Source organism: Phalangium opilio, unplaced genomic scaffold, assembly GCF_054372755.1.
Source record: "Phalangium opilio isolate 3A_F unplaced genomic scaffold, DU_Popi_V2 ptg000041l_1, whole genome shotgun sequence".
Classification (NCBI taxonomy): Eukaryota; Metazoa; Arthropoda; class Arachnida; order Opiliones; family Phalangiidae; genus Phalangium; species Phalangium opilio.
This window is the reverse complement of record NW_028324165.1, coordinates 1,454,404-1,595,846: the sequence shown is the minus strand read 5'-3', so window position 1 is coordinate 1,595,846 and position 141,443 is coordinate 1,454,404. Positions and strand designations below refer to the sequence as shown.

Sequence of the window (141,443 nt, the reverse complement as noted above, 5' to 3'; positions counted from 1 at the left end):
ATTATAATGGAAACGAATCGTATATATACCCCAAATTTGAAAAAAGCGGGCAAGAGGGGTACCCTTCACTTTAAACGTCAATATTAGCAAAGTTTGAGAAGATAATAGGTATAACTTTATTTTAAACGATTTAACTATTATTAATGTTAATTATTGAAGATTAAAATAATTAAAAATAATTATATTTATTTAAATATTAAAGATAAACCTCTCGTGCAAAGAGAGAGATTATCATTGCCTCCTTTATCTACCAAGGCCCATGCATGCGATATATTTCCTTCATTGCCTCCTATATCTATCAAGGCCCGTGCATTGTGATATATTTCATTCATTGCCTCCTATATCTATCAAGGCCCGTGCATTGTGATATATTTCATTCATTGCCTCCTATATCTATCAAGGCCCGTGCATTGCGATATATTTTTCAAAACAACAACAAAAATGGGAAACCCCAACTCAGAAACATAATAACGTTTTCATTGGATACTTAAGTTTATAGAATCTTCTTGACACGGAGAGGTAATATTTTGGTTTTCCCAACTTGTATTGATAGGTGGTGATCGAATTTGACGCGCGCGCGATGTTTAAAAACTAGGCTTAGCTCTCGTAATGAAATCTGTCTCGAAATCTGTCTCGCGCTGGTCAACCTCTTACGACGTCACCAGGGGTACATTTATAGTTTATTCCGTCTTAATGAGGTATGTGAAATGTCAATTTTCTTTTTCATATTACAAAATGAATAAATTTCTATAAGACTTTTTACTTTGGATCTACTGTTATTATAACTAAATTGATGTTTTAAAACGAAAATTAGCCACTTTTCAAAAAACGTGGCACTAACACTTTAAGTTGCGACGCTGTACAATAATATTTTACAGCGTCTATTCTGACTAGCTAACTCTTTGTTAAAACACCATAAGAGTAGAAGACAGCAACCTGAACCCTCATTGAACGCAACCTAACGATTCGGTGCCAAAGCGCCGAGGATGTTTACTGCGACGACGTCTTTTCCGCTAATGGGGTACAGATGCTACGTTGTTTCGCTTTCATAGCTTTATTCTCTTAATCCGTTACTTTTAATTTTGGGAGAGCTCAAATTTGTATAAGTGTTCCGACCGACTGAAAAATCGAAACCATAAGTCCCCGTTCGTCGCGTAACTTATAAGAATCACTCCAATCAATAACAAAGTCACTCAGTTTTTTGCTTTAGACGAATTCAACGCTTTATTCAATTTCAATCAACTCAAATTCTTTTATTTCAAACTGTTCCTTTACTTTAACTTTTCTTTTGCATTATTTTTTCCGTGGTATCTAAACCTTTTCCATTTCTTTTAATTCCGTGGTATCTAAACCTTTTCCATTATTCCATTATTTCCTAGGTATCTAAACCTTTTCCATTATTCCATTATTTTCGTGATACCTTTCAATTTTCTAAGTTCCATTTTTTAATTATTATGTTCGAAGCTCCTTGCCTGAGCTTCATTTCTTTTATTTCTTATGTCCGACTAAGGGCGTCTAGCTTCTTCGCAAGCCCATTCCCAAGTGATTATTCTTTTACGTCCAAGTGAGGACTCCTAGCTAGGTTTCAAAGTTCCATTTCTATTTTCGACCCCCATATTCAAAGTTCAGTTTATGTTTTTACCAATTTTCAATTTTGGCCAGAGCATCGGCCTTTACCCTTATTATTCTATCCCCTCATTTTCTCTTTTATTTATCTCAACTTTAACTTTTTACTAATGCACGTGCATGTCACATAACACCCTGAATCTTTAATCTGTCCTATCCAAGCTAACAAGTTTTATTACTTTGTTTTTCAAGCGAACCGATCCCTTCGGTCAAAGATTCAGTTTAAAGCAGTTATACTTATTTTTCATACACAAATATCCGACTAAAGCTTTCTATGCTGTTTTACAAGGAACGATAATAGTCCAAAGTTTACAAAAATATAAAACCCAAATGAATACAAACACAAAAAACATGAATATTTTTGCTCGCTCGGGAATTAGGCCTAATTCTTTAAAAACATTCAAAAAATGCACATCAATTCAAAATTCATACACTTATTTTCAACATACGTTACAGTTATAAAGATTTCTACTCCATCCTTCTCTTACTTTCAAGCCTTAAAAATAGGGATTTAACTTAAATCCATTGATGGGGGTCAATGTTCATGTTTTCAATTCCTATTCTCTTCCTAAAATCAGCAGAATATTCTAAAATGTAAATTAGCTTGTGTGGATGACAATGATAAAACGCGATATTTTTTACTACGTTACGGACATCTTGGTGAAAACTTACAATGATAGCATCTTTGCAAAAATAGAAAAAAAACCATACACCACAGTGTTAGGAACAGAAATATACTGCCTTCGTAAATCTATCATTACAATCTATAAAATGTGTTAAAAGAGTTTTGAACAAACGCCAAACATTCTTCTGTTGTAATTTTTTCACCACAATTTTCGTAACCGTTCTTTTTTAATATTAATACAAAACATAGTTGATTAATTTTTAAAACTTTACAAGCGATAACCTTTTGGGTTTTGAAAACTTTAAAACACGTGAACAACCTATAGCACGAAAGCTTTCCAACGACACGTCATTTATACAAATTATAGGTAACTCTGAAGAAAAATTCCTATAAATATTCAGTCACGTACGATCTGAAGGAAAAATTTAGAAGATGATATACACGATAATTCTGATAAATCTGTCATATGTAAAAGGGGGTGTTCTTGGGGTCAAACTGAAAGGGAAAGTTTCAAAAAATATGGCGTCTGCAATAATTAGCACCGAAGTCAGTGATGTGCAAGACTTTCAAGGTTATGAAACAGTCACGAACATGCCAGGATTCTTCCAACATATCCAAGAATCTTTCGAAAGAAGTGCCCGTGTTTGTATTAATGCCGAAGGTGGTCATTTTAACAGTATCTGTAAGTTCATGTTAACATATGTTAAGAATAAAGATAATATCAATGGAACCCATTGAACTGGATGACGAAAGGTACCATAACATTTCAATTAGCTTTACTTTACCAGCATTGGCATACTGCTTGTACCCATTAAATTAACTTCTGCCTGGGAAAGGTCCAATAGCGTTGTTCGATTGAATTCGATTGAAACTTTCTAATAATTTTAAACAAGTTGATGAGGCTGAATACCTTTTCCTCTACATTTATGACCATTTCCTTGTTTTAGGGGCCAATATTTCGGGGCCTTTTCTTTGTTGCAAATTGTTGCAGACCGACCACATGTTCTTTGACACTTTCCACTTAGTTTGACCCCAAGAACAAGCCCATTAATTTAAGAAAGACTTATCAGAAACACCCTGATCAGATAACTTTAAAGGAAAATATATATATTGAGAGAAATGGGCTTTGGGAAATTTATCCTTGGATGAACATGTCCTTTATTCACAAATAGATGGAAGTTAATAGAAAAAAGATAACTTCCGAAATAAAAGCGACGGACGAAACGACAAGACCGAGGAACCAAATCCAAAAGGGAAAGTGAAATTTAGCAATGGTTATGTCATTGAATGCAACCAATGGCTTCTGAAATTTGAGGTAATCGAAGTAATATCTCTCGAAATTCATCTGGCGACGCGTTCCTTCCATTTCGAACACGAACGACAAACTGAAAAGCAAACGCATTAGCCATAAAGGTAAGGTGTACATTCTGCTTGATTATTATCATAAGTTTATAAGATATGTTGCATAAGTTTGACACTTCCTATACTTCGTAATTTTAAAGACTTACTGAGAGCTAGTTTGAGACAGAGACGTGCACGGACCGAGTTTTTCAGGCCCGATCGAAGCCTCGCCCAGGATTTAGCATTTTGAAAAAGTCCGAAGCCCGGCCCGAGTCCTAGTATATAGTTGGTTTTCTGGTCCGGCATGCATTGACGTTTCACCTACGTCACTCTCAGTAACCAGTGACAAACTTATGGAACATATCTTATTAACTTATGATTCCATCAATGGCCAGGTTATAAAACCAGGGACAGATGTAATTTTAGAAACAGGAATGGAGAACGGCTAGTGACGTTCGCGGATCCCATTGCCCTCTACATTATGGAAGCTAGCGTCCGAAACTCCTTTGTCATCTGCTCCTGGTCCGATTCATAGTCCAGTATAGAGCCCCTCCCTCCAACACGTAACAAAAATTTTAAACTATCTTATTGGCTCACTTAAACTACGTTTTGATGACGTTACTGACGGGGACGGCGAATATAATTCCTTTTAACCGCTGTCGCTATGTCCCGCCTCTTCTTTCATACCCCCGTCGCGGGCAATGGGGTTCGGGACTTGACGCGCGCCCAGACTACTCTGTTCTCCATTCCTGCTTCTAAAATTAAATCTCTCCCTGATTATACCAAAATAATTTGTATTTAATTAAGTGAACAAAAACGTGGCACGAAATATGACCTTACCTTTGCTGAAGCGCTTCGTAGATTCGGTTATTGCGTTTCCTCAAACTTCGTGATACCGGGTAATAGACGAGATCGACGCGTGATAAGCTGCCAATGTGAACCTTCCCTCTGACTTCATGCTTTATATCGGCATGCTTTCCAAATATTTCCTCGATAATATAGACGAAATTGCTGGTTGTAGTGTAAATAGCCATTTTCATGCTCGAAGTTTTCAACCTCCCGAGAATAACCGTCGGAAAGTTGTCCATTGACACGGCGTAAATCTGCATTTTAGGATTCCGGCAATATTTAGAGTACTGCAGCTGGATTACACGAAAAAGAAAAAATAGTTTGAATTGCCCGACGGTTATTTGCAGAGTGTCTAGTGCATTCTGGGTAGAGGAATTTGGCTTGACATTACGGTCGTAGGCATACACATTTTATACCCATCTGCTGAGTAAAGGTATAAAAGTTTTTAGATGGAAGGCTATTGTAAAAGAAGCTGGTTACTCGGATTAAAGTCGTACTCTACATTGTTGGATATTTCCTGGTTTTAGGAGCCAGTGTTTGGGTAGCCATATCTCCGTAACCAAATGTTGTACACCCCATGTTCTTTGATACTGTCCCAATAATCACGCTCCTTCATTATTGATGGACTTTTCATAAACACCCTGTATAATCCTGCCATTTGATAAATCCGGTCCTATAAAATCCTACAATTTTGTGAATGGAATCCCATTTTCCGTATTAAAAAATTCTATAAAAGAGTTGATGCCCTGCTATAGGCTAAAATATCATTTCATTCTCCGTTTAACGAATTGAAATTTTGGTCCAATTTAAATTTAACAAATTAAAGTGCGTAACAACTAGGGATTTTCTTCATGTTGACATTTTATGAAAATTTAAAATTAATTAAAATAACGCACCCACTCTCCGAGTTCTTTGTATTCGTAAGAAAATCTCCGCACAAAGAGTGTATAATTGAAAAATCCTGTTCTGTTGCAAATGTCGCTGTAATGTTCAATCTTGTCGTATTTTGTGGAGGAAAACTCCCCCTTCATTTCACATCCCAAATACAGTGACAGTACTGTCACGGAGATGAGCCACAATCCCAAAACGTTTTTACTGAAGGCATTCAATCGAGCAAACGACAAGAATGCTAAACAACAAATATTACCAAATATTTAAGGCAGATAAAAATTAAATGTATTATTATAATATTATAATCCTGTGGCTTTCTACAACCAGACAAAATAAAAGCCACTTTACTGATATTCAGTAAATAACATTATAAAGTTGGTTTCTTCGCTAAAATATTTAAAGTAAAGCTCAGGTAACATAACATTGTACCAAAAGTAATATATATATTTATAAATATAAATAAATGATCTCTTATTACAATAATTAGCATTTAATTAGTCTTTAAAACGAGGACTACTGCGCCGCCATTAGTTTAGTGGCGTCCACTAAACCGAACCTCTTACCCTTAACATACCGTCACTTCTCTCAGCCTGTTAGAATTCAACCAATCCCGTAGGGGGAAGTGGTTCGATTAACCAATGGCGGCACATTAGTCCTCGTTTTTAAGACTTAATTAAATGCTAATTATTGTAATAAGAGATCATTTATTTATATATATATTTTTTGTAACAAGAGATCATTTATTTATTTTTTATATTTTTCTTTTTATATTTCGAAAAAAGACCGATATTTTAAGTGGCCAAATAACATAGATCGAAGACATTTTTCCTTCTGCATCTATGACCGCGTATCCAGTGGAAAATTGTATAATATCAAATAATAAAACTTGAATTCAATTGAATTTAAACATGAAACCAAGATATATTTCGTCATTATTTTTATATGCAAATGCTACATATGTTTAGTTCATGAAAAGCACAATAATTTCATGTTAATCAGAAAAGAAAATTTATGTTTCGAATCGAAGGGATGATATTTTGTACGCCAGTTGCTTTATTTTGGCAATTGGCCTTATTCCAATTCAGCACCACCGGAACAGGGTTTAGCAAATACTCCCATAGACACTGGGTAACTTGCAAAGGTTAGCAGAATCAAAGCCAGGTGGCTCGAGCTCCGCGCCATCTGACGGTGATTCTGCGAACCTTCGTAAGTTACACAGTCTCTATGGGAGTAGTTTCCAGTCCATCCGCCAGTGGCGCTGAATAGGAATAACGCCAATTAATGGTATTACCTTCGTTTAAGAACAGAATAAGTAGGCTCCATAGCTTATGGAGCGCATTTTGAACATAATCAAAAACGCCTCTCAATATGTGTCTGGACGCAATCGTCAAAATGACCGAAATGAAAACGGCGCTTAATCCAATCAGTATCAAAACCTGAAATTAATATCAATACAAGCTTTGAGCGGCCTATAGTTCAGTTCTACAATTCAGTAATAGCACATTTCTCTATTTCAATTTTTGTAGTTTGAAAGTCACACTCTGTAAATGCAGCGTGGCAAAACATAGTTCCAACGTGCATAAGTTCATAAGATATGTTCCCTAAGTTTGTCACTGGTTACTAAGAGCTTGCCATGAAGTGATGTAGATGAATCGTCAGATTCTCGTAAAGCGACACCTGGTTGGGCGCTGTCATAGGCTAAATAAAGACCAAATGTGAAGATTTAGGCAAAACTGAGTGTAGTAAATTCTCGCGTCGTTTTCGAAATAGCTATCAGCAAATCTCTAGTATTACGAAGTATAGGTAGTGTCATACTTATGGAACATATCTTATAAACTGATTCTACGAGTCATAGCTTTGTATGTAGCAGAACAATCAGGAAATTTACTATTTTTAAACACAGAGTAGGACGCCTTTTTACCTCTCCGTGTGACGTAGTCCTGGAGAGGTTTTGTAACGGCCGTGTCTGTGTGTGTGTCTCTGTCTGTGTGTCTGTCTGTCCGTTGTTACACCCACGTGACCGCGTTCGCAGTTTGCGTATCGGAGCAAACGTATTCCCAATTTCCGGACCGCATTGACAGTTCACATAAATTTGGAAAATTGTATTTTCTCCGTTGGCTACTTTATACTTGAGTTCTCACACCACCATATTTGGTCTTCGTCCATCCCACATGAACACCAGTCTGGTACTTTTCTGGCTTCCGACACCACCATCTTCTGATCTTTGTCAATCCCACATTGACACCAGTCTGCACTTACACTGGCTTCTAACACCACCATCCACTGGTCGTCCGTCTATTCCACATAGAGACCAATCTGTATCATTTGCTTCTACTCCATTATCATCGTTGGGTTTTAGGATATTCGCGGCGATCAGTTAGGATTACGATAAACGTCTAGCATCCCTAGGGTAGGATCGGCCACCAAAGGTTTTCGCAATTGCGCTTTTCCTTACTACTATAAGGGAAACGATTTCCATATATATACCAAAATTTTAAAAGAATCGGGTTAGAGGGGTACGCTTCAATTTAAACGTCAATATTAGCAAAGTTTGAGAAGATAATTGGTATAACTTTATTTTAAACGATTTAACTATTATTAATGTTAATTATTGATGATTAAAATAGTTAAAAAAAATTATATTTATTTAAATGTTAAAGATAAACCTCTCGTGCAAAGAGAGAGATTATCATTGCCTCCTATATCTACCAAGGCCCGTGCATGCGATATATTTCCTTCATTGCCTCCTATATCTATCAAGGCCCGTGCATTGTGATATATTTCATTCATTGCCTCCTATATCTATCAAGGCCCGTGCATTGAGATATATTTCATTCATTAACTCCTATATCTATCAAGGCCCGTGCATTGCGATATATTTTTCAAAACAACAACAAAAATGGGAAGCTCCTCTCAGAAACATAATAATTTATATTCTCTGTATAAGAAATGAAAATATGGATAATATTGCGCTCCTTCTATAATGGTATGAATCCTTGCCTGTCTATTAATATTTTTACGTAGGAGTAATACGTTTTTAGCGAAGTCTAGAGAGGATAAACATAAGTAGTGGTCGGCGTTTGGACAAGATAATCCACAGAATTTTGGTTAATCAGTTATCCATGGATAATAATCAGATAATTATTCGTGATTACATTGCATTAAGCATAGACTTCCCGTGGATAATTTCAAATTATGGATAAAGATAAAACAAACAGATATTATCCTATCCAAATGCCGACCACTAAACATAAGCCAGATTGTTTCGGAAAAAATACTGCTTCCACTAATGGGTTTATACTCCTTGTTACTGTTGTATAGAGTAATCATGATAAAAGCTTAAAAAATACGAGAGGACAGACCTTTTTTATCCTCTTGTTTTATTCTTAATAAGAATATAAAACATTTATTTTGTATCAAAAAATAATTTTTGGTGCTAAGATTGCTTTAGAAAAATCCAAACGGTTAGGCATTGGTAAAAAAGACATGTGTAAGCTATTTGCAGAGATGATAATTGTTTTACATGTTTTAAATAAGACTGAAGCTTCCATTATTGTGTTTATGCTCCTTGTTTGTTTGACTGAAAACCATCTAGGTGTAGATAAGAGTCAAACCAAAAATTTCAAAAATATATATTTTAAATCCAATCAGATACGCCCACCTAGTTGAAAATAGACCTTTTAAATTTGCGGGAGCCATTCTTGAGAATTTTTCTTTGCTTGTAGGTTGTCAATTTATCTACCAGTAAATATTTGTGTTTGGAAGTTGGATATTAAGTGGTTGTAAAGAGCCAGCAGGTTTTTGCCGCTTCTTCTTGTGAGTATTTGATTTTTGTATGTAAAATGGAGGAAGATAATGTTGAGAGTAAGGATGAAATGCGGAAGCGCAAAGCGCGGGAATGGATGAGGGCAAAAAGGTCGACGTTTTCATTGTATACTTCAGGTTATATAATCTTCTCGACACGGAGAGGTAATATTTTGGTTTTCCCAACTTGTTGATTTATTATATAATTAATACTTCCGTTTTCGTAATCTCAACATAATTTTTTGGAAGAGATAAGGCCTAAGTTTGCTCGGTATACCGATGTCAGGTGTGTGAAATGGGGGAAAATACTTTCCCCTTTTGTATAAGGAAAGATAACCTTTTTTTCCTCTCCGAGTGGCGTATGTACTGAAACGTTCTAATTTCGACGTTCTGTCTGTGTGTTTGTTTGTTTGTCTGTCTGTGGTTGTGGAATAGTTCTGGGAGAGCTAGGGTTTTATATCTCACGGACTACTTACGAACCGACTGAAAAATCCGTAAATAGTGATCTTAAGGTTGTTTTGAAAGGATTTCACGAGAATTAATATTAACAAGAAATTTTACTATTTAATAGCACAATTTAACGACGACAATTTACAGTTTAAAATCTTTCTCTTTTGGAGCGTCCGCGACAATTCAACAAATTATTCTTAAGTTTAAAATTGACCTTTTGGGTCTGAGCTCTAGTTGAAAAAGTGATTTGATTTTAGTTTACTAGTCTGGTTGTAAGGTGTTTTGTTGAGTTTTTTAAGATAAAATTTATAGATAAGGAGCCGCGGTTTACAGTTAGACGAAATGACGTAATCTATAGTCTAAAAAACTAATGTTAAAGGTATTTTCTTTCATACTATTCTTAACTGATTGCAATAAAAAAAATATAAGTTTTACAGATTATCGGATTGGTTTTTTATAAAATTTGGTTAAAGTCTAAAAATATTCAACACTCCCCCAAAAATAATTAGAATGATTATTTTTATAAGAATATTTTCATCTAAGTGATCTAATTAATTTCCATAGCGTATAGGAGGGATGTGGGTCGTCTTATTATGTTTCCGTTAGGAGTGCGTACCAAATAGGAGCGAATATTCCCGTCGCGACCTTTAATTGCTTCTGTTACAACGGCTAGCTTCCACATTTGTTTGGAAACCTTTTCTTCGTGGATAAGCACGACATCTCCAACCTCCATGTCTCTTAGCTTCCCTTTAGCTAGAACGTGATGCGCATTGCGTAACTCCATCAAATACTCTTTTTTCCAACGTTTCCATAAGCGTTGTTCTAACGCGACACGTGACTTTAAATTTCTGGACATTTGTTTTTGTGAAGTTGGAATGTCCGCTTCTTTTGGTCGTTGAGGTGGCAGGGAAGTAAGTCGTTGGCCCATCAAAAAATGCGAAGACGTGAGAGGTGTTGGTTCGGTGGCTTCATTGTAGACATATGTCATAGGACGAGAGTTGATAATGGATTCAGTTTCGACCAGGACGGTTTCCATTTCTTGATATGATAAGGTAGCGCGGCCTAGGACTTTCTTTAGGATGGTCTTTACCGACCGTACTAGCCTTTCCCAGAAGCCGCCCCACCAGGCGGCTCTGTCCGCAATAAATTTCCAGGTGATGGATTTTGTTCCGAAGAAATTTTGGGTAGCTTGAACGCCCGAATGGTAGCATTCCCAGTGGCTTCTTATCATGAGAAGTTTCGTTAGGTGCTGTTTTTTACTAAGGATGATCGGGTGCTTTTCGGTTTCTGTCAATCTTGAGTTATGCAATCGCCCACCTACGCACAGAAGTCCATTCTCGTTTAGCGTGGGTTTTAGACTGGCGATTTTCGAGTCTTTCTTAATGATGCTTCCCGTAGTTAGGGCTTCAATTTCTGTCTGGTAGTCTAGCTTTTGAACGCAGTTACAGCTCCACGTTCTATCCTTTGCTTTCTGCTGGCGTTTATGAATCGGTGGACGTAGGCCGTGATTCGTAAAACCTTATTGATGGAATAATACTTCTGGAGGTCCATTAGGTTGGATATACCTCTCCCGAATTCGTCTGGGCTACTCTGAATGGTTAGATCTGTTTTTCTGGTTTCCGCTTGCAGGTCCGTGTCCTTGACTTCTATTTTTTCTGAGGGCCATTCTGATCTGTTCTTCTTAAGCCAGTGAGGGCCCTGCCACAAAAGGTTATTGTTCAGGATGTCTTCGGCCTTGGCACCTCTACTGGGAATGTCAGCAGGGTTTTCGGTTCCTGGGCAGTGATACCAGTCCTTTGTTTTGGTTAATTCCTGGATCTCCTTGACTCGATTATGGACAAAAGGCTTCCAAGTTTTTGCCTTCGACTTGATCCAATAGAGGGCAACCATAGAGTCACTCCATAGGTATTCTTCCATCTCCGTTTGAAATACTGATTTTACGTTTCTAAGCAGACGAGCAGCGAGGAGGCAAGCCATAAGTTCCAGGCGGGGTGGGAAAAGATCTTCGATTGGTGCAACTCTTGTCTTGCTAGCTACGAATGAGACTTCTTGTTTTCCAGATTCGGTGACGCAACGTAGATAGATGATAACAGCATAGGCTTTCGTGCTGGCGTCACAGAAGGCATGAAGTTCTTGATGGACTATTTTTTCCGAAGTGTGGTAGCATCTCTTAAGTTTAATCTTGCGGATCAGGGGCATTTCTAGACTCCATTTTTCAAATTCGTCTTTGATTCCAGCTGGCAAAACTTCATCCCATTTGACCTTCTCTTTCCAAAGTTGCTGAAACAGCATTTTCGCTCTAATGACGTAAGGAGCAAGTATTCCGATCGGATCGTATATTTGAGATACGGCGCTTAACAAGTGTCTCTTGGTTAATTTTCCTTCTTGGAGTACTTTTAACAACTTAGTTAGGTCAAAGGAGAATTCATCTGTGTCTGAATTCCATAGAATCCCCAAGATCTTTTTGTTGTGATCTTCTTCCAAAACAGAGGTTCCGATTTCCCTTTTCCATTTTTCTAGAAGCTCCGGAGAATTAGTTCTAAACTTCCTCAAAGTCATGTTAGCTTTGCTAAGTATGCTGGAGGCCGAGATGGATAGATTGTATGCCGATTCAACGTCTTTTCCTCCGCTACACAGATCGTCCACGTATAAATCGTCCCGTAGGGCCTCGACAACTTGCTGATCCTCTTCCAGTTTGTTTTTAAGGTGTAGCTTGATTGTAGCCGCGAGTAAAAATGGGCTCGACGTTACACCAAATGGTACGCGAGTCATTCTTAGTTCTTGGAATTGGTTTTCTACGAGTCGACCTTTATTTTCTGTCACCCACAAGAACCTGACCGAGTCTCTTTCTTCCTTGTTAAGAGACACCTGAAGGAAGGCTTTGGCAATATCCGCAGTTACAGCTATGCGATGGCTTCGGAATCTTAGTAGTAGCTGGAGAAGGTCCGGGTTTAAGTTGGGTCCGGCAGATAGACAATCATTTAGGCTGGGCTGGTCTTTAGCGTGGGCGGAGCCATCCATTACTACTCTTAGACTGGTAGTTGAGCTTTCGTCTCTACGCACCCCTTGGTGGGGCAAATAATAGGTTCCTACTGGTCGGATTTCTGGATTCTCCACTGGTTCAACTATCCCTAATTTTACTTGTTCTTCAATAATGGTTTTGTACTCGTGGTATAGGATGGGATCTCTCTTGAATTTCTGTACTAAGCTTCTAGCTCTCTGCGTTGCTAATGGTAGGTTATTTGGCAAGTCTTCTTTAGGTAATTTCCAAGGGAATTTGACTTGGTATCTGCCGTCTTCAAAGGTGGTTTCTGTTTCGAATTTCTCTAAGACTTCTGTACCATTAGGATCTTCGTCTGGCTTGTCATGAATCCCTAGAGATTCAAGATCCCAGAATTTGCACATGGTCTCTGACAGCTTTGCTTCTGATACGCTTATGTGCATAGCCACTATTTGGGTATTGTTGACTGAAAGAGTGTAGGTTACGGGTCCTTGTATAACCCATCCGATCTTGGTTTCAGTTGCTGCTAGTTTTCCGTCTATCATCTCGATTCTTCCTGAAGCCAAGTCGTAATACTGGTCGGCTCCTATCAATAGCTCAATACTGCTGGCTGTGGGCGTATCTTCTGTGGGTTCATCGGCTAAGATTAGGTTACGCGATCTGGCAAATTCTTGAACTTTGGTACAGTTTACGAGGGTTAGGGCGTTGCAAAGGAACGGTACTTCTATGGCGGTGATTTCAATCACTTCATTGGCTTCTCTCGCGTTTTTCAGGGCTACTCGTACGACTCTTCTGGTACACTTGCGGGGAGCAGCGTTCATAAATTCAGCTATCTCCAATGATTGCTGTCCGACTACTGGTAGATTTAGTTTTCTCGATATGTCTTCCTTTATGAATGTGGCTTGGCTTCCGTTATCTAATAGGCATCTAATCTTCTGTTGGCTTCCGCTTTCTTCTGGTGAACTAACTAGGGCCATGGCAGTTTGTAAGACAACCATGTTTCGGCATCCTGCGACAGTGGTTACGCTGATTCTTTTGGGTACGGTTTCTGGGTTGGCTTCTGTAACTCTATTTTCTTTAGGGGGTTGAGATCTTTCGTTTTTATCGCTCTTGTGAAACTTATTGTCTTCGCAAATTACGCAATTATGGCGTCGACGGCAAATCTTGCAGCTTTGAAAGCGAGAACTGCATTGACGTGCGGTGTGACCGATTCGGGTGCATATAAAACATCGTCCTTGGCTTTTAATAATTTCTTTCTTATCTTCTAGGGTATAGTTCGCGCATTCGATGGTAGGGTGAGCGGAAACTTTGCAGAATATGCAGTAGATTCGCGGTCCGGCGTAACGCTTACGTTTAATGCAGTGGCGCTGGGATAATTAGGCTTAGGTCGTTCGCGATGCTCGTATTTTGGTGCAGATGTCTGGTATTTTTCCGATTTTGACACGCGTTTGTCACACTTGATATTTTTTAACCTGGCGCTAGTCTCTCTACCCTGAACTTCACTTTTTATGAACTTTATTAAATGCTCTACATCCCAGTCCTCAATGTCCTTTCTTTGCATGCTATATTTTAACCTAATATCATCAGGTAGACAACCTACTATAGCTGGGAACAGTGTGGGACCATTAGCCTTTAAATCTAAGCCTTTTTCAACAGGCTCTAATTTCACGCATTCAATGTTGGCTCTTTCATGTTTTCCACTTTCCTCCTACGTTATAAACAATTAACAATAATTGAACTAATACTTTTAACCTGATTCTCTTTCACATCGACTACGAAAATGAAGAATGTTACAAACCATCAGATCCTTGATTTCACTTTCCAACTCCTTAATGACCCCATTGAGCCTTTCTTTCAATCTCGTCCAGTTTCTTATTTATCATAAATAAAATTGTCATTCTCACTTCTTTCATGTTTGATATTAAACCATTACACTGAAAAAAATAGACTGCATTACAAAATGGGACTTTCTTATATGCAGAATGTCTTAAAGTGTCCAGAAAGAAAACAGAGAAATCAATGACTTGAATAAAGGGGGAAACAGAAGGAGTTTTTTCGTCAAGGGCGCCACCAGAGGCTTGGGGGCGCGATAGCTTTGCAAGAACTATAAGCAAGGCTGCAGTTTGTGTGTGTGGGCATTATTATTATTATTATTATTATTGAGGAGGGTACGCGCCCTAGCACCGATGCCAAAGGCATATTGTGCATCCTCGTATTCAGGCCTTGAATAGGCCCGTAGCTGCAGCGTAGCGAAGAATTCGCTCCACCGCAATAGAGGAGACCCTTGAGGGCTCCACAGTGTGTGAATCAAAATGTTCTAGTCTAAGCGAGGCGAAGCAGTCGCACTCGCAGAGTACGTGAGCGGATGTTTCATCCTTCTCCCGGCACGACCTGCAGAGAGGGTCGTCAGCAAAACCCATCAGATGGAGGTGTCTATTAAGCCGACAGTGTCCGGTCAGAAGACCGGTGGCCAGCCTAATATCCCATCTGCTGAGCGAAATTAGGTCTCTAGCGCGAGACCTACAGGGACCATTGACTAACTGTTTTGTCTGTCTCTGGCCCTCCATGTTATGCCAGAGCTGGTTTTGTATGACAGTCAACCTGTCATGCAGACTCCGTTTGACGTGCCCGTAGGGGATGGGGACGGCCGGCTCCGGCCCCAAGAGCTTGGCCTCCGAGCCTCTTTTCGCAAAACTATCGGCTTGCTCATTGCCATAATACCCGCTATGCCCTGGCACCCAATACAACAGAACCCTGTTGCAGGACGCCAGTCGCGCTAGCAGATCAAGGCAGCTGCGCACCAGTTGAGAGGTAATCTCACATTGGTTCAGCGCATTCAAGGCGGCCTGACTGTCAGAGTAAATTCTCACAGTCCGTCCGGTATACCTTTTGTTAATACAGTAATCTGCACAATAACAGATCGCGGCAATTTCCGCCTGGAACACACTAGCAAAGGTGCCCAGGCAAGCAGAAAAACCGACCCTTGTGGTTTGGCAGTAATAGCCGGTGTGTGGGCATACAGCTCCCACAAGGCATTTGTGTTGCCCTTTAATAACGCTATAAATGGTCGAGGGATGTGTTTCCATAAGCCTAAGGTTTTTCTATTGCGATTTATACTTTAAAGCAAATATCAGCTACTGTGGCGCCCGTAACACACTGATTAACCTAATACACACCAATTTTATGTAGCCAAAGGCAGGAACCAATCAGAAATCGTCCTCAAGTGCGGAGCTAGACCTAGCCTTTGATAAGCTTATAGGGACTTGGCAGTACTACGTCATGCAACGTCAGGCTACCTTCCACTAGTGCTAAAAAACATACCAGGAGGAGGGGCTTATATAGCTTTCATTCTGTTAAAAAAACATACCATAATGGCGCTGGGGGCGGAGTTAAGCCCGAATTGCCAAGTCCCTGTTGGGTCAGTCAACTCCACCCCTCGACTATGGGAGCATCTAGTGCCGTTTTTTTACCCTAAACCACAGTCACAGCTGAGACTCGCTTTAAAGGGATACTAGTCTTACTAGATTGGATGGCTCATGTTGTACTGGTCAAAACGCTATAGGCTTTGAAACTCACCTTGGCTTTTAGCTGCTTTATTTGATCATCTTTGCTTAAATGATCACAGTTACAATCATTCTCCTCCATTTCCTATAAACAAAGTCCAGTTTTTTGAAATTTAAAATTCCTGTGCAAACCACGGATAATTTCTCAAGTACCTCTTTAAAGGGTCTCTAAAGAGGTCGGCGGAGCGTTGGAATTTTTTTTTTTAAAACGTTGTTATTGACGTCACAATCCCCGGGGGGGTGAGCAAAACGAAAGTCTTTCCTTCTAGCAAACGCAGCGGGGGTCTCGGACTATCGCGGGTCAGAGCTGGGGAAACGCCGAAGCAGAGCGGCACTCAACCAATCACAAGAGAGGGGAGGATGGGTGGGGTGAGTTTCTTTTAAATAAATATTCAACGGTCCGCCGACCTCTTTACAGTCCCTTTAAGCGCCACACTTTGAAGACTTATTAAACTCATTTCGGAAATGTCTGACTCTAAAGACATAACTTTTCAAACTAGAGCTATTTTATCAAAAACAAACAACAAATCCTTTACGAAAATCATTCCCCCAATGTTGCCAAATAAACTGAAAGAGAAGATACAAAGGCTACAAGTTACAGAATAATAAAATTTAAAGCGAAAATTCAAAACCCATTCAGGTTGGGGCCAATTTCGGTTCAAATTGTGTAGCAGTCATAGTAGCAGACGATGGTATAAGAGCGGCACAAGAATTCCCTAATTTCCCCTTTTAACTTTTCAATAAAGTGCTTCAAAGGGAGAATTATTCAATTCTAAATCTGAACTTCTCAAGGCGAATGAGCGCTATCAAGGAACAATAAAAATTTCAGGCCTTGATTCTGCAGAAACGGTCATTAACGATGACATCAAATACCTCTCCCATTTTCATTGCTCCATGGAAGCTCAATGAGTTAACTTGGAGGAGATGGTGGGCTGGAGTAAAATGTTGGTGGAACATGTGCGGCAATGAGTCTCCAGGAGTACCTTGCGGACGCCACTACCCTTCCATAGTTGATTATTAAGTTCTGCCGCGTAGCACCATTGTAATTGTATGAGAGTAGTTTCTATTTTTAAGACATAATGGGCATCTTTGACGTTTTCGTACCGTATTACCCCATACCGAAACAGCGAGGATGCTCGGAGAACGTAGTTGCCATAGATGTGTTTATAGAGGCTACTTTATAGGTAAAGAGATGAAGTCTCCATCCCACTCTCTTCTCCAAGTAGGAAAGTCATAGCCCACTCGATCATACGCCCACGGACGATTCTATTGATTCGAATGACCAGAAATTTCATTGAGACATGTGTTGCAATACATTCTATTTTGCCATAGCAGGGATAGATGTAATTTTAGAAGTAGGAATGGAGAACAGAGTAATGTGGGCGCGCGTCAAAGCCCCGGACCCCCTTCCCCGGGATGGGGGGTATGAAAGAAAAGTCGGGTCATAGAGATAGAGGCAAAAAGGAATTACGTATTTTTTGACGCCCCCATCAGCAACGTCATCCAAACGTAGATTAAGTGAACCAATAGAATAATTGAAATTTTCGTTACGTGTTGGAGGGAGGGGTCTATACTGGGCTATTAGTCGGACTGAAGGAAATACTAACCGTTCTCCATTCCTGCTTCTAAAATTGAATTTATCCCTGGCCATAGATTATACCAAAAGGTTTCGAAGTCTTAAAGTTGATAAATAAAAATTAATTTGCAATAACAAAACTGTAAACTCAATAGATAGTTACACCATAAGTGGATCACGCACAATATCTTCGTTAACACTGGTCTGATTTCTTGTGTGTTAAAATAACATAAAGATTATTATTATAGTGCACCTACAGTCTAAAAATATTCAAACATAAGAATTTTATTTGTCAAAATTACTTGCTAAACGAAGCGTAAATGTTACGGGTGTATAAGGCTTAATTGACTGTACATAAATAACAAGCATACATGTAACGTAACATCAGAAGAAGTTCATTAATTTTATTACGAAATTTAATTTTTGGGTTATTAAGGTGTTTAACTCAATTTATTATTTTACTAATTCTGATTAAATACACTAGTCGAACGCGTAAATATTCGTATAATTCAAAATACTCCACGTCATTAAACTGACTCCAAAATCACTTGATACAAAACATCCTTTTGAACTTTAAATTCTTCTTCATATTCAATAATTTCCGTGGGAAAATTTACAGGTAAATAATCATCTTCCATACAGTAATAAACCACATCATCAGATTCAAAATCATCCTCTTTGGTCATTGGTTGAAATTTCATCATGACGTAATCACGACCGCGAGTGAAGTAAAACACCGCACTTATAACGACGAACAATATAAACAATCCAAGTTTCTTTTTCGTAACCCTAATTATCATTTTAAACATAATTTCTGTCTCAATCAATGATTATAATTAAAACACGTGATTAACGAATCGACTAGTGACGTATTTCCGTCAGCCATGCTGAGTGGTTCGAGGCCATGGTGGGAAATAAGGATTTTTTAAAACTGGACATTGCTAAACTAAAGAAGTGGGTAATTGAAATAGTTGAGAGATAATGGTAGGACTCTGGCTACCCTTGAATTTTCTTAGTGGTCCCGTGGACCACTGACCCCCCTCCGATTTAATTTTTAAACTGGTCATTTGCCCTGTGCCACCGGCGCCCACCGCCTTATTTCCCACGCTGTTCGAGGCTGAATGTGGGCCTAATCAAATATAAATAGTTTTTCACCACTTTGAATCCGTTGATGTCTGAACAAATCACTATTCCGTGTGTAAGAATAATCACACTGATCGCATTTAAAGGGTTTTTCACCAGTGTGAATGCATTGATGTCTGGTCAAATCATCCTTCCGCGCACCTGCATAGTCACACTGATCACATTTGAAGGGTTTGTCACCACTGTGAATGAGTTGATGTGTGATCAAATTAATTTTCTGCGTGAAGGCATAATCACACTGATCACATTTGAAGGGTCTTTCGCCGCTGTGAATGCGTTTGTGTTGGATCAAATTACTCTTGTTCTTGCTACCATAGTCACACTGTTCACACTTGAAGGGTGTTTCACCACTTAATATTTTATCTTTACTCTATGTTTTCCACTATCTATCTCTTTTACCTTTCTGATTTTCCGTTGTAACGGGCACCCTATATGAAGCATACTTTACTTTGCCCCTCGCCCTTTTTGAAACGGGTCTATTACTGACAATTCGTTCAAATCGTATATGAAAGGTTTTTAAAACGCTGACAATACGATTACATTAATATCTTAAATGACCACAGGCTTCAATAATTAGAAACAGATTAACTTACCTGAACTTGAGTTTTTTAAATAAATTAGTAACTTTTCAAATAGATTGTAAAATATTATTAGAAAAAAAAATAATTTTCAATTATCGCGCAAAATTCTCCGTGACTACAAAACATTTTACATAGGCAACTGGAACAAATTCATATTAAATCCCATAAAAAGACTGCAAAACTAGGGGTCGGCGTTTGGACAAGATAATCCACAGAATTTTGATTAATCAGTTATTCATAAATAATAATCAGATAATTATTCGTGATTACATTGCATTTATCATAGACTTCCCGTGGATAATTTCAAATAATGAATAAAGATAAAACAAACAGATATTTTCCTATCCAAATGCCGACCCCTATGCAAAACAAGGCACGTTACTGAAAATAGACTTGATCGAAAAGAAAAAGACACGCTTTACATGTAGGTACTTTAAAATTGTTAATACAAATACCAGTAATGATCTATTTTCGTGAATTAACTTTTCATTTGCACAAAATATATGACTATTTTTAAACTCAGATTTTGTCTTAAATCTAAATAACGCTAAATTAACAAAAATTGTATTTTAAAAAATTGTGTGTGTATATATCTCCCTTTAACGTTAATCTTGTTTAATTATGAAAAGTAACATTACTGTTATGTTGTTTTGTAGGATTTGAAAATGAAACTCAGTTCAATTCAAATTAGTTCTGAAAATGGCGACAGAGTTTTGGCCCATTCATTTACAAAGAGGATGAAATACGGTTTTTGTCCAACACATTTAAAATATAAATCCATCTATTCATGCATGTGTCTTCTACGTTAATGTACGTTCAGCTTACTCTTCTGCGTAACTTTATAGTCGCACTGATCACATTTGAAGGGTTTTTCACCACTGTGAATGCGTTTGTGTAGGATCAAATTACTCTTCTGAGTGCATCCATAGTCACACTGATCACATTTGAAGGGTTTTTCACCACTGTGAGTGTGATAATGCGCGATTAAAAGATTCTTACGATTACTAGCATAGTCACACTGATCACATTTGAAGGGTTTTTCTCCACTGTGAATGCGTTGATGTATGATTAAACCACTCTTGTTAGTGCTGGCATAGTCACACTGATCACATTTGAAGGGTCTTTCACCGCTATGAATGCGTTGATGGATGATCAAATTATGCTTCATTGTGCTAGCATAATCACACCGATCACATTTGAAGGGTTTTTCACCACTATGAACGCGTTGATGGATGATCAAATTATACTTCATTGTGCTGGCATAGTCACACTGATCACATTTGAAGGGTTTTTCACCGCTATGCATGCGTTGATGAATGTTCAAAGAACTCTTCTGCGAGCATCCATAGTTACACTGTTCACATTTGAAGCGTTTTTCTTCTTTACCCTTTCTAATGCGACATTGCAGACCCGTTTTATATTCAGTTGAATATTTGATCCCCGTTATACGTTTCTTCTCGAATTTACCTACAGAAAATATAAAAACCACAAATTTAGTATCAAAAATACAATTCCATTCAAGCGAATTTCATAAAAAAGGTAATGCGCACGAAAACGCAGAAAAAAGGCGAGTTGATCAATTGAGGCGTTAGCCTAGAGTAAACAAGCATATTAACAGAAAGGGGATGAAGATTAACTTAAATAAATGCAAATCCGAAAGGTTGTACTTTTAACTTTTCTTTGCTCGCAAATAAATTTTCGTTAAATCGTTTTAAGATAGGTTCATTAGAACTTACTGCGCGATGAAACTAATTCTAAAGTATGTAGGACTGATTTAATTACGAAAATAGGAGGTTCATAATTGTTATGAATCATTAAAGAGCAGGATAAGAATAGATGCGCCAACATTTGTCGTAAGTCTAGCCATGTGGAGGTTAGACAGTTCCTGTAATCTTACCCCTAACGATTATAATTATATAAAACATAAAAACGACATATATCATATATCATTTATTTAGTATCGAAAATACACTAATACAGTAACATTCAAGGGAACTTCATTAAAATGTAATGCTGAGGCGACCGAAAAAAGTGTGTTTATGAAAAGAAGCGTTGTTGATCAAAGCCGTTAGCTGATGAACAAACGAGCATATCAATTAGAAGGGGATGAACATCAACTTAGATGGAGAAGAAACCTTGGCTCGAAAATCGAACGGCCGTATTTTAAAATTTTCTCTTTGCTCTCACCATTAACGACGGATTTTCAGTGAATCGCCGCGTAAAGACAAGTTACCAATTTATTTATTGCGTTCTGGCACCCCCTCTCTGTCAAAATATTTTTGGTCGAAATAATTGGCAGCGATTATAAGAAATGAGTAAAGACCCTTGGGAAAGAGGGCATTTTATTATTTTCATTATTCAAGGTAGTAAGTGCTACAGTTCAAATGTACGTTATGCATAAAATAACATAAAAAAAAGTGTGAACGTTTTGTCCAACGCATTTAAACATGTTACGGGTCCAGAATAGTACGTTCTTAACAGGCTTAATGTCTAGGGGTTCGTCGCATTACCAGTCTAGAGAAGAACTCAATCAAACCAGTTTTAAAACTTCCCCATAGTGTTACCGATATAAAGGCAGCTTGGTCATACTCGGAAAGGAGAAAAATTCACACAAACAACTTTCGAAAATATATATGTAGATTAAAATTTTATAACTGAGACAATATACAGAGTGCAAAGTTACATGAACTCCTGCTTATACTAATGAACGCATGATGAAATATACGTTACAATATGATTGAACAGTAAAATTCAGCCAATGAAACCTCTATACGTCATATACCTACTAAGTACTGGAAAAACAACAAGTTTGAATTCGACCGTTTTCCTATCTCTGTTGTTTAAAGCCGATGACGAAGTTAAAGTAATGAAAGACGCAAATGAAGATCCAGGACTAGGGTAAGAAAATTACGGTAATTTAGGAAAATGCGGTGTTACAATATAGTGCCCCAAGAGTATTTTCTCCGAAAATGAGCGGCGCTTCCGTTAATACAATTTAGAATGGAGAAATTTAATGGATTGTTACATACACAGTTTCGGCCCATTCAGAGGATCAAATGTGGTTATTATCCAACATACTTAAAATGTAAATCCATCTATTCATACAAGTGTCTTTTACGTTTATGTAAGGTCAAAGGATACTTCCGCGCGCACGCATAGTCACACTGATCACATTTGAAGGGTTTTTCACCGCTATGCCTTCGTTGATGTATGATTAAACTATTCTTGTTAGTGCTGGCATATTTACACTGATCACACTTGTGGGGTTTTACCCCACTGTGAATGCGTTGATGAGCGTACAAAGCATTCTTCCACGTACTTGCATAGCCACACTGATCACATTTGAACGGTTTTTCACTACTGTGAAGGCGTCGATGTTGTTCCAAATTACTCTTCCGACTGCATCTATATTCACACTGATCACATTTGAAGGGTTTTTCACCACTGTGAATGCGTTGATGTTTGATCAAAGTACTCTTGTCCGAGCTGGCATAGTCACACTGATCACATTTGAAGGGTTTATCACGACTGTGAATACGTCTGTGTTTGATCAAAGCACCCTTGTCCGAGCTGGCATATTCGCACTGTTCGCATTTAAAGGGTTTTTCACCACTGTGAATACGTTTATGAATGTCAAATGAACTCTTCTGTGTGAATCCATGGTCACACCGATCACATTTGAAGGGTTTTTCACCACTGTGAATACGTTTATGAATGTCCAATGAACTCTTCTGTGTGAATCCATGGTCACACTGATCACATTTGAAGGGTTTTTCACCACTGTGAATGCGTTCGTGTCTGATCAAATTACTCTTCCGCGTACTTGCGAAGTCACACTGATGACATTTGAAGCTTTTTCCTTCTTTACCCTTTCTAATGCGACGTTGTAGGCCCTTTTTATATTCAGTTGAATATTTGAACCCGGTTGCATGTTTCTTCTTCAATTTCCCTACAGAAAATATAAAATCACAAACATCATTTATAATTTAGTACCAAAAATACAATAAAATTCATGCGAAGGTAGTGCGTACGAAAACGCAGTGTTACAGAATAAAAAAGGTGTGTTGATCAAAGGCGTTAGTGGATGAATAAACGAGCATATCAACAAAAAGAGGATGAAGATCAACTTAAATGGAGGAGAAATCTTGGCTCGAAAACAGAAAGGTTGTACTTTCAACTTTTCTTTGCTCTCAAATTAATTTTCATTCAATCGTTTTAAGACAGGTTCATTAGAACTTATTGCAAGATGAAACTGTATGTGTAAGTATATAAGACTGATTTAATAACAAAAATCCGAGGGTCATAATCAGTCTGGGAAATAGCACACTTCCTCTGGTCCAAAACCAGTTTATTAATTGCTTGGACTAGTTTTTTAATTCAAGAAGTGGGGGTTACTGGTCTCGAAACCCCCTTTGATACGTACTTCCCCCTATTTACTTCTGATAATGATGAATAGCGAAATTCCGTGAACATTTTGCGTAAGCCCCGCCCCTTGGAGGCTAGACGTTCCTAGTACCCCTAATGATGGTGAAGTAGAAGCTTATCTCAAATATACGAATTAGATCGACGCCAGAAGGTGGTGGATTCAGAAGCCAATGCAACAGATTCGGTTTATGTGGAATGGACGAGAGACTAGGCAGATGAAGGAATAGTGTGGATTGGTACTCAAGTAGAAAAATTAACATGGTGAAATACAATTTTTATCGACCATCGGAAAACGTGAACACTTCTACTTCCATATGCAATCTGTGAACGGGCTCTAGTGTAATAAAAGACAGACAGACAGACACAGAAACGTTCCAAACAGTACCCCCTGCAATGACATATGTCACTTGGAGAGGTAAATAGTAGCGTTGATTAATAATGTTTACCGAGGTAAAAAGTTAATAAACACCCATAGTCACACTGATCATATTTGAACGGTTTTTCAGCACTATGAACGTGTTTATGTGTGATTAAATGACACTTGCGCCTGAATCTATATTCGCACTGATCATATTCTTCGTTACCCTTTGAAATATGACGTTGTAGACCCCTTTTATAACCAGTTTAATATTTGCACTTTAGAACCCCGTTGTACGTTTCTTCTTGACTTTCCCCACAGAAAATATATAAAAAACGACGTATATTGACGAAGGGTCGTATTTAGGGGTCGGCATTTGGATAGGAAAATATCTGTTTGTTTTATCTTTATTCATTATTTGAAATTATCCACGGGAAGTCTATGATAAATGCAATGTAATCACGAATAATTATCTGATTATTATTTATGAATAACTGATTAATCAAAATTCTGTGGATTATCTTGTCCAAACGCCGACCCCTAGTCGTATTTCAAACTTTTCTTTGCTCTCGAAACATTTAACGGTTTTTTAGGGAATCAAATGCTAGGTGACGCTGCATGATGACAAGTTACCCCTTCAATCCGTCCTAGCACCCCCTTTCTATTGTCAAAGTATTTTGGTCGAAATAAGTACCAGCGATGATAAGAAAAGAGTGAAGACCCTTGGGAAAGTTTCATTGTTCAATTCAATAAATGTTATGCAGAATTTTAAAAATAACATAAAAGTGTGAACGCTTTGTCCAACACATTTAAATATGTTCCATATAGGATATAAATGACATTTTACTAGGCTCTGTAGCCTTCAAATCCATTGTATTCGCATATGCTTTTTCCAAGTCTAGAGCGTTCTTCCTAAGGCACATTGATCACGAACAAGGGTTTTGTTGTTTGACCAAATTAATTTTCAGTGTGCTTGCAAAGAAACACTAATAACAGTTGAAGATTTTTTTCCTGGTTCGCGTTTTAATGTGACGTTTTAGATTTTGAATTAATATAACCCAAGATTAGTTTTCATCCAAGTTTAAAGCGGAATTAGATCCTAAAACTGAACACTGATTTTCCGGCAGGGAGTTCGTGTCTCCCACATTCGCGATTTTTGAAAGATGATAAAAAAAAATACATTCGGATTTTATTAAGCAAATCGAGAACGATCTCAGAGCAATCAAATGGAATACGCTATTAGACTTTATACCCAGAATTCGGAAATAGTTGCTTAGAAATATGACTTCTCAATCTAGGTACTCAAGACTATTAAAGAATGGAATGACTTACCTGCAATTTCCGAACGAGGCGATGAGGTTTTACCTTCTGGAATCTTTGGAGCGACATCTTCAAATGTCTCCGAGTTGGACACCGAACTACTATGTTGAACTGCTATTGGAACTTCAGGGAAATCGCTTTCCACAGAGACGGGGTTCAATTCTGATACTTCAATTGGGTTATGTTCTAGTTTAGGAACACACACTGGCACAGTCAATGAGCTCGGATCGACAAACAGTTCCACACTTTGATTTTGTCTATCCCTTTTTTTTGAATCCCTCACAGTGGTTTCTGATTGTTTATCATCAATATCGTTTTCTACGTCTAATTCTAGTGAATCGCTTTCAACATTTGTGTCAAGAGAAAGATCCAATTGTTTTTCAACTTCAACATTCAATTCAGGAACACGAAATTTCTTCGATGGAGATGAATTATCCTCAGTGTCCCCCTCTGTCGAGACACTTTGCGATTTAAGAAGAGAGTCGTTACTGTTCATATTGTTCTCAAGAGGTTCTCGTGGAGAATCGCTTTCCGTGTTCGTGTCAGGAGTCATTTCAAATTGGTTTTCGACCTTAATTTTTGGTGAAGGCGGACATAGAGGCAAACTGTCACTGTATTTCGGTTTAGGGACACAAGGATTCGTATTTCGCGTTATAAACCCCATATATTCATATTTTTTTGAGGTAATTTCAATTTCTGCGTTTGTATTATAAACCTCCGCAACATATTGAGGTTCAAAAACAGGTGATTCTTGAATAATATCTTCTTTATCCAGAATGCCTTGGACACTGTGCACCACAATTGGAAGAGATAACTCTTGTGCATTTATTGCAGAATCAATTTCAACAGGTTCAGTTTTCACGTATTCATTATTATCTAATTGATGTATTCCACTTTTCTCCTATTTTTTAAACAATTAACAATAACTCTCATTCTTAAAGTAATTCTCTTTCCAATCGACTATGAAAGTGAAGGATGTTGCATACCATCAGATCTTTGATTCTCCTTTCCAACCCTTTAATGACCCTATTGAGTCTTTCAATTTCGTCTATTTGCTTATTTATCGTTAAAGTTGTTTTCACTCTCTCTTTGTCCATTTTTGAATTTAAGACATCACACTAAACAAAATGAGATTCAATTACAATTGTTAACTTTCTTTGGCTGAACGTATTTTGAAGGGGCAAGCAAGAAAAGGGGGAAACCAATGACACACAGGAAGGGGGATCAGTAACAAAGGTCCTCGTCGGGTTTCTTGGTTAATAACGACGGTTATGTTACCAATCCCCTTAGATTAAAGCCTTTAATTAAGAGACAACAGATTCGACAACTCATCCTGTGCATATAAAATTGGCTATGATCGAAAAAGGGTCTCATATTTTTGTGCTCCCCCTATGCTTTGAAAAATACCTCGGCTTCCAGTTTCCTAATTCGATCATCTCTAGCTTTTACTTCATTGATTAGATCATCTTTGCTCAAGTGATCATAGTTACAATCTTCTTCGTAGTCCATTTCCTAAAAACAGAGTTTCAATAACCTAACTCAGTTTGCCTAAAACAAGGAATATTGCAATAATTTCGCAAATACCTCTTTAATGGCCACCCTTTGAAGATTTACTAAACTCATTTCGGAATTTTGTAAAGAGTGTTTGTGAAATTGTAAATCTTCCCTAAAATAAAAGAATTTTTCAAAATGAAGGTAAATTAAAAACGGACAAATAAGAAGGGTTTCCCCATACAATGTAGCTTTCGTTATAAAAAGCTAAGAAAAACATGGCAAGCTTAACTAGTTCCAAAGATTGTGATAATTATCGCTGCAATTTAAGAGCTATCTCACAAACCTAATTGTGTGACGTCACCCATAAAATCTAAGAAGTACCAAACATGGCCGCCCACTCCCAAAGTCAATGTGTGACGCTTAACCAAGGCACTGACGTCACAATTGAGATAGCTCTATTCCTCGAATCCTCAACCCCATTTTATGAATACAGCAAAACGCTTCATTCCTAGACCAGGCTAAATGTGCTCCTTTTTTTGGGGTAGAATGAAACTAATTTAACAATATTGTTTATTGTTAATTTGTTGAAAAGGCGGCAATAAACATGCTAATTAGCAATAATTTAGAAAAGGTAGCAATATTTAGGGGTTAAAACATATCCACTTAAGTAATATTTTGGAAAAGGCGGGAATTTATTCTATAGGTTAAAGGGGCTGACCGACCCCCTTTCCTTTTCTACCCACCCGCTATGCTAAGCTCTATGTGGAAGATCGTCGTTTGTCCCGTGGTCTGAACAGCCCCTTAAAGCATGGATAAAGAATGCGCGTGCGGAAATTTGTTTTCACGCTATAGGATCGGCAACTCCCTATCTCGATCGACAGCTTATTCTGTATATACTCTGTTACAACATCGGTTGTCAGCACGTGCAAAGCTAAGTCTCTATGTAATCTAGCCTTGCGCGTGCTGACAAGAGACAAAAAACTTCAGGATCATCAGGATTTAAAATCGCTTAAAAAATATCCTGAAGTTTTTGGTCTCTTGTCAGCACGCGCAAGGCTAGGTTACATAGAGACTTAGCTTTGTGCGTGCTGACAACCGATATTGTACCAGAGTATATACAGAATAAGCTGTCGCTCGAGATAGGGAGTTGCCGATCCTGTAGAGTGAAAACAAATTTCCTCACGCGCATTCTTTATCCATGGGTTAAGGTTTGGAATGCGTTGCCAGATAAAAATTACCAAACTATCTTACCAAAGCCAAAAAATTATCGATTTTCAACCAAAATTATCGTACGCTCTGAGCGCCTCCAAAATACCGGTAAAACCAATAGGGGTGTACGGATTCACCTTGTATTTACACTAAAATCAGTACAAGGGTACGGACTCTACGGAGGGAGATAGATAAATAAGGTCTCCAAGCGTTTCTCACATCCAACCTTTGGCCTTAAGTGTATTATTACTATGGGATGAACAAGATTCGCTGCCTCCTATTTCGCCTTTTTCTACCCCTAGCGAGACTTTTCTGCCCAGATTAGTTCAATTTCCCGCTAAATTTCGAAATTATCGTACAATTATCGTACGCCTAAGCCGAATTATCGAATTTAGCGTACTATATAGTACAGCCTCAAAATTATCGTACGCTTCGAAAAAACTCATAAAATTATCGCATTGTACTATAATTATCGTACGTCTGGCAACGCTGGTTTGGATCCTTACATGCCTTGTTGTCTTTGTTGACATCCAAGTTTCATTATATTCATCACTTACCAGCTTAAACGTTCGACCATAACACGACATTCTTTAACAAATTCCATCACTCTTTGTACAGTTTTCCTGTTAAGATAACATACGAAACCTTTTAAAAATAATAAAAAAATTTCCATAAAGAAAGACTTAAGTGTCACTAATACACATTCTTACCTACCAGTCAGGGTTGATCTGAAGTTATATGAACATTTGCCGGGAAACACTATTTTAACCTACATTTGTTTTTGCCCAACTTTTACTGAATTACCCCAAATTCTAAAATAGTAGAAATACTCCTATGCGTCGTCTGCTAAAACATTATAACGACTTTTGGCTTCGGCTCTTCAGGGTAAAATAAAATTTAAAGCCGGGAGTGTGGCGCACTCCTGCACTGCCTTCTCTCATAGCGTTTTCCTTTGGGTCCTCGCGGAGCGCTCCCATGGAGGAATAAAACTAGGAGATCCTATTCTTCAAAAACAGTCTTTAACGAAGCTGGAAACTACTACTACCATTTTTATTGCTCCCTGGGAGCGCTCCGCGAGGACCCAAAGGAAAACGCTATAATACTAGGCCTTGCGATAGGAATAAAAAGGGGGTGGCAGTTAGGATTTGACAATTAAATGGCACTAGATGTCGCTTTTCTGAGGTTTTAAACTGGCGGTAAATTCAAAACTATGGGAAATTGTTAGCTAAAGGCCCGTTCAGACGGCACTCTTTTTCTCGCTACGCTCGTTGTGCTGAGCTCATCAAATTTTCTGGCTTCACCAGCCTCTAGAAAATGCACTGTTCACACGGCCAAAATTTTCTCATTCTTGATCTCGGGAAAGCGAGAAAAAAAGTTGAAAAAATTCAACTTTTTTTCTCTCTTTGCTCGGCACAGCCAATAGAGTGCTTCCGAAAATGACGTCACTCTTTGTTGTATAGTCTGCTACTCTATGGAAATGTGTTTTCACGGGATTCACTAGTTCGAATCTCTTGAAATTTTAGTGATAAATATATTGAAGGGTTTTAAAATATCGTGCAAAGTTTTAAAACGATTAGTTAGTTTCCAAAAAATTCATTTAAGTTTTGTTTATGCATAATCAAAACCTATTTATTAACCTAGAAAATTTTTAAGAAAAGAACTATTCGTTTTAAAACTTTGCGCGATAATTTAAAACCCTTCAATATACTTATCACTAAAATTTCATTATTCGAACTAATGAAACCCGTGAAAACACATTTCCACAGAGTAGCAGACTACACAACAAAGAGTGACGTCATTTTCGGAAGCACTCTATTGGCTGTGCCGAGCAAAGAGAGAAAAAAAGTTGAATTTTTTCAACTTTTTTTCTCGCTTTCCCGAGATCAAGAATGAGAAAATTTTGGCCGTGTGAACAGTGCATTTTCTAGAGGCTGGTGAAGCCAGAAAATTTGATGAGCTCAGCACAACGAGCGTAGCGAGAAAAAGAGTGCCGTCTGAACGGGCCTTTAAGTTCGTCTCGAAAAAGAAAGCAAAAAACCGGTCAATAAACCGGTTCATGATCTGAACGGTTTCAGAGTTCGAAAAATACTAGTTTAAATTTGGTGTATGTTTTGACATGTGTCAATGGCGTCTGCGTGAAAATTTCAACCCATCACAGCCCTTAAGTTTTTCCCAAATACTGCCACTGCCAATGAAATACCTTAAGTTTGATTTGGATTGCCCAATGAGCGAGCTTAGGAGAGGTAGGAGGAGATTTCTTTGGCAGCTGAATTCGGACACAGACAATATCTGCAATATTTTAATTATCCACTTCTCAAGTTTAGCAGACGATGTGTCCTGGTCAATGGTCATGGACCAGGTTATTTAGTCCAGTTTAAAAAATCCTTATTTCCCTTCCTGGGGTGCGTTCAGTAACGCTCAACGGAGACCAAACGCGTTGAGCTCCGTTGATCAACGTGATGTCATGTGACGTATTAGGCTACTGAACGGTTTTTTGCAAACTTTGCGTTGTATCGTCTGCTTACAGTTCATGGAAATGGATATGCGAGGACCTGCTAGCCGAAATAAGAGCAAACGCTGACCCGTAACTTAGCCAAGGCTTAAGCTTTAAAACCCAATAACTAAGGTTTCCCACAGTTCAGTTCAAACAGTTCAGTTTTCGGTTCAGTTCAGTTATTTTCGGTTTCAGTTTAGGGACTAAACTGATTTGATTGCTTCAGTTCAGTTTCAGTTTGCATATCTCCAAACTGATCAGTTTTCAGTTCGGTTCGGTTTATTTCTTAAACTGAACTGATAAAAACTGAACTGAAAGGATAGTTAAGTAGTCTTTCGATCTATCGCGAGAAACGATATGAATGCGTTCCCGCAAACATTAACAGAACAATTGAAAACTGGCATCGTTTTGTACTGCATGCTGTATGATATTTTTGGGCATGTGTCGCGTAAAGTTACCTTATTAGTGTCGTATACATTTCATCACTAGCTGTTACCCGCGGCGCCGCTCGCGTGAAATAAGAACTTCCACCAAAATGATATTAAGAATGGGTAAATTTTACTGATGACTAATATTTTTATAGCACCCTAGGAGCGAAGGCACTCGGCGTTGCCCATCAGCCCGTCGGGACATTTTTTATTACTTTTCACGCGGACATTATTCCATAAAAAAGGGTTTTTAAGTTCTGGGCCGCCATTTAAAAAGATGGCCTAAAATCGAACCTAAAAGACCATTCAGCCCATCCATACGTTAAAGAAAATCAGTGTATTAAATATTTTTGAAATCGGTTGAAAAGCGCGGACTTTGTTGCATTGAGAAAATTTTTTTACATTTCTGGGTGCCATTTTTTAATATGGCGGCGGATTGGAAAAATCTTTCTTAGTACGCGCCTACTACTTATGAGTAACGTTCCTGCAAATTTCAGCCTTCTAGGGCAGGCGGTTTGGGCTGGGCGTTGATTATCAGTCAGTCTGTCAGGACTTTGATTTATATAGATATAGATTTATGACGCGTATATTTAATTATGCGTAGAAATAAGCTATTAATTTAAGTCCCGTGATTAGCTGGGACCCTCTGCAGAGAGACACAGGCTAAAAGAATACCAATAATTAGTAACTAAAAAGGGTATCATAATTAGTTAATTAGTCAAAGTTAAATTGTTCAATGTTAATAATTAGTAGTTAGTGAAACAAACATGACTCTTAAGGTATGGCACTTGACGATTCCAAAATACTTAGTAGTAGTAGAAAATGTTAGCGGTTAATAGTTACAATCTGGGGTTTTCGGTTCAGTTCAGTTAAAACTGAAAACTGAACTGATCAGTTCGGTTTCCTGGCTGAACCGAACTGATAATTTCAGTTCAGTTTCAGTTCTTGAAAATCTTAACTGAAAAGTTTCAGTTCAGTTTCAGTTTTAGTCCAAAACCGATTTGAACCGAACTGTGGGAAACCTTACCAATAACTTTTTAAGCTTCATAGATATAATCGAAAAAATTTCATAAAATAATTAACAGACACCATTCATTCGCATTCAGTCGCTGCTACACCGATTATATAAATAGTTCCGAAATTATACATCAAATTAACTTCTCGAAATCGTTCAGGGAGATAAGTTTCCCCCATTGCTGCTACGTCACAAATGCGTTGCTCAACGAAGTAATCGGCTCTTACAGCCGATGACTTCGATGCCTCTTCGCTTACAATCGTGACGTCAAACCGGAAGCTCCGAAAATCGTTCAGTGGCGAGTGCGCATTCAACGGAGCCTCCGTTGAGCGTTACTGAACGCAGCCTAAGCAAACCTTTAATGATAGCCTTTCGGGCAATGTATTTCAAGAAAAATATTTCGCAAACACTAATTAAAGTCATTAACAAAAGGTAAGATTTAAGAATTCAATTTTAAGTCAAATCAGAGGTCAAATGTTATTAGGGTAAGCCTACATACGAGCGCTTCCCACAAGAGCGGACCTCTTAATAGTGGTTCTCACAGTTGTATTGTCTAAATAGCGGTTTCAGAAAAAAAGGCTGTTTACTATAGTTACGGCAACTATACCCAAGTAACGGTAACGTAAACGCACCGTTACAGCAGTATCCTAAAGAGCAGTACATCTGTGGTGTGCAAAGCGCTAGTCGTTTATGATGGTCTAAGTAGGGCTATTTGAACTCAAGTGGCACTAGGTTACGTAAAGTTAAAATGGATTATTAGATCCCTATTTTTTCAGGTTTTTTAAGGTTGAATTTGGTTATTGGAACCCTATCTTTTCAGTTTGTGTAGGGTTAATTTGGTTTTTGGAATCCAATTTTTCTCAGGTTGTGTAGGGTTAATTTTAGATATTGGAACCCTATTTTTTCAGGTTGTGAAGGGTTAATTTTGGTTATTGGAACCCTATTTTTCAGGTTGTGTAGGGTTAATTTTGGTTATTGGAACCCTATTTTCCAGGTTGTGTAGGGTTAATTTTGGTTATTGGAACCCTTTTTTCAGGTTGCGTAGGGTTCATTTTTGGTTATTGGAACCCTATTTTTTCAGGTTGTGTAGGGTTCATTTTTGGTTATTTCAACCCTAATATTTTAAGGGGGGGTTCCCATTCAACCGAATCTCAATGGACAGAATCGCATTCGACAGAAAATGTTTGGCTAGAATTTCATAATCTAGCCCAATGGCTATATTCCCGATGGACCGAAATCTCAATCGTCCAAATATGCCCTAAAAAATACATCAATATAACTTGAAACACGATAGCCGTCAGCGATTCGTTGGTGTAGTTTTAAAATATATAAATTAAATGTTTCGTAATACTAATTAAAACGCTCACTTTCATTCCTTTCAAGGCAAGAGATATTTAGAATAAATAAACAAATTGTGCTTAAAATGAAGTATAATCTTAATGGTAGTTCCATCAATTTTTAAGTTTTAAATTAAAATTTTAATATTTTGGTTTCGGTTAGGATAGGTTAGGTTCGGTTCGGTTATTTTCCTATTAATTAGCTACCACATTTTCAAAACATTCTCCTACTAATTAGCTACCACCTTTTCCAAAATATTCTCCTAATAGTTAGCTGCGACCTTTTCCAAAACAATGGTTCCAATAATTCGTTGCCAAATTTTCCAAAATATTTTCCTATTAATTAGCTGCCACCTTTTCCAAAATATTCTCCTACTAATTAGCTGCCACCTTTTCCAAAATATTCTCCTACTAATTAGCTGCCACCTTTTCCAAAATATTCTCCTACTAATTAGCTGCCACCTTTTCCAAAATATTCTCCTACTAATTAGCTGCCACCTTTTCCAAAATATTCTCCTACTAATTAGCTGCCACCTTTTCCAAAATATTCTCCTACTAATTAGCTGCCACCTTTTCCAAAATATTCTCCTACTAATTAGCTGCCACCTTTTCCAAAATATTCTCCTACTAATTAGCTACCACCTTTTCCAAAATATTTTCCTATTAATTAGCTGCCACCTTTTCCAAAATATTCTCCTACTAATTAGCTGCCACCTTTTCCAAAATATTCTCCTACTAATTAGCTGCCACCTTTTCCAAAATATTCTCCTACTACTTAGCTACCACCTTTTCCAAAATATTTTCCTATTAATTAGCTGCCACCTTTTCCAAAATATTCTGCTATTAATTAGCTGCCACCTTTTCCAAAATATTCTGCTATTAATTAGTTGCCACCTTTTCCAAAATATTCTGCTATTAATTAGTTGCCACCTTTTCCTAAATATTTTCCTATTAATTAGCTGCCACCTTTTCCAAAATATTCTGCTATTAATTAGCTGCCACCTTTTCCAAAATATTCTCCTATTAATTAGCTGCCACCTTTTCCAAAATATTCTCCTACTAATTAGCTGCCACCTTTTCCAAAATATTCTCCTATTAATTAGCTGCCACCTTTTCCAAAATATTCTCCTACTAATTAGCTGCCACTTTTTCCAAAATATTCTCCTACTAATTAGCTGCCACTTTTTCCAAAATATTCTCCTAATAGTTAGCTGCCACCTTTTCCAAAATATTCTCCTATTAATTAGCTGCCACCTTTTCCAAAATATTCTCCTATTAATTAGCTGATAACGTGATAAATATGACTTTAAATAATAAAAAAAAACCTACAATTCCCTTTAAAAAGTAAATTTTCGGGGATCTGAAAGTATTTGGTTCTTCTAAACTAAAATAGGTGTTTAATATTTTACAGAATGTTCGCGTATGGTGCTCAATTTCTTTGGCCATTATTTTATTATAAGTCAAAGAAATTGTTTGCTTGCAAAGATGCAATCTTTGCGCTCCCGGGAATTAAATTCATTCATATCCGCATGCATTCTTGTCCCAATGGACCGAATCCGAAACCCGGAGAAGTGCGGGTTTTCGCTCCAATGGGACTGTCCCATTGGACCGAATCCGCCAAAAGTGCGGGTTTTTCGGTTGATTGGGACTGGTTTCGGCCGAATGCGATTCGGTCCAATGGGGCAGAGCCATTTTAAGGTCTGGTAAGGTTTCGTTGTTTTATGCCCATTAATAATAGGCCAAGTAAGGGGAGGTTATGATGGTCTACTTGTACTTAATATTTAAAGTAAGGATAACTGTAGTATCAAGAATTGTTCAAACCCCTAGTTAAACAATGGTATTTTCCCTAAGAGAAGTTGATATATCTAAAAGAGTAGTTTTGATTTACACCGCTCTGTTATTTAGAACCGCGGTTGCTTTTTCGAGAACTGCTATTACAAAGTACACCCATCATAGAAGAAATCTAAAAATGTTTTTGAAAAACCCTTTTTTCCTAAAAGAGTTAGTATTATGTTTTGTTGTGTAGAGAACAAATTTATTTATGAAATTCACTCCTACTATTACAATCGAGAACGTATTTCTTGATTTCTAGGTTACGCCAATTGACAGAGGGTGATTGCTTGGAAGATCTGAACCCGTCTTGGAAACTGGAATTGCATCCCTGTCAAAGATCCGAAACACCGGAAGCATTCGTCGTTATCAACGTCTTGGCATTTATCGTCATTTTTCGCGTTTGTCTCTTTGGCTTTTCGGCCTCTTTCATAACTCTTATAATCCAAATTTTGGTTAAAAAAAAGTACCGAAATAACACCTAGTCCACGTAATACCGCGTAGTCAAATTTTTTCAACACGCAAAGATCGATTTCCAACCTTATATCTGTTATCTTTATAATTTTACAGATATTTGTGTTTGAACTTTATACACTGATTATATATACAAACATTCTAGTATACATGAAAAACCTTGTCACAGTGACTAGTCACTGTGTTTTGATAAATCATAGGCACCCTTGCGCATAATAAGTTTTTTCTACGCGTTCAACAATCTTTATTAAGTCGGAGGAACGAATTACAATCGCAAACAGTGTCGTGATTTTGACTAAATTGGTGCCACAAAAATAATTTCCTGCTTCTAGAAACAACTATTACCTCGTACTAGTCGTGCCAAGTCAATTGTTTGGGAAAATTATTCTCCACTCTTTCCCTCGACATACAACCACAAACTAATATACAATTTTTCTGAATGTTTTTTTTTTTAAGTATAATCGTTTTGAATACATTTCAAGCGTTTAAATTCTTAAAAGGTTTTAATCCGAAACTATAGTCCGAGGCCGCAGATATCTGTTTCAAATGTCTACAACATCGTTTTTATCTAAAAAATGATATGATCCGAATGTGTATCTGATAAAGGCATCTGATCTGAACAGAAAATAGCTCTCAACTGTTAAACCGATAGCCGAAGTCAAGCAATCATATTTCATCTGTTTGGATCACAAATCAGATATCTGTATACGGGATTTACTAGAGGTATTTCTGTGGGCGCTGCCATAACCTGTCGGCGGCCTTTAGTCAGTGGCTGACATTCCCTGTCAAGGCGCTCCGTAGCCTTGACAGGCCAACTCCCCGAAAAGGGGGCGGTAACCTCGTAAGTCCCGTATTCGGTTGAAAAGCACTACGTAATAGTTACTTGTATCAGTGGTGAAACTCTAAAAAAAAATACCATTTCAGCATACTGTAAAACCTCCAGATTTTGATGTATTTTGGATTTGATATAACTAAAAAGTCTCTGTCCCTACATTCCAACCGACGCCCACACTCCCTTGTTCATATAACGGAGAGGTACTAATTACTATTTCAAGCTCATAGTTTCTTCGTTTGGTGGTGTTTTTTTAACATATTATTCATATAAACAAAGATGTATATTGAAAGAGTCAGAAAATATCGGAAAATATTGGTTATTAACTATGAAATGTACTTTATTTACTTCGGTAGTTATATTAAAACAAGACCCTCTCGTTATACTTCGCTCGCCAATATAATTGTTAACGTTTGTCCATATTTACGCTGAATTACCCCTTTCGACCCCCAGACGGAGAATATGCAGAAAAGATTGTACGCTATATCCTAAAATAAGGATGTAGCATCAGTTATGACACATTTCTTTTAAACTACTACTGCTATTAGCTTTAATATGCATTTAACTTTCGGTTCACTCTAGACCATTACGTCATCAAGAATCCACACTATTTCTGTTGAAAGGACGGCAGAGTCATCTTGTTTTAAAAATAGAACTAAAGAGCACTTTTTTTAAATTTCACGATGTTCTAATTTTTCTGTGCTTTATAAAATAAATAAAAACTAAATCATAAAATTTAAGTTTCTATCTCCCCTAGAAGTACCTTAGAATTTTGACCATCGGTGAGTGAGTGAGTGACAAAATAAGGTAAATTTCACCTGCGATATGTCGAAAACTATTAAGGATAGGAACTTGAAATTTGGAAACTATACCTAGGTTGAACAGTCCTCGCGGCAACCGAAATTTCAGACTTTTACTTATATACTCATCACGAAGTTACAGTGGACTTAAAAGTGCCGTGAGTTGCTTCGAGAAACGGATGTCAGTGCTCGACTTGGCGGGGAGCACTGTCGTGCTCCCAGATTTTAGAGATCATTTCTTATTCCAAACAGTATATTATAATCCCTTTGTTTATACCAGCTATACTTCGAACCTTTTGACAAAGTATATTTTTACGTTTGGAGAAAGTTGCCAACAGTTTTATGGAAAATATGGATCTAAAGTAAGTTTTCGTTTTAAAAACATAAACAGAACTTAAATAACCATATAATTCTTTACATACATATATATGTGGAAAGACAATTGGTGAATAATTGGTTGTGGCTTTATCAGCTTGTTCAAATGTATACCTATAATGTACCTTCACACTTTACGTGGTAGAGTCGCACCGACATGATTCGTTAGAGGGACGTCACGTGATGCTAAATATCACAAATGACGCGTCTGATACATTTTTCCTAGAAGCACCCCCCATTTTATACAACACTTATTTCGCACGAGCACACTTCCTTTATAAAAGCAGAGAAAGAGTCTCCAGTTGCTTGATTTGTCAGAAACCCTATAGTCTAAGAAAAGGAAGTGTTAAAAACGTGTTAAAAGGGTGTAATTTAAGAAAACACCTTTTTTACACCGTAAAAACACCCAAAAGAGAGTTTTATTACCTTGAATTTTTGCGGCCAATTTAACAAAAAATTCGTAATCAGGGGGTATTATAAAACACTGCTAAACGTGTTAGGTGACACTCTTGAAAGCGTTATGCGACACTTTTGCAATGGCGTCGCTAGGCCTTTTTAGGGGGCTATAGCGCCCCCAATTTCAAAGTTAGCCCCCTCAAAATAATCCGTAAACTCCATCTAAAATTGCTCGTAGCCCCCTAAAATTCTGCAGCAATTTAGTGTATAATAATTATTATGATAAGTTCGTTAAGTTTCATCTTCGTAGAGATGAATTTCAATATCAAACAGTAGTGGGGGCTAAAAGCAAACGAAAACTAAACTTCAAGACGAGTGAAATTCTTTAATCCACAATTGTCTCATAGTCAATAACTCGGTTCCGTACTGTTTATCAATAAAAGTTTGTATATCTTTAATATACGAATAATAAGATTAAGCCCCCCAAATTTCAAACTCTAGCAACGCTACTGCACTCTTGAAAGTGTTACGCGATACTCTTAAAAGTATTGTGCGACATTAAAAAACGAGACTATAGGTTAGGTACTGGCCTCACAGTAGGGCGACTATAGAAGCCAGCTTTTGAGACATGTCTTATCTTTATTTTGAGAAGCATTAGAGTAGAAAATAATTTTTTTTTTTTTTAATTTTGTAGAGAAGATTAGGTCAAACGCGTTTCTGGTGCTCGAAAAACTCTTAGTGAAAAGAGATTATTAAAATTAAGGAGTACGTCTGTATCTACTGCTGGGATATTATGGCCTCCAAAACCAATTTAATACCCGATGAATTTTTACTAATTAAAAGTTTCTGCCTTTTTCAGAAGTTATTAAGTCGGTAAAAATGACCAACTTTTCATGCAGTTTCACGCTGAATTTAAAGTCGATCAAGTTTCACACTGCATGTGAGAACTAGCATTGCTTAAAGTGGTATAGTTCTGCATGTAAGAACATCTATCAATGTGAAACCTTGCTATGAATGTAGCACTAAATTGGTAATATATCGCACACTCTTAAAGGTGTTGTGTTATGCGACACTCTCAAAGGTGTTATGCGACACTCTCAAAGGCGAGGGGTCGGACGTTTGTCAAAATCACGTACAGTTCGTTTGAAATCTATTATAATCTCTCTCGAAAATCTCGAAATCCCGAAATCTTACCCTTAAAATCTCAAAATCCCGAAATCTCACTTCAAAATCTAAAAACCCAAAATCTCACGTCAAAATCTCAAAATCCCTACCTTAAAATCTGAAAATCCCGAAATCTTCACCTAAAACCCCGAAATCTCACATTAAAATCTAGAAATCCCGAAATTACAACGTAAAATCCCGAAATCTCACCCTAAAATATCAAAATCTGAAAATCCCCACGCTTACAATATACGTTTTGCATCAATTTAAGAGGGGAAGACACGGGGGTAAAACTCTGCCTTCCATCTCGATTTTTGGCGCTTGCGCTGTATAAGAGTACTGTATTACAAATTAGACTATTTTTGTCGATTTTTCTCCGGTATTCATTACGGTAAATTAAAACAAATTTATAGTCTATATTTCAAAATCTCGAAATATCCTGTGAACACCGGAAGTTAGTAGTAAATCTTGATATCTCCGGCAAATACCCAAAATTTCATCAAAAATCCGAAAATCTCATCGAAATCTGAAAATCTCCTCGAAATCTGAAAATCTCCTTCAAAATCTGAAAATATCCTTCAAAATCTGAAAATCTCCTTCAAAATCCCGAAATCTCCTTCAAAATCTGAAAATCCTGAACAAAATCCCGAAATCTCCTTCGAAATCTGGAAATCTCGTTCAAAATCGGAAAATCTCATTGAAAATCCCGAAATCTTAAAATCTTTGACTAGATTTCAAGATTTCTAAAATCTCAGTCAGAATCTCAAAATCTGGGGAAAATCTCACAATCTTGGTCGAAATCTTGAAATCTCAAAATCCCGTACACTAAAATGCCGAACGTCCGACCCCTCGCTCAAAGGTGTTATTCGACACTCTGAAAGGTGTTATGCGCTACTCGCAAAGGTGCTATGCTGCGCCCTTTAAGGAATTGCACAACATTCATATGAGAGTAAAAATTAACTTTTAGTTCGATAAGAGTTAAAAAGGTGTTGAACAACACCTCTGTTGCACCATTTTATTCTTATCTTTGACACCAATTTCTCAAATAAGCGTTATTAAACCCTTTCAGGGGTGTAAATAAACACCTGTAACGGTGTCAAATTTGGACCAAAGAAAATATACGCTCCAGGAATGGAAGGTATGTCTGGGGGTTGGGTTGACCAAGGAACTTCCGGTCTATGCAATTTCAATGTAGCCGGAAATACCTCGGTCAACCGAGCCTGCCTTTGGTTCGTACTAGGAGGGGCCAGACAAAAATTTACACTAGAGGAAGCCACACTTTCCATTCCTGGGGCGTGTATCTTCTTTGTTTGGACCCATATAAACTACTTTTAAAGGTGTTAAAGCACACCCCATATTCTTAGAGTGACAGTTGTAGTTCAAAACTTCTCATATATATATATGTACAGACTGTTAAAAAAGTCTTTGCGCGTTGCGTTTTTCGCACATATTTTACTATATTTCAAAAACTATTCAAGCTAGCGCTCTGGAATAAAGTGCGTTATAAAAGTTTTGCATTTTTCTTTCATATTTTACCCGTTCCAAAGTTGTCCTTTGCATACTTATACCGGAAACCGGAAATGTCAAAATTATCAACTTTGAAAATATTGGATTCTCGAGGATATAAATGCGATTTTCGGAATCCTTGGGGTCGATTCATATTTGAAAAGTGTTCACCAAATTCAATTCGGATGAATAGGTCACGAGTAATCAGCCTTTATTCAAAATCTGGCAAACTTTTTTAGATTGGCGATAATTCATAATCGAGTATCGAATCTTTGTCGTAATAATGCTCGTTAGATGCTATGACACTTTATGCATATATATATGATTGGTCTTTTGGCGCAATACTTTGAAACAAATCAGACGTTCATTAAAGGGATGGTGAAGTGGAAAATAAAGTAATTTTTTATTAATTCTTCTATAAGACCAATCTGCATCGTGAAACATCCAGGAAATAAAACCGAACGATTTTTAAACGACAATTAGTTTGAAATTTCATAGATAATTTTAAATAGGGATCTCCGACCAATCGCGTAGCGCCCCGCCTTTTTATCAACAATTTTCTCTTGGCACGCTCCGTGTTGAATAAATTTATCGCGAGACTTGAAAAATTTGCACGATGTGACAATTGTGGCGCGAGACATGGAGTGTGCCACGAAAATTTTGTTAACGAAAAGGCACGGCGTTACGGGATTGGTCGGAGTTCCTTTTTCGAAATTATTCTTAAAATCTTAACCTAATTTGAATATTAAAATCAATGGGAGGTATTTCCTGAATTTTTCATTATGCATACTGGTAGAAGAATCAATAAAAAAATCACTTTATTTTCCACTTCCCACTCCCTTTAAGAGAAAACTCGCGTCTTTTGAAGAGGAGAAGCGGTTTGAAAATTTTGTTATTTGGGCCATGATATCATAATATTTAGAACTCATATTAATTACGTCTAGGTCTTCAGCCCGATTCATTGCAGCCTAGAGAAAATCTCATTCATGATGGCGTATGCGCTTCACGAGATCCCTACAAATATTCGACTATTCCAAATAAGAAACAACTTGAGAGGAGAGGGCTTCTATGCTAGGAATGTTCGCTACGCGATTGAGCTTCGCTAAACGGAGCCTGAGGTTGACTATAGCCTCCCCCGTTTAGCGCAAATGTGAGGCCAGGGATAGATTTAATTTTAGAAGTGGGAATAGAGAATAGAGTAATCTAGGAACGCGTCAAATTCCCGGACCCCCTTCCACGGAAAGGAGGGGTATGAAAGAAGAGGCGTGTCAAAGCGACAAAGGTTAAAAGGAATAACGTATTTTTTGCCGATCCCGTCAGTAACGTCAGCAAAACGTAGTTTAATTGAGCAATACGAAAATTTAAACTTTTCATCACGCGTTAGAGGGAGGGCTCTATACTGGGCTATGAGTCGGACTGAATTAAACGCTAACCGTTCTCGAATCCTGCTTCTAAAATTAAATCTATCTCTATTGAGGCTTAATAATAAAGCCGACCACAACCAAAGCATAGGCAAAGGCGTATTTCACAACTGACGTTCAAAACTACCGATGGAAAAACCTAAAAATTAAATGAAAAAAAAATGAATGCCGGTAAGAATGATCACAACTGAAAATAACAGCTTACAGCTAAAACGAACCCGAACGGTAAACACTTGAAGTTGGCCTCGATCTCTGCGCTGCTGGTCTGCTACTCCTTTCGTTTATTTTCTATGGCAAAAAATACTAACTTTGGGAGGTATTGGGATATTAGGTCATTTGTGTTTTAACTTTTTAAGACTTTTATTGTGTAGGAAAGAAAAAACGACCCTGTTTAAAGAAACTTTGGATAAATTTTAATATTTAGTTAAAAGTTGAAATTTTTTTATAAAATTTGGACGAAAATATTTAAATAACAAGACTTCCTTTGAGTTTCAAATTGAAGAATGTTCGTGTGCTTTATTGAACTATTTTTTTTACAAAAAAGACAGTCACTTTCAGTTTCAATTGTTGCTTTTATTGGACATCCCCTAGTCGTTAAAGGAAGGATGAAGAGGAAAAATAAAGTGATTTTTTGATCGATTGTTCTTATTATAAGACCATTATATGCACAGTGAAACATCCAGGAAATACAGTCTCCGAATGATTTTAAAATTCAAATTAGGTTCAGATTTTAAAGATAATTTGAAGTAAGCACCACCGACTAATAGCTTAACGCCCTGCCTTCCTGTTAACAAAATTTCCGTTGCACGCTCTATATCTCGCGCCACGATAGTCACATCGCAAGCAACTTTTATTAAATCTCGCGATAAATTTCATTCGGCATGGAGCGTGCCACGAGAATTTTGTCAATAGGAAGGCAGGGCGTTACGCGATGGGTCGGAGGTCATTATTTCAAATTTTCTGTAAAATCTGAACCTAATTGGAGTTTCAAAACCATTGGGAAATATTTTCTGGATGTTTCACTATGCAGAATGGTGTTATAATTAGTAGAAGAATCGATAAAAAATTATTTGATTTTTCATTTCACCCTCCCATTAAACACATTCTTAATCGTATTCTAAAAGACAGACATAAACTCTAATGAAATTAGGAGGTAAAGCATTGTAATATTAAAAATAGAGATGCGCCCTGTTCGCTGGTATTTTTTTCTCCCTATGAGTAACCAGCCCAAGTCGTGACCGGTATTAATATTAATAACCTGATAGTTATTCTTGACTAACTTAAAACATTGTTTTAGTGTATGGTTTCAGGCTCAGCAGGACAATTGTCCAACCCATACGTCCCGACTCGTTGCAAGATTTTTGGACAACGAAGGAATTAACGCTTTGGATTGGCCCGACTTGAACCCGATTTAGCGTTTATGTCTGTCATTTAATAAAAGATTAAAAATGTGTTTAAGGGCTACGGGAGGTTAAGTAAAATATTAAGCTACAATTGAACTGTTTGTAATAGATAGTTCAAGAACGCAGACGGTATTTCCTGGATGTTTCACTATGCAAAATGGTCTTATAATTAGAAGAAGAATCGATAAAAAAAATCACTTTATTGTCCTCTTCATCCTCCCTTTAAGGGCTAGGGGATGTCCAATAAAATATCAAGCAACAATTCAAGCTGAAAGTGACTGTCTTGTTTGTATAAAATAGTTCAATAAAGCACACGAGCATTCTTCAATTTGAAACTCGAAGGAAGTCTTGTTATTTGAAAATTTTCGTCCAAATTTTATAAATATTTTTCAACTTTTAACTAGTTATCAATAATGATATTAATAGTTATCCAAAATTTCTTTAAAAAGGCTAGTTATCTTTCCTACACAATAAAAGTCTTAAAACACAAAATGGCCTAATATCCCAATACCTCCCAAAGTTAGTATTTTTGCCATAGAAAATAAACGAAAGGAGTAGCAGACCAGCAGCGCAGAGAGACCAACTTCAAGTGTTTACCGTTCGGGTTCGTTTTAGCTGTAAGCTGTTATTTTCAGTTGTGATCATTCTTACCGGCATTCATTTTTTTTCATTTCATTTTTAGGTTTTTCCATCGGTAGCTTTGAACGTCAGTTGTGAAATACGCCTTTGCCCATGCTTTGGTTGTGGTCGGCTTTATCATTAAGCCTCAATAGAGATAGATTTCATTTTAGAAGCAGGATTCGAGAAGGGTTAGTGTTTAATTCAGTCCGACTCATTGCCCAGTATAGAGCCCTCCCTCTAACGCGTGATGAAAAGTTTAAATTTTCGTATTGCTCAATTAAACTACGTTTTGCTGACGTTACTGACGGGATCGGCAAAAAATACGTTATTCCTTTTAACCTTTGTCGCTTTGACACGCCTCTTCTTTCATACCCCTCCTTTCCGTGGAAGGGGGTCCGGGAATTTGACGCGTTCCTAGATTACTCTATTCTCTATTCCCACTTCTAAAATTAAATCTATCCCTGGCCTCACATTTGCGCTAAACGGGGGAGGCTATAGTCAACCTCAGGCTCCGTTTAGCGAAGCTCAATCGCGTAGCGAACATTCCTAGCATAGAAGCCCTCTCCTCTCAAGTTGTTTCTTATTTGGAGTAGTCGAATATGTCTATTTGAAGGGATCTCGTGAAGCGCATACGCCATCATGAATGAGATTTTTTCTAGGCTGCAATGAATCGGGCTGAAGACCTAGACGTAATTAATATGAGTTCTAAATATTATGATATCATGGCCCAAATAAAAAAAATTTCAAACCGCTTCTCCTCTTCAAAAGATGCGAGGTTTCTCTTAAAGGGAGTGGGAAGTGGAAAATAAAGTGATTTTTTTTATTGATTCTTCTACCAGTATGCATAATGAAAAATTCAGGAAATACCTCCCATTGATTTTAATATTCAAATTAGGTTAAGATTTTAAGAATAATTTCAAAAAAGGAACTCCGACCAATCCCGTAACGCCGTGCCTTTTCGTTAACAAAATTTTCGTGGCACACTCCATGTCTCGCGCCACAATTGTCACATCGTGCAAATTTTTTCAAGTCTCGCGATAAATTTATTCAACACGGAGCGTGCCAAGAGAAAATTGTTGATAAAAAGGCGGGGCGCTACGCGATTGGTCGGAGATCCCTATTTAAAATTATCCAATAAACTAATTGTCGTTTAAAAATCGTTCGGTGTTATTTCCTGGATGTTTCACGATGCAGATTGGTCTTATAGAAGAATTAATAAAAAATTACTTTATTTTCCACTTCACCATCCCTTTAATGAACGTCTGATTTGTTTCAAAGTATTGCGCCAAAAGACCAATCATATATATATGCATAAAGTGTCATAACATCTAAGGAGCATTATTACGACAAAGATTCGATACTCGATTATGAATTATCGCCAATCTAACCAAGTTTGCCAGATTTTGAATAAAGGCTGATTACTCGTGACCTATTCATCCGAATTGAATTTGGTGAACACTTTTCAAATATGAATCGACCCCAAGGATTCCGAAAATCGCATTTATATCCTCGAGAATCCAATATTTTCAAAGTTGATAATTTTGACATTTCCGGTTTCCGGTATAAGTATGCAAAGGACAACTTTGGAACGGGTAAAATATGAAAGAAAAATGCAAAACTTTTATAACGCACTTTATTCCAGAGCGCTAGCTTGAATAGTTTTTGAAATATAGTAAAATATGTGCGAAAAACGCAACGCGCGAAGACTTTTTTAACAGTCTGTACAACTGCTATAGGCCCTTTCTACGTAAAAAAAGAGATGTCAATCCTCAGTATCGGGACATACAGGGGGTTGACCCCTCGCCGTCTCTGCTCCATTTATGATCTTTCCATCGAGCGAGATGGAAGGCAAAGTTTTACCCCCGTGTCTTTCCCTCTAAGATATGTCAAAGTGATCTATTACACAATTCAGTTTAACCAAGAGTAAAAATCATAACGTCCCTATTGAATGTGCTGCCATTGTTGAAATTTGCACTAAAATTAACAAAAGGTTTCACTATGGAGCGTACAGGGCATGAACGGGAGGATATGTTAGCAACTTATTAACGACACAATGTCATACACGTACTCTCTTAAAAGTGATAATAAATGTAGTTATAAAATGTTTTCGGGGAATAGAATTGTGCTCGAAAACCCGAGATAAGTAAATTTTTCAAATTATTGAGAGGGAAAAAATTTACTACCAGTAAAAAAAGTTTATTCAATGGAATAGGGTGATGGAACATTACTTTCTTAAACATGTAAGTTTTATTAAAAAAAGTTTCAATATCTGCGCATTCAGTCAAGTGATTAACCTTGTTCTTATCGATACTTTTTAGGTCTTGGTTAAATCCAAGACGCGTTTTGATTAATTTTATTAGATATGATAAATAAGAAAGTACAAAATAGATAATAATAATAATAAATGGCTTTTTATTGGAGCAATCATTAAGATAAGATCTTATTTGCAATGATGTCCAGTCCGTTTTAAATTAAAGTAAATAAAATTCTATTATGGTAGATAAAATTCAAGTAGGCCTATAATTAATATTGATATATTTTTGAACTTCTAGTTTGTATTTCTGGAGGGTTTTTTGGGTTTTGAGTTGATGGGGTTGATTGTTCCAGAGCTTGATGCCTCGAAATTTAACGATTTTGTCTCTGACGTTGGAGTCAAAAGCTTCATTTGTAAAATTGGTAGTGTTTCCTCTTGTTCTTTCTATATTGTTGTTCTCAGTGAACCTCCACTACACAACTAAACCTCCTCAAGTCAACTAAACGTCCTCAAAACAGCTCGTCCAAAAACAACAACGAAACGCAGGGAAAAACACAGCTGGAGAAATCTGAAATGAAATAAGTTGAAAAATATAAATTAGTTCGACAGTACAAACTTAACAGACTGTAATTATACTAATGAAAACAACCAATTATTACTAAAACTAAATGAAATTGAGAATGGTATTTTCCAACGTATTAAAAGCTAACTAGTCTATTTGGGAATGATTTGGGTAAATCATGCTAGCAAGAAAAAACCACGTGGACCTAAGCCTTTGCGGCTTGGTCCATGATGATCCTTTCTTTAAAGGATTTAACAATAAATTGATAAAATAATATAGGGTTGGTACTGGTAATTGTGAACACTTTTTACAAATCTTTGAATAACTTCCGTGGCGCTAACGTTAGACACCTGAAACTTTCAGGACATGAAATATGATTCTTTAGACACAACCCTAGTGGAAAAAATGATTGGAAACCAATCGGTGACAAATTCGATCCTATTGGTGTTTGAAGATTTCTATTGGCGACCTATAGGAAATGATCTGCCAATAGAAGTCCATTTCATTCCGATAACCATCCGATTGGAAATTCTATTGGGAATGAATTGGGGTTTCTTGCCATTTCAAGACCATTACATATCCAATAGGTTTCCAATAGGGAACTCTATTGGACATGTATTGGTCATTTTTGCAAATTAAGGTCCTTTTAATTCCCAATAGGTTTCCAATAGGGAACTCTATTGGACATGTATTGGTCATTTTTGCAAATTAAGGTCCTTTTAATTCCCAATAGGTTTCCAATAGGGAACTCTATTGGACATGTATTGGTCATGTTTTCAAATTAAGTTCCTTTTAATTCCCAATAGGTTTCCAATAGGGAACTCTATTGGACATGTATTGGGCATGTTTTCAAATTAAGTTCCTTTTAAATCCCAATAGGTTTCCAATAGGGAACTCTATTGGACATGTATTGGTCATGTTTTCAAATTAAAGTCCTTTTCATTTCCAATTGGTTTCCAACAGGGAACTCTATTGGACTCTATAGGAGAGGCCAACTAGTAGGCGCGCGAGAAGCCAAAAAGGGTCACGGTGGCGCCGCCAGACGGCGAGTAAAGTAACTAAAGTTCAAACTAATTATGGCTCTATAACGTGTGAAAAAACAGGTATTTTTGGGAAATCGGAAAAAAGACAAATCTCTAGCATTTCCTTTATTATTTTTGGAGTTAGGAGCGATGCAATCAATTATTAACCACATGTTTCGATTTGTTGTTCTTGACATGGTTTTGAATTTTTATTAAAACTTTAGTTACTTTACTCGCCGTCTGGCGGCGCCACCGTGACCCTTTTTGGCTTCTCGCGCGCCTATTAGTTGGCCCCTCCAGGCTCTCCTATAGAGCCCATAGCTCGTATCCTTCCTCCATGGCCATGCTCGTTTCTCTGGTCAAGGTTTAGCCCGCTACAACGCTCGATAAACTCAACTCGACTCAATTTCAGCGTTATTATTGGAATTAATTCATGAAATCCGATTAAATCTTGCTCCAAATAGGTTTCTAAAGGATATTCAGCAATTTTCTAATGGTAAGAACAACTTTATCACGTTTTTGAAGCTTCTAAAGTACTGCTACTCGCTAAGCCTTGGCCCTTGTTTTCAGAGTTTGAATTTTTAGAATCTCTAAAACGACATAAAAGTAGTTTTTACATTTAGAAAAGTGGTGGATATCCTTTAGAAACGTATTCATTATAAATGAACGAGACATTTTTGATAAGTTATATTGACGATGATTAGTGATGAACGTAAAACGATGATTAGTGATAATGAACCTCAAGAGATAGTCAAAGGCATAAGAGATCATGAGCCCCAAGGGATGATGAGAGATGGTGGGTTAGTGAGAGTAAATTACGGTAAGTTTCTTCTAACACACAAGAGTAGACTTCCCTATATAGTCTCAATTTCTAATAAATTAACTCTTAAATTGTTACCAGATGATATGTCTAGTGATGACGAGGAGATGCGCAGTAAAAGTATGATATTTTTTCTCTTAAATTCTTAAAAGCGAATAGGTCTTTGGAAAAATTATGAGTTCCACATCATAATTATCATGGATCTGTTTAGATCAAATTACTTGTTTTTTAAATCCATATACAAGTCAAAAATAGTAAGCTTCTCTCTGAATTTTATCTTCCATCAAAATGCAAGAGAGAAGCTTATTAAAGGCTCCACCCCTACATAACGCGCTTACCCTCCCTTTAACATATAGTTTTTCAAAAACTCTGTAGATTAAAAAAGTGGATTGAAACCATTTTGCTTGTGCCATATTTTTAATGTTAATGTTTCAAGTGTGGGTGTGGGTGTGTGTGTGCTTTTTTTGGGAGGCTTTTGTGTCATTCTCAGTTTCTCACAAATTCATATTGAAATGTCAGAATGTACAAAGTGTTATAAGGTGTAAATGAATTGAACTCTTTTGCACAATCCTAAGTGTTCCAAATAAATCTAACGGGGAGTTTCATTATAGAAGCTTGACAGGAACATCGTCAAATAGGTTCAAAAAAAACTAAGGCGTTAGAAGCGAGGCCATCTCTTACTCCACAAAAGGTTTCGGCTATTAAGAGTAAGTTTAAAAAAATGAAAGCTTAAAAATTTGTATCAATCATACAATAGTAACTGTTATTATTGCAGGTAGTGTTCGCTACTACGCCAAGAAAAAGGGGAAAGATCAGTCTGCCCAGGAGATGGCGGCTAAGGCAGTGAACCACGCCCTGACCCAAAAAAAATTCCGATTTGCGAAAAAAAATTATTGCCGCGCCAAATTGAAAAAACCAAAAAAAAAAAATTCCTTTTTAAAATAAAATATTTCAATTGTGAAGGTTTTATTAGTATTGTGGAGCCTGTGGTAATTAGTTTGTTCGCCATATTATTAATTAATTTTCATATGTTCTGTGTGAGCCTATGGGTCGGTAATTGGTCAGTCTTATGGGTCGGTAATTGGTCAGTCTTATGGGTCGGTAATTGGTCAGTCTTATGGGTCAGTAATTGGTCAGTCTTATGGGTCGGTAATTGGTCAGTCTTATGGGTCGGTAATTGGTCAGTCTTATGGGTCGGTAATTGGTCAGTCTTATGGGTCGGTAATTGGTCAGTCTTATGGGTCGGTAATTGGTCAGTCTTATGGGTCGGTAATTGGTCAGTCTTATGGGTCGGTAATTGGTCAGTCTTATGGGTCGGTAATTGGTCAGTCTTATGGGTCGGTAATTGGTCAGTCTTATGGGTCGGTAATTGGTCAGTCTTATGGGTCGGTAATTGGTCATTCTAATGGGTCGGTAATTGGTCAGTCTTATGGGTCGGTAATTGGTCAGTCTTATGGGTCGGTAATTGGTCAGTCTTATGGGTCGGTAATTGGTCAGTCTTATGGGTCGGTAATTGGTCAGTCTTATGGGTCGGTAATTGGTCAGTCTTATGGGTCAGTAATTGGTCAGTCTTATGGGTCGGTAATTGGTCAGTCTTATGGGTCAGTAATTGGTCAGTCTTATGGGTCGGTAATTGGTCAGTCTTATGGGTCGGTAATTGGTCAGTCTTATGGGTCGGTAATTGGTCAGTCTTATGGGTCGGTAATTGGTCATTCTAATGGGTCGGTAATTGGTCAGTCTTATGGGTCGGTAATTGGTCAGTCTTATGGGTCGGTAATTGGTCAGTCTTATGGGTCAGTAATTGGTCAGTCTTATGGGTCGGTAATTGGTCAGTCTTATGGGTCAGTAATTGGTCAGTCTTATGGGTCGGTAATTGGTCAGTCTTATGGGTCGGTAATTGGTCAGTCTTATGGGTCGGTAATTGGTCAGTCTTATGGGTCGGTAATTGGTCATTCTAATGGGTCGGTAATTGGTCAATCTTATCGGTCGGTAATTGGTCAATCTTATCGGTCAGTAATTGGTATATCCTATCGGAAATGTGACGAAAACACTATTGGTTTCCTATTGGTTCCCAATTTGGTTTCTGAACTGCGTTTTCCCAATTGGTTTCCAATCATTTTTTCCAGCTTTTTAACTCTTTTAAATTTTGCACAATATCCTATTTCCAAAACCCCTTTGAGGACCCCAAATGTGAACAATCGCTGGTAAATGTAAACACCCTGACCCTAAATAGTGAACGCGGGACCCAAATGTGAACACCAACGCTAATCAAATGGGAGGAATAAAAAAGGCCCTTGGAAAAAAGCTACCAATACGTAGGGCCTAAATTCATGCACCTGGATTAAAGTTTACGCAGATTTGATAAGTGATAATTGGATAATATAATTAAAAACAATACCTGAGTCAAAATGCTCAATAATTTGTTGAGAAGTCACATTTTATTCAGCTCCTAGCATAATAGCTGACTCGCGATCCCGCTTTCCCGCCCAATAATTAGTGGTAGCTACGGCCCTCTTACGGCTAAATTGAAAAATTTACTAAAGGCGCGAAATTTCAGTCTTTTCTTTGGGTCAATGATGTACTTTAAAGTTAATATTATCTGAAAGTAGCTTGTTTACACCACTGTTACCTTTAATCTTTTAGTAACATAGCTTAAAGAGGATTCGAATTAACCTTGAAACGCCGTGTTCACATTTGCAATTTTTACTTGGTTTTTTCCAACTCTATTTTTGAATCGAATTCCGAACCGAAACCAGAGATTTTAATATCAATTTTATAGCAAAAAACGTGATCTATCTATTGGTTAAAGGTTTGTTATCGTGGGATTATTGTAACTCCTGCTAAAGCTTATTCCCCGATGGTATTGTATTAAGAAACACCTAAAATTGGCATCAACTTAAGTTGATCAGCCCGAGTTGGTGCGTATATTGGCCCGTATCTTTCATCCACGTATTCCTACAATATTCTAACCATTTTTATCGTAATCCTCGATATTCAATCTACAAATTGAGCCCTTTTAAAAGGAATTTGAGCCGCCCAAAAATTAGTTACAATATGTTAAAGAAAAAGTGTTCACATTTAGAATTGTTCACAATTACCGGTACCAACCCTAAATATAACATATTAAATACACTAAAATATATAAAGATTATTAGTAATAAGTAATATGGACTAATATAAATTATTACTTTCAAGACTATATAAATAAAACACAAAACATTTAGGGAAGAACAAAATAAAAACCGTTCGCTTACCTCTCAACCAAGGAATGACCAAAATAATCTCGGCCGCATGGCGTTACGCGGGAGGTCACGTGGTAGGGGGGGTGAGAATATGGTATAAGCTATTTTCACCCGGGAGGGGGGGTGAGAATAGCGTATAAGCTATTTTCACCCGGGGGGGGGTGAGAATAGCGCGTAGGCTATTTCCACCCGAGGGTGAGAATAGGGTATAAGCTATTTTCACCCGGGAGGGGGGTGAGAATAGCGTATAAGCTATTTTCACCCCGGGGGGTGAGAATAGAGACTATTAACTTTGGTATCGATTGGTAAAACAATTACACTGAATACTCTTATGTCTGTCAAAGGAGGATGGAACAGTTTCACGTGACTTCCTTGATAACGAACCCACGCAAGATATAGACAATCAAGTGGTTGATCAGGCTGAAGTTACGGAGGTAATAACGCGTGGTGTTCGTTAATCCAATAATGCAAGTCATGGATAATCGTGAACAAATATTAGACAGATTCAGAAGAAGCTTGAAAAGTTCAAATGTTTCGAAATACGCATTAATGCAGGGTTGTTGATGAGAATTATGATTGTAGTTACTTAGTTCTTAAAGTAACAGGCGGCTCTATTATCACCCCTAGCATGCTGGCTAATCTTCTGGACAATAATTTTACCTTGCCAAAGGCAGGAACCAATCAGACCTAATGCACTAGGTCCCATTGGTTTCTGCCTTTGGTGTAACTAGCCTTTTTCCAAGCTTAGCCAGCGTCCCCAGTAGCACTGCCGACGTAGGGCCTACATGGTCGGCTTTGTGTGTTATCGACGAGTTGGTAAAAAGTCACTAATAAGTCGGGAGAGTAATGGTTTGAAAGTCGAAATGTCCGCCTGGAGGGACGATGGCCCGCCGGTTTTCCTACTGTTTTGAGGCTACTATAAAACGACTGTTGGCCGACTATATGTCGGCGTCATTATGCCTACCTAAAGCCGCGCTCAATCCGACGATTTCGCGGCTTTTTAGTATAGGAACGGTAAATCGTCGGTAAAGGGCTGGTAGAGTTAGGGTTTGAGAGTCGAAATGTCCGCCCGGCGGGACGACGGCCCGCCGGTTTTCAGACTGTTATGAGGCGACTATAAAACGACTGTTGGCCGACTATAGGTCGGCGTCATTATGCCTACCTAAAGCCGCGCTCAATACGACGATTTCGCGGCTTTTTAGTATAGGAACAGTAAATCGTCGGTAAAGGGCTGGTAGAGTAAGGGTTTGAGAGTCGAAATGTCCGCCCGGCGGGACGACGGCCCGTCGGTTTTCAGACTGTTATGAGGCGACTATAAAACGACTGTTGGTCGACTATAGGTCGGCGTCATTATGCCTACCTAAAGCCGCGCTCAATCCGTCGATTTCGCGGCTTTTTAGTATAGGAACGGTAAATCGTCGGTAAAGGGCTGGTAGAGTAAGGGTTTGAGAATCGAAATGTCCGCCCGGTGGGACGACGGCCCACTGGTTTACCGACTGTTACGACACGAATGAAATAGGACCCTCATCCAACACGTTTGAGAGTCGACTTAACCGCCTGTCAGTAAGAGGTCCGACGCTTTTGCGACGATCAAGTCTAACTCGAGGCTTCATTCGCTTATAGTAAAGGATACTGATACCTAGTATTGAAATTTCTTTATAACATTTTCAATGAAAATCGCTTTAGAATTTGTACTTTGAATATTTCAAGTAACATACAGGTTGAGCATCAATTATAACAATTTTAAATATTAAACAATGTATTCGATATTACACGACTAGTCGAATGGAAATATTAGCTGCCTAGCTAATTGGTTTTAACAAAAAGTAAAATTTTTCAGGGCGAGTATAATATTTATATCAATTAAAGCATTTATTATTATTCATTGTTAATATCTTCGATGTGGCCAGTCACTATCTCTTAAATTACAAAAAACTTTATGAAAAATATACACTTACAGATTTTTTAAGGAAAAAGAAAAATTTTAATTCTAAAGGGTATTACTTGACACATTTTTCTCTTAAAATGTTTGAAACCGCATAAAAATTCTCAAATTAAAACAAATTGAAATCTATCTTGGAATTCAGTATTATTTTCACAACCAAAAATCTTTAAAATACTTAATATATAAGGTTTTTGAACTCCAAGCGCCCCAAAACACTTGCTTTTGTTATATTAAAACAAAGAAACTCAAGGTATACGAAAACGTTTAAGTTTTGGTTTCACTTTATAGGGGTGTGGTTCCCAGCAGATGAGAAGCTAGGTAAAAGCATAGGCTTATGCATAAAACTGAATCTAAGAGGTAGATAAATTGATAATTCAATAACAAAATTCACACCTTACGTGACAAACGAAGACGTTTCTAAATTATATAGTGTGACAAAGAACCTTAGCGATGAAATTAAAAGTTAGCAAGCCTAGAACTAATCATTTTCAACCACAAAAATCTCGCTTTTACATTCTAACGACCCAGCCGTGTCAGAGATACTGGAAAGGCTGACTTGCTTTCGCACTAGCAGCGCCCTTTTCGATGATGACGTGCATGGCGTTACCTTAGTTACGCCAATAGAACAGAGGCGTGTCACCTGACCCAAGAAATTACAGGTTGGAAAATTCAAACTAGAAAATCAGATGTGTTTTCTTGCTTTGCAGTTTTTTTGTAACGTTATGTTTCTAGTGTTTCCAAAAATATAGTATTATCAACTTCTGTTTGTGGGTCGAAATATAGTATAAGTTAAATATATAACAAAAAAAATTTGGTGGCATATGCGGAATAGTAAAAGTCAAAAAAACCGTCCCACGGAAAAAGAAGGCCTCTACAACAACTTCTTTTTTCATTTAACTCTTTTAAAACGTGACCATACCGATTAGCGGGATGGAGTTGGTAATCAATTGGCTAAAATGGGTTACATGTTTAGGACGGTAGGCAAGCCTACTTCAAACCACCACAGTTCCAACTGTCGGATAAATGTCGGTTACTAAACGGCCTAAGCATAACTTTGCTATTAATTTTACTCTTCTTAAACGTCACAATACCGACTAGCGCGAGAGAGTCGGTAATCAATTGGCAAAAAATAAGTTGGAATTTTCTAGACGGTAGGCAAGCCTACTTTAAACCATCTCTGTTCCAACTGTCAGATAGATGTCGGCATTGCCAACTAAAAGAAGTAGTCGGCTTCATGAGTCGGAAAAGTGTCGGAATAAGCATGGTACAGCTGACTGGACCGTAAACCGACTATTCGACCTTTAACCGACTGTTATGCGGAAGGCTTGTGCTACTGGGGGTTTAGTAGAAAGGGCATCTTTCAGGGGCATCAACGGAGCCGCCCTTTGCTTTAATAAAACCCCAAGTTGTTTGTTCCGTTTGTGTAAGATAAATCCAATATTTGAGGTCAAACTAGATGTGCTAGTATATTTGATTAGATAAGCTTGCTATTTGGTATTCTGATAAATATTACATAATTTCGGTGAACCTATAACATTTTTGACCTTCGTAGATTCCTGTTCACTTCTGGTGATATTCCGGATAAAGAGTTGATTGATCTTGATAAAGGAAAGAAAGGGTACCGAAATAGTTTCACCAATAGGGACTTGGCAGTACTACGTCATGTAACGTCAGGCTACCTTCCACTAGTGCTAAAAAACATACCAGGAGGAGGGGCTTATGTAGCTTTCATTCTGTTAAAAAAACATACCATAATGGCGCTGGGGGCGGAGTTAAGCCCGTATTGCCAAGTCCCTATTCGCTACATTCCACAGAATGCGAATTTATTTCCGGAGCTAAACTCGGTGCCAAAACTGTAGCAGATTGAGGCCTAGCTCGGTATAGGGGCGCTAACTAAAGGTGTAACATGACTCGCCACCTACCTTACTCAAGATCAACTTATCTATTATGAGGCTAGAATAGGTTTAAGATAGGAGCCTGATGTATGTATGTTTGTTTTCGAAGACTCAGTAGTGCATCCGATATAATGTGATGGAGCATAAATTTTAAAGATGAGGATAGAGAGTTTATGTAAATTAAAAAATGCCCGAAACCACGCTTTAGGGATGAAAAACATCTAAATGTTTGATATAATAATATATGACCATAATTCATATATGAAAGGCTGGGAATTATTTAAATTTTATTAAATTTGGTTAAGAAACGATATCTAATTTACTAGGGAGAAGGTATAAATTCGCGCCACGTTTCTAGCTTTATCTCTAGTCCGAACGTAGGTCCGGAGTTAATCCCCACCTCTAAATTACAAACCAGCATCTCATTGGTTCTTGAAAACCCACGTCAGCGCGACGCGAATGAAGAAAATTACTGACGACTGAGGAGAGGCGAAATAGCCCGGCCTCCTTTTACGTCCCCCCCCCTTGTATTTTGATAAGGGGGACTGGGACTATGGGGTGCGAATACTTAGGCATCTTATACCTTCTCCCTAGATATCCCTTCTTGATTTGGTTAAGCAAAATCATTACCAGAATGTCAACACCAAACGTAATTCATAAGATATCTTTTCTTCCTATTAATCGAAATGGGATGGAAACATTACTTTAAAATTTCGGATATAATCTTGATAAAAAAAATTGAAATTATAGACAGTTTTCACTGTTCGGGACTAGAGAAAATTGCTCCCCCTTTAAGCTTTTTTTCCCCATTTAATGTGTGTATTTTAATTTTTAGTGTGACGTTTCAATGTCTAACATGAAGAAAGAGAGAATCAAAATTGTGTTAAGAATAAATGAGCAACAAGAGGAAATTGGGAGGCTTGATGAGGAAATTGAAAGGCTCAAGGGAATCATTGGAAACTTGAAAAATGAAGTTGAAGATCTTACGGTTTGTAGCGTTCTGCCTTTTCATAGTCGAGAAAAACATCGAAAATCAGGTTAATTTAGTAGTTAATTATTTGAATAATTAGGAAAAGAATGGATTGAATCGAAACTATGATTATGCCATAGCGGGTCCAGTTAAATATGAACCTGAATCATATGGACTAGTATTGTCTCTTCCATTTTCCATACAGCAACAACCTCAAGAACAAATTGAAAGGTATTTAAATACAATCTCACTGGCTGAAATAGACAAACCATTCATGGATTAAAGTGGTTAAACCTACACTTACCACTATCGTGACCCTTACTAAAATATTGCATGATAAATAGGTAGATATTACATGAATTTCACGTGATTGTTACCAAGTACAAGTGAATATTACGTGACACAACGTGTCAATGATTATCACCTGTGTTTGAGAAGTATTTCATTAGTGAATACCAGCTCTTTAAAGTGTCACGTTAGATGGCTTTTCATACTCAAGGTGATTCATGGGTGACACTCGCATCACTTATATATACCCATGGATATCGGTCACGTTCAAGGCAAAGCCTTTATGAAATGAGGGTTCCTGATAGCAATATCAGGTGAATAACATCCAAAAATCACTTTGTTTGTTAAGAACTCAGTGAGCGCATGTCGGATGAATATCTGAGAACAAGTAACACTTCACTGGGTTCATGTACACCTTGTTGAATATTGGACATTCAATATTCACCCGAATTACACCAGCCCCGCACATCACAAACATTCGTGAATTAATGTACAGTCCGCCATTCATCCAAGAACCACCATCAGTAACTTATATGAAACGTAGCGAATATTGAAGATTCGATATTCACCCGAAATTCACCAACTGCATATACGTGAATTAAAGGTTTATCATTTATGTCTGGTGTATCTCAGATCAACAAAGAGTGATTAATTATCACTTGTATCTCATATTAATAGAAAGTGATACATTTTCATTTTTGTCAATTGCATCTCAGATAAATAATGGGTGACAAATTATCATTTATGCCAGGTTTATCTCAGATCAATAATGGGTGACAAATGTCAGGTGTATCTCAGATCAATAATGGGTGACAAATTATCATTCATGCCAGGTGTATCTCAGATCAATAATGGGTGACAAATTATCATTCATGCCAGGTGTATTTCAGATCAATAGCGCCTGATAAATTACCATTTATGTACTGAGGTTGGTGAATATTACACATTCAATTTTCACCAGAGATATACCAACTGCGCTCGTCAGAAACATTCAAGAATTAATGTGAGGTCCGCGATTCATCCAAGAATCACCAACATATATAAACCATAGTGAATATTGGGGATTCGATATTCACCCGAAATTCAGTAACTGATATATGTCACACACTTAAACGAATTAATGTTTTAACATTTATGTTTGGTGTAACCTTTGGTGTTACTCTGTTGAATAGCGAGTGATAAATTATCTCTTATGTCAGATATATCTCAGATCAATAAGGAGTGAAACATCAGTTTTGACAGGTGTATCACAGATCAGTAGCGAGTGACAAAGTGTCATTTATGTCTTGTGTATCTCGGATCACTAACGAGTGATACATTATCATTTATGTCTAGTGCATCTCAGATAAATAATGGGTGACAAATTATCATTTATGTCTAGTGTATATCACATCACTAACGAGTGACAAATTTTCATTTATGTCGGGTGTATCTCAGGTAAATATCGAGTGATATTACTTAGATCAGAAGTAACTTCTGCTTAGATCAATAGCGATCATTTATCTCAGGTTTATCTCAGATCAATAACAGGTGATATCATTTGTGTCATTTATTCGGCCCTATCTTGGTATGATAGTGCTTCCTTTAATTCGTATTATAATAAAGATTTTGAATAAAAATGAAAGATAAGATCAGAAGTCTTTTTCATTAAGTTTGTTAGCTGAGAAATAAATATATTTTTTTCGTTTTAATTATCATTTAAGCATAATAACAGATGACCAATTTCGTAGTATGCCTTATTTTACATTAGCCATAATGATAGATAAGCCTGTATCTCGTAATTGAATGAATCGATCATTGCGTCCTCGGATTTCTAAATCAATCGTGGATATCGAAGCAATGTTCAATTATCGTTAAGTGCAGCCACTTGACACCGTCCATATTTTTCGAAAACCGCCCAACATGCGGGGTTTCGTTTGAATGGGACATTTGAATTTTGGGTACAGCCGAATGGGGGAGAACCTTCGCGTGTCACTTATATTAGGTGTATTTCAGATAAATTAGTGATATAATATCAACTATTTAAGGTGTATCTCAGGTCTATCGCAAGCCAAAATTTGTCACTTTTATCAGGTGTATCCCAGGTCTGTTGCAAGAGATAAATTGTCACGTACGTCGGGTCAATAACGGGCGATTATTTGTCATTCATGTCGGGTGTCTTTCGGGTCCATGGCAAGTGATTATTTGTCACTCATCTCGGGTGGCTTTTGGGTCAATAACGGGTGATTATTTGTGATCTCGGGTCAATAACGGGTGATTATTTGTCATCTCGGGTCAATAACGGGTGATTATTTGTCATCTCGGGTCAATAACGGGTGATTATTTGTCATCTCGGGTCAATAACGGGTGATTATTTGTCATCTCGGGTCAATAACGGGTGATTATTTGTCATCTCGGGTCAATAACGGGTGATTAATTGGCACCTCGAGTCGGGTGGCTTTTGGGTCAATAACGGGTGATTAATTATCTGTCATCTAGGGTCAATAACGGGTGATTAATTATCTGTCATCTAGGGTCAAAAACGGGTGATTAATTATCTGTAATCTCGGGTGATTATTTTACATCTCGGGTCAATACGTACGTTTGTTATATAAAAATAATCCGGGTCTCGAGTACCATAATTCATATTTAAAAGCCTGCAGGGAATTATTCAAATTGTATTACAATTGGTTAAGCAAAATAATTGCCAAGAGTGTCAACACCAAACGTAATTCATAAGATATCTTCCTATTTACGAAAGGAATAAATCGAAATGGGATGGAAGCATTACACTTTAAAATTACGGACATAATCTTGATTAAAAAAATAAATTTAAATTATTCACTGTTCGGGACTAGAGAAAATTACTCCCCCTTTAAGCTTTGGTTTGCCCATTTAATGTGTGTATTTTAATTTTTAGTGTGACGTTTCAATGTCAAGCATGAAGAAAGAGAGAATCAAAATTGTGTTAAGAATAAATGAGCAACAAGAGGAAATTGGGAGGCTTGATGAGGAAATTGAAAGGCTCAAGGGAATCATTGGAAACTTGAAAAATGAAGTTGAAGATCTTACGGTTTGTAACGTTCTTTCTTTTATAGTCGATTAAATAACGAAAATCAGCTTAATTTAGCAATTAAATGATTGAAAATTAGGAAAAAAATGGATTGAATCGAAACTATGATTATGCCATAGCAGGACCAGTTGAATATGATCCTGAATCATATGGACTAGTATTGTCTCTTCCATTTTCCATACAGCAACAGCCTCAAGAACAAATTGAAAGGTATTTAAATAGAATCTCACCTGCTAAATTACAACCAGCATCTCATTGGTTCTTGAAAATTCACGTCAGCGCGGCGGCGCGAATGACGTAAATTACAGTCATATTTTCCGACAGAGGAGAGGCGAAATAGCCCGGCCTCCTTTTACGTCCCCCTTGTATTTTGAAAGGGGGACTGGGACTATGGCGCGCGAATACTTAGGCATCTTAGACCTTCTCCCTAATAAACTAGATATCCCTTCTTGATTAATACTTGTGCTTTATAATTATTTATTTATTTATAGTTTGCAAAGTATTCCCACTGAGTTAATCAGCAACATTTCCCAAAGTCTACTCGAAAACGAAGCCGTGAATCACAATCAACTTGGTATAAATTTTTTTTTTACAAATATTATAACGTTTCCCTGACCTAAACCTAAAATAAAAGTCGTTGGTGCAATCAGCACAACATAGAGAAAAACAAATCGGAGAGAAATTGGTTTTCAACTTAGGCTCCGGCTCGAGGCTTAGTTCCGCTGTGGTTGTTAGTGCATGCTTACATTACAATGATTGCAGCGACTCGGTATCGTGACGTCTGGCTCCTCGGCTGTGCGCCAAGGTAAGTGAGCGCATGCGTTTAAGATACAGAAACGACTGTGCCTTTCAAGTTACCAACCCTCTTTGACTCTACTTCCTACATGTTGGAACTTAGAAATTGTGTGATCCTGAACTGAGTTCTATATTATATTTAGACGCAGCTTGAAAGCATGATATGTAGAGAAAACGATTTCAGTAGAAACCAGTAGTATACTTCTGCGACATACTTTACTGTGTTCACTTCTCTTGTGGAAATAATGAACGTTGTCTCGGTCGGAAGCCTCTAAAAGTCCAGATCAAAATATAATTGATATTATAGGGAAATAAGAGACATATTAACATTTAATGTAAAATTTCATTAGAAAAAAGTGAGGGTTCTACTAAATAAATCTAGAGTAGCATGTATGGGATTTCCAAGAGTTGCTGCCATAACCTATCGGTGAGTGGTGCTTGCCTTTTGTAGTAGCTGACGAGTGACGTTCCCTGTTGGTGGTCCCGCTTATTAGCCGTACTCATGGAGGAAATAAAGATAAGAGAGTCAAAGGGGGAAGGGGGACGGTAAATTGAACGGCAACAGTCGTTTCTGTATCTCGTGAGCTTGAAAACTCACGTCAGCGCGACGCGAATGACGAAAATTTATGAAGACTGAGGAGAGGCGAAATAGCCGGCCTCCTTTTACGTCCCCCTTGTATTTTGAAAGGGGGACTGGGACTAAGGCGCGCGAATACTTAGGCATGTTATAACTTCTCACTAGTAAACTAGATATCCCTTCTTGGTGGCATTCCTTGTCGGTGGTCGTCCTTGTAAGCCCGTCAGTACCCTTTAGATTTGAACAGTCAGAAAGTATAATTCGTCAAACATCATCGCAGCCGAAACAGTTTCCACTCTCTCTTTATAATATACCTCTCACGACTGTATACATAGGTAACATGCATACGCTCATGAAGAAAAGCTATCATACGCTATTGTCAAATGTCAGATACAGTTGATGTACTCCCCTAACGGTAAATAACTGTTTGATCATTAGTTTACACGAAATCTATAGAAAATGATTGATTCTAAACCATGACATGAATAAAGTATACTTTTTGTTTTTATCAGTACTCTTGAGGTGTTACTTTCACTTTTCATGCGCTTTTGCATTATGAATATTCTATGTCTTGTCAAACGAATAGTCCACATTAGCGCTTCTTTGATGATATGTTTTTGATTTGTGTAGGAAAATTGCAGGAAAAGGATTTTACTGAAAGCAACAATTCTAGCGAAGAAAAAACTTGTATAGAACCGGAGCCTCCGATAGAACATCACGCTAGAAAGAAAATGAGAGAAAAACGCTTCAAATGCGATCAATGTGGTTATGCTACCGATCAGAATAGTAAATTGATCCAACATCTACGCGTTCACAGTGATGAAAAACCTTTCAAGTGTGATCTGTGTGATTATGCCTGCAAGCAGAAGGGTAATTTAATGGAAAATCGACTCATTCACAGTGGACGTGAGAAACCGTTTAAATGCGATCTGTGTGATTATTCTTGCTCGAGGAAAAGTAGATTAATCGCGCATAAACGCGTTCACACCGGTGAAAAACCTTTCAAGTGTGATCTGTGTGATTATGCCGGCAGTTTCCATAATAATTTGATAAAGCATCAACGCATTCACCATTGTGAAAAACCCTTCAAATGTGATCAGTGTGACTACGCCACTACGGACAATATCACTTTGAAAAAACATAAAGGCATTCACAGTGGTGAAAAGCCTTTCAAATGTGATCAGTGTGAATATGCCAGTATACATAGGACAGGTTTGATCTCTCATCTACGCTTTCACCGTGATGTAAAACCGTTTAAGTGCGATGAGTGCGAATATGCCACTACGCACAAGCGCATTTTGAACGAGCATAAACGTATTCACCGTGGTGAAAAACCATTCGAATGTGATGTGTGCGACCACGCCTGCCGTTACGAGAGTACTTTGGTCATACATCGACGTATTCACGGTGATGGAAAGAAGTTCAAATGTGATCAATGTGATTACGTCACCTCATTTCATGGTGTTTTTATCACACATCAACGCATTCACAGTGGTGAAAGACCTATGAAGTGTGTTCAGTATGACTGTATTAGCACGAAGAAGCCTTAATTGCTCAAACATTAACGTAAAGACAGTTGTAAAATGATGAAAGTAGCTATACCAGAACGCTAAGGCCAGTGGGATCAGAACACATAGAAATCGAACTAATAGTTTGGAAAAGGCTGTAGTAGAATATTTCGTTTTGATCAAAAAGAACAAGGAAAGTAACGAATTTTGAAAGGGCATCACACCTTCTGTATTTAAAACGGCTTTTTAATGGACTTTTTATTATTAAAATGTGTTTGTTAGGTAGATCAATTGATAAGGAGTTTCCAATGTTTATTTTCTTAAACTAGCATTGTTTCTTCAGTGCGCGTGATCAAAGTTTAGTCATTATCAAATAGTAACATGAGTTAATAATATGTTAGCTCCCTATAAGTTACTCAGGCAATTCATTTTTATACTCCAGCGTTTTCTCCCGCGCCGACGGCTTCCCAATTATATGCGACGCTCTGCGGCCGCTACGGGAACGAAAATCTTATTTACTCTTCTTTCCGGTTTTTCCCCGGAAGCGCGTGTAGTGGAAGCTAGCCAATGATATTGGAGGTATTTAAGCAGCCGAATATTTCGCTCAGTAACCTCGGTTAAGAGATCAGTGGATTGGATTTAGCTGTTGTATAATTTTCTCGTTTCAAGTCACAATAACAAGTTAACAACTCTTATCTTTAGCATTCTTGATCAATATCGGCAAATTGCATTGAGTTCGTGCATTTTTTGTCTCAGTACTGACACAAACGCCATGATTTAATGTTAAAATGTTAAAACATAAACATTCACGACTAAAACACTCCCTTGGTGAAAAAGCAGCCGACGACTCGAGGTCGAGGACAGGCTAGGAAATAACACAGGTTTACAGTTCAAAAACCAGTTTATTAATAGCTTGGACCACTTTTTTTATTCAAAACGCGAGGGTCACTGGTCCCAATGACTAGTTTATTAATTCTTACTTTTATTAAAAATTGATATGGGGACCTCTTTAATTATTTTAATTTTAACATCAATTTCGACTCCAGGAGTCCAGTTGTGTATACAACCCAAAGCCGAGATAGATTTTTTTAGAAGAGAGAACGACCACAAGTCCTGGGACCAGTAGAAAAATAAATTGGGGAAGGGTCACTGGTCCCGGGACCAGTTTCATATTTAAGACATCAGGGGTCACTGGTCCGGAGGACTAGTTCAGAAATAAACCTTATTTCCAAGCCTGGTCGAGGAGCCGTACGAGCGGGATTTTTTTCGACAAGAGAGAGCGCAACATTCGGATTTTTTCCCGCGCCGGTGAAATGAGAAGAAATCGCTGGATACATTACGCCTACGGAGCCTGAGTAACTTATAGGGAGCTAACATATTATTAACTCATGATAGTAATTAATCTTTTCAGAGTAAATGACATAAAACTTGGAACATTTGAAAATACTAAACTCAAAAATAAGCCTTTTTAAAATTTTTAAAAATTCACTTTTATGTAAATCAGGCCCAATAAAGCTTTTTTGTATCCCATCCATAATTTGATATTAAGAAAATCCCTTCTATTTATATTCAATCAAAACCTCTTTGGAATTTAGAATTAAGAGCTCATTTTTTTTCCGAGTTAGACCCAAGGTTTCACGACCAAGGCTTCGTCACAACCTATCTTCATACGTTGCCTACGTTAATCAAGGCCTGTGCGCGACGCCGATTGTTTATTTTTCGTTTGGCAATTTGAGTTGCCGAATTCTCTCACTTGAGAGCGCTATTAGCTGGACTTAAAATTTGAAATATTCATTTTCTCGCGCTTGGAATTTTAAACGTTCATTTTCGCGTGCTTGGAATTTGAAATAGCGTTTCGGTCCAGCTATCAATGCCATCTCGCGGTAAAATAGAGAGAAAGTAAGAAGTCTCGTTTCTTAAAAGTCGCCCCGGTCGAAACTACCGCGCACAGGCCTTGCTTGACGTAGGCAACGCTTCATATCACTAGCAAAGGCTGAAGTATCTCAGTTTTCATGGTATAAAGTTAAGTTGTTCATATTCTATAGGTTTTAAAAATATTTTCTTTTTCAACCACGCGCTAAATTTCTATTCTAGTCTCGCGCTCCATTTCACCATTCCGATTGTGAAATTAAGGGTTTCGTGATTTTTCAAAAACCTTTTAGGCCTACTTTTTGGTTTGCTAAATCTAAAGTTAGATTATCACAATAAATACCTGGATAATTATTATAATATCTGGTAATTAATAGTTCCCACGAATATCTAGCACACGGTGCGTTGTATTTTCCGACCATTCCAACTGTAAGTTACGATTTATTTAAATAACATAGGTAAAAAATTGGACGATTTTACAACTCCAGAAGTAATTTATTTCCTAAATAACTTTTCTCCCCAAAAAGGGACAAATATTATACAAAAATGAGTTTTGCTTTGCAGTCCTTAATAATCTGCATTTATACACAATCCCTGACTCTTTCAAACCCACAAAGGGCCAGAAATTATAAATTAAGTTTAATCAACATGAGAAGTTTTGTTTTAATAACATAGTTCAAAAATTTGTTATGATTCAAAAATGTTCGAAAAAAGAAAAAGGCTATAAATGCGGCATTTGAAATCAAAACATTTAAAATTTTCATTCAAATACGATAAGAACACCTTTTCTGACTCTATGATAATTTTAATACCTATGACATGCGATTAAAGATAGTAATCAGAATGACGAATCTTATTTCAAGAGTAGTACAGGGATATTTCACTCAAATGAGTGTTCGTCCGATCTCATTTTGTATTTGCTGGTGTTAAATATTTTACATAGATTCTTTAAGGTTTCATACATGAAAACCTGAGCTCTCTTTTTTCCCAAATGCCATATGTAAAATCATAACAAATGATTGAACTACGCAATTATGACAAAATGGCAATATTCTAATTTGATACGAATAGTACATGATCATTTCTTTAATGAGATATTTTTACTTTGTGTAGGAATATTCCAGGAATCGGGTTTTACTGAAAGCAACAATTCTAGTGAAGATGAATGGTATATTGAACATCACGCTAGGATGCGAGTTAGAGAAAAACGCTTCAAATGCGATCAATGTGGTTATGCTACCGAGCGGAAAAGTAAATTGATCCAACATAAACGCATTCACAGTGATGAAAAACCCTTCAAGTGTGATTTGTGTCACTATGCCTGCAAGCAGAAGAATAATTTGATCCAACATCTACGAATTCACAGTGGTGAAAAATGCTTCAAATGTGATCAGTGTGATTATGCCACTACGCACAAGAGCAGTTTGAACAGACATCAACGCATTCACAGTGGTGAAAAACACTTTAAATGTGATCAGTGTGACTTTGGATGCACGGGCAAGAGTAATTTGATCTCACATCGACGCATTCACAGTGATGAAAAACCGTTTAAATGTGATCACTGTGACTATGCTGGCAGATGGAAGGTTGATTTTATCCGACATCAACACAAACACAGTGGGGAAAAACCATTTAAGTGTGATCAGTGTGATTATGCTAGCACTAAGAAGGCTTATTTGCTCAAACATCAACTTAAACACAGTGGTGTAAAAATGTCCTGAAGCGATCGGAGTAATTATGGTAGAACGCACACATAGAAATCACATTAAGGGTATGAGAAGCTTCGTTTGAAAACCTCAAACTTATCTTACAAAATAACTACATCGGAGAGTTTAAAGTTTGATATTTTTGGATTCTTTGAAAGAAATTCTATCTTTTGTTAAATGAATGAAAGGTTTTCCAAATAAAGCTGCGCAAACCCTTTAAGTCCAAACACAGACGCAATGTGCATTGTTTCCCACGATTGATTATTAACAGCGTGAAATTCATAAATACGCATGGAAAATTATTGTTCCGTACATGAAGAATAGAAATGTTTCGTAAAACACTATTTCTGCAAAAAGTAGTATCATTGTTAGTGAAAGCCAACGAGGTACCAAAAAAGTTCGATTTTCTATATTAAAACATGTAACGCCCTGCTAAATACCAGGAATGTATACAGCTAATATGAATCATTGTGTCCCATAACTCCAACGTTAATTTCTATGGCGGTTTTGTGGGCCTCATAACTGACGTCTTTCTAACTAATTCGTTTGGTAGCAACGCGTGGTCAAATGCGCACGCAAGGTGCAACGCGCGGCGAAATTGATTATTCCCTAGGTAATATTCGTCACACAATGATTATTCTAGCTCTACCCCACGAATGCTTCCACCCGGTATTCTACTACATCCCTTTCCTTTAAATCCAATATATTATTGATTTCTACGTGGTCTGATCCCTATGGCTTTTACGTTCTCGTTTAATTAATCTGGTCATTTTAGAACAGTTTTACACCATGGTATTTACGTTGATGATTGAGCAAATAAGTCTTCTTCGTGATAGCATAATCACACTGATCACATTTGAAGGGTCTTTCACCAGTGTGAATGCGTTGATGTCTGATTGAACTACATTTAAACGAGGTGCCATAATCACAGTGATCACATTTGAACGGCTTCTCAACACTGAGAATACGTAGATGTGTGACCAAAGTACTCTTGTGACTACAGGCGTAGTCACACTGATCGCATTTGAAGGGTTTTTCATCTTGTTCTTTGGTTTCATTCAACCAAACTTCTCTCATAGTGAATTTTATTTCAGCCTCTTTCTCGTTGGTAGACGGTAGCTCGCTCAATAGTTTTTCTAATTCGCTTTTGAAATCCCTGTTAATAATACCGCGTTACGTTGGACATTTCGTTGCTCTTTTTCTCAGAGAAGTTTAACTTTAATTTTTGACACTTTTCCAAAATTTTTGAATTTGCTCGGAAAAACCGTTACTTTCTACATCTCTCTTTTCTTCGACGGATTTTCAACGAGTTGGAAGACAAATTCTTCAACTTGTGTTTTGAAGCCGGTGACGTCTTATTCTTTGCTAGTAGATTGTATTTTTTGTTGGATAGTGTTTTTGCGTATCGAGAGCGATAACTACATTCAGTGCATCGATAGTTTCCAGATGAAATGTCAGAAATCGGGGCATTAATTGGGGGCTTAAACCATGCCCAACATAATTCAGAAAGGTAATGCTCAAAAGGATATGCTAATTTGGTTAGTTTTTGTGGTAGAAATGACAATGTTTTTAGAATTTTAATCGAGTCTTCAGTAAGACCCGGGCACAAAATAAAACTATCATCGAAGAGCTGCTGAAATATATCCGTAGCAACATTTTCTCGGATCGATTCGCCATCAAACAATAGCACTTTGATTACGCAGCCCTTAAAGATGTGAAAAACAGATGCTTCCCCGTTTTCTTCTACGATAATTTTAACCGGATCCAACCCGTGCCTTACAATAAGCCGATCCTTCCTCGTTATTTCCAAAAGAATCTTTAAATTAAGAATAGTTTTTGGGTTTAATTCTTTTAAAATTAAACCGTAGAAAGTGGACTAAAAAAATTCTCGCCTCTTTCAATTCTTTGTGAAGACTCATTTTTTCGGCTATTAAGAGGCATTCCTTTTTATCTTTGTTAAGGAGCCAAGTTTTCAATTTACCCAATCTGATACTTCCAGAAAACCCAACCTGTAATCATTTATGTAGGTTTTTTTTACAATGTAACTAAACAAACATTGAAATCAACCATGATAATAGAGGCACCAAGGCTTAACCCTTACCAGGGGTTTCTCCGCATGTTTCATCCGTTTACTGGAAATTTCTTCATTGGAAACGTCATCGCAATTACAAAGATGACCTCTTTTTTGTAATAAATTGTATTTTACAGTTGTTTGGACTAGTTTCGATTTAAGTTCTGGGCCAAATTGGGACGAAAATACCGCCGTTGAGCGCGCCGTCATTTTTATACGATTCTTCTGGCTGTCTCCCTCGCTCCTATAGGGCGTAGCGCACTTATCCCTTAATCCACTTATGGTTGTAACTATTGTGTATTAATAAACAAAAGCAACACTTTATTCACAGTTCGCAGTCATTTCCTGTAGATTTCTTGTAAAATGTGCAGCAAACTGAATTAAATTGATAGGGGAGCATAACGTAAAATTGCTAAGGTGCGCATTCTAAATTTTGTCATGCTCTTATGTATCAGACTACAGGTGGTGAAAAAAATTAATCGCTACGCTATAGACCATTCCAGAGAAAAAAAAAACCAGAGAGAAATTTGATTACAACTTACTGCCGAGTCTTAGCTCTGATACAGTTGCTTGGATCGTATGCTTACATTGGCATTGCAGAGCTTCTGGCTCCTTAACTGTGCGCCGAGGTAGGTACGCTCATGCCCGTGAGATACAGAACCGACTGTGCTGTTCAAGTTACCGTCCCCTTTCCCCCTTTGACTCTCTTATTATATTTTAATGAGCGGGACCACCGACAGCGAACGTCAGCTACTTCAAAAGACAAACGCCACTCACCGATAGGTTATGACAGCGCCACTCGAAAATCCAATATTTTTAATCTAGATTTTAGTAGAACCCCCATTTATTTCTAATGCGAGTTTACATTAAATGTTAATATGTCTATTTTATCCCTATATTAGCAATTATATTTTGACCTGGACTCCTAGAGTTTCCGACCGGGAAAATGTTCATTATTTCCACAAGAGAAGTGACCACAGAAAAATATGCCGCAGCAATATGCTACAGGTTCCCTCTAACGTGGGTTCCTCTACATATCACGCTTTCAAACGCTCAGTAAAGGAAAATTCAATTTCCAAGTTCCAACAAGTAGGAAATAGAGTAAGGAGAGCCCAAAAGGGAAGGTAACTTGAAAGGCGCAAGGTATCTCACTTACCTTGGCGCACAGCCCAGGAACCAGACGTCATGATAACCATTGCAATGTAAGCATGCACTAACAACAGCAGCAGCAGCAGAACTAAGCCTCGGGCCTAAGTTCTAAACAAATTTCTATCCGATTATTTTTCTCTATGTTGCGCTGATTGTGCAACGACTTTTATTTTAGGTTAAGGTATATTTAATCCATGGGCAAACGTTATAACATTTGTAAAGAAATTTTTTATACCAAGTTGACTGTGATTCGCGGCTTCCTTTTCGAGTACACTATCGGAAATGTTGCTGATTGGCTCAGTGGGAATACTGTGCAAACTATATAAAAAAAATAATCATAAGCACAAGTAGTAATAAAAGATGAATACACCATGAACATATACACTACTGGTATTATACACTATACTGATGTGAGATACTACTGATTTAAATAATAATTTCTCTCTCGTTATTTATCTGAGAAACACCTGTCGACATACATACGTTTTCACTAGTTATTGATACACCTGGCATACGTAGGTTTTCATTCGTTATTGATCTGAGATACACCTGACATAAATGATAAAATATTCACGTATGTGTGTGCCGAACATACAGTTGCTAAATTGCGGGTGAGTATCGAATCTCTAATATTCACTACGGCTTATGTAAGTTAGTTTTAGTGATTCTTGGATGAATTCTCGAATTTTTGTGACATACGCAGCTGGTGTATCTCGGGTGAATATTAAATGTCCAATATTCATAAAGGTGTATCTAACCTCAGTGAATACTCGATGTCCGATATTCATCCGAGATGCACCTACTGATTATAAACCTACAAACAGTATAAAGTGGTCCCTGGAGTGATTCTTCGATGTTATTCACCTGATATTGCTATCAGGAACCTTCATTTCTTCAAGGCTTTACCTTGGACGTAACCATATCCATGGATATTTTAAGGGAGTGGTAGCATTATAGCATGAGTTAGTGCGCGCATCTATAGCATGCATATTCAAAGATGTATAAATCACGATAGTGGTAAGTGTAGGTTTAACCACTTTAATCCATGAATGGTTTGTCTATTTCAGCCAGTGAGATTGTATTTAAATACCTTTCAATTTGTTCTTGAGGTTGTTGCTGTATGGAAAATGGAAGAGACAATACTAGTCCATATGATTCAGGTTCATATTTAACTGGACCCGCTATGGCATAATCATAGTTTCGATTCAATCCATTCTTTTCCTAATTATTCAAATAATTAACTACTAAATTAACCTGATTTTCGATGTTTTTCTCGACTATGAAAAGGCAGAACGCTACAAACCGTAAGATCTTCAACTTCATTTTTCAAGTTTCCAATGATTCCCTTGAGCCTTTCAATTTCCTCATCAAGCCTCCCAATTTCCTCTTGTTGCTCATTTATTCTTAACACAATTTTGATTCTCTCTTTCTTCATGCTTGACATTGAAACGTCACACTAAAAATTAAAATACACACATTAAATGGGCAAACCAAAGCTTAAAGGGGGAGTAATTTTCTCTAGTCCCGAACAGTGAATAATTTAAATTTATTTTTTTAATCAAGATTATGTCCGTAATTTTAAAGTGTAATGCTTCCATCCCATTTCGATTTATTCCTTTCGTAAATAGGAAGATATCTTATGAATTACGTTTGGTGTTGACACTCTTGGCAATTATTTTGCTTAACCAATTGTAATACAATTTGAATAATTCCCTGCAGGCTTTTAAATATGAATTATGGTACTCAAGACCCGGATTATTTTTATATAACAAACGTACATCAGGCTCCTATGCTCCCTAACTTTTAAATGGACACTGGCAATATTTTTACTGGACACCCGCGCCGTCTGCTTTACGCCGTCAGCTTCTGTTTCCGCGAATTCGATTAAATAAAGACTCCCTTACATGAAAACTAGGATTTTATAGGAGGAAAACTAGGATTTTATAGGAGAAAAACTAGGATTTTATAGGAGAAAAACTAGGATTTTATAGGAGAAAAACTGTGCTTTTATAGGAAAATATTTGAATAAAAATGCTCATATATAGTACTATTTTGGCGTAAATTATGTAGAAAAATCTCATAAGAAAAAATACTTTACTTTGAAAAGAGGAACTTAATTAAAATATAATGTAAAAAAATCTGAGCAAGCAAAGAAAGCTCCGCAATTTCGGTGTCTAGTCAAATGTGATCGCGATAAAATCATAAAAGAGCTAAAATATTAGGATAATATAAGACATGTTCAAAACTGTAAGATTTGAAAAGGAATTATGTGAAGATGGAAATCGAGCTGAAGTTTTGCTTTTATTGAAGAAAGGTATTTATTGTTAAAAAGTGGGGTAAAAAAGCTAAACCAGTTGAAGGGCGAGAAAAGTCACGGGTTTGCCATGCTCCAATACACCTAAAAATAAATTCATTCAAAATTTACAACGGCCATACGAGTTTCTAAACCGGGCTTTCACGAATGAGGGGTGATCTTATTGGTTCGCTTAGAAATGCACAGAGGCAGAATTTTAGTGTCAGATTTTCTCAGATATCATGGCGAAGAAACTGTCGTTAGCGGTTGTCTAGGTTCTATATGACAAATTAAAAGGTAAATTAAAAGAAAAAGCCTCAGATTTTTCAAAGAAGCGTTTTAGAAGAGGAAAGGAACCAAAAAGGGACAATTCAACACTTAGGTAGCAAACAGTTACCCTAGTCCCTACTCCCTTAATAACCCGTTACTGTAAACTAAACTTAGGCTTAAGACTAGAGTAAAGAAAGCAGACGAATGTTTTCGGCCAATGAAAAAATGTCACCTTTGAGTTTGTATTTCTGTTCACTAGATGGCGCTCGCTTCATTTTCAATCTGCCCCTTAACGGACGTATATATATAGCCAGCTTGTTTATTTTATTTTTAGGTCTATAAACAGTGTCCATTTCACCTTCCCTCCGTGAGGGCCGTGGAAGAACACTATGTTAAATTAAACCTGACAAAATTGCGCCTGGGCGGGAGCTAGTGAAATCCCGCCCCAAAAACTATCCAGGGTTCGTACAAAATTTTTGGAATGAAACTCCCCGACTTTTCCAGGTATTCCCTGACTAAATTCCACAAATTTCCCTGACCATTTGCAATAAGGTACATGGCGAACATATATGAAAACCAATCCAAATTCAGTCGAATCATTTTGGCACGAGATATTATTATAAAAATTAGCCAACTAATTCGATTAAATTTAACTTTAGGTAAGTCATAAATAACCGGAGCGAGCGAAGCGAGCTCCGCGAATTTGGCGCTCTGGTCTAATCTCAGACAACACATTTTCTGGTCACCCTTATACTGTTATCCAGACTTTAAATTTCCCTCCATTATATTTTTACCTGACATTTCCCTGACTTTTTAGGTCCATTTTAAATTTCCCTGACTTTTCCCTGACCTTTTAGGCTCATTTTTAATTTCTCTGACTTTTCCAGGTTTTCCAGGTCGTGTACGAACCCTGCTATCCTTTCCCACGCGAATTGAAATGGCTCTATAGAGAGCTTTCAGTTGGAGGAGGAGCTGAGTCTATAATTTACGCTGCTGTATTTACGCTGTCGGTTTAAAGCAGGAATGAAGCTGAGACCACCCAATATGGCTACCAGAACAGAGGTAAGACTTGGGAGGGTGTGACGTACTACTATCCCATCTGAAAGCTCTCTAGACTCTTATAGAGAGCTTCCGTTTGATGATTTAAGGTGGAATTCATAAACGTCGGACGCAACGCAATTTAGTACAGGCAAAGGCAGGGCGTCGCGCGCAAAACATAGAGATACAAGAGGAACAGTTGAATTTTCAGCTTTGATTCGGGTTCAATGGAAGCGCCCCTTCGCGTGTGTGATAGGGTGAGTTGCTTGTAGCGCCATCTACATGCGGCGAGGTAAACTAAAATATTACTAACCCCATGTTAACACTCGAAGCTGCTTGAAGTTAAGAAGCTTCGAGCGCGTTCAGTACTTGGGAGGGAGACAACGCGGGTTCGAATCCCGACGGGGACGTTTTATATTTAATTAATTTTTATTAATTTCCGTATTAATTGGCCATATGTCTAATCAGCGCCACAGCGGATGGTCTGAAAACTACTCCCATAGAGTCTAGGTATATTTAAGCGGGTTTGCAGAATTTCCGTCAGATGGCGCGGCGTTCGAGCCACCTGGCTATGATTCTGTAAACCCTCTTAAATATACCTAGTCTCTATGGGAGTAGTTCTCAGACCATCCGCTAGTGGCGCTGATTAGACATGGCCAATTAATAGAAGGAAAAGTGTTTGTAGAATAAAGAGATGTTTATTAACAGAGAATTAAAACATTTGCAAGATGAAACATTACGGTATTTATTTTTTGTTCAAATTGAATAGCTCCTTCGCTTGCCAATAGGGGCGCCACGTATCAAAAACCCTATCACACACGTGAAGGGGTGGGATGGAAATTTTCGTAAAAGAATGTCGCGAGACCCCCCTCGCAATGGTTTGTCTAGGTTCTTAATAGTGTTCTAATGTCTATGGCGCAAAAGGCGTAAGTTTGCGCACGATGCCCTGCCTTTGCCTGTACTAAATTGCGTTGCGTCCGACGTTTATGAATTCCACCTTTAAATGATTATTTTTCATTTTGACGTGTACTTCAGCTTCTGTTGTGGGTTGTGTCTTTATGACGGGCGTGGAACGCGTTTTTATGGTCAAGAAGTTAGATGGACAGAGGAATACTTACCGAAAATGTTGCTTCGAGGTTATATGTTTTTGGGTCAGGGTTTCTTTCAGTGGGTCCAAGATCGCCAACAAAATGTTCACCGCATACGTAATGATATTTTTTAATTTTATCGGGCGTTAACTCGACTCTCCCACAGGCTCTTATCCATCTTATACAATAATAATAATAATAATAATAATGTTTATTTTTCAGTAAAAAAATAAATTCCACTGAAGGCAACCAGATTAAGGACAAGTCCCATTATCGCACTGGTTGCCAAGACAAGACATACAAAAATTAAATTAGAATAAATTAAATTAAAACAAAAAGAACAATTTTTAAACATGGTACCGCTTTTGTTTGAGATAACAATCAAGTTCATTTTTAAAAGTATAAATTGTCATAGAACATCTAATGTTAAAAGGAAGCGCATTCCATTGTCTAATAACACGATTAAAAAATGAGTGTAAAAAAGCATCACATCTACATTTAGAAATATAAAAAGTTAAGCATTCATGCCTCTCGTTAATACTAATATAGTCTAAAAGGGGAAAATAATAGCATCCGTTAATGATTCTAAACAAAAAAATTAAACCAGCTTTTTGACTTAACAAATACATTGGCAAAAAATTCAATTGTTTCAAACGAGTACTATAATCCAATCTTACACGATTGCGATTCATTGGAAAATTTATATAAGGTTGACCAAGGTAAAAGGATGTAAAATAACGCAAAACCCTCTCGATAGAATCTATATCTTTCTTTAAATAAGGTGACCAGACCTCTACACCATATTGTAGCAATGGAATAACCAGAGCATTAAAAGATATAAGCGACGCTTTCGAACGTCCAAACGTTCTACGAATCAAACCAGCTATGCGACGGGCCTTAGCGGTTATATAAATAACATGGTTAGACCACTTAAGGTCACTTGAGAATATTATACCAAGCAATTTACACTTGAAAACACGAGGCAAAGAAAAATCATTAATCTTATAATCATAATTTAGTACATTGCGACGCCTCGTAAAAATTATGAAAGAACACTTTTTAATATTTAAATTAAGCAAATTAAGCAAACCCCATTCAAAGATTGCGTCAATGTCACTCTGAAGAGTTACGGAATCATGCAGTGTCCTAATAGCACGAGATAAAAAGGAATCATCTGCATATTGCCAGAGAGTGCTTTGTGCAGATATGCTCATCGGAAGATCATGAGCGTATAAGTTGAAAAGTAGTGGTCCCAAAATAGAGCCCTGAGGTACCCCAGAAGTAACAGGAAGAAAACTCGAGGATTGACCCTGATAGACAACCCTCTGCATTCTATCCCTCAAAAAATCCGAGACCCAGAGCAAGGAATTACCACCGATACCTAGAGCCTGTAACTTAGAGACGAGACGATCATGGGGTACAGAGTCAAAGGCTTTCTTCCAATCAAAAATTACTACGTGTACGTCAGGAGGATTAATGGTGTCAAGGGTGAGAGCCCAAGAGTGGAAAGCTTGTACAAGCTGAGTTGTACAGCTAAATCCTTTACGGAAACCAAACTGACGCTCGGGAAGAACATTATTTTTTGAGCAAAACACGAGGAGATTCTCACAAATAATAGATTCCATTACTTTACAAAAGACGGAAGAAAGTGATATTGGTCGATAAGATTCCAGCTCTGAACGACTCAAAGAACCACCTTTATAAAGGGGTACTACATTGACCTTCTTCCAGGCATCAGGTAGTTTACCTAATCTATAAGAGTAGTTAAAAAATTCTGACAAGGGTTTAGATATGCTCGTAGCGCACAGTTTAATCATTTTAGTAGAAACCCCATCGGGCCCAGACGAAGAACTGGACTTTAAGCGTGCTATAGCAGCAGCAACGGAACCGGGAGTAAAAACGAGATCTGGGTCCCTAGTCGGATTAGGCAATGAAGCAACATTAAGAGGGATTGAGTCAGACTTATTGAAGCAAGATTGAAAAAAAAGAGTTAAACATTGTCGCAATCGAAGAAGCGTCAGTGACAGGGGAATTATCAATATTCATAAAGTTCGGTATAGGTATTCTAGTTTTGCGAGCGACAAACTTCCAAAACTTATCCGGTTTGTCCTTAATCTTAGAGGACAAGTCATTCACGTAATCATTAAATTTAGAGCGAGTTTTAGCTTTTATCAAATTACAGGACCGTCTGTATTTAGCTCTGTTAGCCTCAGTTGGCTTAGACTTAAAAAGTTTGTATAAAGTTCTTTTGACATTAGCAAGGTGAACAATATCACCAGAAATCCATGGCTGCCGAAATCTCTTTGAGTATACCGTCCTTGAAGGAACACTGTCCTTAAAACAAGACCAAAACAATTGTAACCAAAAGTCCCATGTTTGATTAATGTCCTCGCTAAACGCTAAATGCCACGGAGCATGCTCTATCAGGCCATTCAAGCCCTTCACATCAGCGCGACTCAACTGTAGAACTTCCGTGGATGAGCTTCTTGGCGTTGCACGTTCACAAGCGATTAGACCAGTCACCGCATCATGATCGCAACCAGGAAGATTATCGATTGTTTTAACTTCCTTAATGAAACGACGTTCATTAATGTAAACCAAGTCAAGAGTATTGCCAAGTCTAGTGCTATCAGAGACAACTTGGGTTAGACCGAGATTGGATACGCATTCATAAAAGTCCAACGAAGGTAGACTATCTGGGACAGGTCTATTAACACCAAGGCATGCCATGTTGAAGTCACCGAACAAGACAAAGATATCATGACTGTTAATAATATCTGTTATCTCACTGAGTAGAGAACATAAACTCAATATGTAGTCTTGGGTAACCGGAGGGGGGACATAAACGCAACCAAAGAGAATTGATCTTGAGTCGCATTTAGCGGACGAAAAAACGACTTCAAGACGTTTGCCAGAGGCAGTCTTATATAGCTCATTATCAATGACAGTCTCGACAGGCGAGAGATTTTGGCTAATAGCCAAAAGAACTCCACCACCCCTAGTTTCACGATCATTACGAAACACTACATAGTCTTCAGTAAAGAACTCAGTACTAGAAATATCCGCACTAAGCCATGTCTCAGTAAGTCCAATAACATCGGGTAAGTTCCGTTCCACAAAAACTGATAAGTCGAGAAATTTATTTTTTAAACTTCTTACATTCGCCACATGAAAAGAGATCAGCGATCTTGATCTCTTTGTACTTCTGTCAGCGTTAGTATTGAGAGACCTCTTATCTTTATCGCCAGAGGTAAATTCAGTGAAAAAAGAGTCATTCAAACTTGGTAAACCACAATTCAAACACACGAAGCCAGAGTCCTCAAGATGAAGAGATTTTTTTAAAACATTCGAATAAACACACTTGACGTGAAAGTCGAGATCACACACACTGCAGCGAAAACGTTTCTGAGGCTTACGAAAAGACTTGAGGCAGACTTTACAACGACTCTTAAGAGTAGGTCCCGGATTCACCTCAATATCGCCCGATAAAATCAGAATAATGGAGACAAAAGTTAACTTACTGCACTGGCTGCATAGAGGCTTAATAGTCAAAGGTTTACTCCTAACAAATTGATGGCCATTGAAAGTAACGACATCAAAACAATGCGACGTAGCCGAAATGCGAAACGCAGGAATAGCACGTTCACACGCAAGAGAATTAACTGAGCCTTTGAGGCAAAAAAACGGTAAAATAAACATTAACGCAATACACACTCCGAAGAGACCGGTACCGCGTTTCGTCATATTGATAAGATAAGTTAGATAACGATAATCATAGAGAGAGAAAAATGTTGCGACTGCCCTCAACGAAAACCCGAAAAGGTTTAATACACTTTTCTAATTGAGTTTTTGGTTTAGGGAAAGGGTAAAAAACCGTTCCCTTTACTACAGTTTTATCTAAGAACCTGGAATCATTCCGACAACCCTTGTAACAACAGTTTTTAGTGCGAACCATAGTTTACTATTTATATTACATAAAATAATGATAACTGTTCCGTTAAGGCAGTTAGCACTAACAAAATGCAGCGCGACTCATTAAGCCTTCATCAAAAACAAAAGAACAGACGACGACCGATGACGATAAGCGCGGAGCTAGGTGTGCGTGTGCGGGGTAAAATAGTGTTGCCCAGTGCCCACATATTTCACGTTTTTCCAGAATGAGTAGCAGACGACGCGTTCTTCAAAAACCCAAAGATTTTGTAAACAGTCTGGGAAATAAGGATATTTTTTAAACTAGTCCTTGGGGCCAGTGACCCCCTAGTCCCCGAAATAATTAACTGGTCTCCGGACTGGTCCCAGCCTTTGTTCTCCTATAGAAACATTGATCACGTTTAAAAGGTTTTTCACCAAGTTGATGTGTTATAAAACTACACTGCATGCTTGCAGCTCTATATGTGATACCAAATTCCTGGTTATACACACCTGTGACCGATAGGCAAACGACCCATTCTAACAACCAACAAGTTGGGAAACCAAAATAAACCTCTCTGAGTCAAGACTAGAGCATTCTACTCACTTATGTGGTTTTCTTAAATAATTGGATAAATATAATTATTATTATTTTAATCGTTAGTAATTTACCTTAATTCTAGTTGAGTCGTTTTAAGAAACGTTATTCCTAAAATAATTTTAAACATAGCTATCCTTGACGGAAATTAACAAATTTTGGTAATTTAGGGTATATAAGTTGGCCGATTCCCGATAAATGGTAAGAAATAGCGCAATTGCGTGAACCTTTGGTGGAGGTCCTGCCTTGGGGAGGCTAGACGTTTCTTGTTACCCAAGCAGACTTGTAAATGGTAATAATTTCATCGGGAGCCCGCTCCCGAACCCCCCCAAAGCCAAATTTTCTTGGGTACCCGGGGCTCCCTAGTGGACAAAGGTAAATAAACAAAATGTGAGGGAGGGAAGGATGTATTCCGGCAACAGTTTTGAGGGGAAATATTCTTCATTTTATTTTTTCCCCTTTTTTGAGAGCTGTTTTGAGTAATCGTTATGGCGGAGAGTTATCATCGCCCCGAATTTTTCAGGGTACCCGGGTGGTACCCGACCCCCCTAAAAATATTTTTTCAGGGTGTCCTGTGAATTTTCTTGGGTGTCACAGGCTCCCTGCTACCCCCTATTTACAAGTCTGAACCCAAGCCGATTGCAGCGTTCATCTGACTGAACCCTAACGATGATAATGGAGCAGAAGCCAATATAGCTTTCAGGGCCAGATTAAGGGGGTGGGCGTAGGGGCACTCGCCCCCGGGCGCAAGGCTTGTTGGGGGCGCATTGAGTTAAACTATTCCCCCTCAGCAACGTTTGATGTTCTTTTTTCCCCGGCTTAAAAAACATGGATGAAGGATGCGCGTGAAAAACATTCGACACTCAACAGGATGTGCAACTCCCTATAGTAAAAATTAGACAAGTCGATACTAGCGCCGCCTGGCTACCAGTGCTGGAAACCCTCGCGGGAAAAATAAAAAATACTGGACATAAGAAAAAAAACCCACTGTTTTGCTTCTAGCAGACGACGCTAAGGGAAAAAATCGACGGTAGCGCGTGTTTTTTTCTTGTGTCCAGTATTTGTTATTTTTCCCACGAGGGTTTCCAGCGCTGGTAGCCAGGCGGCGCTAGTATCGACTTGTCTACTTTTTAGTATAGGGAGTTGCACATCCTGTTGAGCGTCGAATGTTTTTCACGCGCATCCTTCATCCATGGTGTAAAACATGTCGAGTAACAGTGTAAAACATGTCGAGTAACAGTGTAAAACACGTTAACACTAAAAAAATTAAAATTATTTATTTATCAAAACATTTTTTGGCATTAAAGCGGCTGTCTGGACCATGGGACAAATGGGTTGGTAAAAAAGGAGACGGGCTCTGACAGTGACAGCCCATTGAAACGTTATAGATATTAATTTTACTGGTCCATAAATTCCTCAACAATCTTATTAAATTCGTCAGCGTATCTTAGATGCAAATTATGTTTTCCTTCAGGAAATCGAACCAACCTGAAATAAAAATAATTTAAATTCATTATAAATTGTTAAATTAACTTTTTAAAAAGATATCAAATTTTACTTGGAATTTTTAATGTGTTTGTTCAAATAATCCGGGTGAATGGGATCAACCATCGGGTCTTTATCTCCGTGTACGATTAAAGTTGGGCATTTTATATCTTTTAACTCTTCGCGGCAAATATTTCCATCGTTACTGTTTCTAATTGCTGCGTAAATATCGCAAAATCCTTCCCACATTGTTTGAAAATATTCCTGGCCGTATAATTTGATTAAAGGGGCCTTCATTTTATCGCTCCAGTTTGAAATGTCACGAGTAGCTATTGAAAACCAAAGTAATCTATAAATTAATTGAGTTAAAATTTTACTAGGGGTGTGCGAATACCACTTTTTGGGTATCGAACCGGTTATCGAATACTAAAAAAATTTCCTTATCAAATACCGAATCGAATAGTTTATTCCAGATCGAATACCGAATAGATAGGCCTTGGTAAATTTTTTACTAACCGATTAACCGCGAAAGATTAAGCCTAGTATTCGCGAACAGTTAACCCTAATACTCGCGAATACTAGGCTTAACTATTCGCGATTAATCGGGTGGTAACCCTAATATTCGCCAATAGTCAATACAAAGCGAGGAGAAGAACATTTAGAAGCTCCTAAATTTCAAAATACCTCTCCTCATTGGTGGCCAAGTGTTTCTTAAAATTTTCCTAGGCACTTGCTGGCAGTTTTTGATGGAGGACAAATAAAATCGGGATGATTTTCTTTTTTAAATAAGGTGGGTCTCTCAATTGCCCAGGGGGGCTATTCTGTAATTTTCTTAGATGTCGATCTCGATCTCGAAGCGAACACGGTCTCGAAGATAGTCGTATCGATCGAGATCCTTCTCGAACGAAAAATGGTATTCTATAACATGTATCGTTCGAGTTCGATACCGGAGTTCTCGATCTTCGAGTACAGCATAGATGTCGAAAGAGTGACGCACTTCCGTTTCATGGGACCAATCATAATAGGACTCTAGGAGGCGCGAAACTTGAAACTATTATTAGCGGACGAAAAAATAAGATCGTTTATTTTTGTTTAGGATGTGAGGGTTTAGTTTAATTCTTGCAGGTTTTAAGCCATCTAAGTAGGATAGACAGTATAAAAATAAGTATTTAAAAGTAATTTGGCTAATACCATATTATTATTTACATAACCATAACCTATGATCTACAGGCTAAAGTTTTTATTCGACTGCTCTAAACGAATAGATTTATCTCTAACTAGTAGCAAAGGGGCATAACATTAGTGTTACTTTTTCGACCGCCATTTTAAAAGATGACGGCATGTTAAACCCGAAAACCCATAAGACACTTTTTATTTTTAGTCGAACGGTTTCGAGAGTAGGACGTTATTCCGAAAGGATAGTTATATTTCTCGCCGCTTTTTTTCAAGATGGCCGTGCATTCAAGCCATATTTCTTGATGTGCACCTACGACTTAAGAGTAACGTCCCTGCATAAATGTCAGCATCGTTGCCCGTCGGGACATCTTTGTTACTTTTTGGGCCGCCATTTTAGAATATGGTTTCAAATCATACCCCAAAACTCACAAATCCTGTATGTTTGATAACGTGTACCGGTGTACCTAATGTTCGGGGAATCAGTTGAAAAGCGCAGACATTATTCCACATTTCTTGCAGCATTTTTCAAGATGGCTATAGATTAAAAGCAATTTATTTAACGTCCCTGCAAAATTTAAGGGGGACTGTTTTGCCTGGGCGTTAACATTACAACACCAGAGGTATATATGAAATTTTATATACTTCTGACAACACGGTGTCTTCGTAAAATTCACCTAATAATTTCTCTAGCTTGATTATCTAACTCAAAGCAAGCTAAATGTAGAAGGGCAGCTATTTACACTAAGATTAAAACTCATGAAAGAAGGGTTACTCGAAACGAAAAGACGATCTCGACAGCTACTACCCTGTCGATATCTAGTTCGACAACTTTGTCGAAAAATCGAGATATTTAAGTTCGACAACTTCTTACAGAATACCATTTTTGTGATTTTCGAGATCTCGGTTCGAGATCGAGAGAGATGTCGATCGACAACTCGCTTTCGAAGCTTACAGAATAGGCCCCCAGGACCTAAATTTATGGTAGTCGAACTTTAACCGAATAGTCAGTTCGTTATTCGATATTCGTATCGAATAGTGAAAATGGGCTTATCGACTACTGGATCGAATTATTCGGTTCGGTATTCGATCGAATTATTCGATTGAAACGGTTAACCGCACACCTTTAAATTTTACTAATTTTTCAGCGCGTACCAGCAACCATCTGCAAATCTCTATCAGTTATGAAAGCGCAACTTCCAAATGTAACCAATTTATTTATATTGTCGCCATAAATCGCTGCCATAATCAAGCCAGTAATCCCACCGTCACTCCAACCAATTACGGAGTAATTTGGATGTTTAATTTCCTTCATTAATTTGTTAGCCATCTCCGCATCTTTATGGTAGAATTGCGTATCAAAGGCTCGGGCTGGAGGCCGGCTGAAACCGTAACCGGGAGGGTCCCAGGCAATGATAGTGTATTTCTCACGATTAAGCTTCTCCAGCTGAGGTCCAAAATCCGATCTGGTTGATCCAATGGCACCGGGAAGAAGTAGCAAAGTATGAGGGCCATTTCCAACTTTTTCAAAGTGTAGATTTACACCATTAACGTTTACCTTTTGACCAGGATATCTGTTTAATAATAATAATTAGACAAGAACAGTCAACAGAGGACTTACAACGTCAAGCTATACATAATCAGAAACGTGTTCTGATTATGTATAGTAAATTTGAATTAATTTGATCGGTAATTAACTTAAATATAAGCATTTTCTGTAAAATAGTAAGTTGTAGGCACCCTTAAATTTAAGTAAATTAGTTCGGAATTAAGTTTTAAAATGGTTTATAATATAGATCATAGCTTACTTATTATATATATTCAATTTTGAACCAGTTTCACCGGTAATTAACTTAAATATAAGTCTTTTTCTATAAAACTACTGCTATAGTAGTTTTCCTACTGAGGGAACTTGTAGGCACCATAGCCCCCTGGATCACGCGACTCGCGGACGCAAGCTGCTCGCGCTATAGAAGCCCGCCCAAAGAATTTTTTTCCTATGTTAAAGCGCGTATCGGGGATTTTTGCTCGAAAAATCAAAGCCGTCAGCTTTTAACATGGTCGTCTATGGGAGGAACACCGTTTTTTGGCCCTAATTTGGCAAATACTGGCTCAAATCTCTTGAAATTTTAATCGGATGTGTAAAATAAGGTTTGTGATTTTTGTGCAAAGTTTCAAAAGATTATATCTAGTAGTTTTTTTGTAAAAAATAAAATTTAAACTTAGCCGTCTATGGGGGAACCACGTTTTTTGCCCCTAATTTGGCAAATACTGGCTCAAACCTCTTGAAATTTTAATGAGAGGTGTAAAATAAGGTTTGTGATTTTTGTGCAAAGTTTCAAAAGATTACATCTTGTAGTTTTTTTGTAAAAAAATTAAAACTTGCCGAAAATCAAAGCCGTCAGCTTTTAACATGGCCGTCTATTTGGCAAATAAGGGCTCAAATCCCTCGAAATTTTAATGAGAGGTGTAAAATAAGGTTTGTGATTTTTGTGCAAAATTTCAAAAGATTACATTTTGTAGTTTTTTTGTAAAAAAATTAAAACGTAGCCTAAATCAAAGCCGTCAGCTTTTAACATCGCCGTCTATGGGGGACCAGGTTTTTTGGCCCTAATTTTGAAAATACTGACTCAAATTTCTTGAAATTTTAATGAGAGGTGTACTGAAGGAATATTAATGACCGAGCAAAGTTTCAAACCTCTAAAACCAATAGTTTTTCCCTGAAATTCAATAAAGCTTTGTTTGTACATGAGCACAACCATTATTCATTTTAAATTTCCCGGTAAGGTTTCGGCGCGAAATATTGGCGAGAAAAACTGGTTACCAGCTGTTGAAACCGGTTTTTAGCTGTTGAAACTGGTTTTCACTTTACCTCCCACTCTCCTTCCACCTTCAATCCTCCATGCTTCCAGAATCCAGAGAGAATTTGTAATTTTCTAGTGATAATAAAAAAATTCATAAGCACATACAATTTGTTATAATTCCTGAAATGCTAATTAGTATCCACAGTTAGAAGTTCCCTAGATTTATATTTGTATGGTTAAAGCATTTAAATCTTAGAAATAGGTTAGTTTTCCCTTCAAATAGTTGGGAAATTTCAGTTAGAATAACTTTGTATCAGCTGTGAATTTTCCTCTTAAAATTAGACTGAACCACATCAGTTCATTGGCAAACACCTGAATTCCGTATGTTAATTCCTATCTTTTCAATAGCATCTAGGAAGAAATGATTATCATATAGGTTTTTGACCAAACACGCTCTGAAAAAAGCCGGCAGGTGTCAAAGGTCACCGGAAGCAATCTAGATCTTCTGGTTGCGCTCATGTACAAACAAAGCTTTACTGAATTTCAGGGAAAAGCTATTGGTTTTAGAGCTTTAAAACTTTGTCTGATCATTAAAAATCCTTCAGTACACCTCTCATTAAAATTTCGAGGGATTTGAGCCCTTATTTGCCAAATTAGGGCCAAAAAACTTAGTTCCCCCCATAGACGGCCATGTTAAAAGCTGACGGCTTTGATTTTCGGCAAGTTTTAATTTTTTTACAAAAAAACTACAAGATGTAATCTTTTGAAACTTTGCACAAAAATCACAAACCTTATTTTACACCTCTCATTAAAATTTCAAGAGGTTTGAGCCAGTATTTGCCAAATTAGGGGCAAAAAACGTGGTTCCCCCATAGACGGCTAAGTTTTAATTTTATTTTTTACAAAAAAACTACTAGATATAATCTTTTGAAACTTTGCACAAAAATCACAAACCTTATTTTACACATCCGATTAAAATTTCAAGAGATTTGAGCCAGTATTTGCCAAATTAGGGCCAAACAAGTTGGGAAAACCAAAATATTACCTCTCCGTGTCAAGAAGATTATATAAACTTAAGTATCCAATAAAAACGTTATTATGTTTCTGAGTTGGGGTTTCCCATTTTTGTTGTTGTTTTGAAAAATATATCGCAATGCACGGGCCTTGATAGATATAGGAGGCAATGAATGAAATATATCACAATGGACGGGCCTTGATAGATATAGGAGGCAATGAATGAAATATATCACAATGCACGGGCCTTGATAGATATAGGAGGCAATGAAGGAAATATATCGCATGCACGGGCCTTGGTAGATATAGGAGGCAATGATAATCTCACTCTTTGCACGAGAGGTTTATCTTTAATATTTAAATAAATATAATTATTTTTAATTATTTTAATCTTCAATAATTAACATTAATAATAGTTAAATCGTTTAAAATAAAGTTATACCTATTATCTTCTCAAACTTTGCTAATATTGACGTTTAAAGTGAAGGGTACCCCTCTTGCCCGCTTTTTTCAAATTTGGGGTATATATACGATTCGTTTCCATTATAATAGTAAGGAAAAAGCGCAATTGCGAAAACCTTTGGTGGCGATCCCACCTTAGGGAGGCTAGACGTTTCTCGTAACCCTAGCTGATCGCCGCGTATATCCTAAAACCAAACGATGATAATAGAGTAGAAGCCAATGATACAGATTGGTGTCTATGTGGAATAGACGGAAGACCAGTGGATGGTGGTGTTAGAAGCCAGTGTAAGTGCAGACTGGTGTCAATGTTGGGATTGACAAAGAACAGAAGATGGTGGTGATTAGAAGCCAGTAAGAACAGACTGGTGTCCGTGTGGGATGGACAAAGACCAGAAGATGGTGGTGTGAGAACTCGAGTAGAGGAGCCATTTCCGTGACTGTGAAAGCAGTTCGGAAATGGCGAACACGTTTGCTCCGATACGCAAACTGCGAACGCGGTCACGTGGGTGTAACAACAGACAGACAGACACACAGACACACACACAGACACGGCCGTTACAGAACCTCTCCTGGACTACGTCACACGGAGAGGTAAAAAGGGTGTTCCTCCCATAGACGACCATGTTAAAAGCTGACGGCTTTGATTTTTCGGCTTAAAATGCTTGATACGCGTTTTCGGGCCCATTGGGCGGGCTTCTATAGCGCGAGCAGCCTGCGTCCGCGAGCCGCGTGATCCAGGGGGCTATGTAGGCACTATCTGTAATTCTGTAAAAAAAGTGGCGGCCCAAGTAAATGGTACTTACGATGGTTTTGAACTGTAGAAACATTTTCTAAATGATTTCGAAGCTAATTTATCCATTACTTTTAATGTATACATCTCGTTGAAACCAATCTACACCTCTTGACCTTAAACCACGTACGTGTTTACATTACAATGATCACATGCCGTGTGCAATGAGATTAAAATTCAAATCGGTTTACCGCGAAAGCGCGAAACAGCTGATATTTCGTTATTTACTCATATGGCCCTCAATCTGGCAGAATGCCATGCCAGCAGAAAGAAAAAAAACTCGGTCAAACCATGGATGAAGGATGCGCGTGAGGAAATTTGTTTTCACGCTATAGGATCGGCAACTCCCTATCTCGAACGACAGAATATTCTGTATATACTCTGTTACAACGTCGGTTGTCAGCACGCGCAAAGCTATTTCTCTATGTAACGTAGCTTTGTACGTGCTGTCAAGAGACAAAAAACTTCAGGATCTTCAGGATTTAAAATATCCGCGAGTTTTTTTTAGCTTGAGTGCACGGACCTCTAGGCCTTAGTTTCAAATACGTGTGAAATTGCATACAGTCTACTACACGCATTTGAAACTAAGGCCTAGAGGTCCGTGCACTCGAGCTAAAAAACTCGCGGATATTTTAAATCCTGAAGATCCTGAAGTTTTTTGTCTCTTGACAGCACGTACAAAGCTACGTTACATAGAGAAATAGCTTTGCGCGTGCTGACAACCGACGTTGTAACAGAGTATATACAGAATATTCTGTCGCTCTTGATAGGGAGTTGCCTATCCTGTAGAGTGAAAACAAATTTCCTCACGCGCATCCTTCATCCATGGTCAAACATTCTGCCAAACTCGCGTCGTAAAAATAGTTCCAGTCAGAACTAACTAGTAAACTCGCCCATAAAAACGGAAAAAAAATTCATGACTATGTAAAATTTAGCTATAACAATTTTCAGGCAAAGAAATATCTATTAATAAACACACTTAACGGTAAATAAGAAAAATCCAAAAAAGATATATGGTTAACTAGCTGTTACCCGCGGCGTCAAAATGATATAAGAATGGGTAGATTTTACCAAAAGTGGATGAGACCAGAAGCCGATTAGGCTTTACACATGAAGTACGTAACATGTGCCTCGGGGAGCTACACGATATTCTCTAAGCTCCTAGGAAAGAACCTCCCCTTACGCGGAGGGAAATAGTTCAGTAACGCGGCTCTTTCGGATCCATCCGATCCTTCCGCCTTAAGAACCGATTTACCAGGTACATAAATTGGGGAACTACTATAAAGACTGAGTAGGGTGTCTAAAATATTCTTTAGATAAAACTATTCACAATACCAAAGATTATTTGGGAGTAAGGCGTTAAAATGTTATCAATCTGGGTAGCTTTTGCTTGGACTATTTAAGACGCCATGCATCTGTTTTTTACGATGAATGTTTTCTGTTCTCGCGGTTACGGCGAGCTCAGCCGCCGGCGGCTCGGGAATCGGGATACCGGCACCATACCGCTGTTACCTAGACAAGGCCTAGTGTAGTTTTAGAGTCTATTATTATTCGCATAGCTATTTTTCTGTTGAAATTAGGGAACTAGTATAAATATTGAGTAGAGTGTCTGAAATATTCTTTAGTTAAAACTATTCCCAATACGAAAGATTATTTGGGAGTAAAGCACGAAAATCTTTTAATCTGGGTAGCTTTTGCTTGGACTATTTAAGACGCCGTGTATCTGTTTTTTAACGAGGTATTTTTCTGTTCTCGCCGTTACGGCAAGTCCGGCCGCCGGCGGCTCGAGATGCGCCGCTCGGCCTCAGCCGCTGATATCTAGCCAAGGCTTAGTGTAGTTTTCGTGTTTAATTTTATTTGCAGAGCTATTTTTCAGTTGAAATTTAAAGAAAATCTTATAAATCTGGGTAGCTTTTGCTTGGACTATTTAAGAAGCCGTGTATCTGTTTTTTAACGAGGTATTTTTCTGTTCTCGCCGTTACGGCAAGCCCGGCCGCCGGCGGCTCGAGATGCGCCGCTCGGCCTCAGCCGCTGATATCTAGCCAAGGCTTAGTGTAGTTTTCGTGTCTAATTTTATTCGCAGATCTATTTTTCTGTTGAAATTTAATGAAAATCTTATAATATTTAGTTGAAGACTTATTAAATGTCTCGAAAAATTTCGAAACTTTAGCTTTAAAACGTTAAATATTTTATAACGACTACCGAAATTCGCCTTCCGGGCTTCCCGGTTATGTCGACGGCGAGGTCGAGTCGAGTTCCCATTCAAGAAAATAGTAATAGCCGTCGCCGATTGGTCTGGCATTAAAGAGGTTATCTATGATTAGGGGGCTCATGATTGGTTAAAAGCTTTTTTGTTCGTCTGCTTAGTTTTTACTTCGGGAATATCATGAAATCCATGGCCAAAGCTATGGAAAAATGGGACTTACGTACTTTATGTGTGAAGCATAATCCGCTTTTGATGAGACTCTCATCATGAGAGATCTACATTTGGTCTAATTAAAAAAATGAACCTAATTACATTAAATACACCATTCCTTCATACTTATACAAGCTACTAGGAAATATGTGTATCCAGTGTATCTCCGAAGCATAGGGGATAAAAATTGGGTGAAATCTTTTAAATTTTACATTAATTTTCTAATAAAACTGTCTTTCCAATGAACCTACTTTAGTTAAAAAGAGGCACAATTCCTCCATACTTAATTAGGTTAATTTGTGATTTATTTATCCGTCATTCGGTTTTTGACAGCGAGACGTTCGGTCGCTCCTCTTGCGCTCCGCTTAATTGGTGTTAACAACCACGCTCCTCAAAGCTCTTTTTTCCCACCTCCTCCCTTAGCCCCTTACGCCATGGATTAACTAACCCTAGGGATAGTTCGTTCCCCCAAAAAGATAAAGCATGCATGTTCCAAACGCCCCCTAGCAGCAGCTACTATCCCTAACAGGAAGTTATAAGAAAATTGGACCAAATATCACGTGTCCTATGACGTCAAAATTGAAATCCTGCCTAAATTGGGCAAAAACGATTTATTTTGGCGAGAGATGGCGCTAAATCTACATCCGTTTTGGTCCAATAAATTGGGGGAATGAAGAGGGGAATCAAGGAATAATTCGGAACATGTAGTTGACGATAGCATTTCATGGGAAACCCGGTTAGTGAACAATCCCTAGCGTTAGTTAATCCATGCTTACGCCTAGAAAGCGGAAAAAACAACGCGAAGCCTCGGCCTCTCCCAAAACCGACGATGATTCCCCCTCTGACAGGGAACGAGGACACAGCACCGACGACTTGGAAACTTCGGTCTCCTCCGCTCAGGTCAAACCACTGATCTTCCAACCCGCCGTTACCCGCGAAGGGCAACTTGACACGGATACACAAGGCAGCAGAGTACGTACCTTCCATGATGTCGACTTTATTTCCCTATGTCATCGATTCGACAAAGCCGTCGGCGAACTGAAAGACCTCCGGGTCTTGAAAGGAGGCGCTCTACTGGTGGTGCCCGTTTCGAAGACACAACATGATATCCTCATCAACTGGGATAATTTCGCCGGTGTCGGCTTTTCGGTTTCCTACCCTGGACCGCACCAAGAACCTGGAAATAAAGGGGTTATATATCGGGTCCCGGATAATTACGATGAGGCCCTTATTAGCGATGCATTAAACCGACATGACATTCCCTGCACTCAAGTGTCCCGCTTAGGGTCCACTAACACCTACTTGATCAACTTTGGACAAGCAGAGGTTCCTTCCGAAATCCGAATGTACTATCGCCACTACAAAGTCTCCCTGTATGAATGTCAACCGCTCCAATGCAAAAACTGCAGACGTTTTGGACATCCTCTCAAGTACTGCAAGAGCCCTTTCCGTTGTGTCACGTGTGGTGTCAGCCACGCGGATGCTCAGGATTGTAAGGGCCCGACGCAGTGCGCTAACTGCGGCACACTTGACCATATTGCCACAGCCGCCAAGTGCCCTCACCGCCAGACCGAACTCCACATCCTCCGCCTCCAGGACCGACACAATCTCTCCCGTCATGACGCTATCCAAGCCCACCGAAAATCTCATCCGCCATCCGCCCCGCAACCGACACTCAGCAACTTCCCCCCTCTTCCGACAGGCATCGCCGCTCTTCACAATCGCACCGCTACTACTCACGCGCCGTGGTCCTCCGCCGGACCCCAACCGCCTCAACAATCAACCGACGACATTCTCAGCATGTTATACGAAACCGCCTTGGTTCTTGCCAAACCTTCCCCACCCGCCTTTGAGGAAATTATCTCCCTCTTCACCTTGCTTCTCAACCGTGTCCTCAAGACGACCCTTCAATGCCAGGAGTACGTTCAGTACGTTCAGTAACGAAAATCTCAAGGAAATCGATGTTTTCTTGATGTGTGGTTGATGGGCTCGAGACGTCACAGTGACGTAAAAGGCTGTTGAACGGAAAAGTGACATTTTGAAGTTAGCGCTGTTTTAGAAATAGGAGTCGGGGAAAAGTCTTGCTGGCCCTCAAAACGTTACGAAGCGCAAATGGCTCTTTTTAATAACAAACGAGCTCGCAAATAATGAAATTGTTTAAGAAAATTATGCCTATAGAGCTATTTCAGAGGGGGTAATGGTACGTCACCAATGCTATTTGCCCATAGAGAAACCCTCACAAAATGGCCGCCCTCTACACTCAAAGGCAGGCCCAATTTTCGTAGCAGACGAAATTTTTCCCCCACTGAAATAGCTCTATTTGAATGGTAGAAGTAGTTTTGTAAAGAAAACTAATACAATTACTGTAGGAATAACATTGTTGGAATTTAATTTTTAAATCCCGCGCCAACATTTCGTCTGCCAAGTGTTCAACAGTCAAGCGCTACGTCACGCCATCAAAAAAACCATATCCATAGACATTATAACACTATTAATACCTAGACAAACTATTGGGGAAAGCGGTCTTTGAACGTTTTTGTGAGGGATTTCTCGCTTCTCCTCCTTCGCATGTGTGATAGGGTGAATGACTGGTGGCGCCCCTATCGACGAGCGAAGGAGTTATTAATAAGGAGTAGTGGCACTCTATGTTAACTCCCTATAGGGTATAATAAGTCAAACCCTCGAAGATGCCATTACTCCATTTCCAAATCTACTTTTCTACATTTTGGCCATGACCAAGGCTTAGCTCGCCTTAAATGTTTTTATTACTAATAAATGTATAAAGAAAGACTATTACCTTCAGAAAACGGTGGTATTTCCTCGAAAGTAAGTAGAAATACAAGTTCCAAGTGTTTTTTAAAAGATTTTACAGGTTTAAAATTTATAAAATACGTTTTTCCGCTCTTAGCTCGTCTCCGAGAATCGCGGAAATTTTTTTTTCCGTATAAAATGGAGTAATGGCATCTCCGAGGGTTTGACTTATTATGCCCTATAGGGAGTTAACATAGAGTGCCACTACTCCTTATTAATAACTCCTTCGCTCGTCGCTAGGGGGACGCCACCAGTCTTTCACCCCATCACACATGCGAAGGGGCGAATGCCTTAAAACCGTCACAAAAATGACTCTCAACTGTTCCTCTTGTATCTCTATGACCATATCGATTAGATGGTTTTCTTGATGGGCAAGTGCTGAGCATCATGACGTCAAAACCGGAAACGCGAAAAAGCGTACAGTAGGAAAAATCTCACATCGCTTAGTAAGCGCTGCCATCAAAGAGGGTTACTGAACGTACCCCAGGACGTCCTCCAGAAGATACCCCCCCCCAAGAGGCAGCTCTTGCGGGAATACTTTGGAACCTAACCGAAAAAAAAAAGAAAAAACTAAACATAGTCATAATATATTCTGTATTCTGTATTAATTCTGAGATCTATTCCTGTACACCAAGACGAGCCCGCGGAATCTTTCCCACCTGGCTCATTTCTCTCTAATAATAATAAAAAAAAAATTTATTTATCCGTCCCTTAATAATGTCTAGAAGAAATAAAGCTTTCTTACGGCTCGCCATCTGTATTTCGGGTTTTTCCTACAAATTTCATTTAATTTAATTTCATATGTTCAGTTTTTCATTGTTATTGTAAAACATATATTAATTTATCAAAAGTTCAAAACATTTTTCGCTTCTAACTTTTAACAAGTTGGGAAAACCAAAATATTACCTCTCCGTGTCAAGAATATTATATAAACTTAAGTATCCAATGAAAACGTTATTATGTTTCTGAGTTGGGGTTTCCCATTTTTGTTGTTGTTTTGAAAAATATATCGCAATGCACGGGCCTTGATAGATATAGGAGGCAATGAATGAAATATATCACAATGCACGGGCCTTGATAGATATAGGAGGCAATGAATGAAATATATCACAATGCACGGGCCTTGATAGATATAGGAGGCAATGAAGGAAATATATCGCATGCACGGGCCTTGGTAGATATAGGAGGCAATGAAGGAAATATATCGCATGCACGGGCCTTGGTAGATATAGGAGGCAATGATAATCTCTCTCTTTGCACGAGAGGTTTATCTTTAATATTTAAATAAATATAATTATTTTTAATTATTTTAATCTTCAATAATTAACATTAATAATAGTTAAATCGTTTAAAATAAAGTTATACCTATTATCTTCTCAAACTTTGCTAATATTGACGTTTAAAGTGAAGGGTACCCCTCTTACCCGCTTTTTTCAAATTTGGGGTATATATACGATTCGGTTCCATTATAATAGTAAGGAAAAAGCGCAATTGCGAAAACCTTTGGTGGCGATCCCACCTTAGGGAGGCTAGACGTTTCTCGTAACCCTAGCTGATCGCCGCGTGTATCCTAAAACCAAACGATGATAATGGAGTAGAAGCCAATGATACAGATTGGGGTCTATGTGGAATAGACGGAAGACCAGTGGATGGTGGTGTTAGAAGCCAGTGTAAGTGCAGACTGGTGTCAATGTGGGATTGACAAAGAACAGAAAATGGTGGTGATTAGAAGCCAGTAAGAACAGACTGGTGTCCGCGTGGGATGGACAAAGACCAGAAGATGGTGGTGTGAGAACTCAAGTAGAGGAGCCATTTCCGTGACTGTAAAAGCAGTTCGGAAATGGCGAACACGTTTGCTCCGATACGCAAACTGCGAACGCGGTCACGTGGGTGTAACAACGGACAGACAGACAGACAGACACACAGACACACACACAGACAGACAGACACACACACAGACAAGGCCGTTACAGAACCTCTCCTGGACTACGTCACACGGAGAGGTAAAAAGTAACAATTATTTTTATAAGTCTGGAAGTAGTTTTGATAATATTCCCGTCACGAGTCCAGCAATATATTTGGTTCTTGATACTAGTCTACATTCTGTTCTGATAGTCTGCTCTTAGGTCTGCTGTATTCTGGGCTTCTGGCAAGCAAGCCTTCGTTGACTTTTGCAGTTTTTCATATATATTTAATTTTTATAATAACTTTTTATCATCTAAGTCTACTTTTCGTTTGTTTTTTTAACAAATTGTTGCACTTGTTCATATTTTATATGATCAAAAACAGTTATAAAATGGCATGTGAGAGAATGAGAAGGTTGCGTCTCAATCCTGAATATAGAGAAAAACAAAATGCACGTCAGCGAGAAAAACGGGCTGAAAAACGGAGAATGAGCCAACTATCCGTTGACAGCCTTTCTACTAGTCAAACCGCATCAACTTTGGAGGATTCTTTAACTAATGGAAGTTATTCATCTATTGGAGGCCCAAACAATGAAATGGATAATAAAAATTCTTTTTCAATGAGTTTTGATCATCAGTCAACATTTGAGAGCCCTTTATCTAATGAAGGCTTTTTGATTAGCCCTGCAACTAATCCCGAATATGGAGAAAAAGATAATGGACAAATGTAATATAAGATTGTTTGTGTACAAAAATGTCATGGTCCAGCCGGACCATCTTGATATACCTTCAGTTTGTATAACTATTTAATTTTAGGGAAGATTTACAATTTCGCAAACTCTCTTTTCAAAATTCCGAAATGAGTTTAGTAAATCTTCAAAGGGTGGTGATTAAAGAGGTATATGAGAAATTATTGCAATATTGGCTGTTTAAGGCAAATATAAAATTAGGGAAACTTTCTTTTTAGGAAATGAACGATGTGGAAAATTGTAACTATGGTCACTTGAGCAAAGATGATCTTATCAATGAAGTAAAAGCGAAGGATGATCGAGTCAGGAAACTGGAAGCCGAGGTGTTTTTCAAAGCACAATGTTTTTTCTAGTGTGAAATTAAGCACAAAAATATTAGACCCTTTTTAGGATCATAACCCACCATTTTAAAGCAAATGTCGGTACCCCTAACATTCTAGCTGATCTTCTACACATAGAGATCATAAAGATACAAGAGGAACAGTTGAGAGTCATTTTTGTGACGGTTTTAAGGCATTCGCCCCTTCGCATGTGTGATGGGGTGAAAGACTGGTGGCGCCTCCCTATCGACGAGCGAAGGAGTTATAAGGATGAGCTTAGAGTAGTGGCACTCTATGTTAACTCCCTAGAGGGTATAATAAGTCAAACCCTCGGAGATGCCATTACTCCATTTCCAAATCTACTTCTACATTATGGCCATGACCAAGGCTTAGCTCGCCTTAAATGTTTTTATTACTAATAAATGTATAAAAAAAGACTATTACCTTCAGAAAACGGTGGTATTTCCTCGAAAGTAAGTAGAAATACAAGTTCCAAGTGTTTTTTAAAAGATTTTACAGGTGTAAAATTTATAAAATACGTTTTTCCGCTCTTAGCTCGTCTCCGCGAATCGCGGAAATTTTTTTCCGTATAAAATGGAGTAATGGCATCTCCGAGGGTTTGACTTATTATGCCCTATAGGGAGTTAACATAGAGTGCCACTACTCTAAGCTCATCCTTGTTAATAACTCCTTCGCTCGTCGATAGGGAGGCGCCACCAGTCATTCACCCTATCACACATGCGAAGGAGGAGAAGCGAAAAATCCCTCACAAAAACGTTAAAGGACCGCTTTCCCCGATAGTTTGTCTAGGCCTTAATAGTGTTATAATGTCTATGCTTCTACACATAAATTTTACCTTGGCTATCAGCATTCTTTCATGAGGCCAGAGATAAAACTAACCTTTGCTAAGCTTAGAGGGCCAGCTAACTCCACCTCTCGATTATGGGAGCATCTAGTGGTATTTGTTTAAACTATCGCACACCCGAGACTTGCTTTAAATGTACGCTGTAGAGAGCTGCATGGAAACGGTAAATTTCCATTTACCGCGGTAACCATGGAAAACCGTGGGAATGGGTGGTTTTTCTAGTAATATCACATATTCGGATCGGGAATGGATGGAAAGCAACCAATATGGAATGGAAGTGGTTAAATTGATATACATATTAGTTTGGAAATGGTTGGTAAATGGATGGAACCTATTTTCTATCGAAGATCCTAAAATTCTAAAAAGACTTAAAAGGTTTTTGCCACTGAGTAATGGCAGCTCTCTGCCTTTGACTGTATTAGACGAGATATGGCAATATAATATAGGTGCCTCTACTACTCACCTCACTTAGTTTGTTGTAGCCTAGCTGGCTAAGGTAACAGTACCGTCTTCTAGCTCATCCTCCTATTACTTTAGCACACAAGATTCACGGCTATTATAGCTGTCAATCAGTCCATTGTAAGTTCTCGCGCTAAATTCTCGGAATAAATATTTTGGGAAGTGATTCATGGTACTTGGCGACGGGCGAGCAGGAGTCCCTCAGTCCAGTCAGATTTTTCTACAGTTGTTCAGCCCCCTTATTTTTACTAAAATTCCCGTTGAAGAACCGGTATTGCAGTGGTAAGACGCTCAAGGGTTATATTCTTTCGAACACTATGGTATGGAAATGGTTTTCTGCTATTGTTCATTTCGGTAATGGTTGGAAATGTAATAACGTTTCTTTATCGGGAACGGGAATGGTTGGTATTTGGAAACGACGGATTGGTAACGGATGGGGAGGTTGATGAAATCTATGGGTGGAATTGGTGAACAAAAATATGAACAAAAATGGTATGGAAATGGTAACGTTTGAAACTGAAATGCAGCTCTCTAGTACGCTGTAGGCAATTTCACACGTATTTGAAACTAAGGCCTAGAGGTCCGTGCACTCGAGCTAAAAAACTCGCGGATATTTTAAATCCTGAAGTTTTTTAGCCTCTTGTCAGCACGCACAAAGCTAGGTTACATTGAGACACGTGCTGAAAACCGATGCTGTAACAGTATATACAGAATAAGCTGTCGTTCAAGATAGGCCTATCCTGTAGAGTTCGGCGAAAATAGTGTTATGGGTGCGCGCTAGCTATTTAGGACTAAATTTTTGGCTTAAATAGTCGTCTCCGCGCGTACATTCCTATTCAGGCCCAAAAATTGGCTACAAAAATTTTTGGGCCTAAATAGCCAACATCTTTCAGGCTGATATTTAGTCCCAATTTTCGCTAGGATTGAACATTTTGGGCCTAAATAGTAGTCGCCGCGCGGTCATTGCTATTTCACGAGAGATTTGTTAACGAAAAGGCCGATTGGTCGGAGGTGCTTATTTCAAATGATCTATAAAATCTCAACCTAATTTGAATTTTAAAATGATTCGGAGACTGTATTTCCTGAGTGTTTCACTATGCAGACTGGTCTTATAATTAGTAAAAGAATCGATAACAAATCACTTGATTTTCCACTTCACCCTCCCTTTAAGCCGAAAATGTTGCGCCTAAGTAGTTTCCTTGGCTATTTAAGCCTATTAACAATGAAACCTGACGAGGACCTTTATTGCTGAGCCCCCTTCTTGCGTATCATTGGTTTCTCCTCTTTCTTGCTTAGCTGCCCTTTTAAAACACGTTCAGCCAAAGAAAGTTTGAAGAATATTAATTTCTGTAATGGAATCTTATTTTGTTTAGCGTAATGTTTTAATTTCAAACATGGAAAAAGAGAGAATCGGGACAACATTTACGATAAATAAGCAAATAGACGAAATTGAAAGACTCAATATTGGCAATAAAGACTTGGAAAATAGAATCAAAGATCTGATGGTGTGGAACATTTTTTCATTTTCATAGTCGATAGAAAAATGAATTAGTTTAAGAGTTGTTTTGTTTAGCGTAATGCTTTAATTTCAAACATGGAAAAAGAGAGAATCAGGACTACATTTACGATAAATAAACAAACAGACGAAATTGAAAGACTTAATAGGGTCAATAAAGACTTTGAAAATAGAATCAAAGATCTGATGGTATATGCAGCAATCTTCATTTTCATAGTCAACAGAAAAATGAATTAGTTTAAAAGTTGTTTTGTTTAGGGTAATGTTTTAATTTCAAACATTGAAAAAGAGAGAGCGAAAACATCATTAACGATAAATAAACAAATAGTCGAAATTGATAGACTCAAAACGGTCATTAAAGACTTGGAAAATAGAATCAAAGATCTGATGGTATGGAACATTCTTCATTTTCATAGTCTATAGAAAAATGAATTAGTTTAAGAGTTGTTGTTAATTGTTTAAAAATGGAGAAAAGTGGAATACATCAATTTACCAACGATGACCAGGAACCATCCCTTCCTATGGTGATGAAGAAACAACCACAAGAAGAAATTCAAAGGTATTTAAAGGGAAAAACCGAAGGGGCGGCTTAGTTAACTCTAAAGGTATTTTGGACGTTTAATCGATAATGGCAAAGCTGATGTTGCAAAAAGCGTCCATAGACCATTTATATTACATTAAGCGTGGTATATTCTGCGTAGATTTTTATAATCTAGAATTTTATTTTTAGTGTGTCATGCGCTTCTGGTGTAAACTATGATTTTTTACTTGGATAGTTTACGAAGTACACCTGCTGAGATAATCAACAACATTTCCCAAAGTGTACTGGACATGGAGGCCATTAAACTCCAAAAATCTGGTAATGGTGTGCGAATTTTACTTTCTTCACTGATGTTAAAAATGCTTCTCATCTCATCCTGCTGAAATAAGCCATTGGGGGTTAGGGATATGGTCCGAGGGGTCCGACATTCCCAAAAAGCGTACGGGATTTCAAGATTTCGTAATTTCACGATTTCACAAAGATTTCGTGATTTCTTCTTTGATTTCGTGATTTCTTCTTTGATTTCGTAATTTAACGATTTCACAAAGATTTCGTGATTTTGGCAAAAATTTCAGGATTTTCTTTTGATTTCGCGATTTTGCCAAAAATCTCTTCTTTGATTTCGGGATTTCGTCAAAAAAGTTTCTTCTTTGATTTCGCGATTTCACCAAAGATTTCTTCTTGAATTAGCGATTTCACCAAAGATTTCGAAATTTCATCATTGATTTGGTAATTTCGTGATTTTGCCAAAGATTTCGTGATTTTGACTGAAAGTTTTCGCGATTTTGCGAGAAGTGTAAATGTCGGACCCCTCTATATGGTCAGTGTAAAGTACTATGAAATCTATATATGTTTTGAAAGGCATACTAAACGCCAACATGTGGTAGTATAGTAATTCTTAATCAACCTGATGTAGTTCTCATTCATTAAGACATTACTATTTTTAATGTTTTTCATCATTAAGGCTCATTGCAAAATGCCGAAGCTGTCAATGTTCAAGGCATGCTGGGAAAAGAAGATATTATTCGAGAATCACTTGTTTCTGGGCCTCGGTATACTGCGGAGGTTGACAATACAAACACGGAAATTAAAATTGCCTCGTTAAAGGCTGAAATTGGGGCGTTTATAACGCGAATTATGAATATCTGTGTCCCTGAACTGAAATACAGTGACAGTTTGTCTCTATGTGCGCCTTCACCTAAAATTAACGTCGAAAACCAATTCCAAAGGTCTCCTGACACAACGACGGAAAGCGATTCGCCACGAGAACCTCTTGAGAACAATATTAACTTAAAAGATTCTTATTGCAAAACACGAAGTGTCTCGACAGAGGATATTACAACTCGATCGAAGAAATTGCGTGTTCCTGAATCGAATGTTGAAGACGAAAAACATTTATATCTATCTCTTGATGCAAATGTCGAAAGCGATTCGCTAGGAGCCCGAGAAAACGATCTTGATGATAACCAATCCAAAATCGCTTTGACAGGTACAAAGGAAACTGATAGACAAAATCAAAGTGTGGAACTGTTTGTTGATCTGAGCTCATTGAGTGTGCCAGTGTGTGTTCCTAAACCTGAACATAACCCAAATGAGCTATCAGAATTGACCTCAGTCTCTATGGAAGGCGATTTACCCGAAGTGCCGATTGAAGTTGGAAATAATAGTTTTTTGTCCAACTCGAAGACATTTGAACAAAGCGTGTGTGTTAAGCCGAATTCGGAGACACTTGAAGATGTCCCTCCAAAGAAGCCGAACTCGGAGATGTTTGAAGATGTAGCTCGAAAGAATTCCGAAGGTAATAGGGCATAACTTGGTTCGGAAATTGGTAATTCGTTTTATACCTAGCCTGATTGTATACAACAATGAATATGCATCTGTATACTCCACCCCTTCTAATCTGTGGATTTGATATGGGTGGTCGTTTTGCTTAGTTCAAAGAGCCAATCATAATGCAGGAAGAAGGCGCCTGTTGAGTGTGGGTGTGACCCAAAATCCCCCCAGACATAATCCCCCGGACAAAATCCCCCCAAATCATAAGTAACGGACAAAATCCCCCCAAAACTCCTACTAGATGGACAAAATTCCCCCAAAACTCCTTGATGGACAAAATCCCCCCAAATCATATTTAATCGACAAAATCCCTCCAAATTATATTTAACGGTTAGGTTTGGTTTGGTTCCAATAATTCGTTGACACCTTTTCCAAAATATGCTCCTTTTAATTAGCTACCACCTTTTCCAAAACATTCTCCTATTAATTAGCTGCCACCTTTTCCAAAATATTCTCCTATTAATTAGCTGCCACTTTTTCCAAAATATTATCCTATTAATTAGCTGCCACCTTTTCCAAAATATTCTCCTATTAATAAGCTGCCACCTTTTCCAAAATATTCTCCTATTAATTACCTGCCACCTTTTCCAAAAGATTTTCCTATTAATTAGCTGCCACCTTTTCCAAAATATTCTCCTATTAATTAGCTGCAACCTTTTCCAAAACATTCTCCTACTAATTAGCTGCCACATTTTCCAAAATAATCTCCTTTTAAATAGCTACCACCTTTTCCAAAATATTCTCCTTTTAATTAGTTACCACCTTTTCCAAAACATTCTCCTATTAATTAGTTGCCACCTTTTCCAAAATATTCTCCTATTAATTAGCTGCAACCTTTTCCAAAACATTCTCCTACTAATTAGCTGCCACATTTTCCAAAATATTCTCCTTTTAATTAGCTACCATCTTTTCTAAAATATTCTCCTATTAATTAGCTGCCACCTTTTCCAAAAGATTTTCCTATTAATTAAAAATATATTTAATGCAAAACCACACAGTATGTCTGGTTATATATTTCTCAGAGGATTTTCGTTGGGGGATTTTGTCTTCTTATAATGATTTGGGGGGATTTTGTCTTGTTATAATGATTTGGGGGGATTTAGTCCTACATTGGGGGGATTTAGTCCTACATTGGGGGGATTTTGGTATACAATCGTTGAGTGTAACAGCTCCCACTGGTAGGAGTGCTAGAGAGCACGGGCCAGCATCGCCCGCCTTGAGGGAAATATTTAACTCATTATGTCTCAAGATTCCTCCATTTTCGTAGGAAAAATCCGCATAGTATCATATAAAAATATAATTTAAGTATGTCTGGGGTAGCGATTACAAAAAGCCAATTTTTAAAAGCAATTATAACAACCGCGAGTGATGTTTTTGGTGTCCTAGAAATCATGATAATTGCAATGAGATAGAATATATGTATTAAACCTAGAGTTACAATTCAAATCGCCTTTCCGCGAAACACATTGTTTTTATCAAGCACGTTTATCAAAACATGACAGCGCCATCTGTGAGCCTCTAGCGGAACTAATTACATTTTTACTTGCTTATTTGCAATCAGAAACATCGTTATGATTTTCATTTCATCTATTTATTAGATTAGAAAGAACTAGAGTTTTTGTTATTTCAAGCTTGTTACACAGATTATAGCAGCAGACGATAATAAAACAGTTCTTCAAGTGATTAATAGGTGGCGCCACCCGTATTTGATAGATTCATGCTCGACAAAAAGTGTATCGCGAAACGTCGATTTCAAGATCCCACGTTGTGACTCTAGGTTTAATACATATATTCTATCTCATTGGATAATTGTTACCGACATAGTAAGCCTTGGCCCTAGAGCCAGCAGTCGCTGCTGGACGGTGGGCGCTGGCACTCCTCTTATTCAAAGTTGGGAAAAAACTTTCACCACGTGACTGATGTCGTCTTTAACTTAGCCCCACCCAAATCATACCCAAAGGTTAGACGGGGTCTTAGCGATATATATTCATTGTTGTATATATTCATGGTCTCAGAATTGTTAATACTAAATTATAAATTATATATGTCGTCTTTATATTTATTTTATATATCATCTCTAGGTAAATTCAAGAACTGTTCAACTTGGTTCAAATATTCTACTGAACATAAAGAGGATCTTCAACGTCACTTTAGAAAGGGTAATGAAGAAATAAAACCCTTCAAATTCGATCAGTGTGAACATGGATGCACGCAGAAGAGTAGTTTAGTCGGGCATGAACGTATTAACAGTTGTGAAAAACCCTTCAAATGTGATCAGTGTGATTATTCCAGTATAGATAAGAACAATTTGATCACACATCTAAGCATTCACAATGGTGAAAAACGCTTCAAAACTATGCCAGCTCCGACAAGAGTGCTTTGATCAGACATCAACGTAGAAATCACTTCGACTAATTAATTGGATTGTAGTTGTTCGTACTCAGCAACTTAAAACTGGGAAAGAACATTTAATAAATGAATTGTACTGCAACGCCATTTTGTTTTCTAAATAAATATTACTGTTCTTGACAACTTTTAATCACTGAGAAAAGTTTCCAGTCTTAGAAAAAATGTAAACACCCTTAATTACGGAATATTTACCATTCCATATTTATGGTTTGTGGCCTTAAATATGTCGCCATATTTTAAAATGGCGTCCAAAGCTAATAAAACGTCTTAACGGGCAGCGCCGGATCTCTTGTTTTACAAGTAATAATGATTTGCTTTTGCTAGTTCATGGCCAACTTAGATTACCTTCGGTAGAAGGCCTGCCAGCTTTACCCGAGGCCCATGTTAAAAAACGACCAACAAAAGCGCCCCTAGTTCCAACTTTCGCCGTTAGGTGCGCTACCAACCCAGTTTTTCTCCTAATGCTTTTTCATGGGAAAAAAAATCGGAAATGGACTCGATTTTAGAGCATTTTTAATATATTTACCGATTTTTTTCGTGGCCGAATTTTAAATGAGAAGTCAAGTAAGTTCTAATTTATATTTTGAGACCTATTTCATAATTTTCTTTCCGTTATTTGACGAATAATCAAACATTCAAAGTTGGAGTCGTTTTTAATCTATATGCAAAACGGTCCCAAGGACTAGTTTAAAAAATATCATTATTTCCCAGACTGACCCCAAGCAATTCAAAAACTGGACATAGGCCCCGTAAAATAGTTAAACCTTGAAAGGTTTTTGATTAAGTAAGGGGCCTGTAGACCCCAAGCATTTATCTTTTATTGCTTAAGGTTGACAATGGAAATTTATCCAGGGCCACCGCCTTATGTGATGTCCAAGCCTGGTCGTGACTCGTGAGTTGTAAACAGCGTGGGAAATAAGGCGGTGGCACAGGGCAAATGACCAGTTTAAAAATTAAATCGCAGGCGTCAGTGGCAGACTTAGAAATATCACACGTCCACTGGTCCAAAACCAGTTTATTAATTGCTTGGACTAGTTTTTTAATTCAAAAAGTGGGGGTTACTGGTCCTCGGGACCAGTTTATTAATTGCAAATCTATAGGAGTAGGGCTGTTCGATATTACTCGATGCCAACTTGGTATCGAGTACTTCAGTCTTTCGATACCGGTATCGAGTACTTCAGTCTTTCGATACCGGTATCGAGTACCGTTTTTGGGATCCGATACTGGTATCGAGTACTTTCGAAAAATCCGAAGCATCGAGTACTTTATCCCCCTATCTTTTCCCCCTGGAATCGAAGGAACGTTTCTTTTTGAAACTTGCGGCCAATCATTTGCTTTATATTTTAACACGTGAATGTTTCCCTCGTCGACATAGTTTAGTCTCTATACTCCATCCCTAGAGTAGACTGACGTCAGACGTAGCTTCTTCAACCATAGCCCATTCGATCGCGCACAAAACGACGCAACCTGCTCGTGCTATAGAATCCCGTTCAAAGAATTGGATTTACATATATAAGCGCGACTTTTGAAGAAAATTCGGAGTAACCGAAAATTAATATTAAGTTCTATAGGAGGAGGTATGTTTTTTTGGCCAGTTCCTTCGTCCTATTGATACAAATGACCTGAAATTTAACTTAGACGCGTTTCGACGTGTTTTATTATACTTAAAGGATTCTAGCTTTCAGAAAATTTATGTGAATAGCGCTAACTAAACTCAACTCAAATCACATCTTAAAAATTAGATTAAATAAATTTAAATTAAATGTTAAAATATTGCAGCAATGCTTTTCCACGAAATAAAAACTAATTACAAAGCTTATTATAATTAAATACGCAAAATCTATCATAGGTGGCGCTTTATAAAAAAGTACTCGATACTTTGGGTATCGAGTATTTTTTTCTCCGATACCGATACCCGGTATCGAGTACAATATTCGATACCAAAAATCTTCGATACTCCCAGCCCTACTTCTTAGTTCTTAGTGAGAGCTTGTCAGGAAGTTAAGTGGGTGAAACGCCATTGATTCTCGTTAAAGGGGCTATCCGGAGCTGTTGGGGTGAAGGGGGGTCAAACTGTTGGTTAGCATATTGCTTACCCGCCCACCGCGACGGTGGAGCCATTCCTTGTGGCCAAAGAGCTGGGTGTTTTCCCCCTGAACTAAGGGCGGTCTCCCCCCAACAGCGCTGGTGAGCCCCTTTAAGTGATGCCTGGTGAGGCGCTTTCAAAGGCTTAGTGCAGACTAAATAGGAAGATGGACTGCAAAACCGAGTGTAGTCAATTCTTGCCTCATTCTCGAATTAACACTAAATTATGTCTCTAGAATTATAAAGTATAGGTAGTGTCATACTTATGGAACACATCTTATAAACTTATGGCTTGAGGAAGTCCCTAGCTTGGCTTTAGTCGCGAAAGCTGCTATGTATGGGGAAACCTTTCTTGTTATTTGTTCATTTTGAAAAATGGCCTCATTCCTATTTTAGGGCCCGTTTACCATAGTGGGAATTGTTTTAGTAGGATAGTAGTAAAAATAGTAGCATTCCCCCTACACGGAGAAGCAAAACCTATGATGGAGAAAATAGTATGAATTTCTATATTGTGCTGACTAATCATAGGTAAATGTGCCCCTGTTTTTCTTATGATTAGCCTCATAAATTGCCGCCTTTTCCAGAAATATTGCTATTTTACTGTCTTTGTACCGTGAAAAGAGGCACTTACTTAGCCTTTCGTGAATGAACAGGAAAAAGCGAAATGGGAGAGTAATACATTGGCCTTTTAACTAGCCGTTTTAAGTGGCCAAATTGCGAGGCCAGTACGGAATGAGCATGCGAAACGAAATGTTGGAGCAATACATTGGCCTTTTAACTAGGGGGTCCTTAAAGACCTAATTGCGAGGCCATGTCCTTACGTTCAGACGAGATAAGGTTAGGTTAGGTTTAAGCGTTGCGGATGAAAAGCTTGCTTTTAAAATTTCATGTCGTGCCTCTCAAGTAGGCGTCGGTAGTGACCTACTTGAGAGGCCAGTAGAGAATGAACATGCAAAACCGAACCGTGGACAATTACACGGGCCTCTGAACTGAGCTTTTCTTTGTGTTGGCCAAATTGAGAGGCCATTAGAGAATAAAAATGCAAAATTAAACTAGGAATAATTAGATGGGTCTCTTATCTAGGTGTTTATAGTCGACTACATTATTAAATGAAAACAAGAAGTGGAGCTGTGTAAAAAATTTAGAATGTATAAAGTTGAACTAATAAAATATATTTACAATAAGAGATATAATTGAAATGGTTAGAATAAGAGATATAATTGAAATGGTTACAATAAGAGATATAATGGAAATATTAAAGTAGATAAGAGTTCTTTAAACAAAACACTGAACTGGCCTCACAGTAGGGCGACTATAGACACATGCATGAGAGGCAAAGATGTGGGGAAGTTGCTTTTGTGACGTAATTTATATTTATTATGAGCGCATTCAGAGTCAAAATGGATTTTTTTTGGAAATATTGTAGAAAACATTAGGTTAAATGCGGTTCTGGTTAAATAATAATCAAAAACAGTAAAACCATACGAAACCGTGATTAGTCAAAATGTAGGTATACATAGTATTTTCTCCGTCATTGGTTTAGTTTTTTGGTTTGTAGGAAAAATACTACTATTTTTACGACTATCCTACTAAAAACAATTCCGACTATCGAAGGTGGCCTGGTTAATAGGAATGATCCGAAAAATATTTTATTTTAGGGAAGATTTACAATTTCACAAAGACTCTGTACAAAATACCGAAATTAGTTTAGTAAATCTTCAAAGGGTGACAATTAAAACGGTATTTGCGAAATTAATGATATATTCCCTTTTTTGATAAACTGAAAAATACGAAAACTTTATTTTTAGGAAATGAACGATGGGGAAGATTGTAACTATGATCACTTGAGTAAAGATGATCTTATCAATGAAGTAAAAGCCAAGGATGATTTAATCAGAAAACTGGAAGCCGAGGTATTTTTAACTAGTGTGAAATTAAGCGCAAAAATATGAGACCCGTTTGGTATCATAGCCAATTTTAAATGTACAGGATGAGTTGTCGAGTCTTATGTCCCTTAAAGTAGAACCAAACTCTGTGGGTGGCTGAATAATTAAGGTTCTTGGTGAAAACACCTATCAGGATTGGTTCTAATCTTAAGGGGATTGGTAACACATCGCTCGTTTTGTTATTAACAAAGAAACCCAAAGAGGAGCTTAGTTGCTGATCCCCCTTCTTCGGTATCATTAGTTTATTCTCTTTCAGTCTTGCCCCTTTAAAATACGTTCAACCAATGAAAGTCCAAAGAGTATTAACTTTTGTATTGAATCTCATTTTATTTAGTGTAATGTCTTAATTTCAAACATGGAAAAAGAGAGAGTGAAAACATCATTAACGATAAATAAGCAAATGAACGAAATAGAAAGACTTAATGGGGTCAATAAAGAGTTGGAAAATAGAATCAAAGATTTGATGGTATGGAACATTCTTCATTTTCATAGTCGATAGAAGAATGAATTAGTTTAAGAGTTGTTGTTAATTGTTTAAAAATAGGAGAAACGTGGAATCTCAGATTAATAACCCCCTGGATATGAAAGGAAATAGGGAGGCATACATGAATAGGGCATCGGCATCTCTAGCGCCCCTATAGTCAAAACTTGGAAAAAGTTACCCCAAACAGACTCAGTAAGCCCGTGACCGCGTTTGCTACTCCATGCTCGGCTACTTTTTATCCGCGGTTCCTTGGTTCCCGTTTCTTTTTCTCTTCTCATCCCGGTACCTGGTCCGGAGGGACCGTTTTGATCACTAAATTCGGTAGGTTTTTGGTTTTTTTATTTATGTAAAAATTAGATTAAACTATAAATTTGATAAATCAAATGACAGGAAAGCAATAATGGTCTTCGAAGACACAAAAAAACCGTTTACGTTTGCTAGGCCTTGCCAGAATAACCATACAATTCAAACTGCGTCGTCTGCATGGGGTGACAAAGTTCTACGTTTCGCCGTCTGAGGGCGCCACATGGCGATACTATTTGAAAACGCCCGGTTTTGCTTGCCTTTCATATCCAGGGGTTATTAATCTGAGGTGGAATTGATCAATTAGCTAACGATGAATTATTGAAATCTGAATCATTTGAAAAAGATTCGGGAATTAATGACCAGGAACCATCCCTTCCTATGGTGATGCAGCAACAACCACAAGAGGATTGTGGTAGGTATTTAAAGATAAGAACCAATGGGGCGAATCCCATAACTATAAAGGTATTTTGGACGCTTAGTCGATAATGGCAAAACTGATGTCGCAAAAAGCGTTCCTAGACCGTTTATATTACACTAAAAATAGCAATCTTCATTGATTTTTAGAATCCTCTATTTAGTGTAAACTTACGATTTTTATTTGAATAGTTTACAAGCTCAGATTATCAACGACGTTCCCCAAAGTCTACTTGACACGGAGGCCATTAAACTCAAGGGAACTGGTAATGGTGCGTAAATTTTGATGACTTCACAAATGTTAAGAGTGTTTCTCATCTCAGCCTCCTAAAACTAGCTATTGCGGGTTAGTGTAAAGTACTATGAAATATATATTGTTTGAAAGGTATACTACATGCCAATGACGTCACGCCCACAGTTGACGCTATTGTAATGCTGAAACACACACTGATGTACTTCTCGTTTGATAAGACACTTCTTATTTCAATAATTTTACTGTTTTTCGTCGTTAAGGTTCATTGCAAATTGTCGAAGCTGTCAGTGTCCAAGGCATTCTGGGTAAAGAAGATATTATTCAAGAGACACCTGTTTCTGAGCCTCAGTATTTTGAGGAGGTTGGCAATACAATCACCGGAACTAAAATTACTACGAAAAAGGCTGAAAACGCTGGTCATAGAACGCCATTACGAACCTAGGTGTTCCTAAACTGAAATACAGTGACAGGTTGCCTCTATTTGTATCTTCATCTATAATTAAAGTCGAAAACCAATTCAAAATGTCTCCTGACACAACGACGAAAAGTGATTCGCCACCAGAACCTCTTGAGAACAATATTAACATTAACGATTCTTATTGTAAAACGCAAAGTGTCTCGACAGAGGGAGACACTGAGGTTATTACAACTCGTTCGAAGAAATTTGGTGTTCTTGAATCGAATGTTGAAGTCGAAAAACCTTTGGTTGTATCTCTTGACGCAAATATCGAAAGCGACTCACTAGAACGAGCCCTGGAAAACGATCTTGATGATAACCAATCCAAAATCACCTTGTCAGATGCGCAGAAAACTGATAATAGACAAAATCAAACTCTGTATGTTGATACGAGGACACTGAGTGTGCCATTATGTGTCCCTAAACTTGAACTTATCCCAAATGAACTATCAGAATTGACCTCCGTCTCTGTGGAAAGCGATTTACCCGACGTTGCGATTGAAGTTGGAAATAATAGTTTGGTGTCCAACTCCGAGACATTTGAAGAAATCGCTCCAAAGAATTCCAAAGGTAATACCGCATCGCCTTGTTCGGAAATATTTTATACTTTAATAATCAAAGTACTTAGAGTAAGACGTCTTATTCCGACTCTCGGTTGGGAAAATATGCTTAGCAATTATTTCCCCCTTCTTGGTGTAAATTGTTATTTCGGCAATATCCAAAAATTTATTTAATGGGTTAATTATTGGGGTGTGCTGGTACCCGATACCTTAAGATTACCCGAAAATGACTTTTCCAACTATTCGAAACTCCTCGGGTAGTGAAAATACTCCCCCCCCCTTTAGCCGTGTCAAGCTGAAACAGGTTGTCGGGTTATTCGCGGGTACAAGAAATCAAGAATAGGAATCAGAGGTGAAAGGGGGAACACCCACTGTCCAGTTTAGAAAGAAGCGGAATTTTTAAGAATGACGAAATCCCTTGAAACGCCGTTTCAAGGTGAAATTTAGTTCACATAAGGTAAACGTTCTGTGGTAGTTTCCTTCTAAGGCAGACTAGAATCACCGCACGCACCGCGACACACCTATATCATCCCATTGCCAGTATTCTGTGTTGAAATAAGATTAAGGGTCAAGAAGGAGAAAGCGGAACCAAAAGTTGGGGATAGCATCAAAAATAAATAAATTAAGAAAGACCATACACTAAAGAACCTAGAATTGAGATGTGTCTCTATATTTAACCCTAATTACCCGAAAATTTTGGGTACCCACCCTCGATAACTATACGTTTTAACTTTTAATACCAGACTGTCACCCGACAAGCATTTTTCGGCTAAGCCTAATTACCCGAATACCCGACAAAAATTTGGGTACCCGCCCCGATACCCGAGAACAATATTTTTGATTACCCGAACCCGATTTGAAATTGAAAAATCACTACCCTCACACCTCTAGTTAATTATAATTCATTTCGTCTGCGGTATAGTTGTAAGAAGTTGTAAAATGCCCCTGAGCAGTCCCTACTGCCTCCTCGACCAAGCTTTGAAGCTTTGGTCAAAATGGTTTAATAATCTAAGATTAATTTAATTAATGAACGGATGTTCTCGAAACCCTTCAAATGAGGAAACAATCCGAATGCATTTTTATCATCTTCCGAAATAACAGGGACATCATGCCATTAACTAGAAACAATGCACAATAAATCATATTTCAATTCAGTTTAATTCAATTACAAACGGGCTTGAAGTCCTATCTACAAGGGCCTACCGGCCTGTAGAATAGTAATTCGAGTTGCGCACTTTTAGGTATTTGACTACATATATTATTACGGCGTGCGCAAATGAACGTGATCAACGCCATTACTTGTCTTCGACATTGCTTATTCGTGCAATCGGCATTCTTGTTTTTGAGAGTGCGCCTACACAATCCTACATATTTAATGCCTCTTTGTAAACTTTATATGAAGAGTAGGTGGTCACCGCGAAATCCAGGCTGAATTAATTCAAGATCAAACTTAGTATGGAATCACTACGCGGACCAAAAGAAACCTTCAAATGTGATTAGTGTTTCTTTGAAAGCGCGCGGAATTTTAATTTGATCAAACATCAATGTATTTACAAATGGGGAAAAAACCCTTATTCGAATGGATTTGAAGGCTGCACAGCCATCAAAGTTTCATTTAAGTCCTTTATGGAAGATATTAAATGTGTTGCGCCGAACTTTTTGTTATTTTTAAGATTTTATATAAAGCATATTTAAACTGTGGCATTTAACGACCTTTCAACCTCTTGAATAATGAAACTAGTGTTATGTATTTAAAACCTTAAAATGCCCTCTTCCACCAGGGTCTTCTTATCGTCACAAGTACTTATTTCTGCCAAAAGTTTACCTGTTGCTCGATAAAATGAAATATTATTTCCAATTACGCATATTTTTATCTGGCCAAGAAATATCCACATTATTTTTAAATTATGCAGGGTTGCCACAGTTCAGGGAAACCTCGAAAAGTCAGGGAATTTCAAAATGTGCCAAAAGGTCAGGGAATAGTTTGAGAATATTTAGAATTTCAACAAGCCAGCTCCCTAATGTTGAGCGTTAAATATTCAAAAATGCGATTTAAACGAGATTGTTTACTTAGATTTAGAAATTAGAATAATGACAATTGATTCAGAAAACGTCGGGGAAAATTCTAAAAGAGGTCAGGAAATTTGAATCCGAAAATTTCGTGTAAACCCTGAGAGGATGCAAGAACGAAATAAATAGATAACTTGTCTTCACGCAGCATCAATTAGCAGTTGATTATTCCAATGATTATGGCGAGAGCAAAGAAACGTTGTATATATGACCTTTCCATGTTCTCCATTTAGGTTTATGTTCATCTCCTTTTTGTTGATATGTTTGTTTACTCATTGAAAAACGGCTTTGGTTAACAATGCTAATATTGTTTAACACTGAATTTTTTAGGGATGCACCGATATGGGTACAGCCGATGTATCGGAAATTCGTAGCCGATATTATCGGGCCATAAAAAAGTAATAGTTCTCCTTGAATATCGTTTCCAAGAGTAGAATCAACATTATTTAGGACCATTTACGTTTTTACTTTGTTTTATTAGAGACACGTGTCACATCTCTTTCGTTTAATGTGACACCGCTACATATTTTAGCCTTAACCCGCTTCCTTAAAAAATGGTGTGATCTAAGTTAAATCCTTGCTTGGTTTTTAGTAAAAATGCATCTTCTTTCTTTGTTCAACAAGAACTAGCGTTATAAGCAAACTTATGGACCACAAGTGAAAAGTTCAAAGTGTACATAAGTGACACCAAACGCGTTAGAGAGCGGTAGTGTCGACTTCTATTGTTTGTTGGAGGTATGGGAAAGTTTTGGGAAATTACTTTCTCATATTCGTGAACAACGGGATAAAACTGAATTTGTGGAAAACCTTGCATTTTAAAGGGAAATGTTAAATTGTGGGAATAAATTTCTTTGATGTGTTAGAGTTCATTGAGTACCTTATATCTTGTCAAGTTTTTCCCGGAAATATCGGTTTACATTAAGCCGATATTGGCCGATACCGAAATGATAAAGATAGGCCGATATATCGGTGCATCCCTACAATTTTTATGAAATTCGCTTGAATGTTATTGTATTTTTGATACTAAATTGTGAATGTTATGTGTCGTTTTTATATTTATTCTATGTATTTTCAGTAGGGAAATTCAAGAAGAAACGTTCAACTCGGATCAAATATTCTGCTGAATATAAACGTCACGTTAAAAAGGATAACGATGAAAAACCCTTAAAATGTGATCAGTGCGAATATACATGCACGAAGAAGTGTGATTTGATCAGACATCAACGCGTTCACAGTGGTGAAAAACCCTTCAAATGTGATCAGTGTGACTATGCAAGTGTGCGGAAGGATGATTTGACCAGACATCAACGCGTTCACAGTGGTGAACAGCTCTTCAAATGTGAACAGTGCGAATATGGATGCATAGATAAGAGTAATTTAATCAGACATAAACGCGTTCACAGCGGTGAAAAACCCTTCAAATGTGATGAGTGCGAATATACCAGCAGGCGGAAGTGTTATTTAATCACACATCGACGCATTCACGGTGGTGAAAACCCCTTCAAATGTAATCAGTGCGGATATGAATGCACGTGGAAGTATAATTTAATCGCGCATCAACGCATACACAGTGGTGAACAGCACTTCAAATGTGATCAGTGCGAATATGGATGCGCAGATAAGAGTAATTTAATCAGACATAAACGCGTTCACAGTGGTACTGAAAAACTCTTCAAATGTGGCGAGTGTGAATATGCCGGCAGGCGGAAGTGTCATTTAATCACGCATCAACGCATTCATAGCGGTGAAAAACCCTTCAAATGTGATCAGTGCGAATTTGTATGCACGCAAAAGGGTGGTTTGATCAGACATCAACTCGTTCACAGTGGTGAAAAACCATTCAAATGTGATGAGTGCAAATATGCCAGCAGACGGAAGTGTCATTTAATAACACATCAGCGCATTCATAGCCGTGAAAATCCCTTCAAATGTAATCAGTGCGAATATGGTTGCACGCATAAGGGTAGTTTGATCAGACATCAACGCGTTCACAGTGGTGAAAAACCCTCCAAGTGTGATTAGTGTGAATATTCCCGAGAGGAAAGTGTCATTTAATCACATGAATGCATTCATAGTGGTGAAAACTAATTAAACCCTTGTCAGTGTGACTATGGATGCACGCGGAAGAGCTCTTTGCTCATACATCATTGCATTCACAGTGGTGAAAACCCTTGAATTGTGATCAGTGTAACTGTAGATGCAGGCAGAAGTACCCTTTGATAGTACATAAACGTGGAAGTCGCATGAATGAATAGGTGAATTTTAGTTCATTGAAAGAGTCTTAAAAGGCTGCTCGACAATGTAAAATATCTTTAAACAACTTTTTAATCGTACAATAAACAATTTAAAATCATATTTTATCCTCTTCTGTAATGAATGGGTCGAAATTGTTTATGTAACAAACAATTAAATTTCTCCGTTCTGAAGGGTTTTAAGAGCCATTTTCAAAATTAATCTTGTATTAAATATGGAAGTAAACATGTTCTCCATTTCCGAACCGCATTCGCGTTTTCCGCTGATCAGGGAAAATTGTGTTTCACTATGTTAACATTCTTCTTGCTGAGTCGACACTAAGTGGCCAGGTGGCCACTATTCCTTCATCTGCCTAGTCTCTGGTCCATTCCGCATAAACCCAGTCTGTCGCATTGGCTTTTAACTCCACCACCTTCTGGTGTCCGTCTATTTCGTATAAACAATAATCTTTCAGATTAGCTTCTACTTCATTACCATCGTTAGGGGTACGAGATGTAACCAGAAACGTTTAGACTCCAAATGGCTTAGGCTTCCACCAAAAGTTCACGCAGTTGCGCTATTCATCATCAACTAGTCTCCGACTAATCCACGTAGGGACCAATCTGACAAATGATTGGCTGCAACTCCAGTTTATAATCGTTAGGGGTAAGATTACGGGAAGTGTATAATTCACCATGATGGTACTTCCTACAAATGTTCGCGCAACTGTTCTTATCCTCCTTTTTCGTGATTATTTTCGTCGCGCAGTAAGTTTTAACGAACTTACCTTAAAACGATTTATACAATTAAGGTGAGAGCAAAGACAGGGTTGGCAAGTTTTTGCCAGGGGTGGAAAAAACCGCGGTTTTTACCTGGTAAAAACCGGGTGGCAAAAACTAATTTTTCCGCGGTTTTTACCGCGCGGTTTAAACCAGGTTAAAACCGGTGGCAAAAACCATTTTTTCCGCGGTTTTTTCCACTTTTTAAGGTTTTTTCCAGTTGCTATGTGAAGTATTTGACTAATTATTCGTTAAATATTCGCGAAAAACCTGGCAAATTTGAATACTAAAAATTTAATAGAGTAATAACCACCTCAAATTTAAAAATTAAAAATACTATTGTTATTTTTCTAACATAACAATAACAAACATCACGAAAATGCACTTAAAACTCGCTAGTTTACCACTTTGTAACCATGAATTTAGTTTTTGCCGGTTTTTTCCGTTTTTGCCGGTTTTTACCGGTTTTTTCCACGTGTCCCAACCCTGAGCAAAGAAAACTTGAAAATTCGACCTTTCGGGTTTTGAGTCAAGGTTTTTCTTCCATTTAAGTGGTTTTTCATCCCTTTTTACCTCTTCGTGTGACAATGACGACAACGGTTAGGTATTACGCAATATATCTCAGCTAGCGCGCGAAAGATTACTTTTAATGCTTAGGAATTTAGAAAACTCTAAGCCAATGGAATGGATTTAGTTATTATGACTGGAATTTTTTTAAATCGAATCTCGCTTATGGGAACGAAATGAGTAACCTTGGTCCTACCTCTCGCCAGAAGGAGTCCCAGTTCACTACACGCGAGTAGGCTAACCAACTCGCACTGCCTCTGGCGGAGCTTCTTGGCGAGAGGGAGTATACCCCAAGGGGGCCTCGCCCCCCCCTTTGTTGTTTTCTCTGTTTGTAATAAATGAATTAAGTAATTAAATCATGAACGAGGTATTTTTCAGTAATGAGGCATGGCTTCTTCGATTGATCATATTGAGGAGAGTATTTCTTGTCATTGTCAAGAAAACTCTGAGGTAATTGGATTTTCCTTTCCCTTTGTGATGATTTATTTAAGTAATTAAATCATGAACAAATCATTTTTCAAGTCAATACGATGTAGGATGTTTGATTCTATACTCATTAGAGATAAACTGCTTAATCTTGATTGCAACATGCGATTTCCGAGCTCGCTCTTGATCAACTTTAATTTAGGAAATGACCTTTCACCTTTTTCAGTTTGTTACCATCATTGAAAGAAAGATTCTCAGAGCAATTTAAGTTGCTTGAAACTGTTGACATTCCGAAATCCGTTCTGCTTTCAGAAGATCATCGCTAAATAAAGAACTAAGTTTTTCGCAATAATAAAAAATATATTTATTTTCCAGACGATTTAGGTTTTGTAAGAAAGGAAATTTTTCATTAACATCAGCAAAACTCATTTTCCCATGATTTCACAAAAAGAAACCGTAACAATTCTTAGGCTAAGACTAAAGTACAGAAAAAGACGAATGTGCCTAAGGTTGCCTAAGGTCGGAAATCACTAAAATCCTAGTCGGGCGAAACGGCGGTAGAGGAAACTTCCTCCTAAACGTTATTTTTCACCAAGGGGACCAATGGGGAGTAAAATACATATAATTATAATTAAAAATGATTAACATTTTACGAATTTAAGCTTTTCTATCATTCAAATCAATTAATTCTTCAAAAATAAAAGATTTCATTGACGGCGGTAAGAGCACTTAACTCCGCCCACAATTCTGTACTTTAGTCAGCTTAGGCCCCTTTTATGTTTCTTCATTATCCCGGCCTAATTCATTTAATTATTTCAATTAAAACAAATGTTATGAATTAAAAACACCCCCTTTCACCCCCTGTAACTTTACACTTTATTTCCTTAAGTAATCCTTATTAAAACCACCCCAAATCACCCTTAGGCGCCAGCAGAATAGGATATATTTTGTCAACCAATAATCAAACCGGATATTTCTGGCGTTTTATTCGAAAAATTCTGTACTTTGGTCAGTCGAGAAAATTCAAGTATCAACACGTTAACAAATTGAATAGATATGCCATTTTTACTCCAAATTGGAAGCGCCAACGATAAATACAGTGTAAATCCGGTAAAATCTAGTATATGTTTCTAGCAGGAAACGAAGCAGACTACAGACAACAGAATTCCAAAAAGGAGCTGGAAACAGGGCCGGAAATAAGCACAGGACACTGGACATTGTCCAATAAAATTTCTAAATGTCCCATATTTTTTTTAAAAAACTAAGGGGTCACTGGACATTTTGACCAATAAATTTTCCGATGTTTTTATAGCTTGACTATGAAGATGCAACACTATTTTTGCACACTCCAGTGGACAATGTCCCATAAATTTTCCAGTCAAAGGAGGGGTCACTGGACACATGTCCTATAAGAATTTTTTCTTATTTCCGGCCCTGGCTGGAAATTAACTTTTTTAATAATCTTTAAAGAGGAAAGACCATAGAGATACACTATAAAGACTATATTACAGTCTTTACAGAGACTTACTAAGCCTTGGCCGTAAAGAACGTCGAAAAACTTATTTCAAACGTTATAAAAACCTCTATTAACTGTAATTATTTACCTGAATTACTTTTTTAGACGAAAATTCAACCTGATAACAAAGTATTTGTTTCTAAGGGTGTTAGGCCTCTACAAAAATACCTAGAAACAGATACTCTGAGACTACTATATAAAGCATGTGTCAAGCCACTGATGCATTATGGCATCCTATTCTACTATAACTCTTCTAGAGCCAATTAAGTGAGACTTGCCTCTTTTCACAATACGTGTGCAAAGGTAATATCCAAGGCCACTAAATATTCTTCCGCTAGCAAAGCCAGGGATTTAGCAAAAATACAAACAATAGAGTTTGGTTACTACTTTGACCTGCTATTATTCATGTATAAAGTCAACAAGTTGGGAAAGCCAAAATATTACCTCTCCGAGTGGAGATGACTATCACTACCCCTTAAACAACCTAAATATATGCATCTTTCGCTTTTTTTTAATTCTTTGCAAGTGCAGGAATTCAATTTTAAAATAGTCAATTGTTCAAGCCTTTTCAAAATCTCTCAATTGCTGTGGAAACTCTACTCTCTCGCTATACCTCAACCGTATTCTTAGTCTACCAGTATGATTTGTAACATTTGTCCATATCAAAGCTGAATCATACCTCGCCACACAAAAAGCAAATGTCCCCAAAACATGGAAGCCACAACCCAATCACACATAAGCTAGGCTCCCACTTAACCAAAATAATTATTAAACAGTTAAATACTCACAAAGATTGGCAAAATCAATCTCCTTCAGTAATACGTAGCGCTTAAATATATTATTTTCCGAACAAAATTAATCGAGCAAATTTAACGCTTAACTTCTTCTCTTGAAATTCTATCAAAAAGTGATTCAACTGTTTAAAAAAAGGTTTTTTTCGCAAATAGGGCGCTATCATATCAACCGCAATTCCGTCATATTTAAAAAATATACATTGCCAACACTTTTTTAGACACAATAGTGGAAGTTTTAGTTAGTGTCATTTAAAACATGTAAAACAAGTCGGGAAAACCAAAATATTACCTCTCCGTGTCGAGAAGATTATATAACCTTAAGTATCCAATGAAAACGTCGACCTTTTTGCCCTCATCCTTTCCCGCGCTTTGCGCTTCCGCATTTCATCCTTACTCTCAACATTATCTTCCTCCATTTTACATATAAAAATCAAATACTCACAAAAAGAAGTGGCAAAAACCTGCTGGCTCTTTACAACCACTTAATTTGACTTAATATCCAATTTCCAACAACAATAATATACCGGTAGTTTAATTGACAACCTACTAGCATCGAAATTCTCATTAAGAATGGCTCCCGCGGATAAAAAAGGGCAATTTTCAACTAGGTGGGCGTTATCTCATTAGTAGAGTGGGATATAGACCGAGTGGGGAAAGGTAAAGCCCAGCCCATTGACATGCGCGGTAACCACTGGATGTTTTACTTCCAACAACAACACGTAGATGTCGGGAAAATCTACTCTTTGGCGCGAAATTTAAAATGCTTAGTTTTAGAACATTGGTCTTGCTATAGATAATGTTAGTTCAAATCTTAATAAAAAAAGGTGAATATTTGTGTTAAAATATAGATTTTAAAATATATTTCCCACCATGTTTTAAACACAACATACACATTGTTTATTTCTAAACAATAAAGGATTTACATGTAATATTATTAATCCCGACGTTAGGAAAAAATGGTTAAAATTATTTGTTGACCGAGCGATGATGCCTAAAAAAATACCTGCACTTGCTTCTTTGCAAGATCATGCCTTGTTTTTTCGATGAAAGACATAATAGTTTTCTAATAGCTATTTAGTTTCAAGGATCATTTTTCTCTGAATTTTTGCAGTTAATTCCAGGATGAAGAGAGTAGTTTTGTAAAGTGCGGTGCTTGAAATCAATTTAGCTACCAAAAACGTTAATAATCACGATAATGAAACAGACAGAATGTATGTTAAACTTGTTTTGTTATTGTCTTAACTTTGCATTAATATAGCCGAAGCAAAAGAAGTTTAACATACATTCATCCTATTTCATAATCGTGATTATTTACAAGTAACTTCAAGTGCCGTACTTTACAAAGACTTCGCTCCTCATCCCGGAATTAACCTCAATTAATCACAAAAACAACCCTGATAACAAACAAGCAAGATATGTTATTAAATCTAATTTTGTTATACATTTCCGCTGTTCATTCTTTTTTTTTCATCATAGGAGCTTCAATTGATCTGCAATTGGGAGTTTCTTTATTATTTCTACCAAAGGAATTCAGAGAAAAATTATAATTGAATGTTTATTGTGTATAAAAAAGAGTTGTAAAATAACTCACGATATTATAAACTTGGTACACATTTTCAATGCAAAATATCAAGAGAGTAACGCATAAATGAAATAATCACGCGTACAAATTTAAATTGGAAAAAAGAAAGTAGTAAATCAGTAATTTTTTTCTCTCTCTCTTCTTTTAACATTTAGTAACATTCAATAAGTTGCAGTCGAATTATTTTATGTACATCAGATACGTTGTTCGAAAAAAGATCAAAAACGCTAGTTAAGGAATTGCATTTGTATCCTAATTGTAATACTGCTATTGTAAAATGTATTTTGGGCTGCGCAAATGTTTAGGAACAGAAAAATTAAGAGCATTTAATAGAGTTGAAGGCTGGAGAATGTTATGAACTAACTTGTGAATAAAAGTAACATGATTCAGTCATTAGTTATGAGGAGATAAAGGATTGCCAATAATAGTCCATATTTATATATATAGCTTTAGGTAAAAAGTATTTATGCCCGAACTCTATCAAATTACGCTGTACTGCTTCTACTTTTTTAGGAGAAATTGGCTACAGGCAACCCAACCAAACAGCAACCTGGAACGAGCTAGGCCAGGGGTCCCCTGGCTAGGCTTAAATATAAGATGCGGAAATGGCGCAGAGATTTCAACTGACGACAAAACTTAAACGAAATCTCTAAGAAACGACGACATAAGCTAATAGTCTTGCTGACGTTCCTACAAAAATGTAACATAGCGTCGAATATAGTACCCAAATCTTTCGTTGAGTTGCTGTGCGGATGTGTTAGGAGTCAATTAAGTAGGAGTTCAGCGACATTCAAACGAATTGGTTATAAGAAAACTATTTTTCTCTCATTGATAGAACAAAACATTACCATGCAAAGACGGAAGTGCCGGTACTTTCTTTTTAAGGCATCATTGCTCGGTCCCCTGATAAATTTCCTGACGTTGGGATTATTTGGGAAATATACATTCATTTCTGTGTTTCTGAAACTCGAAAATGGGCATTTACAACCCATGTTTATTTAACAAATAATTTTAAATCCTACAGACAAACTACTCCCATAATTATACATTTAATATTGCAAAACGCATGAACTTAAGCATATTTACTTTTATTGTTTTGTAATAAACAATATGTATGTTGTGTTTTAAACATGGTGGGAAGTATATTTTAAAATCTATATTTTAACACAAATATTCACCTTTTTATTAAGATTTGAACTAACATTATCTATATCAACACCAATGTTGTAGAACGAAGCATTTTAAATTTCGCGCCAAAGTGTAGATTTTCCCGCCATCTACGTGTTGCTGTTGGAAGTAAAACATCCAGTGGTTACCGCGCAAGTCAATGGGCGGGGCTTCACCTTTCCCCACTCGGTCTACATCCCACTCTACTCATTAGATTTGAAAAATATCATTTGTCTTTTTTACCAATGCCTAACCGTTTGGATTTTTTAAAGCAATCTTAGCACCAAAAAATATTTTTGAATGAGGATAAAAAAGGTCTGTCCTCTCGTAATTTTTTAAGCTTTTCTCATGATTACTCTATACAACAGTAACAAGGAGTATAAACCCATTAGTGGAAGCAGTATTTTTTTCCCAAAACAATCTCGCTTATGTTTATGCAATGAATGAAATATATCACAATGCACGGGCCTTGGTAGATATAGGAGGCAATGAAGGAAATATATCGCATGCACGGGCCTTGGTAGATATAGGAGGCAATGATAATCTCTTTCTTTGCACGAGAGGTTTATCTTTAATATTTAAATAAATATAATTATTTTTAATTATTTTTATCTTCAATAATTAACATTAATAATAGTTAAATCGTTTAAAATAAAGTTATACCTATTATCTTCTCAAACTTTGCTAATATTGGCGTTTAAAATGAAGGGTACCCCTCTTCCCGCTTTCTTCAAATTTTGGGGTATATATACGATTCGTTTCCATTATAATAGTAAGGAAAAACCGCAAATGCGAAAACCTTTGGTAGCGATCCTACCTTAGGGAGGCTAGACGTTTCTCGTAACCCTAGCTGATCGCCGCGTATATCCTAAAACCAAACGATGATAATGGAGTAGAAGCCAATGATACAGATTGGTGTCTATGTGGAATAGACGGAAGACCAGTGGATGGTGGTGTTAGAAGGCAGTGTAAGTGCAGACGGGTGTCAATGTGGGATTGACAAAGAACAGAAGATGGTGGTGATTAGAAGCCAGTATGTACAGACTGGTGTCCACGTGGAATGGACGAAGACCAGAAGATGGTGGTGTTAGAAGCCAGTAAGAACAGACTGGTGTCCATGTGGGATGGACGAAGACCAGAAGATGGTGGTGTGAGAACTCAAGTAGAGGAGCCATTTCCGTGACTGTGAAAGCAGTTAGGAAATGGCGAACACGTTTGCTCCGATACGCAAACTGCGAACGCGGTCACGTGGGTGTAACAACGGACAGACAGACAGACACACACACACACACACACACAGACAGACACACACACACACAGACAGACACACACACACACAGACAGACACACACACACACAGACAGACACACACACAGACACGGCCGTTACAAGACCTCTCCTGGACTACGTCACACGGAGAGGTAACAATTATCTCATCTACAAATAGCTTACACATGTCTTTTTTACCAATACCCAGCCGTTTGGATTTTTCTAAAGCAATCTTAGCACCAAAATATTTTTTGATACAAAATAAATGTTCTATATTCTTCATTTTTGAAAATATATTTTTAAGCGTTTATAATGATTACTCTCTACACCTACACTAATCTTACACAAACAAGGAGTATAAATCCACTAGTGGAAGCGGTGTTTTTATTGAAAATATATATTTTTAAGCGTTTATCATGATTACGCTCTACAGCTACACTAATCTTACACAAACAAGGAGTACTATAAACCCACTACTGGAAGCGGTATTTTTATTCAAACGTAAAACAATTTCGCTTAAGTTTATCATCTCTAGACATCGGTAAAAATGTCTCTATCACTCCTAGGTAACTGTATGCAGACGATTTTACGGCATTGTAACTCAAATTCATCTGATTATGTTTTAACAAGGTTAAATCTAACTGGGAGTAAGATGAAAGGAGTAGAAGCTTATCTGTCTTAGGAAATATGAAATTTTATCTTCTCAGTTCGTTAAATCATAAGTTTATAACGAAAAAACGCGGAAGGGGAAACCGAGCAGACAAATACGATTTTTGGGGGTAGAAGGTTAGGAGCGCCATCTGTCGTCCGTGCCAAAGTTGAACTTCCTCTCGAAACGCAATGAGAAAGTGCATAAAATAATGCCATCAGCTATTCAACTGCGTCGATATATTTAACGACTTGACCCATGACATGCCCTTAACACCGGCTTCTATGAATCTTATTTATTCTTGGATGCTAGGAAACTTGGTAGACGTAACAGTCTGTACCAAGTACCCAAGCATCCTTCAATAAACGCCTGGCAACATTGTGGTACGCATGGTACAACTAAAATATAGGATGTGTATTTATCTTTCGACTCACTCAATCGCTTCAACACTTACAGAGAGACGAAGTATTGAAATCCATATTATGTAGTGAAATTAAAGGTTGCGTTTACGCTATATATAAATGTAGTAAAGCTGAATTAAAAAGTAAACACCAAATTTGAAATGTTAATATCAAAAGATGTTCTTGGAATATTGAGATGAAACAGAGCTTTATAGCTACACAACTACTAAAAGAATCGTAATGCCGAAAACTATTTAAAATATTTCCATTTAATATTCTGCAAAATGGAAATGTTATCGTTTTGTAAGAGATCTTATCATCCTACTCGCTTTATATTAACTTTGATATGCGTGTAGTGTTTCGATTCAGATGTAATCTTCATTACTCGTTCTATATAAACTCTCACTTGTGTCACTTCAAAGAAATAAGTTTATCTTAAATAATTAATTAAATATCAATGATATTAATTATTTTAATCGCCAGTAAATAACTTTAAAAATAGTTCAATCGTTTAAAATAAAGTTGTTCCTATTATCTTTCGAAACTTTGCTAATATTGACGTTCAAAGTGAAGGGTACCCCTCTTGCCCGCTTTCTTCAAATTTCGGGGTATATATACGATTCGTTTCCATTATAATAATAGATAAAAACGCATTCGCGTGAACCGATGGTGGAAGCCCTGCCATTGGGAGGCTAGACGTTTCTCGTAACCCTAGCCGATCGCCGCGTATATCTTGAAACCAATAATAGATAAAAACGCATTCGCGTGAACCGATGGTGGAAGCCCTGCCATTGGGAGGCTAGACGTTTCTCGTAACCCTAATAAGGATTACTTAAGGAAATAAAGTGTAAAGTTACAGGGGGTGAAAGGGGGTGTTTTTTAATTCATAACATTTGTTTTAATTGAAATAATTAAATGAATTAGGCCGGGGTAATGAAGAAACATAAAAGGGGCCTAAGCTGACTAAAGTACAGAATTGTGGGCGGAGTTAAGTGCTCTTACCGCCGTCAATGAAATCTTTTATTTTTGAAGAATTAATTGATTTGAATGATAGAAAAGCTTAAATTCGTAAAATGTTAATCATTTTTAATTATAATTATATGTATTTTACTCCCCATTGGTCCCCTTGGTGAAAAATAACGTTTAGGAGGAAGTTTCCTCTACCGCCGTTTCGCCCGACTAGGATTTTAGTGATTTCCGACCTTAGGCAACCTTAGGCACATTCGTCTTTTTCTGTACTTTAGTCTTATCCGCCCGGAACGTAAAACTAAGCAGTGTATGTACTCTCTGTGCCAAAATGTTGTTTATTTTTCCAAGTCTCGGACTAAAGCCACCAATTTCATACCTTTTCCACGGCCACGAAGAGATCCTGGGAAGTGTAAACTTTGGATTTCGGCGTGTGGTAGATTTGGTGATCGTTTAAACATTGAGAAGGTGGCCCAAAAAACATACTATTTTTGTGAAGAACATTTTATCGGGGGTAAAGGGCCAACTGCGGAAACCCCAAATCCAATACCATTTGAAGAAACCACAGAAACCAAAAATCTTACGGTATTTTTTGAAAATATTAATTACCTCTTTGATGTGATTTTAATGTGTGGATAACATAGCCTTTTTTTATTAGTACCAGTCATGGTCTTCGTCAGAGTCAATTAGTCTTCAAGAAAAGGAATCACAGCCTGTCTCAAAAGTATTTTAAATTTTGCCTCTCCCTTTGATCATGGTTTTTGATTCAATCGGAATGGTTGATGATTTTTAAAACCCAAAATATCCCGATTATCTCCATTTGTTTATATGTATACACACAGTTTAGATTGAAACCCCCACTGCAATAGAGCTATCTCAGTTGTGACGTGAGTGCATAGGTAAAACGTCACGCGACTAGCTTTGCCAGTGGGCGGCCATGTTTGGTACCGATTATGTTCTATGGGCAAATAGCATGGTTGTCGTCACACTAAGGTTTCTGAGATAGCTTTATTGGCTGAAACTATAAGTTTATAAGATATGTTTCATTAGTTTGTCACTGGTTACTAAGAGCTTGTCCTGAAGTGACGTAGGTCATAGATTCTCGTAAAGTGACGCCTGGTGAGGCGCTGTCAAAGGCTTAGTATGGGCTGAGCGCGAGGCTGATGGACTGCAAGTGCAAAACCGAGTATAGTCAATTCTCGCATCGTTCTCGAACTAGCTCTCAGTAATTATCTAACATTGCAAAGTCATACTTATGGAACATGTCTTATAAACTTACGCTGAAAGCTTAAGCATGGATAAAGAATGCGCGTGAGGAAATTTGTTTTCACGCACGCTATAGGATAGGCAGCTCCCTATACAGCTTATTCTGTATATACTCTGTTACAACATCGGTTGTCAGCACGTGTAAAGCTAGGCCTCTATGTAACGTAGCTTTGTATACGCATAGCTGTCCGCGTTCACTTCATTTCAGTGAGCCCGAGCGCGAATTGAGCGAGGCTCTTCAAAATAATTGATAGGCTCACGAGCCCGAGCCGAGCCTGGAAGTTTATGAAAAAGATTTATGAGCTTGAGCCCGTCACAAACAAAGTGAGCCTTGAGCTGAGCCCAGGTTTAACTGTAAAATTAACTAGAGCTTGCGCTGAGCCCTGCTCTTACAAATTTTTTAGCTTTTATGAGCTCGAGTGAGGCCAATTCAAAACTGTGAGACCGCTCATTTTGAAAGGGCGCTCACTGTTTTGAGACTGCGCTCAGCTTGGCTCGGCGCCCCATTCAGTACCAACAGAAACTAGTGTAACTCATTGGTAGATGAAGTTTTGTAGTTTTTTAATTCGAAAGTAGTGCAAATCATTTCGATACTAAATATATATTGTAGTTTTGCATTTATCGCGTAAAAATAGCTGCAAAATTATTTATTTCAACATCTATACTGCTTGGAAGAAATATTCTCTGGAAATATAAGACCGAGCTTGAGCTTACTAAACTGAATGAGCCCGAGATCGAGGTGAGCCTTAAATTCTATTGATTTTGAGCTCGCGGTGAGACCGCGAAAAATATTAGAGAGAGCTTAGCCCATGAAAATTATGTGAGCCCGAGGTGAGCTCATTTATTAAAACTAACTGAGCTTGAGCTCACATTGAGCTCTAAGGAAACATTGTTACAATTTGAGCTTCAGGTGATCTCGTTGTGAATTTCAATGATGTAACGTGAGCTGAGCTGAGTCCAAGCGATAGTGGACAGGTATGTTTGTACGTGCTGTCCAGAGACCAAAAACTTCAGTATTTAAAATACCCGCGAGTTTTTTAGCTCGAGTGCACTGACCTCTAGGCCTTAGTTTCAAATATGTGTGAAATTGCCTACAGCCTGAGCCCACTACACGTATTTGAAACTAAGGCCGTAAAGATTGTTGTGTTTTCGTATTCCCTATAACCTAGATGTCGCTAGCGTTCCCATTCTCTGGTCTAAGTCTAGCTAGAAAGATTATCTCTCCTTTGTTTAGTTAGTCGCGCCCGACAAGCGCTCTCCGCCGGAACAGGAAAACACTACGCTCGTCTTAACTATAGTATTATTTGTAACGTATTAGCCTCTCAGTACAATTAAACTTTATGTCATTAATTAACTGACTAGTTATTTTATTAGCTCATTATAGTTAGGTTATTTCGGCTCAAGTTAATACTCAGACGAAGTAAGAAATAAATATACAACAAGGATATTTTAAATCCTGAAGCTTTTGGTCTCTTGACAGCACGTACAAAGCTACGTTACATAGAGACTTAGCTTTACGCGTGCTGAAAACCGATGTTATTACAGAGTATATACAGAACAGGCTGTCGTCCGAGATAGGGAGTTGCCTACCCTGTAGAGTGAAAACGATTTCCTCACGCGCATTCTTTATCCATGGCTTAAGGGTCCCTCTTTTGTAGCCTTTCTAAGATTTATAGATTTATGGACTTTCATTGCTAATTCCCATTCTTCTGTATCTCTTGAATTTCCCTGAGTTCCCTCTTTAATGCTTATGAAGTTAAAAGAACATTTTATTTTCTAGTATGACGTTTTAATTCTTAATATGAGGAAAGAGAGAATTAAAATTGTGTCAACGATAAGTAAGCAAAGAGAGGAAATTGAAAGCCTTAATAAGGTCATTGAAGAATTGAAAAATGAAGTCAAAGATCTCAATGTATGTATATATTGCCTTTTTCCCTTTGACGGTATTCAGAGGGCGAAAATTAGGTTGAAGTATCCGTTTAATAGTTGTTAATTATCTAAATAATTAGGAGGTAATTGATATGAATCAGAAGACCAGCTACGAATGCGTGAAAGCGGAACCAGTTGAACATGATTATGAAACATATCAAATAGCTAACGGTGAATGTTTGAAAGCTGAATTGGTTCTGTATGATTCGGGATCATATAGTCAAGAATTACCTCTCGCAAATGTGGTGCAAGAACAAGAACAAATTCAAGAAAAACCCAATAATGGAATGACTTGGTAATCCTAGTGTAACTGTTAATTCCAACCATTGCAGACGACAGTGGACGGAACCTTCCATCTGTTCAGTCCATTGCTGTCGTGTAACTACCTCGACCCCAAACTTTTGGTTCATTCCTGTTAGCACCCTTCCCCCTTTGTGGGTAAAATGATTTTTAACAGTTAGTGTTGCGATAACGGTCCTCCTTTTATAATGATTGGCCTATGTTATCAGGATTTGGTAAGCGCCCACAATGATAGCTTTTAAAACTTAGTTTCGTGCTGTGGCCGTCCAATCCTTTTATTAAGGATTCGCGTCATACTGTTATATTATGTAGATTTTAGTAAAGCAAAGTGCGGATCCAGAGGATTCTCTTAAACGTGACTTTACTCAGGATCTCTGGGTTTAGCTTGGCGAAGGCTAGTGGGCGGGATTTTCAAGTGTACTTATAAATCCCGTCCACAAATGTCTTTAGCCTTCGCCAAGGCAGAAATGGAGCTCGTAAGAAAAGTCACCTTGTAAGGGATCCACTGGACCCGAGCTTTGCTTAAATTTCTCTGTTTGAAGTATGGGAAGATGGTGGTGAAATGCTTTCTAAACAAGTCACATTTATCATGCTAGGCCAGTTGCAGAATAAAACATTCTTTAGGGATCTCGAGTGTTGACGGAACCAATTTTCTTCACTCATTTTTTCGACACTCTTTCCGAACTATTCGTGTCTAGCCACTGTAATTATTTAGGTCTAACTCTTCCTTTTCAAAATATTGTGGAAACGTTTTCAGTAAATCCCTCAAAATATTCTTTTACCTCAAAAGACCTTTGTGCTAAACGATTTATTTTCCGTAGTAATTGAGTCGTTTAACCTTGCAGCTTGCGTCGTGAATAATGAATATTTCTATTGTTTGTTTTCTTCTCCTTGATAGTTTGCAAAGTATTCCTGCCGCGATAAACAACAACATTTCCCAAAGTCTCCTGGAAAAAGTGCAGCCTGGTGTGTATTGTTTTAGTTATTTTCAAATATTTAGAAGACTACCAGTATATAAATATTACCATAAGTTTATCTTGCCTCTAAGTAGAGATATGGCTGCTACTCCTACGGCAAAAGCGTTTGTCCGGCTCCCTTTAATGAAACCCTATACTCTTTCTGTATCATTTATCACCTCAACTTCAATACAAAATTGTACTGCGCCTAGCCTAGCGTTTCTTTTATCCCTTTGACTGAAACCGCCTCTATCTCACGAGAGAGAGGGGGAATTTTGTGGTTGCTAAAGTAAAATTCGTTCCCCTCAATGCCGGCCTATACGAAACGTAAAAATCTCCTTTATTCCATTGGATGATTTTTTTCATGTGACCCATATTTAGTAATCGTCTCGACCGTTTGGTGGCTGCACCGCGACAGGAATTTCAATTTCAAAATTTTCTCTCTCTTTGGATCTTAGCGCTATACGATTACAAGTTCTGACGTCACAGTAGCCTGCGGAAGATGCCCAGTTGCAACCCATATTTGTGTACTTAAAGGCATGATAAACTTATGATATTACCCAAGTCTGGGGTTATTTGGTCAGTTTCTGAAGTGCTGTTTAGGGTAAAACAGAGATGGAGCAAACAACATCTTATAAACAGCTCGGTTGACAAGAATAGGGAGCTAACAGTTCTGACTCTGAAACGTCACACCCTTCTATCTCTTACTGGAGTTTCATCCCCCCTAACGGTTGGAAACAGTATTCTACGCCCAAAAATTACAACCAGAGAGGGGCTGCGTGACGTCAGACTATCTCTTCCCCCTAGCCGGTTGTTAGCTCCCTATTGTTTATGTGTAATTGGTTTGCTCCGTCTGGTAATGTTTGTTGACTGACTATAGCGAGATTAGGTCTTACACTGTTTCACCGTACGCATCGCATCATTTGGTACGAGGGTTTTGCCCACTTCAAGGAGGGCTATGAATTCCTGTTAGTGAATATACAATGTAAAAAAAATAATTACTCAGTGTCTCCGTGGAAGAGCCAGATATATATTTTAATATAAATTCAGCTCCCAAGGGCTCCGCATGCATAAATTGAACTGTTTTCCCACCAAAAGTTTCTTTTTGACATGGATATATATCGCCGATAGATGGCGCTGGGTTTCGAATGATAATTGTTTGCCTGAAGTGTTTTAGCCATTGAGTTGAGAAAATTACCACTAGAGTGGCCTTTCATCCGCTAGGCTATAAGACCCAATTAGCTATATCACGCGCTTGTGGTGCCATCCCGGTGCAACCAAGGGAACTAAAAGAAAAGGCGGGAAATTTGACTGATTTCAAGAATACATGTATTTATACATTTCTTATCTAGGCTTCGAGATGGCGACACCATCGCGTGATATACTTGGTAGCTGCAAAGAGGGGGAGTTGAAGCTATAGGTTTTGGCAAGGCCTTTTGGGTGTTCTCGCTTTTGTTTTTTATTTATTTGTTATATTTCCCTCCTAATATCCGGTTCACCGTATTTCAAAAAATAAGAGGGCGCGCACACCGGAAGCTTAAAGGTAAACTTTCAAAGCGAGAATATTCCAGCAGAGCCTTCTACTCTCCCTCTTGCGGTAGCTGTCCGTCCGTCCCGATGTTTTCAAAAGTGTCCCACGTACCCCAATAGGCAGGCCATTCTAGCGGTAATATTCTTAACTCAAAAGTTTTAGCTTCGCCATCATTATTCATACAGGCCGAGCGCGCTCCTTTTCGGAGAATTTTGCGCTACATTTTATTTCCCCGAATGCGTCCGCAAGGGGCGTGTTTTAGAACCTGGATTTCCCGCGGTATTTGAAACCCAGCCCAACTTGAGGGAAGAGCTTAGATAATAGCACATGAAGAATTATTAGAATTCTAAGGAATCGTTTGAACTTCTAAATTTAAAATATAAAATAAGGAATTTAAGAATGAAAAAACCTATCTATTTGTTTTATTTTTCTAGTAATTCTAGTATCTCACTTTAAAAATAGGAATGTTAATTAGTACAGACAATTTTTTTATTTAATTCAAACAAAACTGATTCAGATTGTTTTAAAACATTTAAAACTATAAAAAATATAGTGCCACGTTAAAACTAGTAACATGAGTGAATCATATACTAGCTCCCTATAAGTTACTCAGCCACACTGGCCTAATGTATCCAGCATTTTCTTCCCGCAGAAAAAGTGTTACCTATATGCGACCCCCAGTGAGAGAAAATAACACTACTCTCGGCACTTACGTATTTCCCGTAAAAAACCGGAAAAGGGGATCAACCAATGAAACTTAGAACTGAAAGGTAGTTATTATAAGCAGACGACGCTTCAGAAATGTTGTGATTGTTTGCGGACGGTTCACAGTCGTATTTTATCTTTGAAATTATTTTAATGAGTTAAGGTTGGCCCAATAGGAGGTTTTATTTTTTCGCATTAAAATTGCAGAATTTTGGATATTTTTTGACAAAGACCAAATGAATGAAACTCTTTAAATTCAGAGGCAGGAACTACTTATTAAAAAATAAGAGCTAAACAACAACTAAATAGTCATCTCGAAAACCTTACTAAAGTTTTTAATAATGCGTCTAAAGAACTAATAGAAAAACTTAAAGAAAGGCCCAACCCATTTTTAACGAAGCCTGTTGTGAAACCCAAATTATTTTTAAATTAGCAAAGAAATGAATGTGACGCAAAGAAACCAAAACCGTTAATACCATTTGGAACTACCATTACTTTCAAGTTCTCGATATATTAATTTCAAAGCCCTAAGAGAGGGCGCCGTCTACTATCACTTTCACCCGCTTCCCCTCCTCGACTACTATTCAGAAGAAAATGCTGGATACATTAGGCCAGTGTGACTGAGTAACTTATAGGGAGCTAGTATATGATTCACTCATGCTAGTGATAAATAGTGCCACATTATAACTACAAATAATATAGGGAGTGGACAAAGGGGTGAAAATATCCCCCATTAAACGTCATGCCTCCGCTAAGCCAATCAGATGCATTCCCCCACAAGCCTTCCACTCTGTAAAGTGTTCCGCCACTTTGGTGGAAAGAGGAAAAGCCATATTAAACTACAACCCTCTTGCCTCTCTCTGTAGATAGTTTTCACACATGGGGGATTCATACCTTTTACACCAGGAAGCTGGGCTATCTGGAGGACAAAAGCAGACGGGTTTTAGTCCGCCAGATAGCCAGGCCTCCTGGTGTAAATGGTATGAATCCTCCATGTGTGAAAACTATCTATAGTGCCAATTTAAACAACTTTATTCCTATTTTTAAAATGAGAACAATTTAAATTTTTAAAATGTGGCAATATTTTGTTTATATTTTTAAAATGTGGCACTATTTTATTTATGTTTTTAAAATGTGATACTAATTTTGTCCTATTTATAAAATGTGACGCTATTTAATTTATATTTTTAATGTGTGACGCTATTTTATTTATATTTTTAATGTGTGACGCTATTTTATTTATATTTTTAATATGTGACGCTATTTTATTTAAATGCGAGAATATTTTATTCTTAGTTTTAAAAGTGATAAAATATTTCATGTTGTAACATTCCTACGTGATTGAAAAAACGTCATTTTAAATTTAGAAGTGCAAACAATTCCCTAAGATTCTTATAATTCGTGATTTTCAATATCTACGCAAATCCCTGAATCTCAAAGTTTGACTGGGTTAAAAAATTCGTGGGTAATTTTGAGATTTATGGTTTTCAAAAGCGACATCTATGCGTGGTGCCCAAACACGCCTTGACCCCCTTCCCAGAGATAGCGCGCTCAGGCCTGTATTAATAATGTTGGCGATGGTTTTAGAAAGTGGGGACCGTTTCGGCAAAAGTTAATTGATAATAACAAAAAGTATACTTCGTTCACAGTTCGCAGCCTTTGGTTGTAGACGCCATGTTAAATGAAACGCAAATGACCCTCCTCTCAACCTCTACGCGAACCAACTATTCCGATAATAGGTTTTTGGGGGTGAAAGGTTTTTCAAAAATAGTACTCTATGGTGGCGATCCAAACGTTAATACTTGGTATCTTCTGTTGGTATCTGTTACTACATGAGCCTACTCACGCATGTGCCATGTGCTACGGTCGTGAAGGTACACAACCGCAGAGGGGTCGACACTATTTTGAGAGGTAAAGAGGCTTTTAGTAAATCAAATATGTTAATCGAAATGTATCATATTAAAAACTCTGTGATCTAAACAGCCAAAGACTGATCCTTCGATCAAGTATACTTGTTGTTTTTATCAATACACATTTCTTTCTGAATTCCATACACCTGAGTAGTCCGGATTTCTCCCTTTTCTTCGAAAGACCATTATGTGTGATGCTATTTTGTAAACTTCTTATCATTTCTTTGATGAAATTTTGTTTTGGTTTTGTGTAGAAAGTTTCAAGGAAAAACATTCCAACAAGTCCCTCCACACCTCTGGTCGAGATGAAAGGACTGTACAACATCACATTGAAACTGGAGATAAACGGTTAAAATGTGGTCAGTGTGACTTTGCATGTAAAAAGAGGAGAAGTTTCACCATGCATCAACGCGTTCACAACGATGAAAAGCCGTTCAAATGTGATCAGTGTGCCTTTCGTTGTACTCTGAAGAGACATTTCACCACACACCAACGTGGTCACCGTCACAGTGAGGAAAAGTTGTTCAAATGCGATCAGTGTGACTTTGCAAGCACGCTGAATAATTTGATCAGGCATGAACTCATTCACAGTGTTGAAAAACCTTTCAAGTGTGATCAGTGTGACTTTAAATCTACACAGAAGAGATTTTTGACCGCACATCAACGCATTCATAGCGGCAAAAAACCCTTCAAATGTGATCAGTGTGACTTTGAATATACACATAAGATGAATTTGATCACACATCAACGCATTCACGGTGTTGAACAGCTGTTCAAATGTGATCAGTGTGACTTTCGTTGTACTCAGAAGACAAATTTGACCACACACCAACGTGTTCACAGTGGTGAAAAGCCGTTCAAATGTGAACAGTGTGACTTTCAATATACACATAAGATGAATTTGATCACACATCAACGCATCCACGGTGTTGAACAGCTGTTCAAATGTGATCAGTGTGACTTTCGTTGTACTCAGAAGACAAATTTGACCACACACCAACGTGTTCACAGTGGTGAAAAGCCGTTCATATGTGAACAGTGTGACTTTGAAGCTACACAGAGTAGAATTTTGATCATTCATCAACGCACTCACCGTTTAGAAAAACCCTTCAAATGTGATCAGTGTGACTTTGAATGTACACAGAAGAGAAATTTCACCACACATCAACGAATTCACAGTGGTGAAAAGCACTTCAAATGTGATGGGTGTGACGTAGGATTAACTAAGTGTCATTTGATCAGACGTCAACGCAATCGTAGTGGTGTTGTAAAACCATTCAAATGTGATAAGTGTCGCTTTCGATACACGAAGAAGAGTAATTTGAAAAGACATCAACAAATTCACAGTGGTGTAAAGCCATTCAAATGTGATCAGTGTCACTTTCGATACACGAAGAATAGTAATTTGAAAAGACATCAACAAATTCACAGTGGTGTAAAGCCATTCAAATGTGATCAGTGCGTCTATGCCAGCAACGAAAAGTCTAAGTTAGTCAAACATAAACGCATTCACAGTGGTGAAAGACTGTTCAAATGTGGTCAGTGTGACTTTGAATGTAGGTCGAAGATGACTTTGACGAAACATCAACGCATTCACAATGGTGAGAAGCCGTTAAAATGTGATCAGTGTGACTTTGGGTGCACGGACAAGAGTGATTTGAAGAAACATCAACGCATTCACACTTGGGATGCACGAGAAAGAGTAATCTGATCAGATTGGTGAAGAACCCTTTAAATGTGATCGTGTGACTGGATGCAAGGAAAAGGGTAATTTAATCAGACATCAACGAGTTCACAGTGGTGAAAAACCATTCAAATGTGATCATTGTGACTTTGCATGTAAGCAGAAGAGTCAGGGCCGGATTAAGGGGGGGGCAGAGGGGGCACCTGCCCCCGGGCGCCAGCTAAACAGGGGCGCCCAAGATGTCTGGTGATACCCAAATCTGAGCGATTGTTTTATTAAATTTTCGAAAAACTCAAAAACATGACGTTTTTGAGTCTTTCGGTGTTATCTTCTCGACCACAAGGTTAAACGTAATATATTTGACCGTATGACGGTTTAAACGCAAAAACAGCGAGATTACAGTTGATCAAACCCGAAAAATTGTGGAGCTCGCTTCGCTCGCTCATCAAAAATTTAACTTAGTATTTATAATCAATCCAATTCAAATGAATGTTTTAGTTTTAATTACATTGCATTCTGAGCTGTGCTCCAAAATGGTTTAATTCAATTTCGCCGCAGAAATTTTATGATTGAACCTTTCCTTTGACTGGAAATATCTAAGCCCATAGATTGGGCTTAATTACGGCACCGACCTTTAAAATATCTTTAACTACTGAAAATAATTATGAAAATCGATCATGTCTGAAAACATTTCATTTAAAGTGCCTTTATTTTATAGCTTAATTTGCCCTTATTTAGTCACTTTTTGCTTACTATTTTTAAATTTATTAGTCACTTATTCAACTAAAATTGGGCGTATGAGTGAGTATCAGCCATGCATAGGGATACTTTTCACTTAACAAAATTACAATAGGGAGCTTACAGCTGGCTAGGGGAAAGAGATAGTCTGACGTCACGCAGCCGCCCACTGGTTGGCATTTTTGTGCGTAGAATACTGTTTCCAACCGTTAGGGGGAATGAAACTCCAGTAAGAGATAGAAGGGTGTGACGTTTCAGGGTCAGAACTGTTAGCTCCCTATATTTCTAATAAAAACAAAATTGTTAAAATTTCTAGCTGGTTTTTATAAATTATGGGGCCAAGGGAGGGGGCACCCATCGAGCCACTGCCCCCGGGCGAAAATCTTCTTAATCCGGCCTTGAGAAGAGTAATTTGATCAAACATCAACACATTTACATTTTAATCTGTTCACTGTTGCTATGCTGCAGCTTGAGAGAAGAAGCTACATTTATCGTAACACGAAACGCAGAAAACACATGGATTAAGGGAATGGTGAATTTGTAAAAGAATGGACAAAAATACTAGATATTTCTACTCACCATACGAGAAAGTTTAAAATTTCAATGTTGTTTCGGTACGACAAAGGGGTTAACATGGTCATGGTTTCATATTCTTCCGAAATATTACTATAAGGAAACGTTTATTGATGATAAAAGTAGTTAAAGCCAAGCCGCATAAACATATATAAAATCACAGAAAGATCACAAAATATGCGAAAAGTTTTGAATGAAAACAAGGGAGCGAAAATATGTCCAATATCTAATATGATTTTATTCCTGGTTTGTAAATAACTTAAATGTTTAAAAATTTAGTTTTTTTTTGCGGTATGTGAATTTAATTTTTTGTGGCTCGTAACTTGGACTCATTCTACTTCCCACACAAGAATTAAAGCTCTATAATTATTTGTTCAACCATTTAATATTCATTACTTTTTTCAGGGCTTTTTTTAAATGATCAGTTTTCAGAAGATAATTTTAATTAAAGCAGAAGTAAGATGAGACTAGAAGTAAAGAGCTCTAGCATTGGAAGTAGATCCTGGCACTAGTGAACAAATTTGAGGATTTTATGCCGCTTCCATCGCGCCTACACTAGAGAGAAAAAAATTGGTCGAGTTCCAAAATAATTTCCTACCCCTTTCCCCTCAACTTAAAGCCGCGGAACACGGATGCGGGTGCTCGAATCTAGTTCGGCCGTCTACCACCGCGAGCGTCTCTTGTTTTGGAGGGAAAATTCAGAAACCGCTACCAGAGGGCCAAACGTTGGTGTCTCATCAAGAATATTCACTTTCGCCAAGTGAAGAATTTGGTTAGCTCAGTACTTCTAGTCTCATCTCACTTCTGATTAAAGTTACCTTACGTCGTCGAATACAGTAACTTCAGGACTACATACGACAGGATCATATTCCTCTTTATACGTGTACTGATTTACGTCCAACATTTCCGTATGTCTATGAACACAATGAATAAATTGTTATTTTTAGATGAATATTAGTAGTTTTTTAATAATAGTTCTGGAAAATTGATTGTTTACGTTGTAGGTTTTCAATAATTAGGGCACAAAAATGTTCTTAATCGCTGTGAATTTTAGTTTCAATCACGTCTTAAAGGGACTGAAAAGAATGCATCGGCGGGTGGGTAAAATTATTTGAAATACGTCAGAGTAACGTGACCAAGAAGAGGTGTGGTTCAAAGAAGCTTAGTTCGTTTTATTTCGAAAACAAGCACTTCAGGGAATTGGCGCTGCAATCTCGTGAAAAACAAGGACTATATGTCCTGTTCCACTCTATGAGAAGCCTTTGTATCTTGGCATCACGTGATATCTGTGACGTATTTCAATTAATTTTTACCCACCCACCGATGGCACCGATGCCTTCTTTGCAGTACCTTTAATTAGGCCTAAGTTTTCGTTCAAATTCAGTTTCCTTCTACCTTTTTTGTAGGCGCACCTTCTCGCCCTCGTATTTTTTTAACCAAAATTCCTCAGGAATTTTTTATACAGTAGAGTTCATCTTTACAGAATATAATAATAATATTTATTTTGCAAAAATAATTCGCTGGCAACCACAGAGGCAAGCCTATATGTGGTGGTTACCGGGACAACACTAGACAACAATAAAGAGAACCATACAGAAAACGAAAATTAAAAAAAAATTAAGTAAATAAATAAAATTACAAATTTTCACGTGTATACGACACTCATACTCAATCGTAACGTGGCAATACAGAAACTTACTTTTGCACTGAACTCCGTGTACTTGCCGTTCTTCACCAGAAAATTCAATTTAAAAATTGGTTGCGTACTTAAAATACTGAAAGGTCTATTATTTTGAGTTTCTTTCTTTTGAAGTTTTTACCTCTCCGTGTGACGTAGTCCAGGAGAGGTTCTGTAACGGCCGTGTCTGTGTGTGTGTCTGTCTGTGTGTCTGTCTGTCTGTGTGTCTGTCTGTTGTTATTACCTCTCCGTGTGACGTAGTCCAGGAGAGGTTCTGTAACGGCCGTGTCTGTGTGTGTGTCTGTCTGTGTGTCTGTCTGTTGTTACACCCACGTGACCGCGTTCGCAGTTTGCGTATCGGAGCAAACGTGTTCGCCATTTCCGAACTGCTTTCACAGTCACGGAAACGGCTCCTCTACTTGAGTTCTCACACCACCATCTTCTGGTCTTTGTCCATCCCACACGGACACCAGTCTGTTCTTACTGGCTTCTAATCACCACCATCTTTTTGTCTTCGTCCATTCCACATGGACACCAGTCTGTACATACTGGCTTCTAATCACCACCATCTTCTGGTCTTCGTCCATTCCACTTGGACACCAGTCTGATCTTACTGGCTTCTAATCACCACCATCTTCTTGGTCTTCGTCCATTCGACTTGGACACCAGTCTGTACATACTGGCTTCCAATCACCACCATCCTTTGTTCTTTGTCAATCCCACATTGACACCAGTCTTCACTTACACTGGCTTCTAACACCACCATCCACTGGTCTGTCGTCTATTCCACATAGACACCAATCTGTATCATTGGCTTCTACTCCATTATCATCATTTGGTTTTAGGATATACGCGGCGATCAGCTAGGGTTACGAAAAACGTCTAGCCTCCCTAAGGTGGGATCGCCACCAAAGGTTTTCGCAATTGCGCTTTTTCCTTACTATTATATTGGAAACGAATCGTATATATACCCCAAAATTTGAAGAAAGCGGGCAAGAGGGGTACCCTTCACTTTAATCGTCAATATTAGCAGCAAAGTTTGAGATGATAATAGGTATAACTTTATTTTAAACGATTTAATTATTATTAATATTAATTATTGAAGATTAAAATAATTAAAAATAATAATATTTATTTAAATATTAAAGATAAACCTTTCGTGCAAAGAGAAAGATTATCATTGCCTCCTATATCTACCAAGGCCCGTGCATGCGATATATTTCCTTCATTGCCTCCTATATCTATCAAGCCGCGTGCATTGTGATATATTTCATTCATTGCCTCCTATATCTATCAAGGCCCGTGCATTGCGATATATTTTTCAAAACAACAACAAACATGGGAAGCTCCTCTCAGAAACATAATAATTTCTTTTCTCTGTATATGAAATGAAAATATGGATAATATTGCGCTCCTTCTTTAATGGTATGAATCCTTACCTGTCTATTAATATTTTACGTAGGAGTAATACGTTTTTAGCGAAGTCTAGAGAGGATAAACATAAGCGAGATTGTTTCGGAAAAAAAATACTGCTTCCACTAATGGGTTTATACTCCTTGTTACTGTTGTATACAGTAATCATGATAAAAGCTTAAAAAATTACGAGAGGACAGACCTTTTTTGTCCTCTTGTTTTATTCTTAATAAGAATATAAAACATTTATTTTGTATCAAAAAATATTTTTTGGTGCTGAGATTGCTTTAGAAAAATCCAAACGGTTAGGCATTGGTAAAAAAGACAAATGATATTTTTCAAATCTAATGAGATAACGCCCACCTAGTTGAAAATTGCCCTTTTTTATCCGCGGGAGCCATTCTTAGTGAGAATTTCGATGCTAGTAGGTTGTCAATTAAACTACCGGTATATTATTGTTGTTGGAAATTGGATATTAAGTCAAATTAAGTGGTTGTAAAGAGCCAGCAGGTTTTCGCCGCTTCTTTTTGTGAGTATTTGATTTTTGTATGTAAAATGGAGGAAGATAATGTTGAGAGTAAGGATGAAATGCGGAAGAGCAAAGCGCGGGAAAGGATGAAGGCAAAAAGGTCGACGTTTTCATTGGATACTTAAGTTTATATAATTTTCTCGACACGGAGAGGTAAAATTTTGGTTTTCCCAACTTGTTATATTTACAATTGACACGACAATCTTCATTGTAACTAAAGAATAATGAGGCATATTTATTGAAGAATTTCAAAAATCATTAACGGACCACACCCAATGAAACGGTACTGTTAAAATACATTTAGTTCTCATATTGACGCTCGCGATGGAACGAGTCGCCCGAAAATGTCTCGTGTTTTTAACAAAATTTTGGATTGTACTTTCAGTTGTTTTCTCCCAGTACTTTTTGGCTGTTGTGTTTCGAAACCTATTCATGCACCAGTCTGTTTTACGGGAGCAGTACGGGTTCCTCGTAAGCTCGATTAAAAGTGTATTTTTCCTTTACATCCTTCTGACCAAACGGAAGAAAATTTTAACAAACATGCAGAATTTGAAAAATCAATTACTAGGTGTGAATCCCGTTGCTTTTTACGCATTGAAGCATCGACTGTCTATGTTTATGATACTCGTTTTTCTTTACGTCGTAACTACGACAATATTGTGCGCTTTCGAATTACCTAAGATCAGAAGAAAATAGGGGAAGTGGGTAGCTTGGGCAACTTCGCGAGGCGTCCCGTTTACGGATTTTTCGCGCCATTTCCCTCCCCGTGGGGGTGAAGAGAGATAGGATTTTTACGCGCATTAACACACGAGTGACGTAATTCTGTGGACAGTACGGTCCTACGCCTTCCAACTGACTAGAGGCGTCTGCTAGAGGCAGTGAGGCACTCAGGCAGAATGGCAGAGGCTGGAATCGAGTGGTAAGTACTAAATTCATAACTTATTTTAAAACATGTCTTTATTTTTAAATACAATGGTATTTCTAAGTTCCAGGGAAAAAATTAACTTGTCCGAAGTTTTAAACTGTGATAGGGAAGAGTTCAAAGTAATAAAGTTGTATCCAAGTTGTTGTAGTTTGATTTTTAACATTGGGATTGGTTTGGGTAGATCTTACTTTTCCTTTCAACACAGCCTGAGTTTTCTTATCGGTAGTTTCCTTGTACGTTAAATCACACTGCGTACTCTTAACGACATTCATTTTATTAAATAACCGAATTTTCGTCCTTAATTAAACCAATATCCGCATTAACCCGTTGCCTGACGTAACCCTAACTCAAACTGAAGCACAGCAGAAATATAAGCAGACTACACAGGTTAGTTCCACAATTCGCTACATGGTGGCGTTCGCAATAAAATCTGGTACTATTTTATGCTTCGCGCCGATTGGCCAGATTCAAATTTTAAGGGTGGTAGGGGAATCGACCATTTTAAGTGAGAATCACTGGACGACTTGTATGGCTCAAGGCTACGGCTACCCACTTCCCCTATTTTCTTCTGCTAAGATGAAGTATGTTTTGGATCTTGACAGTTATAATAATCTTACTATCCAACTGCTGACAACATTTTGTTTCGGTTGTGACGTTTCCAGCGTTCCTCCGAGTATTCGCAATGTACTACTTGGCACTTACGCCATAGTTTATCCAATAATTTGGCTAACTATTGGTCTATTAGTTTCAATACCCTATGTAATGTCTGTAAAAATGACCGAAAAACTTTTAAAAGAAGTTGGAAATTCTATTCGAAAAATTGATTTTAAACACCAACATCAGTGCCATTTTCAATTGGAATCGACTCGAAGTGTACTTCGAAAGGCTTCGAAAAGTGTTTATAGCATTAATGAAAGCTTTGATTTTGTAATTTTTGTTTTTATGGCGACATCAGCTGTTGCGCTTTGCTTGAACAGTACGACCGTCATATATTACCTGTTTGTATTGAAATACGATCGACTATCTACGATCTACTGTTTCGTAGCTTACGGTGAAGATATTATCCACGCGTTCGTTTTGATTATTATGGGGTCAAAGATCAAGGAAGAGTCCAAAAACTGCGTCAATGTCGCGGTTGATTCGTTAAATGACGCGATTTCTAATGGGTATGGCGCCGAGATGCAAATGTTTTTAACCCAACTGGAATCTTATCGTTTGGAAATGAGAGCTGGGGGATGTTTTGAAGTTAACAGACGTTTAATTTTGACTTTATTGGGGGTGGTGGTCACTTATGCCGTCGTTTATCTTCAATTTAATCCTTACGCTTTGAGCATCGTGGTTAATAATAAACTAACATAGAAACTAGGAACTTTTCAAATAAAGACAAAAGAAGCACGATATCACGCAGCCTTCCCTGTGTTGCAACATGAACGAAATAATGAACAATCCAGGACATGCCTTTAACGAAAACGCCCATCCACTATGTGTAACAAGCAACTACTATTGCCCCCTGTCGAAAAAATTCGCGCTAGCGGAACTACGTCATTTTAGGGACAGAA

General features: G+C 37.8%; 12 protein-coding genes and 3 long non-coding RNA genes across 36 annotated transcripts; 6 read left to right on the top strand and 9 right to left on the bottom strand.

Annotated features, from left to right (window-relative positions):
• Nucleotides 1-1,197: 1,197 nt before the first annotated feature.
• LOC149679240 (uncharacterized) lies at nucleotides 1,198-7,462 on the bottom strand. The gene is made up of 5 exons (XM_089834905.1): nucleotides 7,254-7,462; nucleotides 6,624-6,768; nucleotides 5,338-5,570; nucleotides 4,433-4,734; nucleotides 1,198-3,636 (listed from the first exon to the last, which is right to left on the bottom strand). The coding sequence occupies exons 3-5, from the start codon at nucleotides 5,470-5,472 to the stop codon at nucleotides 3,414-3,416; spliced, it is 660 nt and encodes a 219-aa protein (XP_089691031.1). The 5' UTR covers nucleotides 5,473-5,570; nucleotides 6,624-6,768; nucleotides 7,254-7,462; the 3' UTR covers nucleotides 1,198-3,413.
• Nucleotides 7,463-9,676: 2,214 nt separating this feature from the next.
• LOC149679238 (uncharacterized) lies at nucleotides 9,677-16,937 on the bottom strand. 10 transcript variants are annotated; one of them, XM_089834894.1, is made up of 6 exons: nucleotides 16,304-16,937; nucleotides 16,164-16,235; nucleotides 15,955-16,085; nucleotides 15,764-15,895; nucleotides 14,386-14,521; nucleotides 9,677-14,295 (listed from the first exon to the last, which is right to left on the bottom strand). In XM_089834894.1, the coding sequence occupies exon 6, from the start codon at nucleotides 13,583-13,585 to the stop codon at nucleotides 11,012-11,014; it is 2,574 nt and encodes an 857-aa protein (XP_089691020.1). In that variant the 5' UTR covers nucleotides 13,586-14,295; nucleotides 14,386-14,521; nucleotides 15,764-15,895; nucleotides 15,955-16,085; nucleotides 16,164-16,235; nucleotides 16,304-16,937; the 3' UTR covers nucleotides 9,677-11,011. The 10 variants fall into 10 exon arrangements, with proteins under 10 accessions (XP_089691020.1, XP_089691022.1, XP_089691021.1 ...); XM_089834896.1 differs by lacking the exon at nucleotides 15,764-15,895; XM_089834895.1 differs by lacking the exon at nucleotides 15,955-16,085.
• LOC149679239 (uncharacterized) lies at nucleotides 10,134-10,817 on the bottom strand. The gene has a single exon (XM_089835808.1). The coding sequence runs from the start codon at nucleotides 10,815-10,817 to the stop codon at nucleotides 10,134-10,136; it is 684 nt and encodes a 227-aa protein (XP_089691934.1).
• A 1,163-nt stretch (nucleotides 16,938-18,100) lies between the features above and the next one.
• On the bottom strand, nucleotides 18,101-19,601 carry LOC149679237 (uncharacterized). Its single transcript, XM_089834906.1, has 3 exons — nucleotides 19,463-19,601; nucleotides 19,269-19,393; nucleotides 18,101-19,200 (listed from the first exon to the last, which is right to left on the bottom strand). The coding sequence occupies exons 2-3, from the start codon at nucleotides 19,308-19,310 to the stop codon at nucleotides 18,856-18,858; spliced, it is 387 nt and encodes a 128-aa protein (XP_089691032.1). The 5' UTR covers nucleotides 19,311-19,393; nucleotides 19,463-19,601; the 3' UTR covers nucleotides 18,101-18,855.
• LOC149679236 (uncharacterized) lies at nucleotides 19,503-28,960 on the bottom strand. The gene is made up of 7 exons (XM_089835807.1): nucleotides 28,814-28,960; nucleotides 27,138-27,219; nucleotides 26,961-27,065; nucleotides 26,540-26,671; nucleotides 25,566-26,454; nucleotides 22,548-23,399; nucleotides 19,503-20,917 (listed from the first exon to the last, which is right to left on the bottom strand). Exons 1-7 carry the CDS (start codon nucleotides 28,927-28,929, stop codon nucleotides 20,256-20,258), a joined length of 2,838 nt encoding a protein of 945 aa, XP_089691933.1. The 5' UTR covers nucleotides 28,930-28,960; the 3' UTR covers nucleotides 19,503-20,255.
• A 1,313-nt stretch (nucleotides 28,961-30,273) lies between these two features.
• On the top strand, nucleotides 30,274-37,401 carry LOC149679235 (uncharacterized). Its single transcript, XR_016365712.1, has 3 exons — nucleotides 30,274-30,840; nucleotides 32,264-32,625; nucleotides 35,623-37,401. It is a non-coding gene; the product is annotated as an uncharacterized LOC149679235 (long non-coding RNA).
• A 9,126-nt stretch (nucleotides 37,402-46,527) lies between these two features.
• Nucleotides 46,528-48,233, bottom strand: LOC149679234 (uncharacterized). Its single transcript, XR_016365711.1, has 2 exons — nucleotides 47,457-48,233; nucleotides 46,528-47,174 (listed from the first exon to the last, which is right to left on the bottom strand). It is a non-coding gene; the product is annotated as an uncharacterized LOC149679234 (long non-coding RNA).
• A 1-nt stretch (nucleotide 48,234) lies between these two features.
• Nucleotides 48,235-64,812, top strand: LOC149679233 (uncharacterized). 6 transcript variants are annotated; one of them, XM_089834886.1, is made up of 9 exons: nucleotides 48,241-48,686; nucleotides 48,761-49,010; nucleotides 49,092-49,717; nucleotides 49,786-49,999; nucleotides 52,597-52,686; nucleotides 56,928-57,080; nucleotides 57,163-57,293; nucleotides 60,894-60,976; nucleotides 62,405-64,812. In XM_089834886.1, exons 6-9 carry the CDS (start codon nucleotides 56,940-56,942, stop codon nucleotides 63,322-63,324), a joined length of 1,275 nt encoding a protein of 424 aa, XP_089691012.1. In that variant the 5' UTR covers nucleotides 48,241-48,686; nucleotides 48,761-49,010; nucleotides 49,092-49,717; nucleotides 49,786-49,999; nucleotides 52,597-52,686; nucleotides 56,928-56,939; the 3' UTR covers nucleotides 63,325-64,812. The 6 variants fall into 6 exon arrangements, with proteins under 6 accessions (XP_089691011.1, XP_089691010.1, XP_089691012.1 ...); XM_089834885.1 differs by lacking the exons at nucleotides 49,786-49,999; nucleotides 52,597-52,686 and having other exon boundaries at nucleotides 48,235-48,686; nucleotides 48,814-49,010; nucleotides 49,092-49,130; XM_089834884.1 differs by lacking the exons at nucleotides 49,786-49,999; nucleotides 52,597-52,686 and having other exon boundaries at nucleotides 48,235-48,686; nucleotides 49,092-49,130.
• Nucleotides 64,813-66,185: 1,373 nt separating this feature from the next.
• Nucleotides 66,186-70,932, top strand: LOC149679232 (uncharacterized). Its single transcript, XM_089834891.1, has one exon. The coding sequence runs from the start codon at nucleotides 66,186-66,188 to the stop codon at nucleotides 66,870-66,872; it is 687 nt and encodes a 228-aa protein (XP_089691017.1). The 3' UTR covers nucleotides 66,873-70,932.
• LOC149679231 (uncharacterized) lies at nucleotides 68,052-79,914 on the bottom strand. The gene is made up of 8 exons (XM_089834880.1): nucleotides 78,599-79,914; nucleotides 74,797-74,952; nucleotides 71,381-71,533; nucleotides 71,168-71,298; nucleotides 70,313-70,395; nucleotides 68,959-69,218; nucleotides 68,750-68,866; nucleotides 68,052-68,673 (listed from the first exon to the last, which is right to left on the bottom strand). Exons 1-8 carry the CDS (start codon nucleotides 78,719-78,721, stop codon nucleotides 68,125-68,127), a joined length of 1,572 nt encoding a protein of 523 aa, XP_089691006.1. The 5' UTR covers nucleotides 78,722-79,914; the 3' UTR covers nucleotides 68,052-68,124.
• Nucleotides 79,915-80,524: 610 nt separating this feature from the next.
• Nucleotides 80,525-87,258, bottom strand: LOC149679230 (serine hydrolase BPHL-like). The gene is made up of 4 exons (XM_089834890.1): nucleotides 87,015-87,258; nucleotides 83,087-83,505; nucleotides 80,832-81,087; nucleotides 80,525-80,761 (listed from the first exon to the last, which is right to left on the bottom strand). The coding sequence occupies exons 1-4, from the start codon at nucleotides 87,086-87,088 to the stop codon at nucleotides 80,671-80,673; spliced, it is 840 nt and encodes a 279-aa protein (XP_089691016.1). The 5' UTR covers nucleotides 87,089-87,258; the 3' UTR covers nucleotides 80,525-80,670.
• On the top strand, nucleotides 83,499-102,954 carry LOC149679228 (uncharacterized). 6 transcript variants are annotated; one of them, XM_089834876.1, is made up of 11 exons: nucleotides 83,499-83,620; nucleotides 94,518-94,859; nucleotides 94,949-95,030; nucleotides 95,100-95,204; nucleotides 97,899-98,030; nucleotides 98,099-98,230; nucleotides 98,300-98,431; nucleotides 98,512-98,600; nucleotides 98,818-98,906; nucleotides 99,547-100,380; nucleotides 102,497-102,954. In XM_089834876.1, the coding sequence occupies exons 2-11, from the start codon at nucleotides 94,525-94,527 to the stop codon at nucleotides 102,796-102,798; spliced, it is 2,232 nt and encodes a 743-aa protein (XP_089691002.1). In that variant the 5' UTR covers nucleotides 83,499-83,620; nucleotides 94,518-94,524; the 3' UTR covers nucleotides 102,799-102,954. The 6 variants fall into 6 exon arrangements, with proteins under 6 accessions (XP_089691002.1, XP_089691005.1, XP_089691004.1 ...); XM_089834879.1 differs by lacking the exon at nucleotides 83,499-83,620 and having other exon boundaries at nucleotides 93,832-94,859; nucleotides 99,547-100,410; nucleotides 102,497-102,637; XM_089834874.1 differs by lacking the exon at nucleotides 83,499-83,620 and having other exon boundaries at nucleotides 93,846-94,859.
• LOC149679229 (uncharacterized) lies at nucleotides 90,483-90,958 on the bottom strand. The gene is made up of 2 exons (XR_016365710.1): nucleotides 90,720-90,958; nucleotides 90,483-90,594 (listed from the first exon to the last, which is right to left on the bottom strand). It is a non-coding gene; the product is annotated as an uncharacterized LOC149679229 (long non-coding RNA).
• A 5,084-nt stretch (nucleotides 102,955-108,038) lies between the features above and the next one.
• On the top strand, nucleotides 108,039-113,840 carry LOC149679227 (uncharacterized). Of its 2 annotated transcripts, none has more exons than XM_089834883.1 (4): nucleotides 108,039-108,057; nucleotides 108,252-108,331; nucleotides 108,573-109,339; nucleotides 112,478-113,840. In XM_089834883.1, the coding sequence occupies exons 3-4, from the start codon at nucleotides 108,835-108,837 to the stop codon at nucleotides 113,419-113,421; spliced, it is 1,449 nt and encodes a 482-aa protein (XP_089691009.1). In that variant the 5' UTR covers nucleotides 108,039-108,057; nucleotides 108,252-108,331; nucleotides 108,573-108,834; the 3' UTR covers nucleotides 113,422-113,840. The 2 variants fall into 2 exon arrangements, with proteins under 2 accessions (XP_089691009.1, XP_089691008.1); XM_089834882.1 differs by having other exon boundaries at nucleotides 112,475-113,840.
• Nucleotides 113,841-124,021: 10,181 nt separating this feature from the next.
• Nucleotides 124,022-136,291, top strand: LOC149679226 (uncharacterized). Of its 2 annotated transcripts, XM_089834872.1 has the most exons (6): nucleotides 124,022-124,332; nucleotides 124,406-124,471; nucleotides 126,794-126,925; nucleotides 127,023-127,237; nucleotides 128,141-128,208; nucleotides 132,599-136,291. In XM_089834872.1, exons 1-6 carry the CDS (start codon nucleotides 124,060-124,062, stop codon nucleotides 134,053-134,055), a joined length of 2,211 nt encoding a protein of 736 aa, XP_089690998.1. In that variant the 5' UTR covers nucleotides 124,022-124,059; the 3' UTR covers nucleotides 134,056-136,291. The 2 variants fall into 2 exon arrangements, with proteins under 2 accessions (XP_089690998.1, XP_089690999.1); XM_089834873.1 differs by lacking the exons at nucleotides 124,022-124,332; nucleotides 124,406-124,471 and adding an exon at nucleotides 126,069-126,433.
• Nucleotides 136,292-141,443: the final 5,152 nt, after the last annotated feature.

Bases quoted from the DNA above. Each gene is read 5' to 3' on its own strand.
- LOC149679240 (XM_089834905.1), bottom strand. From the start codon at position 5,472: ATGAAGGGGGAGTTTTCCTCCACAAAATACGACAAGATTGAACATTAC. The intron at 4,735-5,337 runs GTGCGTTATTTT...CGTGTAATCCAG, and splicing joins ACAAAGAACTCGGAGAGTGG to CTGCAGTACTCTAAATATTG. The intron at 3,637-4,432 runs GTAAGGTCATAT...TTTGCTTTTCAG, and splicing joins TACGAAGCGCTTCAGCAAAG to TTTGTCGTTCGTGTTCGAAA.
- LOC149679239 (XM_089835808.1), bottom strand. From the start codon at position 10,817: ATGATAAGAAGCCACTGGGAATGCTACCATTCGGGCGTTCAAGCTACC.
- LOC149679238 (XM_089834894.1), bottom strand. From the start codon at position 13,585: ATGGTTGTCTTACAAACTGCCATGGCCCTAGTTAGTTCACCAGAAGAA.
- LOC149679237 (XM_089834906.1), bottom strand. From the start codon at position 19,310: ATGCTTCATATAGGGTGCCCGTTACAACGGAAAATCAGAAAG. The intron at 19,201-19,268 runs GTAAAAGAGATA...ACACCCTTCAAG, and splicing joins TACAACGGAAAATCAGAAAG to TGTGAACAGTGTGACTATGG.
- LOC149679236 (XM_089835807.1), bottom strand. From the start codon at position 28,929: ATGGAAATTTTTTTATTATTTTTAAAAGGTTTCGTATGTTATCTTAAC. The intron at 26,455-26,539 runs GTATGCAACATC...TTTAAAAAATAG, and splicing joins GGAGAATCAAAGATCTGATG to GAGAAAAGTGGAATACATCA. The intron at 20,918-22,547 runs AGATGGATTTAC...TATTTTCTGTAG, and splicing joins TAAAAGACACTTGTATGAAT to GTAAATTCGAGAAGAAACGT.
- LOC149679233 (XM_089834885.1), top strand. From the start codon at position 49,092: ATGATATGTCTAGTGATGACGAGGAGATGCGCAGTAAAA. The intron at 49,131-56,927 runs GTATGATATTTT...TTTAATTTTTAG, and splicing joins CGAGGAGATGCGCAGTAAAA to TGTGACGTTTCAATGTCTAA. The intron at 57,081-57,162 runs GTTTGTAGCGTT...TTGAATAATTAG, and splicing joins ATGAAGTTGAAGATCTTACG to GAAAAGAATGGATTGAATCG.
- LOC149679232 (XM_089834891.1), top strand. From the start codon at position 66,186: ATGACAAAATGGCAATATTCTAATTTGATACGAATAGTACATGATCAT.
- LOC149679231 (XM_089834880.1), bottom strand. From the start codon at position 78,721: ATGGTTCGCACTAAAAACTGTTGTTACAAGGGTTGTCGGAATGATTCC. The intron at 71,299-71,380 runs GTTTGTAGCGTT...TTGAATAATTAG, and splicing joins ATGAAGTTGAAGATCTTACG to GAAAAGAATGGATTGAATCG. The intron at 69,219-70,312 runs GTATAAAAAATT...AATACACAATAG, and splicing joins CGCGAATCACAGTCAACTTG to TTACAACCATAAGTGGATTA.
- LOC149679230 (XM_089834890.1), bottom strand. From the start codon at position 87,088: ATGTATACATTAAAAGTAATGGATAAATTAGCTTCGAAATCATTTAGA. The intron at 81,088-83,086 runs GTACGCGCTGAA...GGTTTTCAATAG, and splicing joins AGATTTGCAGATGGTTGCTG to CTACTCGTGACATTTCAAAC. The intron at 80,762-80,831 runs GTAAAATTTGAT...TTTTTATTTCAG, and splicing joins AAACACATTAAAAATTCCAA to GTTGGTTCGATTTCCTGAAG.
- LOC149679228 (XM_089834874.1), top strand. From the start codon at position 94,504: ATGATCAAAAACAGTTATAAAATGGCATGTGAGAGAATGAGAAGGTTG. The intron at 98,031-98,098 runs GTGTGGAACATT...TGTTTTGTTTAG, and splicing joins ATAGAATCAAAGATCTGATG to CGTAATGCTTTAATTTCAAA. The intron at 100,381-102,496 runs GTAATAGGGCAT...TATCATCTCTAG, and splicing joins AGCTCGAAAGAATTCCGAAG to GTAAATTCAAGAACTGTTCA.
- LOC149679227 (XM_089834882.1), top strand. From the start codon at position 108,835: ATGTCTCCTGACACAACGACGAAAAGTGATTCGCCACCAGAACCTCTT. The intron at 109,340-112,474 runs GTAATACCGCAT...ATGTATTTTCAG, and splicing joins CGCTCCAAAGAATTCCAAAG to TAGGGAAATTCAAGAAGAAA.
- LOC149679226 (XM_089834872.1), top strand. From the start codon at position 124,060: ATGTACTCTCTGTGCCAAAATGTTGTTTATTTTTCCAAGTCTCGGACT. The intron at 124,472-126,793 runs GTATTTTAAATT...TTTATTTTCTAG, and splicing joins AATCACAGCCTGTCTCAAAA to TATGACGTTTTAATTCTTAA. The intron at 128,209-132,598 runs GTGTGTATTGTT...GGTTTTGTGTAG, and splicing joins CCTGGAAAAAGTGCAGCCTG to AAAGTTTCAAGGAAAAACAT.